General features: G+C 36.2%; 1 long non-coding RNA gene across 1 annotated transcript; it reads right to left on the reverse strand.

Annotated features, from left to right (window-relative positions):
* Window positions 1-11,242: 11,242 nt before the first annotated feature.
* Window positions 11,243-99,336, reverse strand: LOC143694625 (uncharacterized). The gene is made up of 8 exons (XR_013183199.1): window positions 99,158-99,336; window positions 77,169-77,283; window positions 35,244-35,407; window positions 34,018-34,134; window positions 31,621-31,705; window positions 27,524-27,654; window positions 19,912-19,986; window positions 11,243-12,241 (listed from the first exon to the last, which is right to left on the reverse strand). It is a non-coding gene; the product is annotated as an uncharacterized LOC143694625 (long non-coding RNA).
* Between the last annotated feature and the right edge of the window lie 44,843 nt (window positions 99,337-144,179).

The following is a 144,179-nucleotide window of genomic DNA, read 5'->3' on the forward strand; positions in this document are numbered from 1 at the left end:
CACATTCACATCCTCATATTTCCGTGTACTTTTTTCCAAAGAGCACTCTGCTGCAATATAAGGAATTCTCAAAGTGAGATTCATCTTCTGTTCCCTGAACATGTGAACTGTACTTTTATTTATCTCTCTTCAAACATAATTTTGAACTATCCCACAGGGTTTCTAACACTTATCTACATAAACAATGGTTAGAGCTGTGAAAATAGCAAAGCTCAAAATAGATTTTACATTTTCCAGCTATCTGAATTTTCATTATCCATTTAAAACTAGCTTCCGAAATTCCTTTTACAGCTGAGAAAAAGACATCATTTCTCAAAGACATTTGATGTCCAGGATAAGTAGAAAAATTCTCTGCCTGAAGTTGACATTTCTTCTCACCTAAGGACTTAGACATTTCAATAACTAGTGCCTAAAATTTAGAACTTCTGCCAAAATTTTAGGTGAGATGAATGGTAGGCTTCAAAGGTGATGCCAGAGGTTTGATTTTTGTTTAATAACTAGAAAGAAATGGATCCTGAATTCCTCTTCCCTCTGCTTCATAACAGAGTCTATGTGTGGAATAATCATGGTTCACACGTGTTAATTTTTAAAATACATTATGGTTATACCTAATGCTCTGCATGTGACTCTTAAACTGGCAAAAGAAACTCATCTTCCACACTTTTGCATTGCAGAATACTGTCTGTTAAGGTGTTAACTCACTTGAAGAGAGTGATCCTGGTAAAACTTTTTGGACCTAAAATTAGAAAATTACATTCTAGCATAATATATTCCAACTAAAAGTTACATTTTAAATATCTTCACTTTTTTGGTTCCCAAACAATGGCGTTCAGATTGAAATACAACACTAGAAGAAGGTGCTATAACATATGACAACTGCTGGCAGTTGTATGGTATTACATTATTTTATAAAATTTTGTAGTCTGTCAATTTATTTCTGCATGAACACAAGGCATTAATCAACCAGGTTTGAGTCACTAATTTCATATTCTTAGATATCCATAGCAAATTTCAACACATATAGCATCAAATTACACCAATATTGCAGTTTGCATTCTGAACAACAAGTTTAGATTTTTCTTGCCTTTCTGTTTCTTGAACTGGATAACATATTTGGGTAACACATAGTGAAACACATACTGAAATGTGTGTTATGTTTTGTTTAACATTTTAACTTAAATACAAGTCTCACAAAAAGGCCACAGTAATTATTTACATCTTCATTAGTAATGACATACATTCAAACATTTTTCTCATGAAGCATGTTTTTCATTAACTATGTTTTTTGCATAAGAAGACTAACATCTGTTCTTTTCTCCTGCAATTTACATAGTTGCATGGCAACTGAGACATGACTTTCCCTCAGTGATTATGCTTTGTAAACTATTCAAAAATTATCTCATGCCAAAAAATGACTGAAAAATTGGCCTTCTGTCACATAAAACTGCTATGAAACTACACACACAGTTACAACACCTAGCAGTGACCTATGGAAAATTCTTCCTTTTAAGACATCTCCTTTTCTAGGAGCAGCCAGACCAGTAGTCTAAATCTTTGACTAACAAAAAAGTGTTAATTCTGTCTCTTTTTTTTCAGAAATAATGCATTAAGAGGTCCTTACTTTTTCTGCCATAGAAAATATTTTCCTATATAGCTGAAAACACAGGGCCCTGCAATTAGTTACTTGATCATGATCAGTGCATCAGCTGAATGGCATATAGTCAAAACAGATTTCTGTTTTTTGAAACAGAAGCTGATCCCTAGGTTCTGTTAGGTTTTAGAGCCCAGCCAAGTCAGGAGTTGTGACATGGCTTACTCCATTCTGCAGAGTGTGAATATTTACTTGCTTACAGCACGTTTATGTGATAAAGACCTATGTAGGCAGTTTCAGGATGAAGAATGGATGAATAATTAATCAAAACTTTGGAAAAATGGGACAGGAGGGTTTTTTTTTTCAGTAAAGGGACTTAACAGTAGCATCTCAGATCACCAAGGGAATCTGTGCAATTCAACATAATTTCAAAAGGAGTGAATCATATGACAAATTTTGTTATTGATGCTAAGCTACTAAAGGTAAATCAGGATCAAGGGAAGAATTTCAAATTTTTTTTCTAAAAATTACAGATTAAATTAATTTTAAATAAATGTCAGATGCTGTCCATTGGATATGTTACATATAAAAAGGTGGTGATTTTACTGACAGCTCAGATGAAAACTTAGAACTATAAATAGAACTATAGATAGATATAAAATATTGGCTCACTATTCAAAAGCTATCAAAAATAATCATTTCAAAGCCAGAAGCCATTGAGAAAGAAGAAGGAAACAAGGGGATTTATGACACAGTATGAATCCATGGTTCAGTAGCATTCTGATTACAGTGCTGTTATGGGTACTGATCCCCTACCTCTGAAAAAGATTCAAAGGAATTTTTGAAGATGTACAGAGAAGGGATTACAAGAGTGACTTGAAATGGCTTCTATGCACTGAACAGTGGAAATGGAAGAACAGATGACTAAAGGAGATATGAAAGAGGTCTTCATGGTCATGAGGGGCAGTGAAAAAGTAGAAATCCATTTTTCACTGTCAGTTCCAAAAAAAGAATTAGGTGATATCAGATGAAACTAATGGATGGCAGTTACAAACAAAAGTCTTCACATGATGGATAAGTATTCTGGAAAACAGCCAAAGGGGACTGAAGGCAATAAATTCTTGTAAGGGTTGCAAAGCAATTTGATTTTTTTTCTTTTGTTTTCAAGGATTTGTTCACTGAGGGCTACTGAGTACAAGGATACATACTCTGGTGTGTTTGGAACACTTATTGTGGTGAGCAAAACAGAATCAACTTGGGGAAAATTATTTTAATTTATCACCAATTAGAAATTGAGTTGAGTGGTCAGAACCAAAGACAAAGCTCTCCCCTTCCTCCCAGGCTTGACTTTATCCCTTTACTCCTGACTCCTCTACCTTCTTTCCCAGAAGCAAAGCAGGGTGTCGGGAATGTGGACCGTGGTCTTTCTGTAAGAGTTCCTCTCTGCCATTCCTTTCTCCTCACAGTTTTCTCTGCTCCAGCATGGGACCTTCTCACAGGCTACAATTCTTCCTGAACCTCTGCAGCCTGGGCTACAGTCGTTCAGTAAAAGACTGGTCCAGCTGAGTCCCAATGGGCTGCAGTTCCTTCAATTTTCAAAATGTTTCAAGTGTATCTTTCAAGTGTTAAACTGGAAAGGACTATGCTCTCTTCTCCAACAGGTGATATTCTCTGTTTTGTGAGGCCAACTGCTTAGTCAGCCAACCTAGATAGTAAGGCTACGCTAAATTATTCATAAAGTATTTCAACCAGGATCTAGAACACAAGTCAGAAAAATTCTGAAAGTTTTTCTTACAAAACCAGAAACCATGAGGGGTTTTTTCCACCCCTCAGTTTTGGTTCCTGTATGGTTACAGTTTTTATTTTCTTCCATGTTAATGAAAACTTGCGTCTTGTTTCTCTACATAGACATGTCTGTAAACTCAATTAAAAAGACTGAAAATTATATGAGACTCAATGATAATATTAAAATAGTATTATTACCTATTTTTCAGTTTGAGGATGGAGAGCCTTAAATATCTTCATTTAGGTTGGGGCTTTTGCAGAACTGCAGGGATAAAAACAGAAATACTTTCTAATCTTTGGTAAGATTAGGAGAAATAAAGAAATGCCTGTACGAACAGAAAACCCACCAATATAAATTATGAAGCATTTTTTAAAAGTTTGACCTAATTCCCAGTACAAATGCAAAGCTGAAAGGCCCATAGAGATTTTGAGTTGCTTTCAGTAGCCTTCCCAAGTTACATTCTCACTAATAGTACAGGAACAGAATGGAGGGGTAGGAAACAAAAATGTGCTTACTGAAAAGTGCATCTTGCCATTGACATGATGGTTTCAACAGGCTGGCAGGGCAACTGTAGTCCCAAGCACTACAGAATTCTATTTCAAAGCCTTTAAGTGAGAGTTATCTTTTCTTCTCTATTGATCTTTGCATCTGCGCACAATCATGTTCACAAACAGTGCCCTGGGCTTCCTCTTCACTTTCTCAGTTCCTATCTACCACACACAAAATATTTGGAGAAGAAGGAAGGGAGAAACACAGCTGACACAGTATATGTTTCCTCCTTTGTAACCCCACCATAGCCATGGACCATACCAGTGTGGAGCACAACAACCATAATTGATCCTGTATTTTTAGTAAGATCAGCTTAGACATGAGGTGCATGTTCCCATGTTGAAGAACTCCACTATCTTTTAAGTACCTGAGAATTAATCTTGTCATTTGCTCATTCAGGATTTGATTGAACAGCTACCTACTTTTCCATCAGTTGAAGGAAGAATCCTTTGACTGAGTTTTGACCTGAAATCTGAGGCGAATCTCTTTGTTCACTTATCTGAAGTTGATTAATTTCATTATTGATTGCTGCAGTTTGTTTACCACAGCAACAATGTCATAGGTTAATTCTACTTGCTGTAGTCTTGATGCCATATCTCCTAAATTATTGACTTTTGTGCATGCTACTCTTTCATTTAGTTTATTTACAGTAATGAATCTTCAACTTGGTTTAAAAATAAACAACAAAGCACTGCTTAAGAGATTTAAATGTCACTCCAAGGGAAAACACTTAAAAACTTCAACAAACCTTTCCCCCAAAGTAATGTTACTTTCTAGTATGCTTAGTACCCCATTTGCTTCAGAAGTTATAGTCTGGAAAAAAAAAATTTCTTGATATTTACATGACTTGTAATAGAAAAGACTAGTTAAGTTCTCCAAAGTTCTCCCAAAGACCTCCAACTTGATCATACTCTACTTTTTCTGAGTATTTATTGATCTTCATGAGGATCCCATGGCTGGAATCTTTCTGCTCTCTATGTGTCCTGTCAAAAGCTTGTTCTACTCAAAACTCGTGTTGTGGGGGCAGGGAAATATGCCAGTTGGAGCTGATGTCAATGTCACTAAGCTGCACTAAAAAATGCTGGATTCTGAACTCCTGTAATTTACTATTTTTATTTTTATTAAAACAGCAATGAGTGAGTATTTAATCACCCAGTGCTTGATGTAAAGATTATGGATCTTTGTTGGGCCACAAAACTAACTATTCCTTATTTTTAAATTGTTCTTGAAGCAAAAAATGTTGGCAGCAAAGGGAAGCTAAGTTGCTTATTGTGTTTGTAGATAATAGAATGATGCATATATGTCCTGAATATGATTGATTTTAAATGCCATTCTGATTTCTTTACATTCAGAAAAGTCATGTCTCTACACATAGCTTAAGAAGAAAATTATGTAAAGACTTCCTAGCATTTACATTGTGATATCATTCAAGAGTCACCACAAAGAGCAGCTAAATATCATCTTTGACAGGTCCACAATGTATATGTACAAATGCCTACTTTCAGAAAGAATCATCCTAGTGTAGAATTTCATTACACACAGTAACAAGCTGCAAAGTTGCAAAAATTTATTTATAGATATTTTACCTAACACATTGATTTCACAAACTGTCTGTAAAGGTGTCTGCTGGAGGTATATTTAAAGTCACATTGTAAAATAATTTAATACAGACTGTCACTTTTAAAAGTTTAAGAAATTACATAGGACTCTTTATTTTCATGAAATGTTAACATAGTAGTAAAAGATTTCACATGCAATTGAATCAAAAACATAGATTTCATCTTCTGATTTTTCTACTTGGCCTAAAAGGGTCAAGGATCAGACAAAATAAAAGATACAATATAAACATTTAAGAATAATTAACCAGACATGTGCTTCTCATGGCAGCAAGCTTCTCCAGCAGCAGACCCAAAGGCCCAGAGCTGGGCTGGATCACAGATGGTCTGGAGCACAGGCAGTCAAACCAAGGATCCTCAGCAATGTCTTTGGAGTCCTGGACAGGGAGGAGCAAATATGTTTTCAGTAAAGAGTTTCTAGCACAGCCTCTTCATGATGAGACCAACAGTTTTCTGTTCGGCAACAGCTTTTCCCCCAGAGTTCCTATTGGAAAATATGGACATGAAAACAATTATTTTTCAAAAAGCATGGCATTTTTGAAGATGTACTGGAAAAAATAAGGGCTGTGATTCATCCTATGGAATTGGATGAATTTTTTAAGGATTTGTATAATTGTTGAAAAATCTAATCACACTTAGAAAGGGACTGAGAAGAAATGAGTTCATGCTGACTGTAAAGAGAATGACCACTATAGAAGGAAAAAAAGAAAACCTATACCACTGTACAAGTTGTATGAGATAAATAAATAAAGACACTGATTTTCTTTGGGAAGTATTCTGAAAGAAGTTGTCGTATTTACCATGTGTTCTGATTTAGAGCAGAAAGTTATTGAAGTCATAGCAATTGGACTGGCACTATTCAGAGCATTGGCAGACCAGATAAAAAAGGATGAATATTCTCTTCAAGCTACTATTTTACCTGCCCCATTAAAAATTAATACAGATTGTCTCAGATTAATAATACTCATAAATGTTTCCTGTATTTGTGTACTCAAATGGGAGAGTACCTTCACTCATTTTCTAAGCATATCTATTTTGTACTTTCCAAAGGCCTATTTTGTCTCTAGAAAAGTCATCCATTTGGCTATACCAAAGCTATAAACTTAAATTCTACCATGTTAATCCAAAGCTAGTGTGACTTTTTCAGATATATCAACATGTAAGTGTACAGCAGTTAAAAAAAAAGCTGTTCTAATATTTAACATACTTTTATGAGTCTAATTGTCAAACAATTTTAGTTAAGAAAATATGTCACTTGCCTTCCATACCTCTGATTTCCTTCAGTTTAAGTAGAGGCTTCAAATTGGTTTTTTTTTGTGGTTTTTTAGACCTCTAAACTTGCTATGAACTCTTTTCTTCTCAAAAGCCTTGGAACGCATTTAACAGCAGATCTGACCCTCTTGGCAGATTTCAGAAAGAAATTTTAGGTATTGGAATGAGAAAGTGTGGAGTGGGGAACACTGCACCCATAATACCCGAGGTCTTCTTCAGGGATAAAAATCTCTGAATGTTATTCTTTCCTAAAGAAGATTTTAGAAGAACAGAATAAAAGCAAATGCATCCTAAAGTTATTTGATGTTTTTTTTAATAAATGACATATGGCAGGGTAACATTTGAAAGGAACAGGTTCAGTATCCACAACACCCAGTTTTACCATCTCATTTAAATAGCTGGTGTTTCCAGGGTGGCTTTTCCAGGCTCTTGAGGGCGCTGCTTTCTGGCCCTGTCTCTCCTGGGCCCAGGGCATAACTCCACCCCATTCATAATCCAGACCCCATGCCATCTCAGCCCTTGGAATACAGGCACTGTCTGTGACACCTCTCAGAGCACTGAGGTGGTTCCCTGGGGCTCTCCTGGGTGGGTGACAGCAGGGCCTGGCAGCCAGGACCTGTCCCATGCCCAGCCAGGAGTGGCCCCAGCCCTGGCAGAAGTGTGACAAGCCTATGTACTGCCTTGATGACTCAGGGACCAGGACCTGCCTGTCCTTAATATTTTGGCATGTGCTAGTGTTATTTTAACTGGACTAATGGAAATTCTATCTTTATTTTAAATAGACTGCTAATATGCTAATTGGCTCACTGTAATTTGCTTGCTCTCCATACCAGCAGGGTTCCAGTTTTGTCCTCCACAGGGTTCTAAATTTGACAAATGCAATTGATTTTCTTTGGTGCTCTAATTTTGAATTTAATGTAAATACACATATCTGAACATAAGTGAATGCAAAGGCTGATATCCAGCAAGCCTAACATTACCTAAATGGCATTCAACTTCAGACACCTCACATGGGAGTCATCTTAAAGTACTTGTCTAAATGCACACATAGTTAAAAAATTCTGGATTTGTTGGAGATTAAAACAAAATAAAAATTTTAAACCATCTATCTGGCTTTTAGATGACTTTTGAATGCAATAAAATTAGCATTCACCAGAACTGTATCTCCTGAAAAATACTTGAGATATCAGTCAAGTAAGGTACTGCAAAACTGTTGTTTATTCCACTATCCATAATTCATAATTCAGTGCAAGAATTTTACTGCAATTCCTGTCTGTTCAAGCTAACATATAAGAACATAAATTTTTCAAGAGTAAACAATTAAAATTTTCAGCACCTTCCTCATCCACTTGACAAATTATTTTGGTAAGAGAGAAGCTTGCAAAATTTGGTCAGCCCTAGAGTGACATCTACAGGTCAGAAATATGTGCAAGAGAAGCAAAATTTACATCCACTCATCCAGCTTTAACTAGGAAACAGGTGTGTACTAATGATGACTGATCTATGAATTTAAGATATGAAAAAGAAATACATTTTACTACAAAGTATCCTGATGGCCAGGCATCCACAGAAATACCTCAGCCCACCGGTCAATTCAACTCTTTTACCTATAGTAGCTTCCCAACTCTACCATTTCCTAATAAGTCTAGGAAGTTTCAATCTTGGAATAGGAACAGAATATCAATTAAGTGCAGCTGTGAAATTATCAGATCTGGAGAATAGAGTCATCTGATGAGTAATCTTTTTGACAGCAAAAATAATAGAAAGGATAGCCTGAGCAGGAATGCAAAAGATTCACTGCAATTATTGTAAGACAAAAAATCTTAACATCATCCTTGTAGATAAAACTCCATCACATGGTGCTTGTACAGTTCACAATACTTGCTTCAATGATAATTATAAGAATAAAGAATTTTAGGCCAGAAAACAAAGTTGTTTTTTTTTTTTCTTCTAAATATATTATGCTACTTAAAAGCTACTTTATGGGATAGATGTGTTTTCAACTCATCAAAATAAGCAAACACTAAGAAATTAGGAAAAAGGTTAGCAGGCATGTCTGAAAGAGGAAAGCATTTAATATTGGCTCTAATACAGAGAGTAAACAAAATAATTCCACCCTGTTGATCAGGTCAATATTATCATTGACTAATTTGATCTGATGGTGTTTCTGTATATATGACATTTTAACCCTGAGAATTTCATCAACGGAATAAAATTTAGTCATATGAAATGGATTAGTATGCTGAAAGTAAGAAGAGCTGTAAAGTTCATTAGAAGATAAGAGGTGCTGGTTGTAAGACAATTAATTATCTCTTTAGTCACAATAATCAATGATAATTACTTTGGAAATCTGAATCTGTTGTAGCTAAACTAACTTTGAAATATAACTCTCAAATTATATTTTTTGCTAATATCAGGTTGGGAACAGTCAGTGCAGTAATTTACTTACAGAAGATTGATAATTCCTTTGCATGTTGTTAAAACAGCTGTAAAAAAAATTACCATGGCCTATTAAAACAGTTCTGTAAGAAAAAAATATCCATAAATATTGCTTTGGAAGTTCTTTTGCCTTGCTTTTTATGTTTTCAATTTTGTTAGTCTTTCAGTATCTAGAAAAGTAAAATTCTGACTTTTGTTTACCAATGATATTCTCCATGTGTGAGGATCTGAAGAAGGATATGGGTAGGAAGAATTAGTTTTAAAGGTGACAAAAAAGACAGGAGGAAGGACAAGGGATGTACCACAATAAATAAAACATTTGCAATAGACTTACTCTCCTTGTCAGAGAAGAACAGATGGTTTTAAAAGATTTAAATATTGTGGACATGACAAGTCTATTCTTACAGAAGATAAGCCAGAGACAAGCCAGTGTGAGCGAAGGTGAGATGAAAACACTAATTCATGACGACTTCTTTGTGTCATTTTAACAACTTAGCCTTAAATGTGTATGCATCTCTTATAATTCAGAATAGATATAGAGCTCACTCATTTAGATGCACTCTACTTCAAATCAGGTAGGCTGCTGCATCTATCATCTTTAAAATCAACCAAAAAATCTGAATGGAAGGCAATATTTCAATTTTTTTCAATGTTGATGCAGGCAATGGGTACAAATTGAAATGCAGAAAATTCTATTTAAACATCAGAAAAATAATTTTAACTGTGAGGGTGATGAAACACCAGCCCAGTGAGGCTGTGGAGTCTCTGCCCTTGGAGATACACAGAAGCCAACCAGACACAGTCCTGCGCAACTTGCTCTAGCTGATCCCATTTTCAGCAGAGGTCCCTTCCAACATGACTCTATGCCTCTGAGATATAAAGCACTTTTATTGGACAGCGTAACATTTTTCTCTGATTAACATTTCCAGAAATTGTTATCTATATGTACTTACGATTCAGGTTTAGGAAGGTTACATTAAAAATAGTCCTTCCAATAACCAAGCCAACTATACATGTCTTCCAGCAACTGCATTTTTTAAAGGATGTTAATTTAGATGTTTTTCTGGATACATAGATGTATGAAATTACTTTTCAAACTATTATTTTTAATCCAATTGGTGTTCATGCTCCCAGAAGAGTGGTGTGAACATGTACCTGATTTATTTTAATAGGATCTGTTTAGCACAGATGAAAAAAGATATTTTTGATGTATTGCTCAGTACTATTCCTGCAAGACACACAGTCTCTGGGGTAAATGAGAGGTACTCCAGAGAAGCTGAAATCCACTTTACATAGCTAAATGTTTGGAAATTGTATCTTCCTATAAAAAGCGCACACAGTCATGCATTTCTGATAACCCAAGATGTTTCCTATGTCTCTGTAGAGGAAACTGAATTAAATAGATACTACTGAATTCAACATGAAATCATACGGGACTAGGGCAGCATTTTCAGTGAGAAAATGAGCTACTTTAAAAAAGCTACAGAGAAAATACACAGGAAAGCATGTAATGAAAGTTGTGCAGAGAAAATGCTTTTATTTTCTTTGGATTATGCTAGTTGGTTTTGTTGTGGGTTTTTTGATTTATTTTTAGCTTAACCTTTTTTTTAAAAAAGATTGCAATCATGATTTGTCTCGAAATCTATGAAAACAGAAACTCATGACAAACAAGAATATCTTTCAGATAGAATGAAACTACAAAACCACATAGTTAACAATTTATTTGATTTGTAGACAACATATTTTACTTAGAGAAATTTTTTTTTAAGTTGTAGTGAGGTAACCATATGAAATCTCAGATTATGCTGTGTTATGAACAAGTAATGTCAGTTTTGCAGCAATTATAATTGGTCTGTTAATTTTTCATGTGACAATTCATTCCTACAAATATCACTTGCCTTGGAGAACTAATGTTGATTAAAACTGGAATTATATATTTCATTAAAAATAATAATTTATATTTCAGTGACACTGATAAGCATCTATTGTCTTCCCTTCTATTATAAATAAAGTACTTTTCAAGAGTTAAAAATAAGGTTTATTGTTTGTTTGTTTCTGGTAATATATGTTTCCTTACTCTTTTTAGGTCATACTGAAAAAATGAAATATATAGTAAGCATAGATACTTTTTGAATCAGTCCTATCAAAGACTAAGCAGCAATAAAATCTTTGGGCAAAAAAGATACACACTCACACTCAAGACTGCAGTTCTCTTCATAAATAAGACATCAAACTAGTGGTTAAAACTTTTCAGGACATTCTCCCACATTACTTTGGCTCAGTATAAGGAAAAAAAGAAGAAAAAGGTAAACAGCAACCAAAAGTTGAATCGTTCATGTTCCTACAAGAATCTGGATCGAGTATAAGAGTTTTACACCAGCTTTGATTGTCTTGTGTACTATAAAGTGAGAGTTTAAAAACTGTTACTATACCTTGTCTGGTCAGCTTGATAACTCTCTACTATGAAATGACTCATTCAATGGGATGAAAGCAGTAGAAATAAGTTTTATGGATTTTAATAAAAATTTTGACTCCATCTCCAGTAGCTATTGGAAGATCCTTATAGCCTGTGGCAACTATTTTCAAGGCACCTTGATTTCAGGTAGGAGTCCCACTCTGGTTCCATTACTCACCACTCTCACCATACTGCTCATCAGACTCAAGCCATTAGTATGGGCAAAGACAATTCTAAGACTTGCCAGACCATGGCAGGGGGACTAAGCCCAGTTTAGCACTCACCACACAACCAAGGATATTAGCAAGCTTCAGCAAATGCCCAAGAGGCCCTGGTGAGCAGGCAGACAGAACATGGATTTTGTGAGGAAATGTTGCACAACTGACTTGAGTCGCTCTGGAGAAGAATGGCTGATGAAGCTGCATCCTGCTCTGTTCAGCTGTCCTTCAACATCCTCCAGAGGATATATCCAGGCTCTTCTCACAGCTTCACAGTAAAGTCACAAGAAGCCAGAAAAGATTCTCAGGTGACATCTGCAACCAGTGAAACACAAAGGAACAGCTGGGGCTCCTGGTGACTTCATGACAAAAGACAGGGAAAAGCCCGAGGGCCACAAAGGTTTCTTTCCCCTCAGCTGTTTCTGGAAAGACCTGCTCTTGGAATGCCCAGGTGCATGCATCTGGTAGCAGAGTGGGAGTGAGCAAAGAAGCCTGAAATCTTTCCTCTCTTGAAAGGAGATTCAACTCAGAGATCACTAGATGCTGTTACAGCAGGGCAATACCCTTGTTGATAAGATTAAAAATTTTGCATCTCTCCTGAGCTATTAACTAGAAGTAAGCCTTGCTAGTATAAATTTGCAAAGACATTAAGTAGTAAAGCATGTCAACTGTAAACATATAATTTGTAAGGTTGTAGTGAATGTCATCTACTAAAGTAGCAGCTTTTTCCGCTGCCCTGAAAAGGATAATTCTAAGCATTTTTATGGGTATGATCAAGACAGTTTTGCCCCATTTTTCATAAATCACATGAGTTTATGATCTCATTTGTACTAAGAAGGCCGATCTCTCAAACACAGTACAGATGAAATACTGTAGACAGAAGTTTCACTCTAAATGAAAGTTACATTCCAATACCACATTAAATACACCTAAATACATTTCCACAAAGTAGTAAACAATTTAGCTCAGCCACCTTAGATAGCCATAGCAGTCCATTCTAAACAAATTGCAGCATTTATGAGGACAATCAGCTGAGTATTTGCCCTGTTTCTTATTTGTAGCAAACAGTATTGTTGCCAGAGAAAGAAGCAGCGTCCTGTTATCCCATGTGTGTCAAACAGAGAGACTAGCACAGTTGTGTTGATGTGTTAGTCTCTTTTAACACGACTCATCTTCAGCAGCACTGATTTGCACAAAGCATTTGTGTTGTGCTTTTGGATATTATTCTGCATCTGTTATGGCAGCCATACAAAAAGTCAAATAAGCCTTTGTTTGATTCAAAACAACTTCTATTGAAAGATATATAAGCTTTGTCTGCACAAAGACTGACACTGTTAGAAACAAACAGGAGCACAAGAGAATGTTATTTCTATTTTTATGCAAAATCTGTGCCTTCAGCCAGTCATTGTACACAAAGGCCACAAGATGGTAGTCTTGTCTTGAAATGTTATGTGCTGACTCGTTTTTCTATATAAGGTTGTCCCCTTTGTGGCATCAGAGATTTTGAGTTCCTATCCTATTTTTGAAATAACTTCTCATGTACAAGTAAAACTAAAGCAAATAGGGTCTAAATCTCAGCTCAGTTTTCAACATGAATGCACAATATATTTTTAGGAAAATTAAGAAAGTTCCTATATGAGTAATAACTTTGGGAAATTCAGAAAATTAGTGCAGCTAAGAAATAACAGTTGTATTTTAGTGGGGTAATGCTCTTTACTTATAGGAAATTATTTATTGTAATTTTGGCCTAGGACTGATTGTTTCTTGTGGTAAAAATAACTATGATGGATTATCTATAATAATAAATGACTTCAGCTTCCATTGTACTAAAAATATACCGAGCATCAGCAATTTTAAAAATCTGGGAGATATTTACAAAGGCTTGATACAATCAAGCATTTAATTAGAGGATTCTAATACCAGTTTTCAAGATCCATGACTAATTCTAGCAGTTACTAGTTCTAACTAGATAGAGCAGCTAATTTCTTCTTCACATGCTTGACCACTGGGTGATACAGTTTTATATAAGGAAAGGTGGAATTTAAAATACATTGTTTGAAATAAGTATACAAAGTCAATTCTTACATTTGTATTCTGAACTAGCTCCCTGAAGGTGCATGTGCTTTGAGGAGGGAAACAGATAAGTAAACATTAATGAGGGTTCGATTTCTGTTCTGGCTCCTAATGCCACAAAGCTGATGTAGCTTTTTGAGCTGGAAGAAAAGTTTAGTTTCTTTGCCAAAAGTGGTAGTACACTCCATAGTGAACAGTGATTTCAAGCATATGGATAAACAATGAATGGAGTTTTTTCCCAGAAATCCTGTGACACACTAATCATTGTGATGCAGACAGATGAACCATCAGGTGCACAGCTTTTATTGACAAACTTGTTTTGCAACTAATGAGGACTTCAGCAATCATTCTGTACATACTTTTCCCTCATCTCCTTATATCTTATTCTACTTTTGGTCTTACCATTGATGGTCTTGTTTCAAAAAGAACTTATTTCAATTTTTTTAAGTCAAAATTTTTCATGTCTTCAGGTTTTGATAATAATCATCACAATGACTATTGGATGACGATTACCAGATCTTTTTTTTTTTTTAACAGCTCACTTCAGGCATTTATAAAAGTTTTTAAATGCTTTCAAGTAATGCTGAAAAATGCATGGTTTAGGATTCAGATGAAAATAAGAGATCTGCTGGTGGTCTACAACTAATCTATGAGATCAGAAGTGTTAGCTATGTCACAATGAGATGATATGGCTAGAAAGGATCTACAATTCTGTGGTGTCCAAGAGTTAGCACTCTACCACTTCTTTTCTCAGTTCTGCTAGCTGGGAATGACTGAAAGGCTCAGAAAGCTAGCACATCTTTGGGGAATTAGAAGATTTAAGTGGCTAGCTATGGGACACGACAATGGAAGATTTTCTTATATCAGCTTGGTAAATTTCAAACAAATCTTTTGGGTTTCCCAATAAGTTTATGGTTTGGTTCCCCACCCACCCATCCCAGTAGTTTTGCAGAAAAAGCCTTTTTCAGCAAATAACATATTCCAGAAGTATATTACAAGGAATTCACTCGGCAACCCTCCAGAGTTAAGTTGCTGTGAATATTTTGGAATCTATAAACAAAAGCAAGCAATTATGGAATAACTTTGCACAAAAATAAGGCTATGAATAATTTCTTCAGGAAAAGATATTTTATATGTGAATAATTATATTCTACCTGAGAAGTTAGACTTCACATGTCTTTTCTAAGAAAAAAAAGCAAATGCCCTAACTAGCAGAAATAGTCTGCAGAACAATAAGAAAAATTGTTCAACACTGCCTGCAGGACCAACTTTTGGGTTGGATACTTACATTTCCACCAGAATTTGAAAAGCATTTGAAGCCCACCTGCATCTTGTAGTTTAGTTTCCTTGGAAACAAATCAATTTTATTTATACACCCCAAGGTTGCACGTGTTCATAGGCATCTCCACTAAGAGAAATATTAAAAAGTTTTTATGAAAAGGTTCAAAAGCAGCAAATTAAACCTGTAGAGAAATTATATCTTTTTAAAATAAAAAAATATTATGAAGAGGATTTTTAGTACATTACTTCATCAAGGCTTTCTTGTTTTACACCACAACATAAATATGATGTACAGATGATTTCACGCACATAAACACAAATACTCTCTAAATTTATTTGGATTAGAAATCCTCTAGTTACTCACAGATGACCAGTTTAATTGAGAAAAAATAGATTAAGATTATAGTGATGAAGATGTATAGTTTTAAGATTATAGTAATTAATGATGTGCATTACAGATTTAGGAAAAAAAGTGAAATAATTACCCTAGTTGAATGACTTTTTTTTTTGCACCTTGTTGCCCCTTTAAGTTACTGACCATTGGCAGAAAAATAATTTTGGGGAGAAGATTTTTTTTTTCCTTTTAAGCTTCTGTTTAGACAAAGTTTTCTTTTAAAAAACTTTAATACCTTGCTAAAAAAAAAAGCTAAAAATCATTCTAGAATTCTGTCATATGCACCTTCAATCAGTTTAACATTGATTCCTCAGAACAAATCTGAAGCTAATGGTTGTAACTCATTGATTCAAAATGTGAAGCTGTAGTTCTGTTTGCTAAAATAGCCACATTCTTGCTGCTGACTAGTTCATCCTTCCCTCCTTTGCTGCTCTGTCTTTCCTTTTACAATATTAGATGACTTTTGACTTAATGGACAGACTTTTCAGAGTGCTGTCTGGTTATATCTGACTGACAGAAAAGTGGTCCTAATCTTTCTCCAGGAATAGCTGTACAAATATTAGAAAGCAGAAGAGGCACATCAATACATTACAAACCGGAGCTGTTTTGTCTGTTTCACAGGTTTGTGAGAAGACAGCTGAACTAGCCCACTTTATGTTAGGGGTCCAAATATTTTGATATACTAAAGCTATTCATCAATTATTTATGAAAGCAAAATTAAAAACATATATTCCAAAGCCTGTTCTCCCTTAGCCTCAAGTAGAACAGAGTGACCACCTCTGTTATTGCCAGCTCAGAAAGCCGAGAGTTTGGTTTTAGCTGAGATTCCCATTCTTCAAATATACTTTGATAGAACCAGGAAAATCTCTCCTACCAGAACAATCCTCTCCTGCATGAGTCTCTTGGCCCTTGCAGTTTATTCACATAGCCACTGGATGACACTGCTAACAAAGACTATTTTTTAATATGTAAACATTTCGATGCTTTCCATTTGCTGACCAGCTTTTCACTTTTTCATCAATGATCACAAAATGACATTTTTAGATTCTCTGACAAATATGGAGTGGGGTCACCTTAGACATATACCGTGGACATCAGGTAAAGACTTTGACACATTTTCCCACAAAATACTGCATATCTTACTGTTGGCTGGGTAAAAAATCTGCCTGGATGATGGAGCCCAGAGAGTGGGTGGGGCATGGAGTTACATCCACTTGGTGGCCAGTCACAAGTGGTGTTCCCCAGGGCTCAGCACTGGGGCCCAGCCTGTTAAGTATCTTTGTCAGTGATTTTGAAAAGTGGATAAAGTGCACCTTTTGTCAGTTTACTGATGATACCAAGCAGGGCTACAGTGTTGATCTGCTGGAGTGTAGGAAGCCTCTGGATCGGTTGGATTGATGGGCCAAAGCCATTTGTATGAGTTTCAACAAGGCACAGTGCTGGGTCCTGGTCCTGCACTTGGGTCACAACAACTCCAGGCAGCACTTACACACTTGGGAAACAGTGTCTGGAAAGTGGCCCAGTGGAAAAGGACCTAGAGTTTAAAGCATAAGTCTTATGAGGAGTGTATGAGGGAGTTGGGGTTGTTTAGCCTGAAGAAAAGAAGGCTGAGTGGAGACATTATTGCTGTGTACAAGCACCTGAAAGGAGGCTGTAGCCAGCTGGGTATTGATCCTTCCTTCCAGATGTTCAACAATAAGATAGAGGAAACAGGCTCAAGTTGCATCAGGGGAAGTTTATATTTGATATTAGGAAAAATTTTTTCACTGGAAGTGTTGTCAAGCACTGGGAAAGGCTGCTCAGGGAAGTGGTGGAGTCACCATCACATATTTAAAAGTCGTGTAGATGTGGCACTTACAGACATTGTTCAGAGGTAGTCTTGTCAGTGCTGGATTAATGGTTGGATTCTAAAAGTTCTTTTAAATGTAAGTGTTTGTGTGAATGTATGATTTTATTCTAATTTTCTTTCATCTTTTCCAAACCCAATACTTTGCCATCTTTGTCTTCTAGACTCCCGATTATGCATTTGGTTCTGTTTAGCAAGAAAATGTCAGTTGTATGTCCATTATCTCTGAATACCAGCTTACAGTCTCAGAATTGTCATGATTAAGGACCATGGCTCATGTATGAATGAATACAAAAAATAGTCTTCACTGGTACATGCACCTTTTGCTTTACTAAATTTTTAAATCACACTATAGAGTCTCCTTTTTTTTACTGAGATGCTTCAGAAATTCAGTGGATTTTGGCAACTAAATATGTCTCAGTCATCAAGATATTTCCCTATATGGAATTGAATAAGGTTCACCCATATTTTCATATCACAATAGATTGATTTTCAGAATTACTTTGTTTTATTATAGCATAAATGTCTTCTCTAGTGCAAGACTGAATACCGAATAGATATTGCTAGCTAGCTTCTGATCAAATGATCAACATTTAACTAACAAAACTACTCGCAATTGCCTGTGAAATGACCAACATGTTGAAATTTCCTCAAAATTACAGTGCCAATTGTGTGAAGTCACAACCTTGTTAGCAAACACTGCTGTGACTTTTGTCTCTTCTAGAGAGCAGTCTTCAGCTGTGGCATCACTTATATCACATTGAATTCTGAAAAAATCAGGAAAAAACCCTCTTTATCTCAGATGTACAAGTATGTCAACATAGCCCACAAAATAAAATTTCCACTTACATTCACCATAGAAAACTTTCTTCAGAGCATAAAAGCTTCTAAAATTAATGTCTAATATCTAATTGCTCTTAACCTAAAGATTTAATGGTGAATATGGATAAAAGACTCAAATACCCTCTCTAACAAGATCTTAGTTTCCATCAGAGAAAAAAACCTAATTTGCTAACTAAATTTCAAGAGGAAATTATCATAGGAAAGAAAAACCAGTGGGTTTGCGTAGTACTGGTTAGGCAGGTTATGTTACTATTTTGTCTAGTTGTGAATTGTAGTACTGTAGCAACTAAAGAAAATCAGCAAAAGTATTTTTTACACTCTACTCCACCATAGATTTTTAACCATGTCCCTTTTACAAGTTTTCTATTTAGTATTACTGTTTAAAATTACAGAATAAAATATTTGCTATTGATTTATATATTTTGCATTCCTTTGAAAGTCTAGTAAAATTTTATGTAGCTCTTTTTTACAGCTTGAAATCTAATGCTAAGAAGTATTAAAAATATTTACTCAGCTTTACAGAGGTATAATCAACAAACCCATAATCTGAAGATGATTTCTTTCTCTATCCAACATCTTTGGGAAATTCAAGGAAAACATCAAACTTTCATTTTTTTATATTTTTTTTTTCCTGAGAAAAGAAAACCCTTTTTTTTTTTCATTTTTTTAATCTGTTATACAGATGTGGACACTCAATTACTCTTTGCCCATACAGACCAAGTTCACCACAAGAGACTAGTAGGTAGCACCTAGAGTCTGTGCATCTGGGGATTAAATCAGAACAGATGGGGAGGAAATAAGAGCTGTTAATAAAAAACATAGTTATTCAAGCTTTTATTCATGTTTAAAGGGCTTTTCTGTAAAGAGGGAATACGTTTTGTTACAATGCAGAACTTACCTGGAAACAGATCACAGGGCGAGCCAAACCTTATTCTTCAAGTCTCACCAAGGCATTCTTGAGTCTCTAATTACCTTTCTTATAGCAAGAGGCAGTACTGTGTCCCTTCAAAACCATGTTCAGATAATTTAATTTTTTCATTTGAGCCTTTAACTGATGAATTCATAAAACATTTGCTGACTGAAGTCTTTTATGGTTTGGAGTTTTTCCCTTCACACATGGTAGAGCAGCTAATTCACACATTTGGCTGGGTTTGTCTCTCTCCTATATATGAGAACAAACTCCCAAAATGCAGGCACAACATTTAAGAAACCAACAAAAAGTTTTATAGAAGTAAGCCTGAATTTTTTTGCTTTGGATTTATTTGGCTTTACAGTCTATTGCACAGACTTTTAGTGATGATGCCACTGTTTTTTCTTAGCTATTTGTATTGTAAGCCACAGCATTTCCTAGCTGTGTGACTAAACCTTAGATAGATTAGTTCTATTTTTACTAACTTTAATGACTTTATAGAATATTGTGTCTTTTAAATTTAGTCACTTTCTTCCTACTAATTTAAATCACCTTTCCTAACTTTCATTTCTTCTTTTGACAGATTTTGTTTAATTTCTGTAAAATGGGAATGCATGCTCAGAAGAGGATAAACTTACATCATTATTTTTTGTCGTTCTTTGGTTGCACTTATCTAGGAGGATTTCTTTAGGGCCTCACAACAGGAATATTTTCTGCAAGAGAAAAAATTTTCCAGAATTGTGACAAGCTCAACATGGCAAAGGGAATGTTTCTGTTGGACTTCATAAGTTCTTTTCTTAGCATTTCTGATCTTCTTATGGTTGAATAACTCATATTTTGAAATATATGATCTCATATTACTCCCTGGTGAGAAAATGCCATACTCTGGCAATTTCAAAGAATGATTATACAACTGCAAGGCATCTACACAGAGATATATCTCAGTGAGTATGCTTTGGTTGCATGTCCTAAATAGGGATGGACTAATCTAATGTTAAATCTCTCCTAATTTATCTTTGTAACTGGGAGATGTCTCAGATTACTTCCAGGCCTTCAGATCTTATTTGGAGGCAGAACTTCCTGAAAATGTGATTTCGAATATCTGGGTAGTCCCTTGACATATGAAGATCAACAGGAGATTTTACTCATCCAATTCATAAGGACTTTTGGCTAGAATCAATACCTACTTTACTAGTTTAGCTGTTAAAAGCAGTAATAATTTAAATGTAAGCACATCAATAATCAATACCTCTCTTTCCTACAATCCTGGACATTGCTAGGTATTCTGAGATCTATTATAAACTCTGCTAGATTGAATTTCTCAACTTATATTGTTCTTGAGTTTAATACCTTGACAAAATTGAATGGGTTTAAAACTGACCTCCTCCATATTTTGAATAAAAAATATCCCAATGTGATAATTGTAAGTATTACCTATGTTCTTCCCTTAAGCGGACAGTAATAGTATTTACTGCTTGTCAAACATAATTTCCTTTTGTGACAGGGTAACCCACCCTGCAATAAGAGTCATCAATCAATGGCAATAAGTATTTCAAAAAATTTCGTTCAGATTATGAGCCAGGATGGAATGAATGCGCCCAAGGAACCCTCTTGAGTGGAGTATGGTGTAGTATAACACATTATGTTTAAAAAAAAACCAAAACAAACCAAACCAGATAAATAAACCAAAGCAACCAAACCACAAGTGAATATGATCTTGTTAGGTAAGGCAAAGCACCACATCAAAGTGACTTGACCAGAAAAAAAGCAAACTTTTCTGAAGAAAGATTTTTAGTTTCTCCAGATTGTCCATTGCTTCTGGAGAAGCAATGTGTGGTTTTCAGCTCACATTTACTGTGTGCCAATAGGCAACTCAGGAATTTCAACATAAAATGCTTTGAATATTTGGTTGAAATGGCTATATGTAATTCAGCTGTGTGAAAAAGAGAGTGCATGTTGTGTCTCCAGCTCTTTTGCTCAAAACAGATGGAAACCTTTCTTAAAGGACGGCTATTTGAGAGGACAATTTATTTAATGAAAAACAAAGGTTTGGTTAAAGAATGTGAAAAATTGCAGTTGAGGTTTGGTCTTTGTATTGAAACAAAAGTAACAAAACCATGAACAGAGTAATAGGCATAAATATAAAGAAATGAATAGATAGATAGATAGATAGATAGATAGATAGATAGATAGATAGATAGATTTCTCTTAACTCCTCAGAAATAATAATTCAACAAAAATACAATAGATATCATAACCAATGCTTTAAAAAACTGAGTAGGGAGTCCATGGACAAAATCATGGAAAGGTGCCACAGTCTGAAAAGAAGAGACATGTACCTACCATCACATGGGAGAAGGGAGAACACCTCCTTTCAAACGCTAAACTGTCTTTTGTGTGAAAGAGTGTTCATATTTATATTTCTTATTGCCAGAAAGAAAGGTCTGGATGTCAACAATGGGGACTGTTTGTAATATTTTAGAACAAATGATGCCAATAAGAAATTTATATAAAATGTTAACAGGGGTGCAAAGGAAAAAAATTATGGAGCTGAACTAAATTCAAAAAACATGGTATGGTATTCACATGAAAAAAAAGTGATGCAAATGTGTTTCTCAAAGTGTACAAGCCAGCTAAAAAAGTATTTTTTTAAATTTAAAACAGTTATAGTGGTGTTCTTACACATAGTTTACATATTTCTTCATTAAATTGTAACAGTATCCCTGCAAGAAGCATAATTAAACATCCTGCTTTTGTTTTGGTTTGGTTTTTTTTCAATAATCCAGTAAAATTCTAAGGCTTGCAGAACTTAATAGCATGAAATATGCATCACATGGGAAACTCACAGAGTGTTTCCTATGTACATTCCATTTGAGTTTCAAGAGTAAAGTAAGACATGTATCTCAGAGGCATATCTTTACATTATCTTTACATGAGATTATCTCATTCAAAATTTGAAGATTGTCTAATTTGTCTCAGATGTCGCACTTTCCTTTGTATGTCTCACAGGACAAGGTTATGCAACATCATGTTCCTATTTCAAAATATTTAAATTAGACCTGTTGCTTGCATCTGTAGCTTTTACTTTCCCTGTTAATCTTTCTTTATCTCAAACCATGAGTTTTTCCTCACTTCTCCAGTTCTGTCCTCCATCCCACCCAGAAGGGCGAACAAGCAGCTCCATGGGGCTTTGTTGCTAGCTGGTGTTAAACCAAGTCAGTCTTAAAAATTACCTGTATAATTCTGTTTTGATCACTTCATTCATATTATTTAACCCTTTAACACACTTATCAAGGCCATCTATATCAAAAAGAGGACTTTTGAGGGTAGAAAATTAACCTGCTTTTTTACCAAATCTCACCGGCTCAGATTTTTTTGAAATTACAGTTTCTCCAAAGATGTCATTCCATGAGTATAGTGTCATCACATCTCTGTTTCCTGGAATTTTTCTTTATTTATTTTCTTATTTCACTGGCTGAAGTCACTTAACTCTGTTACTAACATGAGTTATGTGAAATTAGGCAAATGTGAAATTATTGAATCTTGAGATATCTGTGAATTAGAACAAGTTGTTTATCCCAACTCATTATATAAACACTGCAAATGAAAGTTTTAGGGCACAGGTTTATTGAAGGCAGAATATGAATTCTGTATGAAAGCATCTCATCAACTTTTGTGAGGTTCAAAAAATACAGAACTTTCTGCACAAGACAATTAAAAAATATATTCTTGTAAGGAGAAATGTTATACTATAAGAGCTGTCATTTCTACTGTGGGAAAATGGAGTGATTGATTAATAATTTGTTATATGGCCAACCAGAATTTAAAATTTGTTTATGACCCAGTTATGATATTTTATATTTTTATATATATATATTTATATATGTTAAGACCCAGTCATGCTCTGGGTCTTAAAACTACATATTTACATTTACCTGTTTACTTCTACTTGTTTCAGTGAGACATTTTGGGAACCAGTGAATCAATCCCTTTCTCAAACCCTTTCTCTGGTTTGCTGTCTGCCAACACCTCATGTTCTCAACAGTGTTAGGCTCTTGTGACCCTCCTCAAGAAACCTTTGTAAGCAAACAAATTACACAGAGCTCTGTGCTTTTATCAGGTATGCAACGTGACACTTTTGATGATAAAGTCCCAAAACCGAAAACAGCCTGCAGGTTGTTATGCTATTGTAAAATGACAGAAACAATATAATTAGGTTAAAGAATCTAAAACATTACCCACAGCATTGGGTAGGAAAACTTCACAAGCCTTAGTAGTGTATTATTTGATGACCGTTTGTCCTGGTTTAGGGCAAATTTGGTAGAGAATCTCCAAAAGGGGGGCCCATCCAGTAAGCAAATCCACACAGCCCCTCCCTCCAACCAGTTTGGGAAGAATTCCTTGGAGAGAAGTGGAAAGAACCTGTTTATTTAACAGGCACAGCACCCCCCCCAGCACACAAAATGAACAATACCGGATGACACCGCTCTGAAAAAGATTACAAATTCAGAAAGTCTCTCTCTTGGGGGTGGTCGCTCTGTTATCAGTCCCTCCAGCGCTGGGGCAGCTGCTGCAGCCACAAGGTGCAAACTCTTGGTGTTCCCAGGTCCCAGTCCGGAGCAGGTTCAAGTTGGTTCCAAAAAGGAAAGGAGAAACAGTCCAGGAAGAAATTTGTACTGTTTAGCTAAACTAGCTAATGGGCAGAAGCAAAAGCAAGCAGAAGCAAAGCAGAAGCAAGAGCGAGAGAGCAAAGTGAAAAGCCAAAGCAAAAAAAAGCAAAAGCAGCACTATGTATTGCCCTGTCTGTGTGTTCCACCAGGCTGATAAGAAAACCCAAACAAAACATTCACTCTTCAGAGCCAGTCTCAAAGGCACAGAACATAATATCCTGCATGAACAGAACACATGAATGGGGATACAAGCATCATAAGGTCACCCTAGGACACAGTTCTATCTAGAGGATTTATAACAGATACACCTTCACATTTGAGGATTGAAAAAATAATTTCAAAACTCAAATATAATAAGTATCAACTTGGTTAAAAGACTATTTAGAGATGTAACTTACATGTTTGAACATATAGGCCTCCCTCTATATTTCTTTTCCCCATGTAGAAAAAACAAAAACATTATTTATGTCTATTTTAAGAGCAATAGATTATCAAGAATAATATAGCACAACAATGAACAGTTCAAACAAAGTGAATAACTCATGAATGCTTTAAGTACTATATATTCAATATAGTATACTATACATTCAATATATGAATATATATTCACAGTATTTTTGCAGAGTGACAACACAAATAGTAAATAGATTTGAGGAATTAAATCTCAGCTTTAGCAAAAAACATGCAATTTCAAATCAAGTTTCCCAAGGCCATTGTAATTCGCTAAATATTCAGTCTCACAAAATTTTTGAGGGCTCCTTGGTGTTTGAAGGAAGACATGACCTTTTACATCAAACAAAAGATTAAAACCCAAAGCCTTCAGATCTCAGGATTAGCAGTCAGTGCAATATGAGTGGGAACACTTGGGCTGGAGGAACGATCGATCACTCACCCCTGTGGGAGGAGGCTCCTTCCAGCTGGGGCTGCCATTAACTCAGGTAGCAGCAGTGAACTCACAACTGCTGCAGCAGCCAAGTGCCATGGCCAACAAACAACAAATCACTGCTGGAAAATATGTTCAATGCTCAGTGTGTATGACCATTAAGGCTGCACATGAGCAAAAGCACTTATATACCACTGCTTAAACTAGATGTGCCCTCTGCAGAGTAAACCTGAGTCAGCTTAGACTTCTGCTTTAGCCATCTTTCAGAAATGGTGACTGTACAAGGCTACTGAAAAAGGCAGTAGTTTAAAAAATGGATACCTAATATTAAACTTTCTTCCCCTTTGAAACAGGTTCACATACTAACTTCCAGCTGGCAATGATTCCTGGAAATGATCACTCTAGCTCGCAGACTGCACCCACAAATGATCTGAGGGACAGGAGGAACACAAGAAATTGTTCTAACAATTTGGTTATGCAGGATGTTCCTGGTCACTATTTAATTTAGAGCTATAGATGCAGCCTACCAATCCTCTATTTTCAGCATTTAAAGTATAAATATCATCAAAAAGTATGATAACACAAGACTAATTTGAATAAAAACTTTGCAAATTAGGTGAGTTACATTTGGTTATTTTGCATAAGTATGTACAAAGCTTGCTATAAATCTTGGGGTGAAAGAAAAGTGCAATATCAGCTCACCAATAAATCCCACCACACTGGACTTTAGGAGTACTGTTTCAAAGTGAAAACAATTAGGTATGTAGTTTCTACAGTAACCTTTAAAAATTCTGGTAAAGGTGTCAATTATTGCTATTTTACCTCATTTAATGCTATTTTACCTGGATTGTCTGTATATGAGCTTTTGCTTGAATTTCCAGATCACAGTCACCACACTATTAAGTCAAATATCCTGTCCTAAACAGAGACTATTCTCAAACTTTCAGACTATAAAATAACACAAAAACAATTGCTGACAGATACAACATAACCCTCTTAGATGAGTCTTATGATTGGCATTTAGGCAGACATGTAAAATACAACTGTGCAAATAATTTATTGGCACCATCAAGCAAAAAAAAAAAAAAAAAGCCCAACAAAACCCAACCAAACAAAACAAGGAAGCAACCAGAAAAAACCCAAATAACTAAACTTCCCTGGGGAATGGAATTTAAAAAAATATCTTCTGCTTCATTTTGGCATAAAAACTTCAAAAGGAGGTGTTGTTTCAAAGGCAAAAACAAGAATAAAGAAAATTTGCCACGTTTCACGTATCTGTACTTGTATATATCTGTATTTGTAGGAAAAAATATTTAAACCATAATTCTTGCTCAGCACTTGCTTTGCTAACATTATTTAGCACTGCTATTCTGAGACTCACTCTATCACAGTGCTTTCATTTTCTTAAACTTACAGTTCTACAGCTATTTATCTAAGACAGAGGTGCTTCCCATCCCCTGTCTTCTTTATGCCAGTACTAGGACTCATGTAGCCAGATGGTTCAAAATGAGTCAATTTGTCCTAATTTTCCATCTGGGTGAGATTCTGGATCTACTTTATTGTGTTTCCAAACATCCATTACAGCTAACACAAGTGGGCTGGAACACCTAGCCAGAAACAAGGAGAGAGAACGAATATAAGACCAAGGTGGAAATAGTGGTAACCCTTTTATGGCAGTATCTTATTCAGTTTCTTCATGGCACTTGCCTTAGTTTAAGTAAATTTCAAGTTTATCAGTATGTTTTCTCTGCTATTAAATTCTTTGTCAGAGAAAACTGTTCAGCTTCTCATCAAAAATTTTCTCCCTAAGAAGGAGTAACTATAAAATCATAGCATCATCTGTTGCTTTATCCTTAAGAATATTCTTATGTGTAATGTAATTTCAACTTATTTAAATCAATGCAATAACTTATTTGCAAACAGATAATAGTTATAGGAGAACCTTCAATAGCAAATATTTATGATGAAACTGGGAATTTTCCTTATGCCCCGATCTTAAATTAATGTTCATTAAAACCTTCTCAGAGGTGTTTCCTCTGGGCTGAAAATGTTCTGGAAACAAGAGTTATACAAAACTTATGGGGAGAAAATGTCAAGAGAAGTTCAGGTAGACAAAATTCCCTGCTTTTCTCTTGTCTACCAAGCCAGTCTTTTCATCATAAAAATTGATCTGCTAATTCAATATTATAGCGCAACTAGAACTTCAGAGAGACACCTGAGCTTTTCCACAAGGAATAAGAATGTTAATATACATATCAAGGGTCCTCACCATAATGAGAAATATAGGGAGAAAAAAAGAATATTAAAATCCTCCTTTTTTCATCACACCTTGGTTTACTGGAATATTTCCTTTCATTTGTTACTATACTTGCAAATATGCACTCCAAGTTTCCTTGTTAAATACAAGTGAAATATTTGAGACCTGTGGGAATGCACACAAGAGAGAATGCCTTTATTTTCTGCTTTTTAAAACACCAGTAAAACCCCATTAAAACCTTGGTGTCTCCCTGGAAAGCTCAGATGTTCCCACACTGTTAAGCAGGGATTGAAAGCTGAATCTGAAAGACAGATATAGAACGGGTAGAGTCTTATGATGAACAAAAAACTGGCCCAAGCATAATAAAATCATAATCTTTTGAAAAATTAACTCCTATGAGCTCCCCCTCCCCCCAGTCTTCTTTAAAGGAATATACTTACGGATAAGTTTCAGACTTATGCTTGCAGATTTTTTTCCAGTGATTGCAGGCCTTCAGGTGGCCCAGATCTTGTCTCTGAAGAGACATCCTGATTCTTTGCAGGGTGGATAAAGAGATTACCCAGATCCCAGGCTAGCAGGCATTGGATAGTAGAGGCAATGGATATGTTGAGGAAAATTGGGAAGATAACAGAACTCAGTTTCTTTTTTGGAAAATAAATAGATACTTGAACAATACTGGGAAATTATTTAAGAGACTTATTATTTAAGGGGAAGAAGACCTCAAAAACTGGTGGGGGAAATTTGGCCTAGGTCCAAATGGATGTTAAGCATTGAGCAAGAGCAAGTAAATATAAGTCAGACTAGGAGACAGTTGAATGCTGGGTGAAAGGCTGACAGAGAAAAAGGGGCATCATTAAGTTGAAACAGGATTTGCTGCATACAGGTACTAGAACAGCAGCCTAAGAGGAAAACAGTCTTTGCAAAATGAGAACAATGGAATAGTGATGAAGAAAGCAACATGGAAAGAAGATAGGCAGGCAGAAAGCCCCAGCTATATAAAAATTGAGGGTTCAGCAAGTTTTATAACATCTGGCAAAACACATACCATGCACTCATGGATGCTATTTTCTTCCATACAAGGTGCTGTTAGCTAGAGCTGGCAGTCACACCATGATCGAGGCTGCTTGCCTCAAAATGCCTTGCTAAAATATACAATACTGTATTAAAAACATCGGTGATTTCATTTTTTGTGCACAACTCACTCTAATTATATTTTTGCACACATCTGCCAGTGAACTACCACTTCCTCTTGCTCCCAAGAGGGACACTTCTCATTAAATGGGCAGCTTTTATATAGTTTATTCTCTTTTTTAGTGTCATTCCTAAGTCTTATTTATCATGCACTGTTTGATTCCACTTTGAAGAAAGACTTGCTGAATTGTTGATTTCCCTGGGGCTTTTCACTGCCCCATCATTATAGCATTTGAAGACTTTGCCAGATGATGTATATCTTTACAACACCTTCTAAGTGAGGAAGCACTCTAATCTGAGTTTGAAGATAGAATCCTCAGAGCTTCTAATAATTTTGTGTACCCATTTTGAAAGAGATTGCTGTTTACATACATTCCAATCCCAGTTTGAATATATTCTTATATTACAACTCTGAGCATTCAGCTATTGGCAGTTAAGTCTATAGAATCTGAAACTGATCACCCTAAAATGAAGGACACCATCCAAAATGTTTAGCCAGGTTTCCTAGCATTGCATGTACTGATGGAGACACTGAAGGGATGTAAGTTTGTTCACTTTTGCGACTTTCTGTTTTGTGGGCTATGAAATTATCTTTTCCCTTCATAAATATTCCCTCAGCTGCACTAGGAACACACAGGCTGAAACCCAGAAAGTTTTTGGCTAATAACTTTCACCATGGATTTTTGTTCATAAATCTATTCAATTCATTATTTCTACCTCCTCGGTTTTTTCAAAGGAAACCAAGGCCATTAAGTACTACCATTTAAGAAATTTTAGAATAAGATTCATTTCAAAACCTAGATATGACCACAAAAACAAATGCGTATGTTCCAATCTAGTTAATTCTGGGAGTCTGTGATTCTGTTCCATACAAAGTCAGTCAACTTTTTACCTTTCTCTTCAACAAAACAAAAGGAAGAAATGAACAAATAAAAGAAGAGGGGAAAAGTATTGTTAGATAAAAAAATAATTTCTCTCCTCACAACAGTAATTACATAACAGTAAGAAGATGAAGCTCAATTCATACAGCTTCCCTTCATAACTGGACAGGTCTTTAAGGCATATTTATTCAATGCAAGTGTGGATATAGATATGTAACTACACAAAACTATCATACTAAAAAAAATTCTATACAAAGCAACTGTAGCTCCAATTGTTGCTTCTAGGGGTATTTCCCTACTTATGTGTTTTTCCTTTGCATCTGAATTGTGCATGTTTTCTATATTTAATTTGCCCATTTAACAAAGAAAATGCTGATGTTAAGATCTTTTTGAAAATATATGCTGAAGTATCCCTAGGAAAATGCACTGCTTCCATTAAACTATAATACTCCCATCTTCAAAAGATCAGAATTTTCATAACAGCAGAATTTAGACCCTTATTTATCATGAAACATAATACAGAAATTTTGGATTTTCTCATTTGAACTGCTCATGGCAACAAGCAAGTACATGTAGCCTACAGACTAATCATATAATATAAGCCTGCAGTGAGTCTTCCTTGCCTGCTTAACCTGATCTAGATGGCATTGACAATTTGGACCTAAAAGGGTCCATATTTTCATCTCTATGTTAAGTATCAAAGCGTCTCCTAAATCTGATAGTACAGGGAAAAGCTAAACTTTTAACAGATTCTGCCAGATTCTCTGAATCCTTGCACAATTTTCTGCCTCCCTTTTTGGCAAATCTTATTTCTATATCCCTTAACATGATTTTTCAAACTCATTATCTCAGCAGATCATGGAATTATTGAGAAACATACATTTAATACTCCATTTTCATGTGTGAACATGTAAATCTGATCTCAGAAAACCTCTTGTTCCATCTGTAGAGTTATCAGGTGTCTGAAGTTTTATGTTGAAGAAATATAACTCTTTATTTCCTCTTTTTGCAATCAGATAAATTAAAATAATGTTCATTACAGAAAGAATAGTTCTGTCTTTCTTTATAGACAGTATCAAAGTATCAAAGCTACTATTTTCTTTTTTTCAAGTATGTCTCAAAGTATTTTAACACACAGTTTTTGTTGTTTTTTTGTTTGTTTGTTTTAGTTCAGTAGAATAGCTTTATTGCCTTTAAGAGTTTCTTTCCAAGTTCCTGAGTAGCAAGCTACATCTATGTGATTATCCTATTCCAGCCTATAAAAAATACAGTTCTGGGACTTAATTCCAATTATTTAACTTATCAACAGTGAATTTTCCTTAGTTTAAAGTTTTATTTCAGATTATTATGTTGAAGGAACTCTTTGGGCCTTTTTTTCAGTATGTCAAACACACCAAGTTTTCATTCTGTCCTCTGATTAAAATTAGTGAGATATATGCTTTTATATCAAAATAAAAATAAATTGATATTCATTCTTTTTTAAATAAATATGTTCAAATTATTTCTTCCATCCTGATATTGTTTTACAATTAGCATATTTAAATTCAAAGGGCTCCAAATCAAAGTGTAAATGGATAATAAAAGACTAATCTATTTTTTTATAAACGCTTCTACCAAGAATTCTTTTTAAAAACCTACTTCAGCTACTCTTCTGATTATACAAAATTTTGTTGAATGAATACTGATTTTGTACCTACTGTAAAATGGGGTCAGTCATATTGTCTAACCCAAACCAAGATTCAAATTTAACTAAGTTTTTTTTTGCACTTTCTTCCAAAGCCAGACATATAAAGGTCTAAAAAAGGACAAAATTTTGGAAAGGGTTGTGCACATCTTCATATCTCTTCTCTCTAAGGCCACACATTAGTTACCTTCCTTGGGAGATAATCCTACAACTACAGCAGTCATAAAAAGTTTGTGAACTGGATTTTAGCACTATACAGTTGGTTATATTGATCGCATTGCCTGCAGTGTTGTTTTTACAGACAAAAATTAAATCAATATTAGGATCCAAAATAGCAAAATAGGTCTTAGCACCTCTTTTATGACACTTCTTAGAAGAAATGTAGCATTGATTATTGTAAGATCTTGTAAAAAACATACAGCTTTATATTTCTTGATTTTTTTGGGGGGTGGTTTTGAGGTTTTGGTTCTTTGTGTTTGGTTTGGTTTATTTGTTGGTTGGTTGATTTTTTTGTTGGGTTGTTTTTCATCCCTCCCAGAAAAGCAAGCTTTCCTCAAAATCCAAGAAGGAATGACTACACAGTGACCTACAGAAAACAGCTTTCCAGCAACATCTAATCTCTAGGTTGGACAAGTTTTAGGCTATGGTGTAACTTGTACAGCTAAGTGCTTGCCTTTCTGGATGAGGAGAACAGATTGAAACCTGGAAAATAGCTCAGGTGAGAGACACCAAAAAAAAGGGTCTCCAAGTCTGTGGCACTCACACAAAACCATTTACTCACCACATTAAAACCATTAAAAGCTTTCCAGGCTTTAGACTGATGTAGGCAGTTTATGTTCCATCCTCCAGTCCTCTTCTCACCAGTCCTGTAAAATGAGAAGTATTCTGAACAGCTTTTTTTTGCTATTCAAAGATGCTCACCAAAATAATTATGCAACAGATGGAGTTACATTTGTCTTCAAGTAAAAGGAAAAGACACTCGGTTCAGCACTAGAAGAGGTGTTAGAGGACACCAAGAATTGAGAAAGAAGCACTTATTTCAAAGAACTGCAATTGCTCATGAGTTTGTTTTTTTTTTTAAGTATTGTAAATACCATCCCATGTTTGTTTTTTAAGTTCTTAAAAATCCATTAAATGAGTAAGAAATTATGTGAACTAGTAACTGTAAAAATTCTATGAGATATGTAGATTTAAAAATGGAAGAAAACTGTACTGCAAGGATGGAATTTTAAAAAGCCAAAATATTTTCAGGAATAATAAATTAATAAATTAAACACCAAACCCCAAAATATTGATTTTGCTGCAGGAAGGATTTACTACAGGATTTGATTCATATTTTAGTTTTCCCATGTCAAAAATATGTCATGACCCCACTGGGAAGCAGGGGAAGAGTGTGACAAGTCCTCTCCCTGATGAGAAGGAAGCAGCACAGACAAGATGCGATGAACTGGCCACGGCCCCAATTCCACGTCCCCTGAGCCTCTGATGAGAAGAGGTGAAGAACTCAATCCCTGTGGCAGAGGGGGGGGGGAAAGGTGTTTGAAGATTTACTTATTGTTTCTCATTACCCTACTCTGATTTGACTGATAATAAATTAAACTAATTTCCCTGAGTCAACTCTGATTTACCCATGCCGATGAGTGATCCCTACCTGCCCTTATCTTGCCCCATGGACATTTTGTTATCTTTTCTTTCCCCTTCCCAGCAGCTTTGACAGGCACCTGATATCCAGCCAGGGTCAATTCAATGCCACTTCTTTTTCTTCTAGGCCTTTATTCACACTCCCTGACTGCCACCCCCTAATTTATCCCATCTACAAAAGATTACATGAACTTATTTTTGTGAAGATAATCTTGTTTATGAATTAACATTGTCTTTGAATTTCTACGTGCATCTAGAGAAACTGCAGATACACTAACCAAGGCAGAGATACAGACAAGGAGAGGAAATTCAGTCCTGTTAAATCAACACCATTTTTTCGGAGAATGAAAAAAGTAATTTGGAAGCAGCAAAGTCTGGACCATACAGACAAATCAGAAAAAAATCTCATATTTTTTTCAAATTTGAAGGTACAAAACATCTGTTTTGAGGTGAGCATGGATATCTGCTGTATGCTTGAGCTATCACCAGAGGAACAGCTATCATTGTCACTATCTGGCACTCAGAAAAAGGTAAGACACTGCTTTAGTGGGCTTATTGAGATCTTCACATGCATTTAAGAAGGCTATGAGCAGATGTGCTTTAAGACAACCAGAAGCTTCCACTTGCACAAAAATAGATTAAGTGGTTTAGAGAAAATGTAGGAGAGGGTAAACTAATATCCTAGAGGAAGAGGTATATAAAGAGAGAGATTTTAATGAGAAAGTAAAAATAGGAAACCTAAGCTAAGAAAAAAAGGTGCTTGCAAGACTTTGCCATTTATGTTTCTACTAACATACAATGTGTTTTGTCATGAAACAGTCTTTATTCAGAGCAGTATCCCTTTGCTAGTGCTGGGAAATATGTACCCTTCAGCATATGGTTACTTCCCAAAAGTCTTTGCTAAAGGAAAAGAAAATTATTTCTGTTTTTCCAGATGAGTTTGATAGTAACTTAATGATTTTAATTGACCTCCGGTGTTTCTTTTCATGTGCCAGCACTGCACCTCATTTGACCTCAGGCTTGCAGAAACTAATTAAATATGAGCACAGAGACAACTTAAAAATTCCAGAACCAATACAGATAACAAAAGACTTCCTCTACTTTTTTTCTCCTATTTTTTGAAGAAAGGAGTTCTATATTCTGAGCAAAAACCACACACTGTCCTAGTTAATAAGATCATCTGGGATCAATTACTGCTAAGCATAATGATTCTTTATTCCAGATGTGAGAATGAGATAGCTGCCTGTCTCTGTAGAAAATGAACACTGCCATTCACCTGAAAGATTTATGCTTGCATCATTTTCGTACACACATATTTGGAGGGGCTACTATCCAGCATGTTTCTGCTGAAGGGGACAAACAATGAGGCAAATGAGCTTGTATAAAGACTAGCACCCTCTTAAAAAAGCTTTTTTAATTTTTTTTTCTCTACGTAATAGACAACTGATTTCAAAGAATTATGCCTGCATGTACATGTTCTCTATTAAACACACATTTCTGCCCAAAGAAGAATGCATTTTCAAAAGCCAGTCTAAACCTGAGTTGCTGGAGGGAATGGTTCTGTATTCTTCCCTGAGCACTCTGTGTTTTCCATCCTCCTCCAGCTCTTCCACTCATGCAGCTATGCAGCCATCCAGACTAAAGATATGATATGCTGGAAACAAACAGAAATACAGCAAACCAATCAGCTTTAGCTCAAGTAGGATTTTGACTGTCACACAAGTATCAGTCCACAATATGCAGGAAAGTTAAGATTTTCAATAGCAGGAAGCTTAAAGTCATTTAAGTCAATCAAGAAATTATGTACTAAGAGGAAAATGAGGTGATTTTCACCACCTGTACAGTGCAGGGTTTACAGACAGGCATTCTGTAGCTTTATCCTGCTGCACTATGTACAGCAGTTTTGCAGGATATTGGGCTTTTACGGAGGTACTTTTTTCATATGTTGCAAACTGGTGATCAGCAAAAGGACATGCTGAAGAAGCCACAAGGTTACAAATGTGTTACAAAACAAAATGTACACAGTTCCATCAGCTTCCATAGGAAGTCTCATCTACTGAGATATTTCTTGCATTTTTCTATGCAATATTATTTCTGAACCAAATAAGCTCATCCCAAGGTACTGCATCATAAAAGACTGCCTGGTATGATGTGAAGAGCACCAACTGCTGTAGTGAATACATACCAACGCCTTCAGGACAATGTGTGTTCAATCTCAAAATATTGAGCCAGAAAATAAAAAGTACTGCAACAGAGAAGTCCCCTAGGAAATATTAAAAAAAAAAACAACAAACAAATCTCAACCAACCAACAACAAAAAAAAGCTGCACAGAGACACAGAAAGTCTATATAACAGCCACTTTCATTGTCTCATCTTCTACTTGCAGCTTCTAGATGCACAAATAATTTTCATGTCTCTGGTCTAGTGTTGTAGGCTTTGCACTTTTCAGAATATACTTGAAAGCATCACTTGCTGTAATCCTCCCTATCAGATAATGGATATTGCCTTACTAGCTGTAAATATTTCTGCATGTTGTGCAATTGAGTGTCCATGCATGATGTCAACACGTAGATATCTAAGGCACTGGAAAGGCCTCAGAGTTGGTCCTGAAAAATTTCTTTGAGATTGAACAGCACAGGCTGCCTTCACAGAATTGTCTCAGGTATAATAGAGATATGTGGGGCTATGTTATCTCTTGGATTGCATCCAATTCCCTTGAGTGAATAAGCTAAAAATAGGCTAACTTTTTCAAAACTACTTACTACAAATGCAGCAGTTTCAGAGTATCAGCATAGAAATGCTGTTGATCCCAAACAGGCTTTTATTATGCACATATTCCATTGCCTGTATGTAGTTCTCTGCTTGGAAGGCTGCAATATCTTCCTTGGAGCCAGCAGGTGGAGAAATACTTCCATTTAAAAAATATCTGTGGAGAAAGGCAAGTTCAGCAGCTATGGAGGGAAAGCGGCTGTACTTTCCAAATCTATTCCTTACTGATCATGAAATCTATCCCAGTCAGTTTCCTAGGTAACCCTATGAAACTGAGAATGCTAGTAGAGACTAGGAGGAAGTAAAAAACCAAATATAATTTTAAGTTAGCCTTCCATAAAATAAGTTAAGAAATGTCAGCTTTGATCAGATTCAGAAATTAAGTTTGGTATTATTTCCCCATGCACACAATGGGTTGTAGATGACACTGCCATTTTCACACAATGGCTTGGAATGATTTTATAAGATACTAGAGTATTGCATCTATTTTTTTTTTTTTTTTTTTTTAAGATTCATACCCTGGCCTCTTCTGGTTTTTACAGTTGAAACACAGTATTTAATTGATCAGTTATCCTGGATATAAGCATGAATACTCATACAAAGGAATATGAACATTATGCTGTCACTTTCATGCTCTTTAATGTAGAATTCTTCTCAGATAACAGTCAGCAGATGATACATCTTAATGCAGGAACAGAACAATAGATAAATAGATAATAGAATATTCTTCTTATCTGTTCTTCTAGGAAAAAAACAAAGTAGATTGTATTGGAATAAAACTGCATTTAAAATGTACACAGAATTCATGTAAAGCAAAACCATTCACCTTCCCCTTTCTCAAAATCAGATTTCTTGCCCTCTATTTTCACATCATCCACTCAGTATCTGTCTGTATTTAAAGCATGGAGACACAGACTGTAAAATGCTCTGGATGAAGAGAGGCTATAAATCAAGAAAAGAACAGAACAGGATGCTATGATTATTTTCAAATTCACATGCATCCACTCTACCTTTTCGCCATATATAAAGCATGCATGGGTCTGAAATGTAGAAAAGGAAATAAGATAGAGATCTGTGTATTTCACCACAGCACTGCTCACAAAACTCAATTGGGTCAACACAGTGGACCAACAGACTGATAAATTTGGTCATTATATTTTAGATGTCAGCTTTCCAGAGATTTTTTAAGGGTACCAGCATTAACTATAACTATAATTTAAGCAGTCACTTTGCTTATTTTATATTGTTTCTTTTCAACCTCAACCCATGTGTTTTTCAAAACTTCTTGGTGACAGGCACAAGTACCAATAAGTAGCAATAGCTGCATCTTCTTCTATGCAGGCTTTCAGCTGGAGACCTACAGTAAAATTAAAGGGAGAAACCTGATTTTACTCAGCTTGGTCTTTATGTACTGATAAGTTTAACTGAATTCACAAACTAAGCATCTAATGTAACCTCTCAGTGATATAATTTTTAAAGGCAGTTCATACAAGATTTTCAGGAAAGTGTTTATTCACAACTAAGAGATGTTGCATGATCAGTGCTCAGTCAAGGTATGTCTTTCAGTACACTAGTACCCAAAATACTTAACAAACATTTACAATGAAGTAGCCTTTGAAAAGTAGGCAACCAGATTTCTAGAGAGTACAGGAGAGCTTTTCAACTGGTGCTGCCTTTCAGCCTCACATAAACTGATTTCCACTTCACACCTGGTTTAAAATCAGAATACTCATTAATATGGGTATTTTCTGCATTTTAGTTGTGAAGATTAAAATGCTCCTAACATGCAGCCTTTCCCTGCTAAGCTCCAGACTAACTAGCATTAATTAGAGGTTAAACTGCCTGTCCATGATTTTTCACGATTTTTAGGGGTTTCTGTCATTCCCCAAGCTTCAGAGACCTGTAACCTCTCCCGTGTGCTCTGTGTCACTCTCTGCAGCAGATGGTGCTGAATGAAGGCTGCATTTTGGACATCTGCAATCCTCAACAACATACGGGACCAACCATTTTGCAATTTAGAAGTCCAGCTGAAACTGCAGCATTGTGTCTAGGCAGGTGAAGTTGCAAATAAACATACTTAGCCTGTGCCCTGGACAGACTTGCCAAGCTGACTGTAATCTAGAAGCCCAAGCCAGCCTGAAACTACAGCAAAATACATGGGCACACTCATGGGCTACGCAGCTTACATTTCTGTCAGTCAGGTCAGGAGGTTTACTCAGATGTGCCCCCATATAGACATGCCTCAGAAGGATCAATTAAAGGGATTTATTGCATAATTGATAGGTCCTTTCTAGGTACAATTTTCTTAGCAATATTAGGTTTTAGGTGGTTGAGACATTTTAGATATTTTTTCTAAATATAGAAAAAGCAAACCTCAGCTGCTCTCTAGTTACCATAGCAACTGTAAGGTATTATGGCACTTATCTGAGAGCATATATATATATAGCATTTTCCATGTATAAAATTAATATTTGAGTCAACTTTTATATATGCTGAGAAATTTTTTTTCCATTTTGCCTGTTTTACAGGTGACCCCTCAGTGGAGATACAGGAGTAGAAACCTGTTAGAATGCTATTAGAATCATAGAATCATTTAGGCTGGAAATGACCTTTAAGATTGAATCCAGCCATTAAACGAGCACTACCAAGCCTACCACTAAACCATGTCCCCAGGTGCCACATCTATGCATCTTTTAAGTATCTCTAGGGAGGGTGATACAACCACTTCCCTGACCTGCTTCTTCCAATGCTTTTCATGAATAAATCTTTCCTAATATCCAGCCTAAACTTCATCTGGTGCAACTTGAGACCGTTTCCTCCCCTTCTGTCACTTGCCACTTGGGAGAAAACACCACCCCGCACATAGCTAGGTAGATGTAGAGAGCAATAAATTAATTTATTAATTAATTGAGCCTCCTTTTCTCCAGGCTAAACAGCCCCATCTCCCTCAGCTGCTTCTCATAAACCTTGTGCTCCAAACTCTTCACCTGAACCCTTCTCTGGACACACTCCAGCACCTCATTCTTTATGGTAGAGAGGAGCCCAGAACTGAACACAGGATTGAAAACATGGCCTCACCAGTGCTGAGTACAAGAGGACAATCCCTCCCCTAATCTTAGGGTGGTAAGTGTAGCTGTAGCAATTTGGGATTCAGGACCAGTTGGTGTAATACAGTTAAAATATATAGCTGCTGAGCTGTTGAATTAGTAACTGGAAAGGAATAAGTTGCATATAGAGTCCAAAAATAGATGGACATGAACAAACCACAAATTAACAGTGAAGTTAAGCACTATATCAAGCCACACAAAAGAAACTTGTTCTGTAAGCCTAATTTGCAGTAACCTGGTTTTTCAGACTCAACTTACCTATGCATTTTTTTGCCCTGCATAAACTTTTTAGTGACATCTCATTTGAACTGCAATGATAGTGTAAGAAAGAGAGCAGAAGCATGCTTCATTTGTATGAAAGCAACCTCAAGTTATGTTTAAGCCAAACTACAAAATTAATTATTGAGACTATTTTTGAGAGTCATACTGTGCCATGATATGCAAAGTAGTGTAGTTTTAATTTATCATAGAATCATGGAATGGTTTGGCAAAGTAGTATAGTTTTAATTTATCATAGAATCATGGAATGTTTTGGTTAGAAAGGACCCTAAAATACATCTAGTTCCAAACCACCTGCCATAGGCACAGATGCCTTCCATTAGACCATGTGGTTCAGAACTCCATCCAACTTGGCCTTGAACACTTCCATGATTGGATAGCCACAACATCTGCAGGCAACATTTTCTGGTGCTTCAAATCATAACAGTGAAGAATTTCTTCCTTATAGACAATATTAATCTACTCTCTTTTGTGTTTAAAACCATTACCTCTTGTCCTATCACTAAATATTCTGCTTTTCTTGATTTTAAAGCTACTAAAATAATTGTCAGGAGAATAAAGAATAAAAAATGGGGAGGGTCTTCTGAACTGTTTTCTCAATTTTCTTTAATGAAACTTCTACTGTGATTAATCCAGTTCTATGTCAAATCAAGCATTTATCAACTCTAAATTTCAATAATGCAACTTAAGAAAATTTAGCATAGAATTATATATCAGTTTTTTATCATCATATTTGTCCTCTTTGGGCATCCACTTCAAAAGAAAAACAAATCACAAAATTTCTCACTGACTGAACTGACATAAAAGCTTAGATGTTTATTTCAACACCTTAAGCTACAATAAGGAACATCACTGTGCTTGAACACGTGGTGCATCTTCAGAAGAAAGGTATCACATGCAGCTCAAAATGACTGCTGAGAAGACTCCCACACTCTGGGATAAGGATTCCCGTACCAGCAGCAACAGGAGCAATTCCAGCTAGCTCTGGGCTAGGCACTCTAGCAGGAGGGTTTCTATTGCTCATAAAATATGCACTGACTGCTTTGAAGTAACCTCAGTGCTAATGGTTCACACACTGTAATTTCAGGAGCCACTTCTTAGAGGTTGTTAAGTGCTTGCTACAGGATACATCAGCATTATGTTGGAGAAAGGTGCAGGCTCCCTTTGCCCATACTTAACTAAATGTGAATCAGCTCTGAACTGAACCAGAAGCTGAACAGGCAGAATGTATTAACTCGAGCTCTCTGCTTTGCTAACACAGTCACTCTACAATGAGCTTATGGTATGGGCAGAGTGACCACAAATCTGCCTGCACCAGATATATTCCTTGCAGGAAGGAATAAGCACCTCAGGGGGCCAAGTACCCTTTAGTAATTTGGGCTTTAACCTCTAAGGCTCCTAAAAGGCTATAATTAGGATAAGCAAATGTGTCATGGGCTTACATTCAAAGTTTATGTCTAAAACTAGAGCTATACTCAACTACTCTTATCCCCTTAAAGAACCTGCTCCACTTTACTTCCAGCACTGGAACAGGCTCCCCAGGGAAGTGGTCACAGCGCTAGCCTGAAAGAGTTCCAAAAGTATTTGGACAACACTCTCAGGGTGTCCTGTGCAGGGCCAGAGTCGGTCTTGATGATCCTGATGTGATCCTTCCAACACGGCAATTTCTGTGATTTTGTGATATTTTCTATTTCCATGGCAATTTAGTTCCAATTAAGAGAAAGACAATGCTCTAAATACAGTGTTGGAGGCAGAACTTACACCTACGTATTATTAATAATGTAGTATTATCTTACTGTCAACAAAACATTATTTTATTAGTCAACATTTTCATTCTTCCAGGAAAGTCTATTCACCTATATACTATCAGTAGAGAAAGTCCTGACATAAAATAGCCATTTTTAAATGTATGAAATACAGAATACTCAACACTAATCTTAGATAATTAAATATAAGAAATGCAATAATGAAAATATCTGGTGGTATGTAGAAATTTCATAATATAGGTTACTCTACTTATATTATTTAGAAGTTTCAAATGTGATTTTAAAATCAGGATCAGATACTAAAACTGCCAAAACTGAAGCCAAGTTTGCAAGTACCAGTACTGATGCATTATCTTAGAACTTCTTAATTATAACAAAAATAAAATTAAAATTTTAGGGTTCATCATGGAAATACATTTTTTTTTCCTTAAGTATCCATGCCATGTCCCTCATATCTTCCCCTCCAAGTTGTGTCTTCCTTCTTGATTTTTTTCCCCTGCTTTTACAACATCTGTGAGGTTAGTTTTGGCTGGTTTTGGTCCTTTGCACTGCACCTGATTTCCTCCCAAACCATTTTCTTGTAGTCACTAAATCTCACAATTTTCTGGTTTTTTTGGTTTTTTTTCAGTTGCATTTCATTTAATCATATCTCCTTTCCAGAGTGTTTGCAAGACTTTCTTTTCTGTTTTGCAAGATTTCATTTCCCTACCTGAAAGGAAATTTCATTCTTCAGCAAAGATTTCTGTCTTTGTGATTTAAAATATGATTTCTTATTAGTTAGTTCCTGAAGGTCACCAGGCAGTTTTTGAAATGAGTCTCAAAGAGTTCCTTTCTTAGGATATCTTTGTATCAAATATAGCATTCAGCCCTGCAATAGAGGTGTTTTCTGACCAAAAGGTGTGTTTTTTGCAGGAAGATGACTGAGCCAAGGGAGTTCTCTATTGGATTTGGGGCAAAACCTCTCCTTTACAGCCTTAGCTAGAATTGCATCTCTCCACTAGCTTCTGTATTTTGTCCCAAATTCCTCCAATTTCAGTGGGCATGATGAAAGATGTTTTCTGTGCACCTTGTCTCACAGGATAGATTTCAGTACATTCTCATTTTTGAGCTGTTGCCAAAGCAGTTATGCAAATACTTAATGGTAAGATTGAATTATTAAAGTACATCAGTCATACGATATGTGTTTTTCACTATATCTTTGTAGGTACCGGTGGCACAAATATTTTATATTAATATATTATATGTTTATCAGCTAATACAAAAATACATTACATAATATTTGCTATTATGTATAATTATGGTACAAAAGTATTTAAAAAGTCAGGTGTTTGCTGCAGTCATTCTATCTTCCAGATTTTATGGAAATCTGTGCATGCTTACCACATTGTTGAGCTCTAGGTATGATGATCCTCAGTAATAATACACATGCATGTATGCATACAATTTTATAAAATGAGAAAGTCCATGAGGAGATGCAGTTTCTGGTAGATAGTCTCTAATGTCTACTAAAAGCAGCCAGACATGCATTAGCACAGATAAAATATGCTAATAGTAGTAGACATAGTTAACTCTGATATTAAAAGAAATCAAATAAATTGCACAGAACACTGAAGTGGGTACATTTCACAATGGAAAAAATCCTTGAGGACTTTCAAAACAACGGAATGATATTTAAAAGATGGTGAAATGCCAAAAAATTTATCATCTTTCTTGACAAGATATGCATACATGTCTCAAAGAACAGAACTACTGCTGTGACTAATTTCACTCTTGTTGGAAAACAAGCACAACTTTGCATTACAGTTTCCAAGTGAAATTTTGAATATCAAGCTGAGCTTGACTAAATTAGTGCCTGCATTGAAACAGCATCGTCTTACCTACTGTGTTAGAATGTTGGTTTTGGTGCATAGCAAGAAGCTGCCAAATTATTTAGAGCACAAAATTGGAAGTTTGTTGAAATATGGAACAAGATAGGTACCCAGAACCATAGCCATCACAATTTCAGGAGTATTATTAAACTTAACTAAACTCTGTCATGATCATCCACCTCTCTGTTGAAAGAGTAACATCAAGAAAAACTAATAAAATCAAAAAAGAACAAACGTTCATTTTGGTTTGAACTAAATGGCTCAGAAGTCAATCACTTTTTAATGAGGGAGAAAAGGACAGGCAGAAAAAGAGTGATGAATTTCAATTAACCTGTTCTAATTCTGTCAAAATAACTAAGATCTGTAATGATAATTAATTTATCTTCAAATGTATTTGTGTTCATAAGCTGTATCTGTGTTTTTTCTACAATTGCACATGATCTTGTTTGTGTATTTTTTAAATTATTAATTTTTTTTGGTCTGGTTTTTAAACTAAGTGAGTTAAATTCAGCTATACATTGAATGACAGACTTTAATTATATTTAGGTTTAAAACCATGAAAATGATAAAACAATCTTTCTTGTATTCCAATTTTTCTTAAATCTGCTGTGACAACTTTCATAATTTCAAGATGACGTCTCAAAAAGATACGATCACACAAACAAAATACAAACTAGACTTTTGTAAACCTATACAGTTTTAGAGAAATTACTAAAAGAGTGGAATAAGAAATATTGCTTATAAGCTAAGAGCCTTTTCAGGAGAAATGACTGAAGACTAGCTTCTCCCTCTGAAAAATACACTAAAGATGATTTCTGTTCAGCAAATAGGCTGTGGTATGCCATGAGGCCTGAACTCAGAAGTGGCTTTTAGAATTTTTTAAAAAGCCAGGGTACTCATTAATTTGGAAATAAACTTGCTCAACAATTGTTGAAGATGGCCAGACATTTCTTCTGCAGGTGTCTGTACAATGTAACCAACATTACACTGGGAAATCTGATGAGTGGAAACTAAAGGCATGACCTGATGACCTCAGGAAAGGGTCTTTTAGTGGTGAGCAAAATTAATGTCCTTCTGGTTTAGATCAAGTTCAAATTCAGGTCTTGTGATGAGCCTAGAACAGAAAAATTGCTAAATACATTAAACTAGGTTTTACAATGTTCATTCCCTGTCCTTTGCAAGTGAGTTAAATATTGAGTGAGTCTCCGAAATGGAGAAGGTTTTTATACCACGTACTGTACTTGAGATTCTTTCATGTTTTGAGAGCAAGTTCTCCTCAGATGTGGTGCAAAGTCAGAGCCCTACCACCAAGCTGCCTTCAGAGCTAGGGATGCTCAGAGACTGAGGAGCACTGTGCCATACTGAGAGGAGGAACTGTGTCATCAGGGTCTTCCACAATATAAAAAAAATGCGAGGGTTCAACACACAGATCCAGTGGAGAAGAATGTGCAGGAAAGGCTTTTATTTATCTTCTAGAGCTGCAAAAGAGTCATTGAAGTGATGAAGAGCCAATGGAGTGCATTGACTTTTTTTTCTAAGAAATAATTCAGATAAAAAAATTTGTTTCTTCAGCAGAACTAGACTCTGCAAAGGAAAATTTAATCTAGCAAGAAAGAATAAACAGCTTATGCTCTTCAATGTTAAGAAAATTCTTTGAAGAGGAGAAATATTTTAAAATGTAAGAAGAAACTGGCACTCTATAAGAGACACTTTAGTAAGATGCAGTATACAAATGATCTCAAACCCCAAAATCTGGCCTATCAAGTCTGAAAAACTACTTCAAAGTATATCAAAAAGGTGAAAAGCATATTGATGAAATTGTATTTCCTGCTAACAAGGATATATTGATTGCTTTTCAAGTTAACCTCCTGAATTCATTGTTTCATGCAGATCATATATTTCCTAGAGATGTAAATTGGGGCATAAATTTATTATTATGCTCTATAGAGCAGATGTTCTTTTTAAGATCTCCATCACAAACATCTCCAGGCCTCACCAGGGAAATGGACAGTGTCAGGACCTGCATCTCCAAAGCTGCCTTGAACATGACACTGAGGGAAAATCTTTGACATTTTCCCACAGGAGCCCTGAATGATATAGAAGAACAAAGCCATGCTTTCTGAAATGAAAAATGCCAATAATTCACCCTCAAAGAAAAAGTTCAGCCTGATCTCAAGCCACTCTAAAGTATCATGATGAAGTATACTCTTGACTGTAGCTAGATGTTACTATGAGGACAGCTGTGACAGAGCCTAAAAGTAAAGTACTGTCTCAAAAATATTTTCTGAAACTCCTGTTACAATATTTCAAAAGTACAACTTCATACAGAGCAGCAAACATCCTCCAAAACCTGCTGGCATGCAGCTGGGCACTGGTCATGCAGAGAACTGCCAATGCCTATGCCAGTTCTAACTGGCAGGGAATTTTCACCGCAGGGCAATCCACAGATTCATGCACAACCTGCTCTGACACCTCCCCAGAACAGCAGAGTCTGGCCTTCTGGGCTACAAGTGTGGTGCAAACATGCAGTATCGACAGCTAAGACCATACAGGTGGCCAAGTGTGAAGGGATGTTTTGTACAACTGTGTCTAAGATAAGGAAGACTTTCAGTCAGTTTTATAGTCCCCCACTTGAAGTTCCTGGAGTAAAAAACAGCTATTGCATAGCTAAACAGGTGGGAAAACCAATTAAAATATGGAAAGACCTAGTGCAGGCCATGCTCAGAAACATATTTTCCTTTCTCTTCTGTAGTATTTCACTATATGTAATAGATAATAATTATATTTATCATTACAATTATAAGTTTTAACACAACTTTACAGCTGGCTTCTTGTCTTCTTGTTTTAATTTTATCCATTAACAAGCCTTATTCTACCATTCTAAAACAAGTTAAAAACTGTGACAAAAAGTGCTAATGACACTGGGACTACAATGAAGGGGAATGATAGCTACTCCCTTCAAGGAGCTGCTTGATCCTGAGACTACAGTCCTCTGAACCTTCTATTCAGAAAGTGCCCATTCTTAATTTGGCAGAAGCTTAATAGCTTTTAAACTGCTTAGTAATTTGCAATACTTCTGCATCAGAAGATCTAGATGGGAAAAGGAATACCTCTTTTTCTTCCTTGAAGAGAGAGAATGAGTCTTCAAGAAATTCCTTCTTGCTGTATATTAGAAAAGTTACAAAAAACTAAAACATAGGTCTTGCATTTAACCTTTTTACTTTCCTTTACCTTTCCCCAGCATCTTGGCCCCTAGTAAAAATGAGTATTTCTTAAAAACTCTAAACTTCCTCAGCATGACTTTTAGTTTTTGAGAATGTTTATCTTGGAATGGAAATCAAGTAAAATGTTTAAGTAACATAAAAAATAATTATTAGAAAAGTTACTAATACAGGCAAAATAAAGCTTTTAAAAATATTTCAAAATATCAAGCCCAGAGACTAAGAAAGATTCTAAATAAAATCAATAATAAAGAATAGAATTCTAGGCAAAAATCAGAGTACAACCCAAAATGAACATCTAAACATTGCCACTGACATTGACTAAAAATGTGAACTTATGTTGTCTGATTTTTTTTTTTGCAATCTCCTGCATATCTTTTGAAAGCCACTAAATGAATATTCATGAGTTACCAAAAAAAAAAAAAGTATGCTCATCATCTTCATATACTTTCTGCTCAGTTTTGCCTGATGAGTTCTCTGACATCTTGTTCTTTGCCACCATAGAAAGTCCAAAGCCTCTATGACAGTCTGGCTTTCAATTTTCCACTTTTCATATCTTAGCCTTGATATGCACAGATCCCTTGCAGTTTTAAGAAATAAGCTCCACAGTAAACCAAAAATACTTTTAAAATGTGTTGCTTAGCATACACTTTTTGAAAGGAATACATTTGATTATTTGATTGATTATATTATTTGATTTATCAGATTTTTGAAAACTGAGTCTGCATCTCCAGGATACATATGCCCTCTTTCATTCTAGAGATAACTATAACAAATGAACCCCAGAGTACATATGTGATTTAAAAAAAAGAAAAGAATATATTGTTAAATTTAGTCTTCAGTAGAATCTGGAACAACTTTCACATAAAATAGATATCTCAGGATCTATATTTAAGTTAGAAAGAGTAACTGGTGGGCATTCCAGCAATTTACAAAAATGGACTCAAGATTTCAACTAAGCATGTTTAATACTCAGGTTGAATTGACAGCCCTAGGAAAAACTACTTTTTTTGGCACAGAATGGGATAATAGCAAAAGCTGCATGCAGTACTCACATGGGCATGAGAGGGACCACTGTCATACTGAAATCATACTCACATTTTACCTCTCATCCAAACCTCACCATAACATTAAGCCCACAGCAGAAAGTCTGGCTGCTGTGATGTGGACAGGATGGGGAGGCATAAATTCCAGAAGGAAAATCTATTTGATGAGATTAGCAATTGAGGATTTAATCTGAGCTTTAGCCCTGAAGTCAGAGGGAGTCCATAAACAGACTTGTGCAAGATATAATCTTTCCTTAGAATGTCTCCTTAGATTATAGGAATGTTTTCACTGAAGAAAAATAAGGAAAACTTCTAGGACTTAGCATCAAAACATTTAGTTTGAAGTTTAAAGAAAGTGATTATCAAATGTCATTAGACTTCTCCTTCTACTGAAGAGACTGAGGAAGCTTCTGACTTTATCCTTAGAAATTATGAAATCATTTCTAAAACAATTAATTTTTATTAGCATAGTTTGAGTCGAGTATTGATTCAATAACCTCATGTCCACTGCCTAATTGCCATAAATCCTGCAGATTTATGCATTAAAGGTGTGTCTCTTCTGCCTCATTAAAATTGTTTTAGTTTATTTTGTGTTCAATGCTGAACACAGATAGCTGAAGAGGCAAATGATTACTACTTAAAAAAATCCTCATTGTGTTTCACTTTAAGTTACCTTTTAAAATTGTTTGCTTGAATGAAAATAAATTATATAGGTCATAACTTGTGAAAGTTATGAAGAAGGAAAATTAGAGGAGTGTTGGATTCATCTTTGATCTGGCATATAACCTTCTAAGGTTTAAGTAAGCTGTAATAGAAATTGTTTCAGCACATCTTGGGATAATTTTAAAACTGGCATAAATCCAGGAGTCTCATATCAGAACACTAAATTTTACTACTAAGAAATGAAAGCTTAAATCCTTTCAAGGCTCAGGCATCTACTGCACAAACAAAAAGCTGACTGATTTCTAAAATCAGTCTGTGATTTACAAAAAACTTTGAAATTTTATTTAGTTAATTATCCTGGTACTGTTTTAACCATCATAGATAAAAATAGCATCTGGGTTTCTGAAATGGAAGAATTCTGTTTCATCTATGAATTCTTGCATTCTTGTTAATTGCCAAATTTGTACCAAATTCAGTTCAGACTGAAAGGTAATTATTTTCATTAAAACATGTCATTTATTTTTCTCTATGTAATAAGTACATCAAAGGGATCAAGCATGTATCCTTAAAAAAGAATGGATTTTTTCCTGATATTTCCCTCAATCTGTTCTGCATTAAGAGTAAATACATAAACATATTAAATAGTCTTATGTACTTGGAAATAATGTGGAAAAATATCCAGAGTGCATCACATGCTAGATATTCAGGTTCAGAGGGAAATGAAGTATAAATATGAAACAGGGCTGGAGACGATGTTTTCTTGTCACGTCTGCTAAATGTCAGCAGAAAACAAAGAGGATCTGCTCCTAAAATCCCTTAGTAACACATAGAAGTCCTTATACTGATCTTACTGGGTGGAAGCCCACTGAAGCTAGGCTCAAACTATTTGACAAAAGATGGCAAACTGTTATAAAAAGGCAATCCTTGCTCTTTGTGATGCATGTTAGAAAGCCAACAAAGAATTAAAATCCAATATTGCAGGTTCTTTATGTAGGAACTTGGACTCTGTTTTATTACTACATCTTGAATTGAAATTATAAAAAGCTTCGATCAAATAGAAAATAAAAGCTAGAAATCAAAGGCAGGGGGTTGTTGATGCCCTTTCTTCCAAGAACGAGATATTAACTTGAAGCTGGAAAAAAATTATAATTCTATTGCATAGCATTTTATTTCAGTACAACTTTTAAAAAACAATCAAACTTGATTCCCAAAAGTCTTGAAATATTCTCAGAAAGTGATGATGAGAGGTCAGTTTTCTAATTCAATATTTATAAAGAAATAACTACATTATTTTACTTCTCTATCAGAGAGAAACCTCATTGTTATAAAATACTCTGTAAATAGCTACTAGGGAATATTCCTTTGATAAAGAGAAACCCAGGTCCTGAAAGAATAATGTTAAAAAAGCTGTATTTAGAAAGCATCTGCATATTGAATGTCACAGTAACAATGATAGGAACTCTAAGTCAGACAAATTCCTATCAATATTTCATTAGGCAATGCTGGCAAGGGATTAAGGCTAAAATCTTCAAATGTGTGCAGGAGAATTAGATGCTCATATTCTGGTACAATCAGCTGTACATTAAACTCATAATTCTCCTGCTGTTCTTCACATGGATGATCTGCAGCTTCATTGTAGGAACAGGAATTGACTCATCTCACAGATCTCACTCCATGATCCATATTTGTTCTCCATAACAAAGTATTAATTGAAACTCTATTTAAACAGGATGTGAGCTAGAACATGATAAAATTAACATGAATATAGAAAAGTATGTATTTTCTGCTTCACCTCCAACTGGGGTGTCAATTCAAAAATCAGACTCTACATATTTTTATTGCAGTTTCCAGAAAATGTAAGATTAATTTTAATGTTTGTGTAAATGAAGTGACCCTAACATAATAAACAAAAACCAACCAACCAACCAAATAAAAACCAAGCAAAAATGCCCTCAACTAAACTAAAACACCAAGAATACTCTTAGTGCAGTAATTAAATTTTTGTGAATTATCCTGGAAGATTAAATTAAATTAAAAAATAAATGGAAAAAAAAATCATTAAGTACAATGCAAGCCAATTATGAAGTTATCAACTTGATAACTTGTTTCCTAATGTCCAGTAGAGCATGACATTTTTAATTAGGGTTTCTGTCTCAGGTGCTTGTAGGACAGGCCTTCTTTCACAAATACTTGTTCTCCCTCTGGGCTTTTGACAGCATCTCTGAATACTTCCTGCCAAAGCATTTTTGATGTTGGAAGGGTGCAGGGAATGTTGGAAGTGGGGAGGGGAAGGGGGAAAAGGGATGTTTGTTCGGAGTAAATTTTAGAATACTAAAACTCCAAGATTTGTCAAGGGATATGCCAGAGAGGCACCAAGCAGAATTTCCTCATGGCCCCAGCCAAGTGAAACAGTGTTAGGCTTTAAGCATTCAACACAAATCTGGACTGTGAATGGCCATGGTACTGCCCCAAACCCTGCAATAGCTCAGAAGTACTTTTTTCATCAGAAAAAAAGTTATCTATGTACACCCACTCAAGTAAAAATACCTGTGTAAAGGTACAGTTGTATACATCTCTTAGCCAAAATGTGCATTCAAATGAGCCATGTGCTGACTGTGAGGTGAACAGTCTGGATATGAAAGTGATGAAGTTTCCTGAAGCCTTTCTCAGTAATGTGACAAAGAGGATGATTATGATTGCATGGAGCAGACCTGTGTTGGATGCAGGGCTGATTGGGTCTAAGTGGCCAGGTGTTAGCCACAGGGGGCTGCAGGGCTGAGCCCTGTGGTGACTGACTGGACACAGTTCCAGCAGCCCTGTTGCAGGGGTATTCATTAACTATAGGATTTATTCTAAAAGAATTCAAGAAAATTGTAGGCCTTTAGGACACCTATCTCCATATATCTCCCTTGCAGCTCTGCAGCACAATGAACATTTTTAATTGTAAAACAAAGGTGCAGGTGTAGTGTTCCTTACCATTCGGTCTTGTTTTGGGAGGTTCTGAATCTCCATGAGATTAGTTGTCATGTGAAACACGTTAAATTTGGTTTAAATAAACCCTGGCTGATTCCTTAACAGCCCGCGTTTGACATTCCAAATGCAAGTGCATGTAGTCAGATAACCAATAAAAATGTTTCCAAACACAATGTACAAGTCAAGAGCTGTGCTTATCCCCACTCTTATCTTTACTGCTTAGCAGACAGGAGGCCTAGTAATAGATATTTAAAAGAGAAGATGCCAAAAAAAAAATTAAAATCAAAAAGGATAATAAAACTGTAGATGGACAGTGTTCTTTTTAATGTCTTAAGCTTATTTTCTTCTGATTCAAATTTAATTTAAATAAACAGAAGTCTTGTATTTGAGGAGTGAAAATGAAAATGTTTTGGAGACAAAGGAAAATAAGATTTTCCAAGAGAAAGGAAAACAAATATTAAAGCTTCTCATAGTGTTCATTTAGAAGTTCATATGATCTTTAAAATACATACACATTTAAAAAAAAATTACTGCTTGTGAATTTACACCTATCAAATGACATAATCCCTATGTAGTATAAACTGTCAATATTTCAATGAAAAATTCATAAGTAAAATAATTTTGCTAGAACTTGTCTTGCAAAATGAATTTGCTTCAAGAAGAAAGATCTTACACGGTTTTCTTCACCATCCTAATAGATGCCTTCTATTGAAATCCAAGATCAAAACAAATAAAGATGCAGAAAATGCAAAGAACTCAAGTTATAAATATATGTAATTAAATGTACTACTAAGAGTGGTTGCACTGAAGTTACTGAATGGCAAAGAAAGAAAGAAACTCTACTTTCAGCTAAGTGTATGTAAACTGAATAAAAGAGTATGGAGGAAAGAGACTTATGTCTTTATTTCCACCTGCAACATCAAAAAAATTATACTTGCTCTACTCCTCTATTTTCCAGTGTTCTCTTACACACAAGAGAATAAGATAAAAATACAACAGGTCAATATAACTGATCTATAAATAAGATGTTTAATATTAGTTTCATTTCTTAGAGGCACAACATAGAATAAATACCTATATGTCCTAGCACATTTTAACAAACATTCCACACTAAAAAAACATAGAATATTTTAAAAGTAATTGCACTGCCCTGTGTTGCAGAAGCATGAAAAACTGAATGAATTAAAGTCTTTGTAGTGGATCTGTCTAGATCTTTTTATAACTAGTCCTCTCTAAAAGCACAAGAAGAGGAAAGATTTTCAATTCTAAAAGGCAAGTTTTCCTGGAAAATAAATTAGGATAGTTACTTTCTTAAGTAGAAAACTTGATAAATAAGAACGGTAAAAGACAAATGGAAAATGACCATTGAGTCACAACCAACCAGCCAGTCTACCTAAACTCTGTTTTCTCTTTATTTTTTGCATTGTAAAATCATAATTGTGAATCAAAATAACATTATCTGCTGCTTCACTCAAGTTCATGTAAGTTGCAGGTTTGAACAGAGTGCTGTTGATATGCAGGCTAGGGTAGGATGAAAATTGCATTCTGTCACATTCAAAATTTTTAATTATACTTACTTAGCAAAGTTAGACACAAAACCCCAAAAGCTACTAAACTTGACAAATCATGACTAAAATCGAATAAGGGCTGACGTTACATGACAAACAAATCTCAGAAATAAAAAAGGAGCATGCAGCTCTGGGCAAAATAGTCGGACAGCTGATGTCCATTGAACCTTCAGCATGACTGTCTGGTTTCAATGTCAACACAAATTTCTTTCTAGAGTACATCATCCGACACTCCAAAATAATTTGAAGCAGAGATGGAATGTGGGACTGCTTACCCGCTTGATGGTGCCTAATGGGTAATATGGGGAAAAAGCCCCCTCTTCTCATTTGAATGTCTAATGATGGATGTTTGGGGTTAGATTTCATTATCTTGCTGAGAGCCATGCATGCAATACTTCACTACTAAAAAAAAAGTTTATGCGATTGAGCTCTCTACTCAACAAAATATTCTTCCATTTCCCATTACAGAGACTGCATGACATATTAAGCTAATTTCAGCTTCATCTGATTCCTTCAGTGTTTCATAACTAACTAATATTCTCTGTCATTCCCTACTTTTATAATGCCATTAAATCGGATAATACCATAGGGAAGAATGTAGAAGATTATGTATATTTTGCTTGCATTTATTTTCCAAGATTGAGTGCAGGAGTTGCTGTTCTTATGAATTTTATATTTTTTCTTGGTATCAAGTTATTCATTGCTAATGCAGAAATTCAGTCTTCACAGAATTTGTATTGAGTTGGATGAATGCAGTCTATTAATTCAACAATTTGTGATTCTGGCAGTGTTCTCCTTCAAGTCTGGCCAAATACCATAAAAGAGTTTTCACTAAAACTAATAGTGCATTCAATTAGTTCTAAGCAACAGTTATGCAATAAATAATTGAAGCATAATGACCCTTCTGGCCTACAGTACCAGCAACATGAAATGAAATTCTGGTCAACAGATACTTGCCTGAACTTCTTTTTGCAATTCCTAAAAAAGTAAAAATAATACTGATGTTCAGCCTAGACTGTCCAGTCAATATCTGGGTGACAGATTTTTTCAAGCAAGACTTTCTGATTAGGTACTTTTTTCAAGCAAGTTCTTTGCAAAAATGTTTATTCTCACAGTTATTTATTTTCACTTTTACTGATTCCCAAACATTTCACAACTAAATAAATACATCAATTGAATAACTTTTGTAGTGGACTGTTTTATCAATCTGTGTAATTCTTGGTAATTCTTGGACAAATAATGATCAATATAAACAATCAAAATTCCTTGCACTCCTGTGTTACTGTGCTAATGGACTGCAGATTCTGTAACTTGTGTCACGGAGCCACACCTGTAGGGCATCAGTTGAACTTGATGCTTTCACCACTGCCACCTCTTTACATGTACCCCAGGCACAGTCCTCAAACTATTTCCTTCTGGCATATACATGACTTCTATTAAACCTTTAGTACAAGGATACAATTCTATTAAACCTGTAAGGGTGGGACTAATTTGCCCTGCCCTTACAGCTGTGCATTTCCCTGGCTTTCCTGAAATTACACTTTCACATAATTTTATTTTGCTTTGAGTATTTCTACAGTGTTTTACCAACCTCTCACTGCGAGTGGGGGTGTTTTTGTTTTGTTTTAGTTTGGCTTTTATCTCTGCATTAAGTCCTCAGAATTCTTGGTATTAGAAATAAAAGGCTGGAACACGTCAAGGCTGGAACACATATGGCCTCTTTATGCTTGGTAAACAAAACTCCTGTGGAAACACAAGAAATATAAGGAATTGTTTATCAGGAATGGCCTTTTGTAATAAAGAGTTGGTGGAAGAAAGTGTCTAGGTGTAAGTTGACATAGGTACCATTTGGTCTAAAAAAGACTTGTAAAAAGGAATTCAAATCATCAGTCTAAAACCTGACATTTTAAGTGTATCCCAAATGTGCCACTATTAGGTAGTCAATATAACATGCTCTCATTCTTGGTTTTCCTATTCTTCTGTAATAATAAAGCAAATAAAGCCAGGGAGACTGACTTCACATCTTAATGTTTATTCTAACTCACAGCACACTTACCTGGCAACTAAAATCCTGTGTTTCACATTCTTGTTCCAAATGATTTCTTTAATGAAATGCATCAGTGTCATCAGGTGTGAGCAAAACCATAAGAGCCCAGAGTATTGTATAGCATGCACTTAATGGGTTTTTTTCACCTGCACTGACCACTCATATTTCAGTAGGAAGGACTGATGTTCTTCCCAACCTTGAAGTCTCCACTCCAACTTTCCACTTTGTCAGCTATGAGACTAGGTTGCTAAATGCCTTAGTCAGTCAGACCTTGAAAACCTACAAGTATGAAGGCTACACAGTCTGCATGTGCAGCCTCTTCCACTGTGTGACTCTTCTCAAGTGAGAATGCCCTATATCCAGCCCAAACTTCCTTCACCAATGTTTCCTGTAAATCTATCCATCACTCCACTTGTCAACCTAGGAGCATACAGAGACAAACCATTTTCTTTCAGACTGAATGCAATCTGTCTGCCATCAATCTGAAGTCAGCCTTCTCTACAGGAGGGCTCCTCTTGGATTTTCATTTCAGCACACAAGATTACCTTAATTACTAGAAATCTGAATTTTCTGTTTGAGAACTAACTCTGTAATTGCCAGTGAATCACACAACTTTGATGAAAAGGAGAATAAGAGGACAGTACAAGATGCTGGCTGTCTTTGGCTGCATCTAAATGGTATGACTCTAAGTCTGAATGCCTAGGTCAGCAAAATTATACTGAAGTAGTTTTAAATGAGTTTTACATTTCTGCAGCTCCTCAGCACTGTTAGTAAGTCTATTGCAAAACTAAGCCCCATATGAAGAAAAATATCAGAAATCATACTAAACATTTACATTTCTTTAAAAAAAATCAATTCTTTTTTAATGAGGCAAGACTAAAGATAGAATAAATAATGAATTGCAGAGTCATTCAGCCTGGAGAAGCCTCAGAAGTTCTCTAATCCAGCTAAAGCTCTGAGGTCAGACCAGGTTGCTCAGGGCTTTATAAAGTCTGGTCTTAAAAACCTCCAGTACAGACATTCTGCATCATCTCTGGGAAGCCTGTTCCAACACTTGTTTGTCTTCTTGTCATGCCCACTCCTCCCAGCCCTTAAACTGGATCTTCTGTCTCTTTCAATTTATGTCTATTATCCCATGTGGTCCTGTCACACACACATCTAAAGAGCCTGTCTGCATCTTCTCATAACCCTCCATAAGGACTGGAAGGCTTCTATTACATTGCCTTTGCAGCACACCTCCCCTTTTACTCTCTAGGCAAAGTAATCTCAGCTCCCTGAGCCTTTTCTGGTGGGTCATGTGTTCTAAAGAGTAAGTCACAATTAGTTTCAGCAGTAGGACGTAAATCTGAACAAGAAATATGCAAAAATTCAGGTCCTCTTGTTCTAGTCTATTTTAATACCTTTTTTTCCACATTACTCTTCAGTTTTTTTCTGTAGCTCTCTAAATGTTCCTGCAGGCCACCACTAATTATCCATTTCCCTTTAATAGTGATGGATAAATTTTCAGAGAATTTCCTAACTTGTTAAAGGCTTCCAATTCAATAACCACCTTGCTCATTGAAAGAATTGCAATTACATTTTACAGAGCTTCCAGCTTTAGTACTGGCTTTCGAGAACTTCAGTTTTCAGATACTTACCCTGAAAACAGAGAGGTGTAGTTCCAAGATGGAGTTTTCATAATTTATGTTTACCTGCTCTTGTAAGTAAAGGTTTTCAAAGTAGTTTTCTAATAAGTCTAAAAAGGCATTGGGCCTGCCTCTGCTGCATTTGGAGATGGGTGAGGAACAGAAGGAAGAGACAGGGAACCCAGATGGTTAAATATGGGGTTATATATTTTAAGGGTTATTATTTAACCCCATATATTAAGGGTTTAATACCTTAAAATATGGAATATTTCATTTTTCTTGGAGTGGAAAGCCAGTTTAAGAACAAATTTCCATCCAAAGATAACATTCTCTGAAAAAATGGAAAGTTGAGATTTTAAAATATAGTTGCATAACAGTACAAAGCATCTAGTTTGTTATATGTAATCTAAAGCAATTATTGATAGATTCACTGCATAACTGCCTTTAAAAATAAGAATATTATGTTTGAACCCAGCCTGTCTCTTCAAATGATTATATTGTAGTAAATGACTAAAAACTGAAGTATGCTGAAAGAAAGTTATTCTTTGCAAGGAGAGAAGTTAAATACTAAAAGAGGTCCCCAGAGAGGCTGAGGCATCTTGATCGATGAAGATTTCAAAAAAAGAAAATAAAAATTAACTAGACAAGGCTAGGAGCAGCCTACTGTGACTGAAATTAGTTCTGTTTGTAGTATAATGGTGAGTTGATCTTTGCTGGCTACCAGTCCTTCACTCTCTCTTTTTCACCCCCTCTCCTCAGCAGGACAGGGTAGAAAATAAGAAAAAGTTTATTGAGGTCAAGATAAAGACAGGGGAATCAGTCATCAATTCACATCATAGGCAAACCAGACTTGACCTAAGGAAAATTATTTTGATTAGTTACCAATTAAAATAGGGTAGGTTGGTGAACAAAGATTCTAAAACACCTTCCTCCATCCCAGCCTTCTTCCCAGGCACAGCTTCACTCCGTCTCTAACTCCCCTACCACCTCAAACCCCACCCTAAGCTACACAGGGGGGTGGGGAATGAGTGGCTGCCGTCAGTCCAGAACAGTTCCTCTCCTTGCTCCTCACATCTTTCCCTGCTCCAGCCTGGGGCCTTCCCAGGGGCTGAAAAGAACCACCTGCCTCAACATCTCCTCCCTTCTTCTCACCTCCTCAAGAGAGATGAGCAGGACATGATGGCATCCAGAGGTGCCTTCCAATCTAATGCATTCTGCTGTTCTGTGATTAATCACACCGTTTAAAGCAGCTACTAAAATATATGAGAGCAGACATATCTAATTATTAAAAGCTCATTTAGTTTGATTTTCTGAAAAATTTAATGTGGGTACAGTCAGTTTTGCTTTTTATCAGCTGTGAACTGCACATCTATTTAAAATACTTGTTTTCTCGGAGGGATTGCTACTTTAAATTGGAACATAGTTTAAGATAAATAATAAGAGTCTCTCATGGTTTGAAACAAATAAATCTTGCAAAGTAAAAATATTTGTGTTTTATTTCTGACTAGGAATCCTCATGGAAGATAAACTGGAAGTCTAAAGTACCTGCACCAAAGGCCCCCAAAGCATTTTAGGAACTCTCTTAATTGCATGATCCAGCTAGCTATTAACATTACTGACATTCACTGTCTGAAACATGAAAGTCATTATGAGTACACTGTAGCTGCTCCGGACAGCATAGCAGGTAATAAAGGGAAATATTTCTTAATTTAAAAATAAAGTATAATATAGACACAGCCTTGCAATAATAGCTCTTTGCATTGAACAGAAAGAAGGCTAGCTGAGCTGCTTTGTGTTGGCTGTTGTCAGATCACATAATCCCTAAAATCCAACTCTAAAATTCTTTTATTTTTTAAATTAAACCTTAATTGCAAAACAAACAAAGATAGAAAATACAGCAACAAATTTCCAGAAACAAACTTTACATCAAAGTTTTCATATGGCTAGGAGTTATCTTTGGTCCTAGCATAATCTTAGCCCTATATGTCTGATTCTGAGCTTCACTCCATAAATACATGTATTTCTGCATGCTTCTTCAAACACTGACACAAGAATTCAGCCCTAATAGGTCCTTCACATGCAATTGTGACTTCTGAAATGGTTGTAGGAGCTAAAGGCTGCGATATAGCATAGAGAAGATGCTGTCATGCAGAGAAATATGCTATATTCTTATTGTATGAAAATATTTCTTTATTCCAGACAGGAGGACTAGCAGAATGAGCTTTTTGCCCACATCACTGGATGAGTCCAGCTTTACCTGCTTACAAGCCACAGGTCAAACTTTTCTGAAGTGAAAAAATACCTAAAAACTCAATACTAGCATTTTTTTAAATTAAATAGTGGTATATGTACAGCAACTTTGAAAAAATCAGTCTTCACTAGAAGATCCAGAAGAGTTGTGGTATAATGGCTCTTGAAGCAGTGTTTCAGTTTATCCCCACAAGCACTTTGAATCTGGGAGGCAGAATAACCGGTTCCACAGGCTCAGACTCACTGCCACCTGTTACCATTATAGAAACACAGATCACAGAAGCCCTGCAACCCTTGTAATTGGTTGCTGCAGGTGCCCTAACTAGGAAACATTCCTTATTTGCAGTGGTTGGTAAAAGAAAAAAGAAAAAACAGAGTTCTGTTTTCTAAATGAAAAGAAGTGGAAGAGAGACACCTGTGGAAGATGCAATATCAGTTATAAGCATTATATTAATGCTTATAACTGATAAACTGATAACTGATATTATAACTGATATTATAACTGATATTCCTTAACTCAGAGCTTGATGCAAAGAGCACCTTGCATCTTTGGGACAGCTTGTGCTGCTTCTTTCTCAAGGACATGGGGAACCACTCTGAAGCTCAGGCAAGCAGCAAGTTCTGCTGCAAGTGTGTGCTCAACAATTAACAGAATTGGGCTGCTGCAATATAGTTCTCTGAAGCTGATATTTGAAAATGTTAATTTTCTACCATTTCCCTCTTCCTTCTGTATTTAAGACTAAATTTCCAAAAAGCCACTAAACTGACATGCCATGAGTGTACAAAATGCACTTATACACTACAAGATGCAAACAAGATCTTCCAAAATAATCTTTTTTTCTCACCAAGGTTCTCAGTCTTTGTTTTTCCTCCACAAACACTGTGTGCTTTGAATGTGCTTAGTACTCTGCTATTGCAAGCCAACTCACCATTTCTACCAAGATGTTAAACAATATTGACTATCTACAATTTCTGACAAAATGTTCCCCGAACCATTGCCATTTTAATTGGTAATACCATGCAATTAATTTTTCACTTGACCAAAAGTTCTGAAGAATATTTATTCTCTTCACACAAAATGTCCATTTTTAATTTACTTATCAACCCCATAGATGCTCCTCTGAGTTAGTTTGTGCAATGTAGTTGCTAGGCAACCAAAGTAATTTTTCCTATCCTAGTTCAGCAAAGGAAGATATAAGTTTACCAGCCTGAATCTTGCTGAAGCTTTTCTGGTTTAATTAAGTCTCTAACGTTTATAATCCCTTGTCACTCATATCTCTCCACACTCCTTTTTCCATTGGAGTTTCATGGAGGGGGGAACAGATGTAGCAATTCTCAGAGCGTGTGGTTTAAGCACAAGCCAGTAACAAATTACTTGGATCCTTAACTTAGGAGGGAACAGTGTAAACATATAGAACTCTTCAATAGTTTTCTATTTGATGAAATAACACATCATAAGTCGATAAAGTCAGCTTCAAAAGCCAAACTTGGAATAGTTATCAGTTTTAGTGTTCTCAGTGTTCAAGTTCTTCTAGATTGATAGAATGCTAAAAAAACCTATAATGATTAATAGTTGCTGTGAATACTATTTTACCTCACCCCCCCCTGCCCCCAGCTTATTATTTCATATTAAAATTGGACACATTCCATATTTATAAATTTCTAATTGAGTGATCTCAATTTTTTTCATGAGATGGTGTTGTTCCTATCAGAAATGAAATGTTTTTATCCAGACATGTGCGCAATCACGAATATAGTTTTAAAACCACAAGATTTAACGTATTCAGTGAGTCATAAATTATATATAACTTTTTCAAACTAGAAGAGGAAGATGGGCTGGACAAACATATGACTATATTCCATTTAAGACTAGGGCAGTTAAGAAGCAAGATGAGAACTGGCAAATAATAATGGTTTTTCCCAAAGTGATGAGAAGAAATCCTTATAGGAAAGGTAAGACAGTGTTGTCACAAAGAAATCTTGATTTGGTGAATAATAGCACTGTTTCAAAGGATTTTTCAGCTCTTTTATTATTTTTTCAGCAGAATGATAGATTTGCATGCTGATTCAGTGTTTTATAAACACCCAAGAACATTAGATATTGAGCTTGCTGTTTTCCACAGCAAATATATGAGCATTGCTTTGATACTAAGATAGGTGGTTTTAGTAACTTCAGGACAGGACAGACATCATCATGAAAAGCATCTTAAATGTTAGGATTTTTTTTTTTTTTTTCTGACCCACGTATAGCATGGCAAACTGCAAGTAACTATAGCAACGCTGCAGCCATAGGAGCTACCTTGGATTTTTCATTTTCATTACACAGCCTTGCACAGCATTGGTGTGTTGGGGTAGGATGTGTTCCCCATTTCTGCTCGTTCGGTTGAGCACCTTCTCAAAACACTGAGATGCATCTTCCTTCTTTTAGCCAGCACAAATACAGTGAAAGCTAAAGCATGATGCAAAGAGAAGAAAAGGGAGGGTTTTGAGGTCACATTCAGGCCTTCATGTTTATTCAGCTAATTGCCCTGATTTCCATCTATGCATAAGCACATGTCTTTGTTTTAGTATGTGTCAGACTCCTGGCATAAATAAATAATCAGACACAATATTTGTACATCTGAAAATTTCAATAATTATTCAGTGGGTCAGATCTTACTCTAAATGACTGAAAACTGAAAGTCTGAACTACACAAGGGAAGGAAAACTAGACTTCCATTTAGGTTTGCTTCAAATGCCTTGGAGCTATTATATGATGCCAGGTGAAAAATAGGCAGAATTTCCAAATAGCCTGTGCTGCTGTGAAGCCTTCAGATAACATTGTCCCTGCAGCTTCTAAGCTAAAAATGGTGAAGGGAGGGATTCTCACAGTGCTGGCAGAGGTACTTAGTGAGAAAAGAAGGGGAGCAGCAGAAGCAGAAACCTTTTCAGAGCAGTAGCAGCCTAGCAGAGTCCTTGATCAGAAGGACAAAGTCAGGAGAGATGTGCCCAGCTGCACCCAGCTGCCTGCTAAAGCCATCAGTGTCATTCCTTGCTCCTTTGATGTCTGCAGGCAATCAAAATGCCACATGTACTTTGGCAAAAGGAGAGCTTCTCACTCTCCATTCCCACTCAGTTCCCCTGTGCTAGAATGACCATAATATGGCAACAAATACTGCAAACACAAGACTTAGTAAAAGCAGAAGTTTAAAAAAATTGTAGCAGGAAAAAAGGGGACAGGACATTACAAGGATTTCATAATACAGACATATAGAAAAACAATGCCTTTATTTTTTTTCCTTGGACACGTTTCCACAGTCACGTTAGACATTTTACAGTAATATCTCACATAGAAAAATAACAGAAAAGAATTTGCATTTAAGACAACTGAAAGTATCCAGTTACTTATCTGCCATTTTTTGGAAAGTCAGTTATCTGAAACGCCTTCTTTTTTTCCCAACTATTTGTAGTAAGAAGAGAAAACAAATGTGAACAAGGAATTAATCTTAAAATGTACTATACAAAAATAAAAAAAAAAGAGGTTTTGGCAGTTGTTGGAACACATTGGGCCATTTACAACTGCAGGTAAATGTTAAACAATAAAGGGAAAGGACAAAACTCAAGAGGTACATAATTGCCTATTTTAAAGTAGGGTATAACTAATGATTAAAAAGCATTATTAAAATGATGCGGGCAAATTATTTGCCATAAATAATATCGCCAACAAATTAACTTTTATCTCTTCATAGGTTGGCCTACCAAATTAGCCACATTTTTAAATGAAATCATCTGCAGCAACCACAACAGTGACTTTATCTCATAATTTTTTTTTTGCAAGCAGGATTTTTCCATTAATTCAGTCTCTTGGGTTTCTGGGGAAAAAACCACAACAACCCAACACCATCAAAAAACAATCACACCAAAAAAACTGATGCCTTAAGTTTTAGCTTTTATATTTTCCAGATCCTGTACTGGAGTAGTGTATAAGTCTGAACATCATATAGCGTTAGATAGTAAGCTCTCTTCAGTTTGGCCAGAAAAAAAAAATCCTTCCAAGCCTGAGAACCAAGGTGACCATCACAGCCTCAGGCCCCAAAAAGTATAAACAGATGTGAATTGGGGAGGCATAAACTGGGGTAGTGTGACTTCATTATTTGAAGCTATAGTTGGACAATTAGCTCCTGATATGCAAATAGAGCAAACTCAAATCTGTCTGAAAACTTGTGACTTTCATCCATCTTGGGTGTAGCCTCTGCAAGGCTCCTGCATTGCCCAAGGTGTATCTGTTAAAGGCCTTTAATAAATACCCATTTAATCTCTAACTCTGTCTAGTCTCTGTTTTAGGTAGCCAGTCCAAGGCATCAAAACCACCAAACACACACAGACCAAAAAAATAATAATAAAAAAAAAAAGAAATAAAAAAATAAGTGTACAATCAGCCATATAGAAATCCCTGTAAATTTGAACCTTGACAAAAATGACAGAAGTCTAGATTTCTCCTTGAAGATACTGACTCAAGTGGGGTCAGAAATATACCAAGCTGAGTTTTATTAAACAAAATGGAAAATTTAAGAATACAAAGTTTTGATAAAGAAAAGAAATCAAATAACTTGTATTCTCGAAATAACTAATACAGGACAGATTTTGGCAGCAAGGGCATCACTTGCATTTTAAAATTTATCTGAAGTTGTTTTAAAAATAACTGGTCTGTCAACTTGAGTCAGTCATTTTATTTTTAAATCCTCTAATACTCTCTAGCATTTCTCTCCAAGGAATGTTTCCGGTGTGCTGTCATGTCGTATTAGGGAGTTGATATAGAGATTGTATATATTGGTGAAATCATTAAATTCGATCTTTATCCTAAGAGAGAGAGTGCAGCAAATATGAAGTTGGACTCAAACTCTCATGTAAATTTTAAAATACTGTAGTAAATTGCTATATGATATTTTGTTGGTTTCAACACAAAATCTTAGCGATGATGGCTTTCAGAGAGTAAAATTACCTTTTTTGTGTCAATGTGAAAATTACCACTGTTATAATGTACTTAAATGAGACACCTCTTTGAACATCTCTGAACATTACCTGAATTTTTGTAGTATTCATTTTATCTCTTTTTTGAAGCCATAATACAAGTATGGCTTTCTCAGAAGGTCCTTTATCTACTCCTTAGCTTGCATAGCTTAAACTGAACAGAGATTCAGACTAAATCAAGAGGTATCTACTTTTATTTCTTTGTATCATCTTATATTCCTCTGGGATTTGTGAGTCCAAGATTATTTCTTGTTCACACTTTCTTCTCTCATCTTCCACAATATTTTGGAAAGAAGAAATATGACCTTTTCTAGGTCATACACCTAGTTATCTCCTTTTTACTATTTCAGATCTAGGTTAGGATTTTCTCCTGAAGAAAACCACCTTTCTATTTCTTTCCCCTACCCAATCTACTAATTTTGCGATATTTATTTTTCCAAGTAGCCAGTTGTAGCAGGAGCCAGAACTTTGCTTTTATTTGAGATTCCAGAATTTTTGGAATAGTACCATCATTCTTACAATAAACTACAGTGCATAGTATAAAAGCTGAAGGAGATGCTTCCAGTTTTTTCACTCTTTTTAAATATCTTAGGTCTGAAGAAACAATTTTATTTTCTGCTGAGAGGCGCTAACTATGCTTTACACCTATTGACACATCAGGGAGGAGGGAATGTGGTGTCCTTTGTCTTTAGTCTTCACTGCAACCATTTTGTGTGTAGGAAAAGTAGGGGTGTGCAAAGAAATGTTGAAGGTATGACAGGAGTGTATAATTACAGCCTGCAAAGATATCTCCAATATTTTCCACTGTGACTGAATGAAGGCTAGGAATTCAGGATGTAGAAAGGCATGCTCAATCTTCTGAAACAATGATTATGCAAACAAATGCTCAATATTAGTTAATCAATGCTTCATCTAAACAGCTTTGCACATACACACACAGAGGACCTAAGAAGTTGTATAGATTTATGAAGAATAGGGAACATTGGTCTTTTAAAAAAAAATATTGAGGATCAACATGTAGTTGTTCTTTATTTCTGTTAGTAATATTTCATAGCAAATACTGTGAAGTATAACCCTTCCTGCTAGTGCAGCAGTTTCATATGTAAACTGTTTATCAGGAACACATGCCTGATGGCTACTAGCAATAGACTGGACAGTGAATTATATAAGCGTTCTCTAAGAAGCTAAGTGATCTCAAATTAAATAATTCAGTTTGTTACCACTATCAGTTTGAATGCCCTATTTGAAATCTTTACAATTTAATCATTCATTAAAAGGAAGAAATTAAGCCCTGTTAGGTTCAAGAAATAGAACATTCAGGTGTGAAGTTTAAAGTAATAGGAAAGATCAATTGGCTTGCTTAGGTGAAGGTACACTTGGTGTCAAATTTTTCAACTTTTAAAAATTATTTTCAAATAAGAAGACACAATTGTGTTCAGAATTACTCTGCTTGCTATATATATATATATATGTACACTGAGCAGAGTAATTCTCATATAACTGCTTCTGAAATGTTAATCTGTGTATTTCTACATATGCTTGCCTTTATTTTCATCTCTTAGCAAGCAAAATGAGGAATAAGTCACCAATTCTTCACAGACATTTAAACTTATGTATATAGTATTGTGACTGTAAAAAGAAATCCCTGAGTTATAACAATGATCTTTATAGACCAGCTCCTTTCCTGATAGCTTATTATACAGTATTAACAAAGCCATGTATGTAGACAAAACAAAGCAGAGTAAGCCTGCCCTTATAGCAGAACAGTGATGCTGCTATCTACAATTTCATACTTCAGGAGTTACTTACCTCAGTTGAGCCACCAGACCAAAACAGGAGTGTCCAAGAAAAACTTTGATTGAAGTTGATAATAGTGACATATCAGATGAGAACTGTGTTCTATTACCTGCTATCCAGCAATCCAAACTAATTTCTGTGCACTTTGCAATCTGCCCTCTGTATCTTCAGCTCTTTTGCAAGACAAAACATCTCTGTCAATGCCCGCACTAACCCCACCAGTAAATAGGTGTTCTACCTTGTCTTCCGTGATCAGTTATTTAAAAATATGACAGGTTAAAACTATCCAGATTCATCTGTGCCTGCTTCAACAAACCAGTATTTCACATTTCTTTTTCAAAATGTTTTGTTTCCTATTAAGCATCAGGACCATAGTTGCTTTGTGCCCTTTCTAACAGGTCAGAGCTACCTTTGACTTTTCACTGAAAGGTTATCAAGCAAAATAAGCCAAGAAAGTTCAATTACACAGGCAAAAGAAAACCTTTTAAGTAGAAGTATTTACATAACTACATAAAAAGCTACATAACAATTTTTGCACTTATAATTGATTTATATAACTGAATATCTCAACAAAGATAGAAATCCCATATTCACATGCAAAGCATTTTCTGTACATATGGAGAGTCTCTCTGGCACATTAGCAGCTAGCAAAGGACTAAGTGCAAAACAACTTCTAAAGGAGAAAACCCTTGGATAGCTAGTGGTAGAGCCTCGAAAGGAAATTTCCTCTATTTTAAGGAGGTAACTAAGAAAAGGAAATACTTTAAAAACTTTTAATTCTCATCTGATTCAGTAATTGAAATTGATTTTCCTTAAAAATGATTGTTATGCAAAGATGTTCTTACTGCTGTAGTGAACATAAAAGAAATATTTTAGGAAAATGGTTAACAGATCTTATTCTACAATCCTCAGTTCTTTACTGATGTGTCTAAACTTTTTAACTGAGTCACCAGGTCATTTCATAAGATCTACAAAATTAAAAACCCAGACTGAGGAACACACAAAACTGCTAATTCTTCTAGGCACTCCAGTTTGTCTGAGCAAGAATTTTAATTTTTAAATGCAAACAAACTCCACCTCACAGCAAGGTTTCATAAGCAGAAGGAACAAGGATTTAATTATATTAGACTCGAGATCTGAGCAGCCCATTTTTTCAAAGCTAGGTAAGTTTTCAAAACCATGTAATCAGAGAGAAAGTTGTTAAAAAAATATGGTTTTGATAAAAATAATATTTCATAAATGAAATTTCAAATACTGAAATTAATTGCTTGGTTTAGACTGAAAGAATTCCTTAACTTTTGGCAAACTATTATTGAACATTTAAGATTTAAAAAGTGCTTTTTCCTTCTAAAGCCATCTTGGCAATTTGAATTACCTAAAAACATAAAAAGAGACATTGTTGGCTTCCAAACCTGAATGCAAACCACATAAAAGTAACAGATATTCTTGATTAAAAATAAACCACACCAAAACAAACAACTCATTTTATTTGCTGCTCCTGTCAGACACTGTTACCTTTGTACTGCCAACAGTCCTAGCTGTCTATTAGCTACATACAACCTGAGAAATGACCCTGGAAAGCAGTGCCATGGAAAGGGACCTGGTGCTCCTGGTCAGTGGCAAATTGAACGTGAGTCAGCAGCGCCCTGGCAGCCAGGAGGGCCAACCCTGTCCTGGGGGCATCAGGCACAGCATCACCAGCTGGGCAAGGGAGGGGATTGTCCTGCTCTGCTCTTCTCTGGGGCAGCCTGGCTTTGAGTGCTTGGGGCAGTTTTGAGTGCCACAATGTAAGAATTAAAAATATGAAAAAAATTATATAAAGTTATTAGAGAGAATCCAAAGCAGAGCTGAAAAGGTGATGAAAGTCGAGAGGGGAAGCTGTAGGAGGAGCAGCTGAGGTAATTTGGTTTGTTCAGACTACAAAAGAGAAGATTGAGGGGACCCCTCATTGCAGTTACAACTTCTTCATGAGGGGAAGAGGAGGGGCAGGCACACCAATCTCCTCTGTGGTGATCAGTGACAGGATCCAAGGGAATGGCTTGATGTTGTGTCAGGGAAGATTTAGGAAGAGATTCTTCACTCAGAAGGTGGTTGGGCACTGGGACAGGCTCCCCAGGTTGTAACAGTCCTCCCAAACACCAGGCCCGACTGAGCTCAAGAAGCATTTGGGCAATGCACTCAAGTGGGATGTCTGGGGCTGTGCTGTGCAGGGCCAGGAGTTGGACTGTGGGTCCAACCCATCTTTGTGGGTCCCTTCCAAATCAGAATACTCCATGATTCTATTATTTTTTCAACCCTCAAATACATCAAAAAGAAGGAGTCAAGTGGTACATACAATTTGGGAGGAGGAAAGGGAGGCAAAGTAGATACTGATAGTTCATAGTCTAAATGATATTGAAGGCAGGCTTCAAACTACAGAGCATTGTAGATGCTCACATTGAAATGCATCAAGAGTTTTAATCAGTGTTTGAACCACCTAACTTTATGTGATAATACATGTTGTTTGTAGTGATAACAAAAAAAGGCTGCCTCTGTCTCTCTTTTCTGCCTCTGTGTTGTGTGTCAGGACTGCAGAAGTAGTATTTTATGAACTGTATTTAAATCATGGAAACTATATTTTGAATCATGGAAAAACATGAGACACCTGGACTGTTTTGAAATAGTCTTACAGAAGGTGATCAAAGCAAATGGATCTGCAATTTACAACCAAAGTAGGCCTGCTGGGTTTGGCAGGCTTCTGCCTCTTTACCCCTTCCATGTTGTGAGTGATGCATTGGTTTTGCTGAAGAACTCAACACTGATCCTTCCTTTTGATCAATTTTAAAATTAAATAACAGCAAAGACTTGTCTAGTACAGGCTCCACCAAGAAACAACTGTATCCTGAAATCATTCCAAGAAACAGTACTAAGTATGCAAATAAGATGAAAGATTGTGTGTAATAACTTTGAAAATGTTTACAGAAAAGTATTTCAGGTAGTTTCTATTGATGATAGATAACCAAAATTCTTTTAACACAAGAATGTAGAAACTCTAACAGGAATGTGTGGATGGAATTCCTTTCCCAAATAATACAGTAACACCATTCTAAGAGGTAAAACATGACCACAGTCTTGAAGATTTGGAACACATTCAATGAAAATAGGGTAAACAAACCGTTATGCTGCTTTTAAATGTTGTTTTCTTTTCTTTTGTTACTTTGAACCCCCAGCTGCTGTAATTCAGGTGTAGGCAGGAATCACTGAGTCAAGATCAGGTTTCAATGCACTTTCAAATACCTCATTGGAATATACTACTCTGTCCTGCTGTTTGAAGTGCCTTCATGTGTGACTTAACAGGAGTTTTTGTGTTACAAATTACAACCTTTTCTCACAGGTTTCCTCTCAGTGGAGCATTTCAAAGTTAGTTTCATTGATTTAGAAAAGATTTGATCCTCTTTGGCTATAAATAGAAGTAGTACTTCATATTTTGGTCTTGTGAGTGTTACAAAATCTCAAAGTGTAGCCAATTATCTTACTCCTGTGCCTGGAAAGCTGGTGTAAAACTTCTTGTAAACATCAAGACTGAATTTCTTTGAAACATTTTTCTTTTACACTTTCCTCATTATGACAATAGATAGTATTGAAGGGATAAAGAGGGGAATAGAGTACAAATAAGATCAGGGGGAGACAAATTTTTCCCACATACATTCCGAAAGAAATCCAATTTCAGGAGGAAAAATGAACCGAAAGGAAGATAGGGAAACTGAAATCTGAGTAATATATACAGGTGACTTCACTAACAAACAGAAAATTTAAAAAAAAGTCTAAAAGACTATGTTTTATAATGAAATTTCTGAAGCCCTCTCTGTGAAGAAGAGATGTGCAACCAAGGAAAAAAGCTGGAGGCTTGGGAGGTGTGTCACTGTGAGCTGCAGGAACTGCACTGCAGCCAACACCACTGTGTGACAGTGCCACAGCTAGTGTGACCCGCTGTAGATTTTTAATAGACACGAGGGAAAATAGGAGGCACGAGGGAAATTAACTCTAGGTTTGTCTTATCAATAACATTCCTCAAGGTTTGAAGGTGTTTAGGTAGTTTGTTTTTTCATTACTCGGCATTAAAAATGAGTAGACATTCACCTATATTTTTTTCAGAAGTGTATTACGTCTGTGATTACTTCTCCAATGACTTCATTTCACAGGTTGAGCTAGATGAAGGAGGCTCTCTTTTTGCTTATTTTCCCCTCTAGTGGGAACTGAGACTGCCAAGCATAAACTTGTAAAAAGTTCAAATAAAGATCAGTGCCGGTCAGTTGAAAAAATTTTAAATCTGAAACATATCCCAAAAGAAAACTTTATTTGCTTTACAAAATGACAGTATTTTTCTGAAGTTCTGTTTCATTTGCCGTGACATTTTTTAAGTCAGAACTTTGGAAAAATAACTTTTGAAAAATCTTTTGAAAAATATTTCAAGCAGTTGTGATTTTGGTTCCAATCTAGTATAAAAAGATTCAGTTTGATGCTTAAAATATTCAGGGAATGGTTCAGCATTCACTAATTTAGCTCTGTATTAAGTCACTGATTATCTAGGAATGTAAATATTATCCAATGCTTAACACACAAAGAAAACTGCATAATTTTGCTCTTAAAAAGTGGCTTATAAACCTCAAGTTCAACTAAAACTGGTCGAAGTTGTTAAGGAAAATAGGAGCAGTAAGCAGAAGCACAGGGAAGACATGGACTGGTTACTAAACAAGGCAGAGAACCTTGTTATTAATAAGGTGACAACGCAGAGTTTTCTGGTATCTTCTTTTCTGCTGTCTTTAGTGGCATAGATGGAGTCCACAAGATCAAGTAGGTGATACAGCACATGTCAACCCACCAGTAGTGGAAGAAGGGGCGGTCTTCAGCTTCTTGCAAGGTTTCAGCCCGCATAAATCTGTGGGTCCAGAGGGAATGCACCCCAGTGAGTTAGGAGAAGTGGCTGCCACTGTTACAGACCCACTGACTGTAATATTTGAACCGTGTTGAAGTCCAGGGAATGTCCATGATGACTGGAAGAGGGTGACTATGAACTTCTGCAGCTGAGTCAGAACAGAGGAATAGAAGAGCCCAGTGCAGGCTGGGGTCTGTACTGCTGGAGAGAAGCCTTGCTGTAAGGCACCTGGGGGTCTTGCCAGACAAAAAATTGCTCATAAGTCAGCACAGTTCTGCTGCAGCAACAAAGGCAAATTGAATCCTGGGCTGCATTCTCAGAGGTAGATTGCTAGCACTGGTAGACATGAAGTCATCTCCATCTACTCAGTTCTTTTCAGGATGCATCTGGAGTATTATGTCCAGTTATGTTCCATTTTAAAGAATGATGTGGACAGACTAGAGACAGTCCAAAGGAGGGCCAGCAAGATGAGCAATGGGCTAGAGAATGCCTTTGTGAGGAAAGGGTGAAGGAGTTAGGTCTTATCTCCTTGAAGAAGAAAAGGCTTGGGGTGTTTTCCATGGTGTTCAGGTATTTAAAGGGCAGCTTCAAAGAGGATAGAGACCCTCTCTTTGCAGTGAGCCACATGAAGAAGAGAAGGTACAGACCAGGAAAAGTTTCATCTCAACATAAGAAAGAAATTTTTACAGAAAGAATAATCATCTACAGAAACAACCTCCTCAGAGGTATGGTGGAACCCCCATGGCTGAAGGTTTTCAAGATACAATTCAATCTCATTTTCTATGAAATCTGGAATTATTTCCAATAATAAAATTACAAGGTCCTGCTGTATTTGTATCCTTCTTGCATTAAGAAGTGCCTGAATTACTGCAGGTCATTAAGAGGATTTGCAGGATTTGCCTTACTAAAAGGTGAATGTGCAGGAGTTTTTCCACATTTTCTCAGATATTTTGTAATTTGCTTTGATGTTATGCTTCCTATAAAGATTTAGAGGACTAGTACAACAATAGAAGCCTGAAAGCAAAACTGTAGATTTTATATTCATCTATTTCTATAGTAAAATACATATAGTAAATACATACATATTTTTCTATAATAAAATACTGACTTTTATAAGTAAATACTAATTCTTGCACATTTAGGAAATATTAACTCCATCTTATTCTGTTACCTCATCATCACAATAGGACTCAAAAAATGTACCGGCTACCCACAATGTTTCAACTGATTTAAAAGAAGTCAGTCACACAGAACACTGTTCAGTGGAGTCATTAAAGAGGGGTGCTTTGCAATAGTCCTTCACATTTCAAATCTTTTTTGCTATTCTTAGTTTTTGTTCCCATTTGCCACACTGGTGAGGCTGTCATCAGCTTCAGCCACATCGTCCATACATGAATAGACGCGAGTAGTTGTGATTCCACACTCGAGTGCACATTTTATACCTATACTGAACACAGTGTATTCCAATTGTTTTGATACTGGTGCAGTAATGGACCTCACCATGTCATGCCAGATGGTTTAATCCTCTACCAGACACTGGTAGACCTTTGTTGTCCTTCAAGATCTCTCTCCAGTTGAAAATCAGAGCAATTCTGTGCCTCTCTCATGCACCAGCTCTTTCCCTTTCTGTAAAATGGGGCATATATCTTTCCATCTTCCCAATCAGATCAGGAGATCTGAGAGTATAGAATACATATTTTCAAAGACTGCTTATTCACCACTGGAAAAAGAAGGCTCAGAAGGTTGCCTACAGTTAGGCTTTTTGTAGTAGAAGAATTAGCAAAGAGACATTGTAAATATAAATTCTGTATTAGCAAAAATAAGCTGGAATTTACAATACACAGCTTCTAAGCAAAGAATTTTTTGAAACATCTGGACAGTAGAAAACATGATCATACCTGTAGTTAAAAAGAAAGGAGAAGGGAAAAAATGGACTGATAACGTGAACAATTTCTCACAAGCATGTATTTTTGTATTCTCTGCTTGCCAAAACAGGTTCCTGCCTAAAATTTTAACAGACTAGAGTTAATCCATCACTTTTTAAAATTTAATACTGAGAGATAGCAAGTTTGGTATTTCCACATTTCATTTTAAAATGAGATCCAAATGCCAGTCACAACCTAAACTCAGATAACAAACCCTGTAAGAGCAGGTGCTAGAGTAGAATAAACAGCAGGTGGCCATAGAGTAGGCAACTCCTCATTTGTATATAAAATGCAAAAGATGTATAAAAGTAAACATAAATTTAAATTTTTTATCCTAACGACTTTTGAAAAGAGCAAATAACTTCAGAAAAATATATTGAGAATGGCAAGAAAAATACTGGTTTTTATTCTCAATAGACAGATTTCTGTGTTTCAAAGGACAGAATACTGAAAGAAATTCTTTAAGAAAGAAGTGAGGTGGAGGCTTGTTCAGGAGGCAACAAGTCACCAGAGATAGATAAGAGGTACTGTTTCTGACAGGGTTGCCTACCAAGTGGATGTGGAAGAAAGGAAAAGAAATACATAAAACCTTCAAGAGAGCCTGGCTTTTCTCATATTCAAATAATACAAAAAGCTATATTCCAAGTCTTTTTGTATATTTTAACTCTTGGCATGGCAGACATTCCTTATCTACTGCGTGCTTCTGTTCCCAGCCAATCCCACTCTGAAATCACAAGGACAACAGCAAAACACCTTCCAGGAATATAATTCCTATCCAGATAAGAGAGTGAACAATTTTTGATGAAGGTTTTGAAGAAACAGTATAGACTAGGTTTACTCCACTGAAATTTGGCAGCTTTTAAATTGATTTGATTGAGCTTAAAATCCTTTCAATTTCAATGTTAGAATATTATGTCATTATTATTACATTGAACTAGTTTTGTGAAATCCAAAGGGACCTTGACAAACTTAACAGATGGGCCAGTGCAAAGGTCATGAAGTTCAGCAAAGCCAAGTGCAAGGCCGGGTGGGGAATAGATTAAGACTAGCTCTAGGAAGAAAGGTGTCAAGGAGTTCATGGGTGAGGAGCTCAACATGGCTTGGCTGTGCCCTCACAGCCCAGAAAGCCAGCCATGCCCTGGGCTGCATCAGCACGTTGAGAGAAGTGATTCTCTCTCTCCCTCTACTCATCTTTCATAAGCTCCCACCTGGACTGCTGCATCCAGCTCTGAAGTATCCAACACAAGAAAGACAAGATTTAGAGCAAGTCCAGAAGAGGGGCACTGAGCTGATCAGAGGGCTGGAGCACTTCTCCTATGAAGACAGGCTGAGAGAGTTGGGGCTGTTTAGCCTGGAGAAGGCTCAAGAGAGACCTCAGAATGCCTTCCAGAACCTAAAAGGGGCCTACATGAAAGAAGGTAAGAGACTTTTAAAAAGGACATGTCATAATAGGACAAGAGGTCTTAAGCTGAAGGAAGGTGGGTTTAGATTTGACATTATCAAAAATAATTTTTACTGTGAGGGTGATGAGGCACTGAAATAGGCTGCCCAGAGAATCTGTGGACTCCCCATGCCTTGGAGTGTTTAAGATCAGCAGGTGGTCGTGCTGCTGGCCATGGTTGGATGGGGCTCTGAATAACCTGGTCTAATGTAAGATGTCCCTGCCCATGGTCGGGGTCAGAACTAGATGATCTTTGAGGCTGTCTCCAACCCAAACCCTTCTATAACTCTATGAAAATTAAAGTTAGAGGATTGTAAAGAAAGCTCAACAGGACATATGATTTAGACATTGAACCACACTAACACACTTGTCACTGCTTCCTTCTCTACTGTATTACCTGGGAGACCTTACTCCTTCTTGTAGGGCAAAATGGACAATTCTTAAATGGTATTTTACTTTGAACATGCTCAGTACTATAGAAAAGGTCACAGCAGGAATTTCTGAGAACCAATAGACTAGAAAGCATGCTTTCTCCCCAGTCCTCCGTGCCTAATTTTTTTCAAGCTCACTGCTTTTTGTTTAGATAGTAGCCTGAGGACTCATTTGCCTCCTGAGAGGTGCAGTAATAGAGATTCAGAAAGAAAGATTATGATTACACAGGGCTTCAAAGACTGAATGCTATATTTTGATTACACAAAAATTGCGTAGCACTAACAGTCCACCTGTTTTTCTTCAAAGTCTAATTCATTCCAAGTAAAATAATTTCATTCTGAATTGCAAAATGAAATTCTTGCACATAGTTTGTATTCTCATATCAGTAGTTCCTCGCAAAATAGGTCAAGGAGATTCTCTTAGGATTACACTTGCTCCTTGATTTAGGTTGGAAGAGAAATGATAATACATCAGAAAGAGAGAAATAAAGAAAAACCTAAAAAGAGAAAGTTCTCCTTTTCCGTGGCCTCATTTTCAAAATGTGAGAAGTCCATTTCAAATTTCAAATTTGTTGAGAGTTTTAAGTGCTTAGACCAGTAACATTTGTAACCGTTCAACAGTCAATAATTCTGTGAAACTGTGGTGAGAGTGGCTGAAGTCAATTTCAGTGCACTGAACAGATACATGAATAAAAATTATTCAAGTGACAACCACAGGTTTCACATACTGGTCACTGCTTGCTATTTTGAAAACCATGTATACAGTATTTTGAACTCATAAGGGAAATATTGGAAACAGTAGTATAATGAGTGCCACTGGAGAGTCTGACTATTGCTAGAAAAACGTTAATTTAGAAAATTAATCTGTATTTCCTAGCTGATAAGCAGGTTCTATCTCTGGGCTTCTTCTTTCCAAAGTTGCTTCCAAAGTGGAAGACAATTGATGTACTACATTTGCATTTTTCTGAGGAGATTGATTTCAGCAATATGCAAGAAACCCCCACTGCAATAGCAGTTCTGGGGTTAGAGTGGGGGAGGAAGACTAGGAAGCAACTTCACCATTCACAAGGTCTGTTTGTGATCCAAGGAATTTCAGCCATACCTTAAACCCACTCCCAAATGCAAATCCATGCAGGATGCCCAGAGTTTTTGGTACATCAGTATAAGAAGGACATCAAACTATTGGAGTGTGTCCAGGGGAAGACTGATAAGGTGGAGAAAGGTCTCAAGGGCACAACTTATGAGAAGTGTCTTCTGTTTTAGAAAATTCATTAATTTCTTATTCTATCATTGTTTTCCTAGTAAGTAAGCTTACTATATCTTTAGTTTTCCAATACAATTTCTCTTTTACTCCAGAAGGCAACTGCCTACAATGAAATTTTAATCAGCATGAAGAGCACCCATAGGAAAAATGGAAGGAAAAATGAAGGTAAAGAGCAGAAATGTGTCAACATTTATGCAGACATTTATGTTAATCATCTGCGAGTACAGTCAAAATATTTACAGTAGGACTCTTGTCACATAATTTCCAGATTATTTGAATAAAGAAATTATTAGCTATAAAGCCAAAATGTACACTTCTGGCATTCAGAAATATATTCACACTCCCTTTACCAGAAATACTGATTATAAGTAAGACATATAAGGAAAATTAAAATGATGCTAAATGAAGTGATATTATCAGTCCAAATGGGACAAAATTTTGTGCATTCAATTCTTCAGATCTTAAAAGCTAAACTCAGCTTATATGTAGATTTGGAATAATTTCTCATGTTTAACTATTATACCATTACATTCACATGAAGATCTTGCTAATTTTTCTAATGGTATCAATTGTCATTATGCAAGACATGCCACATCCTGAGACCATAACAATGAAGTAATTATGTAATTATGCAATATCTTACTGGAATTTTTCACTTAACCCTTTCTTTGCATTAATGACTCCATTATTAATTGTCAGCATTTTTAATTCCCCATAATTAATTTATTACATAATTGGTTTATGAGCTTAACTGGTTCACCTAATTAATAATCTTCTGCTTTAAAAGCTCTATACAGTACTTCTCTGCATCACTATTCTATGAATCAATTTCAAATATTATTGATTAATTTAAATATTTTTCTGGCAGACTTGATTACTGCAACACTGTCAGCTACAAATATCTTTCCTCCAAGTCATTAACTTCATTTATTTTTATTCTTATCCTTGAAACACCTTTTCTGTCGCAAATTTAGACCTTTCAGATTCTTGCATTATTCATTAACACTAGTATTCCTATTGAAACAAGCATATCACACCCACAAGATTTGCTTCCACCAATCTCACTTGTGTACTCCTCCACAAGTAGTCCTCAGCCCTCCCCAGCTAACAAACATTTTTTTGCTCTACTACTATATTTCTGAACAAACATCTCTTTTCCTTCCTGAATGACCTGTTTCTGAGACATGCACTGGTGGCTTCTCAGTCTATTAGAAAGTCTTCACCAACCAGATCAGGAACAATTAGGCATTTTAAGGAAAACTCACTGTATTTTCAGCCTGCAATCTTTGCAATATGTTTTTGTCTTTGACTTTTAAAGTGATAAAAATACAAAAACAATTATTTGGCTTTGGACTGAGTTTCAGTGTTTGTTTTGGTTTTTTTTTTCCTTTTTCTTTAATGCTGAACAGATTCTTGTTTATCCTTTTCTTTAGCCAATAAAAATTTCATATTTTTACAATGGTTTATGAATCAACTTACTGATTACTTTAAAAATTATTAGTAGAACAATTATAAAGTCATTTATAATAAAATTATGCCTTTGTTGTCAGCATGACTCTTTCTCAAAACATTGGAAGGTTTCCCATGAAATATTCTGCACTTATCATTAATTTCATCACATTTGAGTAGCATCACCACTCCCCTCTCAAATCTTAAAATCAGAAAGCAGAAAAATCTAAGAGGTGCAATTGAATCCACTGTGAATTCACAATTGATTCCTGTGAAACAGGAAATAAATGTGCTCCTCAAAAATTTGTTTGAGGCAGTGCATTGAGCTCAGTTTTTCTATTAATGGCAAAATTGAAACTGAGATAATTTGTCTTTATACAAATTTTCTGGTCAGAACAGATATCTTTGGTGGTATCCATAACTAATAATAAAAATATTGCTCAAAAGTCTCAGGCTCCCATTGTAAAATATATGACTTCAAATCACAGCCAGTCTGTCACATTTGCCTAAATGAATCATACTATGGAAAAGTGAAAAAGGAAAAGAGTACACAAGAAGGACTTAGTCTCAATATATGAGCAGAAGATACTTTCACTAATAGAGCAACAAAAGCAAGAAGAGATGCAAAAATTAGTTTCCAGACAAAGCACTGGAAAATTCTTCACAACTAAAGCCCTCAATCTTGTTTTAAAATATTCTGTCCTTCCCCTCTCCAACAGTGGCTGGCCTCATAAAATTTTAAAATACTTGCCAAAACACTGGAGGGGATTGCGGGAGTTTTGTTTGTTTTTAATACCCCTATTGTGTAAACCTTTGTTGGAAGTCTTGCTAACAAAGCCATTTAAAGAGAATTATGCCTCTTCTTTTAAAAAGCTATTACAGCATGAAGATTGTATATAGCACAGATATTTTGTCTCACTGAATGGCTATATGAGCAGGCATCAACACTATCTCCTTTCAACAGAACCACAGTAAAAACCAACTCTATGACACAACGGTTTGTATCTAGAGCAGGAAGAGATTGTGTAAACTTTTCCACCTTTTCAAAAAATCACCTCCCATCCTCATCCACATGTTAACAGAAAATTCATTTTACAGGCTACTAAGAAATATAGCAGTTCTCCATTAATTCCCTGTCAATTGAATTACCTAATATTTATCTTGTCATTGCTGTACTGACAACAAAAGAGAACAAGATACTTATACAACACTAATACACAGTCCTGATTCATCTGGAAAACAAAAGCACATCAGAGATCTGTTTGACACTTACAGGTATTTGTCAAGACCACCAAAGCCATTTTGAGACTCCTGTTTTCACACAGATTTTACGTCTCCTAAATTCCAATTGGTGAAGTTAGGTTTCACAGGAGGACTTCAGTGGATTCCTAAAAATAGTATAAAGACCATAAAATTGAAACTTTGACTGCCCACCCTTAATTTATCATTACTGGTACCAAAATACATTTTCTTTCAGGGGAAAAAAAGTAATTATTTTTAGTCAAGAAATACTGAATCTCTTAGAGAAAACCTACACATTGTAAATGTAGAACTGGGATGTCCTTAGAGGTACTAGAATTTTGGGAAATTATTTAAAGCTTATGTCTTTTGATACAATAGTGCAGCATTCAACAAACATTTCCATTATTCCAGTATTGTCTACTCAATATTGTTTTCTTCAGAAACCTGTCTCCACAAGAGATTTATCTAAATCATGATTCTCTAGACATTTAGGGGGAAAAAAAGCTTCTTTGCTATACTTTTTAGTTGTTCCTGAAATTTTTGAAAAAAAAATACTCTGTTTCTACTTGATATTATGGCATGCAAGACAATGTACAAAATAGTGGGGTAATTTCAAACACATACAGTTGGCCTCATCATTCTGCTATTAGGCATACTTTTGGAGGTTACAGTTATTTTTGTATTTTTAGTTATGTTATATAGATGACAAATATATTATTAGAACTAGGTGGCATTAGGGACAAAAGTGCCAAATAAATATTTCAAATTCTATAAAATTGTTGACTCAGGAATGCTATAACCATTTAGGGAACCACCACTGTCTGAAGAAGCAGTGAAAATATGACAGAAAGTACTTTCTTAAAAGAGACACACATGAAAATCACTTAGCATACCTGGTGAATCTCTACTCACTTTAATGCAGTTGAACAGTGAGATATTGGCAATAAATACATTGTAAACTATTCTCTGTGTTCAGTCTCTACACATGGAAATGAAATCACAGCAGGAATTTTGACTTTAGTGTTGTACTGGTTTGCCATGCCATAGCTACACGCATCTCTGCTGCAGAGAGCCGACAGATGCTGCAGAAAAACCTCCCTAGTCAAATAATATGACCTAAACTATTGACTTGACTGAAACTTTTGGTGTAAACATTACCAAGGACTATCAACGCCATGGTTACTTTTGATTTAAACAGCTCCATATTCTCATTCTGACAACACTGAAGGTTAAATAACAAGCAAAATATGTCCCAAACCTTGCAACAAAAGATTGATTGTTTCAAAAATCTATCACATTATTCTTTGCAGGATAGAGTTCTTCTCTGCCTATATTTTATAGTACATAAATGGTTTTACCCATCAGTTTCCCTTCCCTCAATTTCCCATGGAGCAATGTAAATGAATTAAATAAGTTCTGTTTAAGTACAAAGTGAAGGTGAAAAGGCGGGTAGGATACCTTGAAGTACAGCAAAATAGTTATACAAATCAAGTAGTCTATATATATATCAAGCAGTGAAAACAATACTCTTGATAAATGATAGTCAAATCTTTCCTCTGGATGATGAGGAAGAGTAGCTTAGAATTTTAATGTTCATAATGTTCAGTAGAGAACTTGTATTCCAAATAAATCTAGAATTCAATGCAGCCAGTAACCTGTCTTCAGTTATGTGGTTCCCTTTGAAACCTGTATAGCAAGTTCTGAGCAGCTGCAATGTGCTACAGCTCATGGAAAGCAAAACTAATCCAGACTGATACCTCCCAGATCACTGAATTTCTTGGTCCCATTGTACAACTTACATTAAAAATCCAGTAGATTTTTCTTTTGAAGAAAAGATTGCAGTTTAAGCAATTCTCAGTTAAGTTAACAAGAGCAGCTGCCTGATAGCCACAAACCTCTCTGTTGATTAGCAAAAGTTGGGGGGGGGTCGAGGGGGGAATATTTTAGGATTTATTCTTTTGCAGGAAAAATAAATACTGAAAACACAGTAATTGTGTTGGACACAATTGGATGGACAGTACCATTTCTGAACAGAAAAGTGTTAGGTCTGTCTTTGCCACTTTCTGAATATCATTGAATGATTTAAAAGGTTGAATTCAGTGATGTCTTAGATCTTTTCCAACCCTAATTGATTTTCAGTGATTCTTTAAAACATTATTGTCCAAAATTTAATGTCAGTGCAAGCTGAGATTTCTGGATCTTAAAGACATTTCTTTCTCCAAGAAGGTTTCAGAAGCTGCAATTCTTTTAATATCTAAATGGCAGGCCTTTCTGAAGGAATAAAGCAAACTTGCCATTCTCTTTGACCACTCCTTTGATCTGGTAATCACTAGAAATCAGGCTGGAAGTTCTATAGGGACTCAGTCCATCTCCTTTGCTGACGTTTTCTTATAGCACAGCTAAAAAAGGCTAGATCTAGGTCAAAGCTTTGACAAGTTATCTGAAACTAACTTAAATGTCCTAGGAATACACCATGGATGGAAAATTTCATGAAAATCAAGTCACATCATCCTTTCTTCTAGCTAAAACCACAAAAAAACCCCAACAAATCCTCCCAAAACAAAAAATAAACAAGCAAAACCCAAAACCAAGAAAAAAAAAAGCCAAAAACCACACAAGCAAAAGCCCAAACCAACCAACCTACCAAAAGTGAAAAAAGCCTCAAGAAAACATTTGGAAACCAACGAAAAGAACCTCGCTCAAAGCACTATCCAAATGTATATGCAACTTGATGCTGTGGTTCAGGAATGGTATTTCCCAATTTAGTGTTTCCACTGAAACCCTCCAAACCATGCACTGCTCACACACTCACTTCTCCCTCCCCATTCCATTTTCTCTGTGGAGGTCTGGAGAGGAGAATTAGAGGTACAAAAGGCAAAGATCAGAGGTTGAGATGAGAACAATCCATTGAAAACAGTGATAAGATAGGAAAACAAACAGTAGCAGCAGCAATATCAATACCAAAGTGTTCAAGAGATGAATGACTCACTCAATGGAAGTCACCACAGAGAGACCCCTGATCATTCTCGAGTGTGCTGCCATGCTCTGTGACCAGGAAGAGAGTCCTTTCCTGATCCCTGAAAAATGACAATGGGTCCTGGTCATGCCCACCCAGGCTACTGCAAAAAATTAACCCTGTACTGTCCAGAACCAGGACACTTGTATTGTACTTCCTAGTCCTCTATGGACAAAAACAATTTGTGGTGTGCTATTATTTTTAAATTAATAGATTTTTAGATTTTTTGTTGTTTTTGTGAAGTAAATTGGTTCAAAGTTTCTCAAAGTGTGACAGGCACTGAAGACAATGCTGCTATCTTATTTTCTGCTGTGCTAGCATAGCCATGGGAAGTACTGTTAATATAGCAAGTCTTCAGTAGATATATTAGTTTAGACAGTCTCCCACACAGAATTTTTATTTCAACAACAAATGACCCAGCAAGTTCATCACTATATGAACTTGGAGCACTTTTCAGAGAAATGAGTACATTACATTTTTCTTGTTGTCCTATATTAAAACAACACTGGCTACAAGACACATCAATCTTGCTGAGTCATAAAAATCCATATTTTATTAATTACTACAATTTGTTGTTTAATAGACACAAATGCTTATTCTCCTCAATATGAAGATGCACCAAGTAATATGCTAGTTTAGGTTTTATTTTTACTGCAGAGGTACTTAGAAACCTTGGTAAAAGTTGCTTTTCATATTATAATTTATTCTGACCCTTCTAAGCAATCTTTAGAGATTGGAGCTGAAAGACACAAACCAGACAGAATTTAGGCTAATTTTCCAGCATTTCAAGAATGGAACAATTAATTCCATATTAAATAGCTAAATTTTTTCATAGTCAAATGAGATTAGAATAAAAAAACCCAATTATATTGAAGTTGTTAGTCTTGAAGTAATATAGCTTTCTAAGAGAGTGTTAAGTCAGTTGAGCAGATTCAGTCTCCTTCTACTTTGTTAGTGTGCTGGCAAGTAATGAGCTCTTTATATTTGGAACTACTATGAATCCACTTAGCAAAGCTTCAAATGAATCCCGCTTTAGAGTTAACATTTGCTTTCTGAAATGGAAATTATCTTCTATGACAATTACTTATTATTATCTGAGGCTCTGTTTCTCATATCAAGGCAAATTTCCAAAACAAACATGTTTGTTTAGCCAAAACTAAGAAAAGAGTATAATATTATATCAATTCATAAATCGTCTTCTAGCTGGATGCTACTGCTAAAATAGCTCCTTATTTCATTTAAAGTTTATACCTCAGAGTATAGTTACACAACCACTCATAGTCATTTTCTGTTTAGCTGGATGGGGTAGATTTTTTCTTAAATTATTATTACTTTTGAGAGTGAAAACAGTTTTGAGAAGAAGCTCTTTGAAAAACCTTCAGTCAAACTCATGTTTCTAATCAAAACTGTAAGTTACTAAATGAATTGTGAAATATAACCAATACAAAAAGTAAAAGTCAACAGTTTATCTGTTTGTTTTTGGGGATTTTAGGGGTTTCTGGGTTTTGGGTTTTTATTTTTGAGGGGATGTTAGATTGTTGTTTAGTGTTATTTTGAGGAACATTACAGAAAAGGAAAATGCACCTTGATCATCTTTATTTACTGTATTGTTTCTTTCACTCTTTCCTGCCTTCCTTTCCCAAAATCAGGAAAGTCTATTCTTCCAAAATATTTTTTTTCTCATTATATACGACAAGGTAAAGCATACTTCAGGAACAGTTGCAGTATCCGTCACAGACAATTCATATTGTATGCAGTTAGAACTCAGATGTTACTCCCCTGAATGGCTCTCAGACCCTTGCCATATAAACTTGAGCATGAACTTTGGAAAGACAGGATTAAAAGTCATCTTTCTCAGACAGTTTACCAGCATGCAGTTGCTGCAAATGTCAGAAAATACCATAGTTTATATAAACAGTAAAAAATGCCCCTCTCCCACCCAGCACTCAAAACCTTCATTAATACTAGAATTAATAGGGGAAAAAAAAAACCAAACAAATATCTCACAACACATGGAGATTAGTTATTTCCTAATATCTAGATAAATTGCAAATTGACAATTTTAGCTCAAGAATAAGATTCTAAGCTACATTTTTTGCCAATTAATTTATTAAGTGTTCTGCAATATTTATCCGGGAAATTAGTAAGATATTCAGCTGTAGCTATGTTTTAAAAGACCAAAGAAGTAATTAATTGTTCCAGTGACATAATTTTGCATTTTACACTGAGCAGTATTTAAAGCATTCTTGATTATTTCTCAAAGATTATTAGAAGCTAACTTGTGGTTGGACTTGCTGTGGGATGCATCAATACCTTTCTTTCCTCATTTCATTTCATGGCTTGATGAAGTAAAAAAAATAACTATATTAAAAAGAAAAACATTTTAGAGATCAGTTTGTTTACTTTTCTGTATAATTCATGAGTCTACGTGTTCTTTTACCTTAATTACTAAAATTTCTGGCTACATATCTATCTTGATAGATAAGGGAAAAAAGTATAAACATTTTCCTTTCTAACATCAAATAGTTTAGGTATTTCTACAATGGATTACTGAACTATCAAGAAATATTTCAAAGCTGTCTCTTTCCACTAGGTTCCTTAAATTCTCCAAGCATATGTGACACATTGTAAATTGCTTTTTAAATTCCTGGCACTATACAAAAGTCCCACATATGTTCAGAAATTATATATGCTGTTTTCACAAAGTATTGCATTGATCACTAATAACTCTTCCTGCCTCTCCCTCCCACCCTCCCATTTATTCCAATTTCCCAAGGATTGCTTTTCTACAGAGGACTTATTGTCCCACAAAGACAATAAAGCACTGGCTTGATCTGACCATGCCACACTGTTTTTGGTATGAGATGAGCTCCTTCAATCTCCCAATTTCTACCCACAGCCACCACTGCTCTTATTAGAGTTCAGATGGCCCCTCCACAGACAAGAAGGTATCATGACTGACGGAATATTGTCAGCAGCACCTGACAATACCCTCTCTGATACTTTAATTTCTTTAATGGCTGCATAACATTTTTATTTTAGGTTAACGTATCACACTCAGATCAGTCTTCTTTAACTTCAGAGCGTAAATTCCAGACAGCAGAAATTCCAGAATTAGATTTTGCATTCATGTCAGTGTCTTTTGTACCACAAAGCATCACTGAACTTCTGTTACAGTCCTGGAGTTCACCTGAGACACATTATACACTAATAAATTTCATAACATGCAAAGTAAATAACAAAGTGAATATGAGGAAGGAATATTTAAAATCTGCCAGCCACTTCACACCAATGGTCTTCTTCCTTAAAAAAAAGTGTTGGTGACCTCTTCTATTATTTCTTTTCCATATTTATGACACCTTATGAAGTGTTACTCACATCAGTCTATTACAGTATTTGCTTTATTTCATACTCCCCCTACCACTTATGTTGGCATGACCTACCTTCAATAAACCTGTACTAAAGTTGGATCTCATTTTCCCTTTACTGTCAAAATTTTTCCTAAATTTAAGGTCATTGCATTGTGTAAGAGTAATAGCATCCCAATATTACAGTCAAGCCTATCAGTGTTAAGTTTCATTGCAAAGCTAGAATTAAATAAATCACCAGATAGATCTAGACATTCTGGAAAACCACAATGTGGATCCTATTTCTACAGCTTTAGAAAAGTATCTGGCATTTCACAAAATAAAAAAATCCGACTTTATTTAACCTGGAAATGCTGCTGTTTCAGGCTCATAAATAGACTCTTGAGATCTCCTCCACCGCTCTTTTGAAAACATTCTGAATTCCAGCATTACTTTCTCAAAATTTAATAAGCAAAAAAATGTCTTAGTACTATAGAGTATTAAGAAAAAACTGTCATATGTGAAATGTACCACTCATTTATTATTGAGAACCAAAATGAACAAAAATTACTTATAAAGCAGATGATTATTTTTGCAGCTAGATAACCAAAATGAACAAAAATTACTTATAAAGCAGATGATTATTTTTGCAGCTAGATAAGTTTGCAGAGTTGGTTACTGCTTATGTGGAAAGAGCTCTGGTTTTTCTTTTTTTTTTTTTTTTTGCTTGATGGCAACCATTTTCTTGTTGTTTCCATATAGACCTCAAGTAACACCAGGAGATCTGACTTCCTGCAGTGCTTATGAGTTAAGGAAGCTAAAAACTAGTATGGTCTGGTTTTTTCCCTGCTGACAACCAGCTCCTGCAGTTCTGCATGAAATGGATACAGCTGAAGAAGCTCTTTCTAAACCACTCTTTTTCACAAAGATTAAAAAAATATTCGCCACTATTCCAATGTGGGATTTCTCAGTATTTGGAAAGGTTGAACAATTTCTCTATTGCACATACCATTGTTTAGCAAAACAAATAAGTAATGAAAATACAGAGGAAAGTTAAGAGCATGTGGATTATTAAATACTTCTGCACATGCAAAACAAAAAAAAAAAAAAAGAAATGGGGAGAGAGAACTGAAGATTTAGGGTTTTACTGCTTTATTTGAAGAAGTTAGAGAGAATACGTCATCCAGAAAGAAGTCACTTTCAGTTAAGATACTGATGTAATTCTGAAAACATTTATCAGGTATATCCTTTTTACAGTCACTTCTTTTTGATTGTTGCTTAGTCCAGAAATGAAAGTGCCAGGCAAGGCAGAGAGGTAATACTTCTATGGTATCATCTGCTGCTCACAAGTTGTTTAGTGGCAGGTATTTCTTTAATGTTTCTTCTTCACAATATCTCTAATTCCTGTTAATGAGCTCCAGATGGCTCTCTACAAGTATCGTTGAGGTACCATGAAAGTGCGTGCTGCCTCAGTAGGAAGTTAAGCTTCAATTAATTGTTAGAGGATCTTCATTTATGAAGTTGCAACACCTCTTTAATTCATCAATAAGATACTGTTTTGCCATTTCCTGGAAGATCCTCTGCAAAATATGAAAGGACAAAGTATTTGATTGCAAACTTCTTTTTGCACAAACCAATCAACCCTAACATGTTTGAGACCTGTCTTACATTCCAGAAACTTGTCAAGAAAAATCAACTAACTAGACTAAGGTAAATTTAGTTTTGTTCTTGTGAGAAACTGAGCTGTACCTCTCCAAGAAAAATAGTATTCATCCCTTTGTTCTGTTGCTGCAGAAGCTTGTCTTCTCTTTCTTTTAAAAATTATTTTCCTGAGGAACTGCCAATAAGAAAAACAGCTTCAATATCACTTATTTTCTGACTGTAAAAATGTTTAAGACGGCCTTGAGAAAGACTCTTGGCATTCCAAATTCAACAACCTTGGCAAAAAGAGAGACCCTTTAACAGCCTGTTAATCCTGTTAATCCTGCAATTTTCAGACCAGTCATAAACCTATGTTGTCTTAAACCTTTGTGAACTCTACTGAAGAATCTACTTCATATCTGTTTAATTCTGAAAAACCAAGAGTTAAAGATCTATTTTATTTAAAAAAAAACATGGAGGCAGAAGTTACCCTTTCACTTTTTGGACCTTAGAAGATCTCTGCAGTTTTGTGAGTCCTGTTAAGCACTATCTGTTAGAAAATGTTTTGCCGGTCAAAATTCACACACTCTGAAATTCAAGCATTTTGTTCCTCCCCATTCATGTAGCTGTGGAATTAAAGCATGACTAAAGAAGAGGAGAGTCATTTACCTCAGCCCTTACCCCTCACCTCAAGTACTGAACACAAAGTCAAGGACTAGTTGTTATGGAAAACATGCTGGGTTAATTATGCTCTACTTTTCCACTGACTTTACCAAAATTTGTTTTCCAGAGGATATTTTTTTTAAAAAGTCTGTATTTGTTCACTTGTTTGTAGGAGTCCATTCATAATGGCTATTCTAGACCTGAGGGAGTGTCTGTTGTTAAGTTTCCATAAGATCTAAATGCAGCATCAAAAGATGTAAGTGATGTTTCCTGACACACCAATATATGTTGTCTTTTCAATTACATGCAGCTTGAGAGCCTTGCAGCTCAGCCATCAGGCACCCAGAAAACCATAGTTCATATAAAGTTCATGCTTTCTAACTCCTCAAAAGCCTCAAACTACCAAAGTAAAATAAAACCAACTCAAATATGGCCCTACTAAATGACCACATGGTACTGTCAACATGCTCCTGTGTCTATCTATGTCCTCTTGTTTGCCCTGGCTTGTTTCATTTTGAAATGCAAATTCTTTAGCGGAGAAAAAAGCATTCTTTAGCTTGCCAGCTCCAGTGCCCAGCTTCCCTGGTAAGCATCCAAAGAGAATTAAAAGTAAACAAAACCACTATTTGTATGGCCTGCAGTTATGCTTCTGTGATTTCTTCAAATTAGTCGTGGAAGACTTTCAATGTTTCTTACAAAAGGAAAAGAAGTTAGTTTACAACATGTTACTTAGTGAAGGACAATATTCCAGCAAAAGCAGAGAGTCTACAGCCTTCTCTCTATGTCAAGAAAGCATTTTTGTCCTTTGCCACAATCTTCATGTGTAAAATATCATGTTACCCTTCTATTCCAAGGATTTTACCTCCTGCAGCATATTAGCTGAGATAGATACATATTTGATTCTTGGAAATAATCCTATATTAGTTGACATAAGCAATCTACTTCATATCAGAAGTGAGTAATACATCCCTAGAACTATTTTATTTAAGAATCTTAATATTTAAAAAGCAACTGAAATTAGAAAAGGACAAACAGCAAGAGGATTTTAATATTTCAAATTTTTTAAATACAAATGAATCAAAATATCTACCATGTGGCATATCCTGGTTCTCAGAAAGATAACATGGAAAATGCCCTAGAAGCCAAAAACAGTCTGGTAGACTGTCTGAAAAGAAGAAAGGTGGTCAAACTGTCAGGAAACCTTCCTGGACTGTGGCTTCTGGGATCTTTAGGGTCAGCTGTGCCACGCACTGAAAAGGAACTTTGTCAGCTTGCTCCCATTCCTCAGCACCCTTAAATAATATCAACCTCAACAAAGAACAGACAACTCCCATGAAGGATCTTTTTCACATATAAAACATTTTCTTTATACTTTCTGTGAATCGGTAGGTTTGCATATGTTAAATTCTTTACATTCCTGCATAGTGAGTGAATGTTGGAGTTCATATCATCCTTTGTGCTAGATAGATGACTTCTGCTTCCAAAAATCAGTCAAAACCATGCATGGATCACAAATTTTAATTTTTACCAAATGATACATAGTGCTTCATGGTAGGTTTAAGTTTTCACAGGTATTAACAGCACAATTTGAAATGAAAGTCATCATATAAATGTAGTCTAAATCACAGAGCAATAACATTTCTTTTTGAAGGCTGGGCTAAGGAAAAAAGTGATGAATAGAAATCAATTTTTAATTTCTAACAGACTTCATACACTCACCAAGAAGAAACCATGAAACATATCAGCAGGATATGTATTTATCTCAATAAATTTAATTAATTTACTTAATCAACCATGATATCTCAGTGATCTCCCTCTATGAAATTCCTCTTTTACCAATAATTCCAGACTTTATTTTATACTCCTGATATCATTTATTCACGTCATTACAGCATACCCTTCTAAATCAATCATTTATTGAGTTAAAGAAAGGTATAGGTATTTTGAAGTGAGTAATGTTCCTCTGCTCAAAAGAGTAATTATAAATTCAGACAATAAACTGATTGGCTTCATCTTTATGTACTGTATTTCTCATCTCTGGTGTCAATATTTTCCACATTTCTGGACAGACAAAATCGTTGTTCTATACAATATAGACTTTTTAAGTCAGTAACTACTTCACAGCAAAGCCTTGTTCCAAACATCAGGCAAGAGGTACGCAAAATAGTTCTTGTTTTTTGCTAACAAAAATTCTTGCAGCTAGCACAAAATATATCTGTCAGGTAAAGAGATTTTACAAGTTGTGACCCAGATCACAAGCCTACGTGTTCAGTATTCCATCTTTCAACAGGCTTGGAACAGAATTACATATAAATCAGATGTCCTGTCAAACTTCAATTAGTGTAGTCAAAATATTCATCACAGACAATTTCTGTCTCAAAAGCAAATTTTCCCACATCACATCTTTCAGGAGGAGTTTACATTTCTAATAAATCATGTGTATGGTAGGTCCATGTAATACACTGCTTGATTAACCACAGTGCATGCTTTTTTTATCTAGTCAGATTTGGAGAGTTTAGGGGTCACTGTCTGGGCTTCTCAGATATGTCACATCTCAATGTCTGATTTCTACTGACCTAACTCTTTTAAAATTGAAAGTGCTTATTACTAAATTTATTTACTTTTTTAAACAGTGTGAGCATTCTAATTTCATATGACTATGTAGCTTATCTCCAGAGATTAATTGAATCATAAATATAATCGGTTTTATTTAGGTTTTATTTTCAAAAAAACAGATGGATACATCTCAACTGGTATTTCACAGACTGCCAAGGTGGGTGTGGGGGGAGAACACATGTTAAAACCGAAGGAGATTCTTTGCTGGAAAAATGTTTACAATTTCCTTCTTAACAGCACCTGCAACTAGGAGGTTGAAGTCATCAACACACAACTTCAACACTATGTATCACCACTGCTGTAACACTTATGTTGCTTAAAGGTTGGAATGAAAACAAACAAACTGGTTCTATCCAGTTCTTACAAGCTTTCACATGTCTTTTCATGCCACAAAAAATATCCTTTTTTTGGTTTCTACCAACAAATAACCTCCCATGCAAATGAAGAATTGGAAGCATATTAATGTCAGAGAGTGAAAGAAATGAAAGAGGTATTGCAGGAAGAAAGTGTTCAAGCATTATACAGTAATTGATTATTTGCAAGAAGATTAATGAAAAATAATGTATATCATAGACAAGGCATACACAGAGTAAAGAAAATTCATTTCTGGATTATGAAAAAAATGCTTAATTTTCCCATAAGTTGATGCAGTTAGTTAATAATTGCCTGGATAGCCAATCTCATGCTATAATTACCTCTAACTAAATTCTTTCCTACATAATTGCTTTGACAGTCAGTTTCATAATTTCTTATTTCAAAATCAAAATGGAACATACTTGATTGACCAAGTCATTATCAAAAATTATGCCATTGTTTAAAATGTTGAGTGGACCAGAACCTATGAATTAGCAAAAGGCTTTTAATCTCCTAAAATTATAAATTTCAGTACTAACCAAGTACCAAATTCATCATGTGAGAAACAATGCTTAAAAAGGTGATTTATATAGTTTCAAGTGTTCTAAGAAAAGCTCCTAAATTAGATGTATCAAAAGGACCAATCAAAAGTCTAAAATTCCAACATTCATCTTTAATATACTTATCTGAATAAAGAAATTAAGAAAGATTGAAGAAAACATCTTCTGTCAAAAATTAGAGACATAAAATTGCTTATTGAGGATTTTTTTTTTACCAGCTTATGAAACTGATCATGATAGGAAGTGTTTAAGTCATCACATTTGTGGACAGGATCTTAGACATTTGAACTGTCAGTTGTCTAGGGCACCATTAAAGTCTCCACAGTCAGAGCATCTGCTCCCTGACCTACTTCTGCTATTGTAATTGCAAAATGCAAAAAGGTCCTCCAAAACACAAAAATGAAATTCAGGCATTTTTAGCCAGCCAGAAAAATGTCAAAAGGCTAAAATGTGGCAAAATGACAGGGCTTTTCAGGGGAAAAATTGTATGGATTTTTTTTGGTTGGGTTTGTTGTTGTTGTTGTTTTGGGGTTTTTTGGTTTTGGATTTTTTTTTTGGTTTTTTGGGGGGTTTTTTTGTGCGTTTTTTTGTTTTGGTTTGGTTTGGTTTTTTGTTGCTGTTGTTGTTGTTGTTGGTTTTTTCTAAGAATTCTCCAGAAAAACAAGACGTCTATACCAGTTGTCCTCTTCAGTATCATATCTTGTGCAAGATTGTAAAGTGCTCACTACATTGTAATATTGTAATTACACTACATTGTAATATCTCACTACAAGAAAGCATGCATAGAGATCTCTTTTTGGCAGTAGAAAAAGATCAGCATTTACTGCTCTATTTTTTAATGAAGAAGTTTTTCTCTCTTTCATTAGGAACATGCCTGTACTCAGGGTAATAGCTTTAGGAATGCTAACACTATTAGCAGAAGGTTGCTCCAGTTGAGCAACTTAGTCATCTCACTCCAGAATGCTCAAATTGCAGCTTGAAACAGCTGATCACCTCTTCCACAGAGGTGGAAGTGTCTCTTCTGCTGGTTCTCTGGCTAATAGATATTTACAGGATTGATCTGAAGAAATGTGTACTAAGTCAGGAGTCCATGTACCTACAAAAGGATGAGCACCTCTCCAGTAAATAAAAGTTTTGATTCAGGGCTTCCCACATATGTTTCTCCTTGAAACATTGTTCTCTCTTTCACAATGTTGACCAGTGCAATTTACTAACTAAAGGAAACAAGGAAGAAATGCATTCAGTCAGCTTTTTGATTGATAGGAAATGGTAACTTAGGTAGTAGAAATCTAGTCCAGATATGGATAGTCACTAGGTGTATCTCTCTAAACCTATAAATGTTGTGGCACAGAAAAGGAGGGATAAGCTTGTGCTTAGATTAAGTAGTGACCTTAAATGGTACAGTATCCTGATGTACGAAACTGAAACTGCAAAATAAAACTGATCTAACCTAAGTACTTATTCAAGAAAAAATCATTTTTTCCTAAGCATATTAAATATATTGCAGATCACTTCATCCAATTTCATTTTTTCGTCTTTATTTGATAATTCAGTTGCTTTTTTTCATCACCTACATGCAACTCACGCATGCATTTACACTTGGGGCAAATATTCTGTCAAGTTTCTCATTTTATAATGGATTAGTGTGCTGAGAAACTTGGAGTACAGATGTTCATTTACTTCTTTAGACAACAAAAGATATATGCTATAAATCAGTAATATTGGATATATTCTATATCCTGACCTACTGAAAATGAGAAGCAGATAGGAAATTGTTTTTATTTATATGTTTACTTCCACCTCTGCACAGTCATTGTAACCTACCAGAATGAGGTCAGAACTTGAACTACTGTGTTCTTTGCCATTTAGTTTATATATGTGATTTGAATTCCAGATACTTCAATAAGAACAAACCAGCAGGTCAAGACATGTCTTATGTTATAAAATAAACACTGTTGAAATGAGAATTTACCAATTACTGCAGAATGGAGCAATAAATATTATTTGGATTAAGAATAGCATCTAAATCATCTACCGAATTACAACTGAGTCAAGGTGAGAAAAAGTCTTACAAAAAATTTCATTTCCTTCAGACTGATTATTCAGTACAAAACCACCCATGTACAATTGCAGGGTTTTTTTAAACCACCTAAGCATCAATATATAACACAGACAGGTAAAGAAAATATGAAATTGCATATAGATTTTTTAAAAAACTAAGCTGCACCTACTAGCACAGTTCTCTTCATAATCACTGGAGATGCAAGAGCACACATCTAAACACACCATTGCACACTGCCTGCCTTTCCATCAGTAAATAAAATTACTGAAGTAAGAATCATATAATGGCTTAGACTGGAAGGGACTTTAAAGATCACCTCTTTCCAATCCCCTTGCCATGGACAAGGACACCTTCCTTGTGTCCTTCCCAGGTTACTGTCCTTGTTTCCATTGTCTATACATTTGTTTTTTTCTGTTTAGTTTGATCAGCAGTTTCTTACTCAACCATACCAGGTCTTTCCATCCTTGCCCAGTTTCTCATTCCTGGGGATTGATAGGTCTTGCACTGCATGGAAGACTTCCTTAAAAATCTGCTGCCTCTCTTCTGCTCTCTTGCCCCTGAGGGCCGTCTCCCAGGGGATCCTACTGACTATCTCCTTGAAGAGCTGGAAGTTTGCATTCCTAAAGTTCAGGGACCTAACTTTACTCCATATGTGATCCATATCCTTTAGGACTACAAACTCCATCAATCCATAATCATTGCCACTGAGGATGCCCCCAGTCTTGAAGTCTCTTATTAGCTTAGGAAATATTTCCTTAAAGTTAAACAAGTGCGGGTAATGAAAGTTGTTGTGATGGAACAAGTACTAACATCCAAATTTTAAATATAGCACAGGCAGTCTAAAATCCATGTTGTTGTCAAATATACTTCCTCCCCAGCCCTCTCGTAATGATTTGTTGAAATAAGTTTTACAGACAACTTGTGTGCAGCTCTCACCTCTATAAAATATTCAGCAGGTATACTACACAATTAGTGTCAAACCTCTTTATTATAAGGTGGATACATTTTTTTTCTTCTTGTAATCAACTCTGGAAGCAGATAATGAAGTGAACTATGTGGCCCCTGTTATTGTTGCCAAGCTATTTAAGTCCCAGACAAGGTACCTGCATTTCTCAAAACCCTGAAGAAATTCTCTGCAGCCCCTGCAATAGTCAAATGAACTAATTTGTTTTGCAAGGATGATTTTCTTCAGAATATTTCTACAGCATCAAACATCAAGTTACACCTTTTAAACTGGTCCTCCTCCCATTTGTGAAATCAGACTACTCTTTGGCTGGGGGCTGCTTTATGGTGGGAATGAAAAGTGCCACTTGCAGAAGTGCCATTGCAGAAGTGCCACTAGTGCTGCATAAATGGCAAGAAACTGTTGAGATCTTGATTTTTCTGCCCTACACTGTACCCAATACCAAGTTCAGAGACATTCTCCTAAAGGGGCACCCCAGCTCAACACTGCCTTTTTAGCAAGGGCTTTTTAAAATGATACAGTCTCACAGACTGAGATATTTCTCTTGAGAAACTTCATTTCATGGAATGGGTGCAGAAGAACCCATCGGGGTGGCAGATCATCAGTCTGGTTGCATGCCCATCTGGTCTCATGCCCATCTCACAAATGTAGAAGTTTCCTCACTAATTCACCTTCATTGGGGTGAGGCTATAGCATGAACTGACCTCAAGCACAGAGATAACTCCTCCAAAATAGCTATGATAAAAGGTCATCCTTAAACTTATTCTAACTTATGCTGGCACTAACAATCCATGTCTCATTAGTGTCAGGCATATCTTATTAAGTCAGATATGTCAAACTGTCAAAAGTATTCCTTAGAAAACCCTTACTGCCCCTGCTAAGTAGCTGTAAATTCAGGGCTCATACAGCAGCAATAACTACTGTGTAAGTATTTCTATTAGTGAAGATACTGCATGCAAGTCACTGGAAATTATTATTGCAGAAAGCCTTGCTACAGATAATTTTTTGTCCCCTATCAGAGCTGCCAATGGTGATGCATTGCCTTTTCTTCTATTCTTATTTGATATAATTTTAAAACAAAAAAAAACTGCAGATGACCTAACAGAAGCTGTTATGTTTACCTGCAGACATTGTTTCACTTTGAAAGCAAACCTACTGAAGAACTATAGAGGGCCAAGTCCTTGTGGAACATCTGTTCTTTTTCTGAGCCAAACCTGGGTTGAATTACCTCAGAAATTAATAAATACACATTGCATAATACAAATCTTCCTAGAAAAGACTTGGCTTCTTTGTTACAAGTGTTGGAAACATGAATAAGACAAAGGAAAAAGACAGCACTGCAAAAGAGCTCATGGGCAAATTACTTTTATCTCTGCCTCAGAGGTCTGGGGACAGGGTTTTGGTTATGAGTACAAATAAAACTTTTCACAAGTGGCCAGTAAAGGCCCTACTTGGAATTCCTTGCCACTGAGACTCTGATTTTCAGTTTGCTGACACTATGAATACTGACTCCTACAAATGAGGTTAGTGGGAGACAGATTTTAAAGGCAATGAGTGGGATAAAAAGACAAGTGCTTAAGAAATTGATAAATTCATGGTTTGGAAGCACCATGAAGGCATATACGAAGAGGCAAGACAACAGCTTACAGCATGTCAATGCGTACCTAAAATGTCCATGAACCTGACTTTTTCTGTGCAGTAGGCATAAGCAGCTTATTTTCCACTAAAAGAAAAATAAATTTGCTTAATCTTTTCCCAATAAGTGCATTTGGACAGTTAATATGCAAGAAAAAAGTTAGTAAAATAATCACATTCAGGCTAAAGCTAGTATAATTATTGCTATGCCTGTGCAGTATAACAGTGATTAGCACAGAAAAATATGTGCAAAATTGTCTCACATATCTCTGTGTTCAAATAATGTGACTGAAATAAGGTCTGAGCAATACAGCAAACAACAACAAAATGTGCCTGCTGATTTGCTGAATACGCATTACAGTGCCCTGAGCAAAATATAGTAATTATAGCAACAGACACAGACAGAAATCTTACAAGAGTTTGGCAAATGAGGACTCCATAAACAACTTAATTCTAGTATTCCTTCATGCTTAACTTTTTTTTCAAAGTCATTTTATGTCAGGAGATTTCTAGCCTTAGTGGTAAGCAAACTAAAGGAGGAAAGCTTCACCACATTTTCATACCAGAGACTAATGAAGACAAGATCATTGGAAGAGACAGGGTGACCCGGGAGCCAAGGGAAACACTTGCAGATAGGGCTCTCTCCAATAGGACACAATCCCACACCAGGTCACAGTAACAAGGTGTATCTGCACCCCTAGACAGGACAAAGGAACACTCCAGACAGTCCCAGGGGCTGTGCAACAGAGTCCAGAGAGGAATAGCAGTAGACGTGGGCAAAGACAGAAAGACAGGGCTGGAGAAAAGCCACCTACCATGTACATTCAAGGTTCACTGAAGAGTCAGAACTGTCAGGACACAAAGCTGTAGCAAAGATGCAAGTGCATTCAAGAGACAAGGCTACCCACCAAACAGGTTCAAGGCCCGGAGAGAAGACAATTATGTTACACTACATAGATTTGAACTTTGTCCAGGAAACCCAGTGAGTGAAGGAGGTCTGAGTCCAAAGAAAGCTTGTATAAGGCCCAGCTATCCTGGTCTGAGTTTCAAGGATCCATCCATGGACAGGGCAGAGGGCACATAAGGCCAATAGGGCAATAAAAGTATCACATCTGACAGGGATTATGAGCAGAGTCAGAATCTTCAAAACCAGCTCCTTTCTTGCCAACAAAGAGTTAATGGATTCATGAATGGATGAGGTTTTCATCCTGGTTAAATGTACAGCTCTAGTTATGGTCAGAACATCTTTTATGTGCACATATGAAAACTGCACTAGTATGAGAATAATATGGCACAATTGGGGTAGATTTTTATCAAAGTGCCAAGAGGCACATCCTTTATCCCAGGCACCTGCTGGGTCCTTTGCCTGCCTTTTTAGCATGCTGACTGGTGAAAGCACAGCAAGTACTGTGGCTGCTCTATAGCTGTGTGCAAGCTGGCTGGCAGCTAACAGAGTTTAAAGTCTGTTCAGTTCCTCTGCTACCCCTTAGCTGAGACAGCAAATTAATTTTTCTCCCTTACATAGCTGATGGTTTTTACAAAGTCTGTGATAATTTGATGTCCTTGAAACCTTTAAAACGGCACTTGGAGGCAAAACAAGTGGGGACTGATTCAACAACATTACAACAGCATGATTGAATGGGTCTTGTTTCCTTATATAACCAACTGAAAACACATTAGCCATGAAGCAGGCAGTGAAGATAAAAAAATTCAGCTTAAAAACTCCAGCCTGTCAATGCCCCAAAGAATTACAATTTACGCTACTTAGGATAATATTACATGAAATCTCTTCTCTCCTATCTTATCAACTCTGGTATTTTCCTGAAGTCAATGAAATGAAAAAAATAAATAAGAAGTATGGATAAAGCATTAGCTTCATAGATTATATTTAGATTAATATAATATAATTTGATTCATTCCATTTAATTTCATTTCATTCATATATACTCCAACCAAGGAATTCTATATCAACCACTCTTAATACAGAAGTGTGCAATGTCAGGCAGTCTTTACATTCTGTTTTACATTGAGTGTATGAGAGATGCAGTACTAAATAAAGCTAAGAAAGTAAGTGATGTAGTGACTAATAAAAGCATTAGTGATTCCAAATGAAGAAGTATCAGACAGAAAATATCAGTGTTTTGTGTCCTAGATGATGCTTCCATTTTGAAGTAGATTCTCCTTGATCTTTAATGACAGCTGTATATTTTAAATTTTTTCCAATTTTCATTTACATTCATTTGCCTTATCCATCTACAGGAAAGAAATGGTGCAAAGACCTGGTTAACTTAGGCTGATGAGGAAGTAAATGCACAATTTTCACATAGTATTAAAATATTATTACATAATTGTGGTCAAAATTTACATCTGTAATGACCTTGCAATATTTCCTACATGTTGAATATCGTTTGTTTACAAAAAGGTTATACTGTATTATATATGAAAAATAGCAAAGCTTGCTAAAGTAGTGTTGGAAATGTGATTTACACTACAATAAACTGTAGAAATATATTTCTTGTTTCTCATCATTGTCAACAATTCAACTCATTTCAATCTATTAATTATTTCATATATACTACTCTTACTATTTCAATGTATGAAAAAACCTCAAGGGAATTTATTGTGAAAGATCATTTTGTCAGAAACATCAGTGAAGAATTCTCACGGAATTCACTAAAATACACTGAAATAGTCTCACAAAATAACTACCAAGAGAGCATGCCTTTCCAAATGGCTGATGACACAATTTATCAGTCCAAAGAAAAATGGTGGTTGTTTAGTGAGTGCCAGTATAACCAGTCAGTTAAGGACATTTTTATGTAACAAATGGAATGGTCAATGTAGCCCATGCAAGGCACGGTGGGAGCAGCCATTGCACATCTTTTTTACCCAAATTGCCCTCTGAAGCTGTCTGCAGTCATTGATAGGAATAAGGCATCTACCTTGCCTCAAAAAGGTGCAGTGGGTACAGATTGCTGTTGCACAGCACTGCACCCATGCACACAAGCATGCACGTGAACACAGAGCTGCTTTGTCTTTTGGGAGTATCAATGGCAGTATCAAACAATTAAAACATTGCTGTATCATAGCATGGAAGTTATTTTGGAGAGGCAGTTCTGCTTTTTTCACAGAGAACAAAATTTTAAATGGTTTGCAAAACTATCCTGACCATGATTGCAGTATCTCATCTCTGTACAAGAGAGTCAAACATTACTGACATTTATTTTTGCACTTATAATATCTAGCTGAAAATACTTTAGTCTCCTGGGGAGCTGAGAACCAGAGAACCAGGTTTCTCTGGTTTCTTGCTGCTGTTATTTTAAGAAAGCCTAATGTTAGACTTGAGGTTTCATTTGGTATCCTTTATATTATGTTGTTAAAATTTTCCTACTCTAAAAATAGTTTTGGCCATTTAGTAGAACACATTAAAATTTTTACCTCTGCTTCATTTCTATTTCCTTAATAACTAAATTCACACTTCAGCTGTAACTTATGCAAATGCTTAGATGATTTAGGTGGTTTACCTCTCAGGGCCCCTTGGTGCAAATTTTTTGAACTGTGCCTTCTGATGTGACCAGGTGAGCTACAAAAAGACATATTCACCTCCTAGATTATATTAACATAATCTCGAGTTTTTGAAAACTCTAACCCTATGTAGCCACACAAGCATTTCACATATTCAGACAGAGATTTTCTGCTTAAAACTGATTTAAGCTGAGCCATTGAGAGATAAACATACAGAGCATTACCGAACCCCTCCAGGCTGCAACAGGGAGGAATCATAAGGGACTGTTTGTCTCAGATGACATCTAATTATAATGAGCAGAATCTAGGTTATTAGCAGAATACATCTGCATGTGTGGTTTTGAACGAAATATATTAAGAGAAAAAAGATAAAGTGAACATTCAGAATTTTGTATAACATCACAGAAACAAAAATCTTGAATTGATGCTTTAATTTCTGTCTTAAAGTTAGTTATTCATGTAAAATATTGAGACAGCAAATTAGCATATAATTCATAAAACCACTTCCTTTTCTCTCACTGTTACAATTTTTAAGGAATTGATCTTGATTGCCAACAACAGAGTCAGAAATTCTGGAATGAAGCACAGGCTCCAAAGCATTTAGATCTTGTGCTTCTCTCCATGTTCATCCACTGTGTAAAATATGAAGTGACACTGTGAGGCAGAAAAAAAATTCTTTCACCTTCTGCCCCACCATGATTGCATCCCCAGGAGCCCTGCTGAGTCACTGTGCTTCCAAATCTACATAGGCAGAGCCTCAGACAGTGCCCCAGGGCAGGCAGCATCCTCTCCTTTGATTCCAGTCTTCTTTTCTTCCCTCTCTTTGCATTTGCATTCTTTCTATACTCCCTTCTTATACAGCTCAGGCCTAATACATTGATATTATAGTCTGTAAATCTTTTGAAAGCCCGTCCTCAATCCTTATCAGAAATATATTAGATGGCTTACACCTGCCAAGTGCCAGCGAAAATCATTCTTTTTGTTTCAACAGTAGCCATAAAACTAGAAAAAGGTACATTCTTACAGTCTCACACAACATGTATCGTGACAGTCAATGGCTCTTGGAGCAAAAATGCAAAAAAGCGATCAAGCTCCTATGTTCAAATAGGGAATAAGAAATTTTCATCGTATGACAAATATAAGCTGATCCTTCAAGGGAGGGGCCCACCAATTCTGAAGTAAATGCAGACTGTATAATATTAATTTCTCCTAATAATTGTCAAAGATTAGTATCATTAATGAAAGGTAAATGTACTAAACTATATTACAAAATACAGTTGTTGATTTCTTTTTAATAATTGGTGTCTGAAAACACACTTGCAGTTTAGAGCCATGATTTTCTCACATTGCCTAGCAACCTGTGCAAATATAGAACTGCAGATGCAAAACTACTGACCTTTCTTTCATGCCTGCTTTCCAGTGCTTATTTTTTTCTACCTTACACAGCAAAAGGTAAAACCAGAAAAACTATTTTAAACACTGAACTCTTCAGTATATACTAAACATTTCAGATAACAAAATTATGAAAACACCTTTGCTTAACAGAAGAGCAAACTATTTTATTTAAATAAGCCTAAAATATTACATTCTGGATAGGGTCTCACTGATCTTTCAGTGCAGAGAGAATGGTAACTCACGCTATAATATTTGCAGCTCTCAGGGAGAGTCATCCGTGCAGATTTCTTTCCTAGTGCTCATGTACAGCTTTGGGGGATTTTTTTCTTTTTTTTAATTTTAGACCAACACTATACACTGAATGTATTCCTGCATTTAACTATACCTGCATTCAGCCTAAAGGGAGGCTTGAGCTACTCGTTTCTTTTCTTAGTAAATAGGGTTCTTCAGCAAATAGGAAAAAGAGCACATTCAAAACATAAGAGCATGTTGAAGAAAAGCAGGGTAATAGAGTACGCACCTTCTTCCCATAGTGCCAAAATACAACTTCCTTGGTTACTTGAGAGTATGTAATGGGGAAGCATGTACAGAGATGGACATGAGAGAGAGAACCTATTACTTCTCTAGCTGGGATTAGAATGTTGAACAATACCATCCATCATAAAAGGGTATATAAGCAGCAACATGCTTGCAGAAAGAGCTAGGCTGCAATCAGTCTAGAAGATGGAAATATCTCCTTAAAATAAAAGGTAAGAACTTGGACGCTTCCCTTCTTACAAGGAAGTAGATTGCAAGGAAAAATTAGATCTCAAAATATAAAAAAAAAGAAAAACCAGTGCATTTGGAAATAACACAAAGCTTATGTCAACATATTTTCTCTGAAATTGTTCCACTATACTTTGCTTAGGATGTGCCCCTAAAAAGCCATCTGCAGAGCAATCTCACTCCATATTAAAACTACCTGGTGATTTCAGTAGGAGCAAATAGTATTCACATTTTCAAAAACCTTACAACAATTTGTTTCAAGTATTAGACAATATTTTAACCTCACAACAGATTTAAAAATCCATAGCAGGGGATAACACGTGAAAAGTATTTGGTGCAAACTTAGACTCATGTTTCTCATGACTCCTTTAGCTGTGCTTGGCAGTGATCCCTATATTTGTGATATTTGTTTCATGCCAATTTTCAGTGTGCAGAGTTTTAGAAGCAGAGGTTTTTCAGAAGCCCATGGAGATTAAAATCCATCTTTCCACTAACCTACTGATTAGGTAAACTATTCTTCTGTTTTATTTTCCTTTTAGAAGACTTCAGCATATACTGCTCAAGTACAGTGCAAATTAAGTTGAAGCTAAGAAAATGTTACTTACTTATAATTTCCTTGCAAAGAACACAATTAACTTCAGAAATATCAAAGGTCATTATAGGTTTCTGCTGTTGTTGCTGTCGTAAACTAGGAAAGCTCTTCAAAGAGACTTGAGAGAAAAACTGACAATTTTATCATCTTTCACACTATTTGTCTGAAAATGTCTTGGAAGTCCTCAATTTCTGGATCCTTCTTTTTTGCCCCCTGATAAGATGTCAAGTATTTTCAAGCCACACCTTTGTATAAAGGACAGTAAAAGAGGTAAACTGCCTAAAGGATAGTCAGAATTTAGGTAAACAGAGTGTTAGAGTTTTCCTCTGTGAAGTATAGCTGTTCTGGTTTCCTAACCAGTTGAGTTTGCTACTGAAAGTTTTAGTCAGGCAAAAATAAGGCTTCAGAATTATCAAGAATGAAATAATTAAACACCTAAAATATGTATTCATGCAATCTGAATAGGGCGAAAGTACAAGAAAAAAATTATTTATGTTATTTTATTATCTTATCCTTATAAAATCATAAAAGTCCAGCCTATAAAATACAAAATGGATTTCTTACAAAAAAAAAGTATTAATATTTTAACTAATAGTTGCATTATCTAGAAAAGCGTAAGATTTTCTTCAGGAAGCATGAAAACAGAAAGCTCAGGAAAAAACCAAAATTTATTGTATTACAAAAGTACAATTCATCAAGACACAGAAATAAAAAAATATTTTTCTCTCTATTTTGCTAAATTATTATTAAAGATCCATCCATTAAAGTTCCATGTTATGAAGTTTTTTGGTTGTTTTCTTACACAATGCATGATTTAAATCATGTAGGGGTATATTTACATAATTTGATCATTTCTGATGAATGAATCAATGATTCCTTAAGACAAATTGTGACCCTATCTGTGAAATATTACCTATCTCAGGTCATTGCCTCCTCTTAGTTTCATATCTTAGATGTTATTTCAAGCCACACTAAACACTGTCATTGTCACTACAATATGAAACAGCAGAGTTTAGTCTTTTCCATTTATCTTCTTTTTAGTTAACTGGGGATTTTCAACACCTCAGAAAGTCAAGGCATTTGTATCTAAAGACACTGCTAAAAGAAATAATAAAAGAATGAAAATGAGTAGGAGGAGAGAGTAAAAGAATTCAAATTGTGCTGATGCTTCTTTCTTTTAAATTAATCACTTTAAAACATTTTGACAACCATGTATGAGTAGTTCTATTCTTTTGTAGAGCTAATTTTATTAAAATTCTTAATTTTTCTTTTGTGCATACAATTCCAAGCTTGCTAGCTATGTACAGTAAATGATAATTAACTAAATACAGTTAATAATTGAGTTCTTAAAGGTGTTTGAGTTTCTGAAGATTGGATCTTGGTTTTGATAATAACTTTTTTGAAGCACAAATATATCCAGACTATTTGAGCAAGTTAGCTTCAGCTTTCACATTCTCATTCACACACAAAGAGTACAATATAATGGCATATGACACAAACATTACTGTGCAATTTTAAAGCAAGTTGGTCAATGTATTTTGCAGAGAAATGCAATTACCACATCATTTTGTGAAAAACGTGTTTCCTGCTGGTTGAATGACTCTAAAATCTGCTACAAGAACCTGATATATAGAAAGTAAAGCAAAGTTGTCTGTAAAGCAAAGATCAACAACAATCTCATCATATTTTTAAAATACATTTTCCTATGCTACTTCATAAATAAATTTTTAAATCATACTGGGTAATTTTTACAATTTACCTGTCTTTTAAACATGTTTATAGAAAATAAGCAATTGAAGATTGCACAAGATTTTATATGCAATCAATGCAACCATCACAATTTGCATTTCTTTATGTGATTTTTCTGAAGAGAGAGCACCAATTCAGAAAATTTCCTGTTTCTGGACTATGTGTTGGCTTTTTTCCCCAACATGAACTCTTCAGAAATTTCTCCTTAAAACATACAAATATAGGTAAATGTATTTATCTGTATCTATTCAAATAGAAAGGATACAGAGGATGGCAAACTCACTTTGCTGAAATTTAAAGAGCAAGGTGTACAGTCTAATACTGCACTACAAGAAAAAAACATATGTACTGAGTTCCAAATCATGCTTTATGGGTCTTCCAAAAACCAGAATGCCCAACCTTGATCCACCACAATGTGCTAATGAACAAATGGCTGATATTATTTTGTAGGGAAGCAAACACTTCCCTTGTAATCTCTGCATAGCTGATGAAAGTTTGACACTTTCAACAGGCTGGCAAAGAGGTGACATTGTGGGTAATGGTAGCATGTCTTTTAAATGTTATTTCTTCCTTACCTCTGCTGACATTATGGGATTTCAAAACAGTAGAGAAAGTGAATATTAATTATCACTATGAAAGTTTCATAGATCTCCTTTTTGCTGTTAACAAAAAGGAGATCTATGAAATGTTCCAGCATGATTAAAAAAACACAAGTTATCGCATTTAAGAAAAATCCTTTATTAACAGAAGATGTTCATTGGCTGGCCACAAAATACTCTGAGATTAAAGTTCTAATGTTCTGTTGTTAGCATTACTATTATTACAGTTACATATTGTCTTGTCACTAAAATGTACTAAAAACCATATTTGTAGGTCTTGGAACATTTTCAGGTGAGAAAAGGTCCAACTATGAAGCAAAAAGGACCCCAACTATTATAAATAGCTCACAGTTTCTTTTGTGACAACATGCTAGAGATTGATAATGCAAAGAATTTGACCTAAAAATAAAAGAAACTTCAGTGCATTTTATGTATTTTGGATTTTCCATGTTTACATATTTCAGTCTAAAGGAAGACAATAATGATCTAACTACACTATTGGGTTTCACATAACAAGATATCCCCTTTTAGATAATTAGCTTTAAAGGGTTCATCTTAAGGTTTCACTCCAGATACGTCACAGATCAGAATATGTACTTGTAGTGTACATGCCAATAACCTGTAAAATACCTAAAGACATGAAAAGGAAGTCAAAAGCTTTCAAGAACAAAAAAAAATGTGGAAATATAAGAGCAGAGAAATAAACAATATCAATAAACAGGAACTCTGAACATTTGGGAAATGATATAGAAAAATTTGTGAAGAAAAATAAGAATTCAAACAGACAGAAAACATTTAACACTAACAGAAACTCTTTCCTCAAGTAATGCAAAAAACAAAAATGTTCTTCAAACTGCAGAGGATACAAATTCAGTACAGTTGCATTAGCATAGCATGAAAAGAAACAGCTAGGAGCTGTCTCATGTAAATTCCTGCCACCTGCTTTTGGCTTATTCTACCTAAGAAGCCTATTTCTGTCAAATACACAAATATGTCTTTTAGAACAAGGAAAGTGGTAGTGGGAAAAAAAAAAGGCTTTTATGCATAATATGCCATGGCTCTATGTCTTTTTTCCCTCCTTTTTGAGTAACAGGTCTCTTCAACAGAAGTTTAGATTTGTTTTTGATGGATGTATCTTTCCATAATCATCCTAGATCTCATTAAAGTCTAAGAAATGAGATAATTGAGATTACTGAGATAAAAATTAGAATAAACAATGTTTTTAAAAAGTTATATAACACTACTTTCCAATCAGCTCTGCACAAATTCCTAATTTACTTGCTGTTTATCCTCAGCTCTTGTCAATCACAAAAACAGTTTCTGATATTGTATTTTATATTCTTATACTAATTTTTATGATCTTTTTATCATCCCATCCTCACTTCTTAAAATGTAAAGGCTGTAAAAGGGAAAAATCAAAAATGAACAGATAGTGGAGTGTTCTTTATTCATCACAGTAAAAAAGTCAAAATGGCAACAGCAGTATAAAATTCTTCTTATTTCATAACAATTTGAAGTTAGTAATAATTGTAATTTGTAATTTTAAACAAACTCAATCCTGACTTCAGAAGAAAACTGATCTATGTTTTCTTTAAGTGACTCTAATTTAATTTCTGTTATTATGCTACCATTAAGCAATGTATTTTTGAACATAATTTTGCTACCATTAAGCAATGTATTTTTGAACATAATTTATGTGTTTTTGAGATCATAGTAATTAAATTTATTTTTCATTTCTATGTGTGTTATCATATTGCAGTTTATACTTTCTATCCAGTTGCTGAACATGTTTTGTCACAAATACTAAATACAATATTTTTCCAAAAGTAACCTCAGCTGTGACAATTATTTTCAACATACTCATTGGAAATGTTCAATCTACAGATCTTGAAGGATATTTCATATGTTCACCTTCAGGATGAAAGCTTAGGGGTTTTTTGGGGGGAGATGGGTGGGATTAGGAGGAGGCTTGTGGTTTATATTTTCTTTCTAACTCTATGACTTCCATTTATGAGTCTCCAGCCATCAAATCTTTTATAACCATGATGTTTTATTTCAAATCTCACCAGATGTGGTACAAAGCCTAAGCATACACAAAACTAGCAGCAGAATGATGACTGCAAATCAAAATCAGAAGAAATATCTCCCATCCCATGCTAATATTAATGCTAATATCTTAATTTCACATTAAATTACTTATAAAACTATGTGAATTTCATTTTTCATGTTTCAAATTTTAGTTGTCTTTCTAAAATAAAATCCAAGTTTTCTTTTTTTTGCCTTGAAAATGCCTGACAGATTTGTAATCATTCCTTTCAGCTAAAAATACCATTTAACTTGCTCTTATGCCATTTCTGCCCGTAGCTCAAAAGTTGCTGTGAATTACAAACCATCTCCATTATGTTTATACTCTTGAAACACATACATAAATATGCTTTTGCTTTTTGCACACAAACTTTCTGTGGGCTTTTAATGACAAATGTCTCACACACAGCTTCCTTTTCAGAATTCAACCCAAAACCTTCAAGAGCCTTCAATAGAGTTTATGGCAAATAACAAATGTCATTTAAAGCCAGATGTCTGTGTTTGTTACAAATAAGTCCTAATCAAGTACATTAAAATCATTAAATATATGTAGTTTAATAAAAAAAATGCTGTTAGAAAACTTAGACTGGATAATGCATGTTTGTTCATATTATCACCTTTCACTTCAACTGTGCATTAGCTTTTCATAATTTCTCTAGGTATTATATGGCATAGATATGACTTTTTGATATAAAATTATGGCTTTCACAGCAATGTAATCAGAAATCCAAATTATGAAATGTGAAACCTAGTTTCTTAATCAAGCTCCATAAATCCTGCTAAGTTATTTCAATCCCACTTTACCTGGTTTGCTACTTTTCTTCTTGGAGAACCTCCAAAGAATGAGAACTGAGTTATAACAGCTCCTATTATGGAGACCTTTGATTTCTCCTGAATTCTCAAGGTACCAATGAACATTTCAGAAAATGGACTTGGAAAAATTTAACTGTCTGTGTAGGTCCCTTCGAAACCTCACCTAGTCATGACAAAGCTCTGTATTCTACAAACTATGATTCCTCTTCCCTCTATCTGCACATTCCATCAGCAGACAAAATTCTTCCATACCCTGACACCACCATATCTGTTCTCCCCATGTTGATGTATAAGGAAGACACAGAAACGAAGGCCAAATTTCTCTCTATATAGGAACTTTCATAAAAGCAGATGACCTGAAAGGCCATCTTTGCTTATATACCATGAAGATTGTGAAAAACGAACAGAAAAGGAGAGAGTCAGAAAGAGAACTGGAATCCTCTATTGATTTCTACAGATTAATTTCTCATCTATTTATTTCTATAGATTCCCTTGTAATTACAATCAGTGCAAACACTTTCTAAAATGCAGGAAGGATTCCACTAGTTTCATTCTTGTTCCCTCACCTCTTTCAGCTTGTCAAGAGCTATCAGACATCCCAGAATCAACAAAAAATACTTGTTCTGGAATTAGACATTTAGGTCCCTTTCTTACACTTCCTACAGTGAAACAAATCAAACCATGGCAAGAGATATAGTTTTGCAGGAGTTTTGGCAGGCTATTTTAGCTCCCTAAAGCTGAAAACAGTAAGCTCCTTGAGAGACGGCAACTTGAAGGACAGTGAGCCAGTTACAGCAGGAAAAATACGCATTCAAAGGACCTAGGGCACAAGCATTCTGGAGTGGGGTTACAATCTTCACACCAGGCCACACTCTGAATTACTTTGCTTGCAGTTTAACTGGATGTAACTCTGTTAGTAGCACATCAATGACAAAATGACTCAGCTGAAGGAGGGGTTGGAATTTAACACCTTTCTCCACCTTTGAAGGATTATATAATGAGTACCTAGGGAGCTAATATGTTCTTTCTGACTCAGAAAAGAAGAAGTCTTTTGTTGTCTTTATCATCCACTATCTGTAAATATTAAAGGCAAAGCTGACACATAGTCATAACTAAGTCAAACTTCAGAGTGCACAGTCCTTCAAGAAATGTGTCAAGAACCTCACTATTTTACAGTACTTTATTTAAGCTATTATCTTATACTAGATTTTAAAAATGAAGCTCAGGGAATAACATACAGACTTAAAATCCAATGCAAATAAGTATAAAGAATCATTTAGGGCCTTTAAAGATTTGAACTCTACAATGGAAATTTATCTGGCAATCCAGAGGTCTTTTTGCTTTGAGCTGCTTTGGACCTAATATTCACAGAATAGAAAGAATATTAAAAGAAATGAGACCAAACTGTGTTCTCTATTGTCACTACACAAGCTAAAAAGACTAAGCAGAATAATATTAATAACATAAAGAAAAGAAATCTCATTCAAGATTTCTTTTTACATTAGAATCATAGTTACAGCTTTGTGTGAAACACAGACATTAAGGTTTCATGAAAGCTAAAAAGGAGATTGATTGCAGCCTACGTATTTTGTTTTAACACAGTAAGATTGTTGTCAACATTTGCCAGTTATTATACACTGTGACTTGTATTACATAATAGAATATTCTGCTTTGTTCCAATTGTTGAAACAGAATGAAATTACTAAGTCGATATTATTTCACATTCAGCAGTGTTTCAGAATGGAATTAATAAGCTTATATCCTAATTCATCAAAAATGGGAAATGGAGGGAGAGAAGAGGAAGGGAGCAGAGACAAGGAAAACAAAACAGTTCTGTGGTTTGAGCCTGAAGGCTTACATGCCTCATCACTCAAGGGAGTTATCTTGAGTGAGCAGCCAAAAAATTGCCTTCCTCTACATTATGCAGTTCTGACGCAGGCATCTGAAGACACCATGCCTGAGTAGCACAGATATCAGCCTTTTCTGCCATCTGCCCCACAGTGGGAATACCAGATGAAATCAGACCAGTTTGCTAAGTGAGCATAGTGAAAGGCAGCTCCCTACAGCTGATTAACTGTTGAAAGATCTTTGAAGTTGTGTATTAGCCATTAAGCAGAAAGGCAAATACACTGCACTTCTAAAGCCAGAAAAATTAAGAAATACAGTGAAAGTAGTTCCACAAAGAAATAAACTTCTTCCCTTTCATCATTTGATGAGAATTAGTTAAAAATAAGAGTGATTACAGGAGACTTAGAAATAATCTTGGGAGTCAGTTGTTAATGAAAAATTATACACAATTCACGATGACACTTCTTTTCTTTGATGGAAAATAACTGATCCCTACCAAATCTAGAGACTCGAGCGCTCCCGTGCCTCAGGCCATATGCTGATTCAAGCTTTAGCTTGATGAAAATCAGTAGAGTTAATCTAGTTTTAATCCTTAGAATAGCAGAGTAAACCTTTTCAAAGAGAGGTGAGGCAGCTAGAAGATTAATACCACACATAATTCTGGAGATTCTTCCAAACCGGATTGGTTGGCATCAACCAGTATCATTTGATATCAATTTCTACCATATATGAAAACAGTCAACATATGCAATTTAGTAGTTGAGATCCTTGTGTCTCTGGCCTCTAGCACATTATGCAAGACCAATATGGAGAGTGAATGTCTCAAAAGTCATGGAGTAATAGATTTATGAGATGTAATAGGGAATGCCTTTAATGGGACATAGGAGTGCAGTTAAGATTTTCAATTTCTAGTATGAAACATCTGAGTTCTAATCTAAAGCTGAAAGCCTGAACACTAAAAATTACATTTCCAGGAGCAATTTCTGAGAGGGTGAGAAAAGGTGAGATGAACTCTTTATAGAGGTTGGAAACTGACATTTTTAGCTAATAAACTCCTGAAGCAAGACTTCTTCAGGACTAGAAGAAAGACTCAAAATCTGCAGCTTGCCACTTGCAAAGCTGCAAGTTTTATTCTCAGAAATTAACATGACTGACTGTTGTACAGAACTTTTTTTTATATACAGTCATTTCTTACAGAAGTTACTTGCAATTCATATTAGCTTTCCAGCAAATGTTGGAAATTTCTTAACTATGAGACAGCACAAGTAGAGACAAAACCCTTTTGTTTCTTGAAAAATGGGTAAAATTTCATTATGAGACTCAAGTGATTCAGCACAAAAGCAATTTCTGCCTTATGTTTAAAACTACCCACAGAAATTTTCATTAAAGATCAATATTTTTATTTATTAATCCCAAGATTCAGTAACAGTCTAAAAAATGAAAAAAATTCTGCTGTTTTCACAAAGGTCATATCAAGTTTTTCTAAAGTTTTAAACAATAAAGCTTTTAGGCAGCCCTAAGGTTGATTTGAACTATGGGAAAGCAAATGACAGAAATTTCCCAGAAAGGAAAATTATCCCCATGAATTCTAAACTTGACTTTGAGAAAACCTCTGATTAACTGGAAACTAAAATAAAATCTTCATTCTTCCTCCCAGGGGATATACTTGTCCCCTGTGTAGATAGGACAGTTTGAATAACTCCATAATTTCCATTGACCTTTATGGTGGACTCTTGGAATCGCTGGTCATTTCGCCTACCTCCCCCAACCATGGGTGAGTAGATCAGGTTCCACTGGATCAGGTTGCTCAAAGCCTCATCCATTCTGGCCTTGAACACTTCCAGGGAAGGAGGATCCAAATATCTCTGGGCAGACTGTTCCAGTGTCTCACCCCTTTCATAATAAAAAAATCTTACCTACATCTAATCCAAATCTATACTCTGTCAGTGTAAAAGGGTTGGTCCTTGCCCCAGCATTACTAGTCCTAGTGAAAATCCTTTCCATATTTTTACAAGCTCTTTATAAATACTGAGAGGTCATCTAAGAAGGTCTTCCCAGAGCCTACTTTTCTCCAGATTGAATAATCACAACTCTCAAATTTTCCTCATATGGAAGGTATTCCAGCCCTCAAAATATTTTTGTGGCCCATCTCTTGACCCAATTAAATGGGTCCATATCTTTCCTGTGCTGGAGGCCCCATAAGTGCCTCCAGGTGAGGGCTCACAATGGCAGAGGGGCAGAATCACCTCCCTTGACCTGCCGGTCACTCCTCCTCCTTTCATGTAGCACAGGATATGACTAGCTGTAAGCCCACAATCATGGGTCACATTTGGGGTTTCATCCACCAGTACCCCTGAATCCTTTGCAAAGCTGCTCTAAATCTAGTCTGTAATGGCACTGGTAGTACAGGTGATTGCCTCAAAACTTCATGAGGTTCACATGGGACCATTCCTCAAGCCTGTCAAGGGATAGCATCCCATCCCTCACATATATCAACTGTACCACTCAGCCATTTGCAAGTCTGGGAAAGGTGCATTCAGTCCCACTGTGGAGTAACAGTACAGACATATGAGGGGCACCACTTTTTAGTGTATATGGGAATTTAGGGGAATATACTGAATATGCTACTTTTTACTGAAATAGGAGTCTGTGCTTCTCCTCACAGTCATTATATATCCAGGGACACCTTTCCTGTCTCACAACAATTCTGCACTTACCTAGTTTAAGGTATAACCCAGGTATTTCAGCTCAGAAAAATAGAATGGGTTAAAGTTTTATTTATGCTGTAAATGCTTGTAGTCATAACATTGTTTTTATTATTTTTCTCAGACAGGAAAAATCCACAGACATACTTGCCTTCCTTGTAACTTCTGCAAGACTTCAAATGGTGCTTGTAATATTCACTGAGACATTCCAAGGGATCCCTGAAGTTCAAGCTTTCACATCTAATAACTCCAAAAGTTATAAAATCATTTGTAGTAAAGTTGTCTTGTTCTCCTGCTGTAATCAATTAACATCTCTTCTGTCATATGCACTTATGAGGAGAATCATGGGGACCTGGTCAGTTTCTACTTTGACCAGCTAACTTCCTACGCAAAAGAATGTCAGGGACCACTACTAAAGTGGTTCACAAATTACATCTGGGACACATTAATCCTGGAAAGCAAATGCACTATCTCCACAAGTTCTTCCCTCTGATATTTTAATACCTAGCCTAAACAATTAACCAAGAACAAAGCAAAATCTATCCTCCTCCCAAGTACACAAAAATGTAAATAATGTTAATCTTTTTTCTCTGCAATTGGCTTCCATCTAAAACCAAATTTATTTCAAAACCTGAAGCAGAAACAAGACCTTTTCTCCTTTCTATGAGAAGACAGTTCATCCAGTGATTCTAATTACACCTACAAATACTTCTATCTACACAATATGGTGCCAGTAGTAGCTGCTTTTAACTTAAGGGCAAAAATGCTGACCCAAAAACATCTATTTTCCCAGTAAAGGCTGGGGTGGGGAACAAAAATTAGATCTTTAACATAGGATTTCTATCAGTTTTATGGCTTCATTAATATATAGAAAATATCAACTAGAGGTTCTTTTGGTTCTGAATTTCAAAGTCAACACTTTTGTTGGTTCATAGTAAGCTACTTGCTTGTAGATTTTGAAAAATAGATGTCAGAGTATGCAGGCTTTCTACAGCTCTAGTAGGAAACCAGGAGGATGATGATGATAGGGAATTCTTCTTTGGCAGACAAGGTAATAAGATTTACAGAGAAAACAGCTGTTGCAGAAAAATAACAAAGAGAAAAAATGACAGAGCAGACAGAAAATGAGATATTCTCTATAAGGCACGGGCTACAAACTATTATTTAGAAATCTCAGAAATCTGTATCTGGATCAGAACAAGGTATCAGACTTCTAAAATCAGAACCTCACAATATTTCATTTGGATATCATTCATCTAAAGAACCTCCAGTTCACCTTTTTTACACTACAAAGGACAAAAATTATAGGTAATTAGCAGAGATACACAAGTTGTAACATCAAAACAGCTGTGTATTGCAGTAGCAGATCAGAAGATGTGCCTCTGTCTTCAAATGGTCTCTGGTTCTCCTTTCCAAAACAATTCATTTAACAAATATATTTTCCCTTTCATTACAAACCTTGCCAAGGTATTTTGAGGCATTTTATACAGTTTGTGAAAAAGGCCTACTTCCACCATCCAAATAAGCCAGTAATTTTAGGTGTAATGGTCTGTAAAGTTTGGACTGGACTCCTCAGAACAAGGAACAGTTGCTATTTTACAGACTGTTGCTTTTGTCATCTTAGTGTTTGGCTTCTTTCTTGGCTTTGCTTTCCCTCTTAGTGACACCAAAAAATCTGTACAAGACAAATTTTTCTGATCATTGGAAGTTCATTTGAAGTCTTCCCCAAGATATCTGGACCCTTCCTAGCTGAGGTGTAAAAAGTACACAGTCTTAATTTAAGTATTTCTGATCTTTAAAAATCTGAACCACACTTCTGTAGATATAAAGCAACAAGAAAACATCACTGAACCAAGCGATAGTTTTGCTGTATTTCTAAAAGATTTAAAAGTGGAAACATTATGTTCTGCAAGTGGTCTGCCTATCAAACATAGCAGATCAAGCCAACTCCACCCAAAAAATTATTTTTAATAAAAAAACAGATTGTCCTGTTGTACTTCTCATTTGTCTTTTAACAATTAAGCTGTAGGCAAATTACTTGCAAAGCTTTTGTTGTACAACCATGAGCAGTATAAAAGTCACTTTTAGGCAAAATATGCATCATTCTAAGAGTTAAAGCTTTAAAAACACCAAGAAAATTTGAAAAGTTCAGTTGAGAGGTTATGGGAATGTGCAGTCCTGTGCAATGCATGATAGGCTTCTCTATAGACTGCATCTTGCTTTGCAAAGCAGCTTTTCCTTTCCTCAAAATTGGCCTCAGGCACAGGGATCCATTCCTCTTTGAAATTGCTGTTGCAATGCAATTTCAATTTCCATTCTCCCTCAGAGACTGTATGGAATAACCCACAACAATGTTCCAGCAAAAAGCATGCATACAGTATTGTGCTTGCATGTGTACACAGATATACACAGCTGCTCTGCTAAATAAACACAAAAAAAGGTTACAATTATTTATGTCACGCTTGAATTCAGCCCATGCTGTAAGTTATAGAAGCAGTGTCAAGTATGGGAAAAATTTTCAGTAATTTTTGCGATTAATTAAAAGGGGTTTGACATGTTTGTTCACTATTCTGGGAAGAGGGAGAAGAAATAAAACAGGGAAATATGTGTCACAAAAGAGGTCCTGCCACTGATAGTAATATTTCCATTTTTTCTCAACTATTTTTTACATACAGAAAGAAGAGAAAGCCATTTAATTTGAGAGGCCAAGGTAAAAGTTTTCTTCAATTCTCTATTGCAAAGCCTTTGAGTGTTAAACATATTCACAAACAAAGGATATAATGGCTATCTAACAAGGTCATATAATTCTGTAGCCAGAATAAAAATTAGCCTTGCAGAATAGTTTGAGGCCTGTAAACAAAGGAAAATAAATGTTTTATTATTAAATGCCCATACATGACATAAATGACAGCTAGCTACAGCAACACTATGAGTCTGATCATGATAGGCTGGGATTGTCATATTAATCAGTGTAATAAGATATATTAGGACATCTTTACATTAGCATTTTATAGGGTTTCTTTTAAAAAACAAATTTCATTATTTCATTTTAGTGTAATTTATTGCATGGTTCAGAGCAGTCTGGAAGTGCTTGAACTATCCTGTCCTATTCCAATGATTAACAATCACTCAAACATAAAGTCCTGGCTTTGTGAAAAAAATTATTTTGCTGTGCATACTTTTAAATGAGCCTTTTCAGAAATTGACCAGTGCCTCATAATGTTCCTGTTCCCAGAATTCTGGTAGCATATTAAGTCAGTTATTGTTGTACCATCAACTATGCCTAGAAGGTGACCCACAGTGCAGAGTAGCTGCTATTATTTTTCAGGGCCGAAAAAAGGCATCTGTAGATATCTCTTTCTCTCCCAAAACCATTTTTCTGATTTGATGCTCATGATGCAGTCACTTCAGAGGTAATTACAGTGTACTGAAATTGCCTAATTTGTACTCTTGAAGTACAGACAAAAAACATAGACTTGTACAAAGAAGCTTCAAAATGGCAGCACAAAGACTAATATAGACATACTTTCTGTACCATTAAGCTAGAAATGCATTGTAAAAGGTTGCTACTGTAAAAAATGAATAAACAAGTTTTCTCACTATTTCATTGTGGTTTTATGTTCTCTTTGTGGACTAAGGGTTAGATTTGTGCCTCCATGAGGACTTGAGGATTTGAAAGCACATAATACATAATACCATCTAAGACATGCCCAGAGCTCTAACAATCTCTTTCTTACCTCTTCCTGATTTTGCAGGTATTTGTTATCACTGACACTGACTGTACCTATCATTAAATATTATCATCAGAAGAAAAGAAGAATTTGTTTAATATTCTGCTAAATAATCATGGTTCTTAGTAATTCCCTTTCATTATTTTAGACCTTCTATTTAAATAAAGTTTATTTTCCTCTATTGTCTTTGCTATTGCAAGCAGTAATGAATTAAGTAGTACAACATGCTCCTGAAAATACTTTACAAAAACAAAAACAAACAAAAATTTTTCTTTTATGCTGCATTTTTTATAGATTCTGTATAAGAATATTTGCCTAGTAGCGTCGATGTGTTTAAACACGTGTTTAAAATGTGTTTAATGAAAACAGAAAAATTCTTGTAACACTGTATAGTGGTAGCTTCTTAATGCATGTATTTACAGCACAAGAAAAATCTGATTTAAAAAAACACTCCTTTAAGTTACTATATGATTTTTGAAAAGGATCTTTATTAGTACTTGAACCAAGAATCTCAAACCCAGAGATGGATTCTTATACGTCAGAAAATAGCAAGATGCATATTTTCCTCCCCAGCCCTTCAGCTGTAAACAGAACTACTGACATGATTGCAGAATGCTCCACTATAAAGGGACTTTTTTAAAGCATGCCTTTGAATTAAGGCAGACTACAACAGCTCTATAGGAGTCCTGGGATTTGGGAAGCAGCATTTGAACAGCATGTTGCCCGTATTCTCATGCTGTGAACATGTTCATAGCAGTTCCATGAAAGTTCCAGGACTGCTGGTGTAGCATCTGTTCACTACCAACAAAGACTTGGATATTACACAAGAGCCTGTTTTCTATTCATTGGCTGCCTTTTTACAAGCACTGTACTTCTTTTGCAACAGGAGAATACTTTATCTCTGTTTTTTCATGTTAACACACAAAAACACTCATTAAGAATATATATCTTTATTATATTAGCAGACATTTATCAGACCAGAGCTACATTTATCAGACTAAAGCTACTGTCAGGATAAACAGGGACTCTTTAGGCTTATCCATATCCAAAAACACATAGATGTTTCCGAAAATGTTAACAAGAAGTCATAACCTTGGAACAAAATGCCTTTCTTTCAGCGTAACTGAGCTCCTAATGCTCTTCTCAAACTGGTAATTACATGTCAATTCACAATCCAAAACTCTGAGACTGACCTGGACATTTAACATCTCAGACATTGCCCAGAGAGGAACGATGGGTATCTCTTGGTTCCACATACAGATTCAGATTTTGGCTTTTGTAGGTACCCAGTTTCAGTGGGGCATTCACGAGAAATAATTTTAACAAAAGTCATGGTGCTACGTCAGCTGAATGTATAATTTGCTCCAAATAATTTAGTTTTATGTTTGTTTGGATGTGGTTACTTTATCAATTAAGCTCACTTAATGAGCTAGTTCAAGCAGGTGCACAGTCTGCTGATTACATTTGTTAAGGTCCGATTAGTGAGAGATTACTCTGCTCAAATTAAGGTGCAAATGAGACCAAATGCCTGAAGGCAATAATACAGATTTTATTTAAGCATGAATGTGAGGTTAAGAGATGGAAAGAAATAGAAGTGGTGGGTATGTGGGTATATGTGTGTGTGAGAGAGAGATAAGATAGTCACCATTCATGGATCCAGCAGCATCCCATTGGGCCTTCTTTATCCTGAACTTCTCAGTGGTGGAGTCCTGAGGTCATTCGAAACTTTTCACTATTTATACATCTAGGCAAACAAAAAATTAATGCTCATTGGCTACACAGTTCTCTTATTCTATTGGTTAAATGATTCCCTCGCTTCTAGTGCTAATTTTCCCATGCTCAGGCTCTCTAATTTTGAGTCACTGGGTTTCTTCAGTTGGTTGGTGATGATCTTCCCCTACTGGAATTACATTTTATCCAGTCCAAGCCGTTTTTGGCACAGTTGCTGAGTTGGCTTTCTTTGTCCATTTTCAGTGATATATTGCTCACCCCCAGTTTTGTTAACCTCCCCATAGGGCAGAAATAACACCCAGACAGCAGTACCACCTTTATCTTACCTCAAAGTCCTGCTATGGGGGTTTCTTTTTCTGTCCAAGTTCCAGGTAAACAAGCAGGTATGTTTGGGTGGGCTTTGATGTTCTTTGGTGGTCACAGATACCATCTGTCCCATAACTTGGGGTAATCTTTGACCAGGGATACGTGTACAAGCAGTTACTTTACACAGTTTTCCATAGTGTGAATTTCTGCCCAGATGTATTAACCAGGATGAGCAAATCTGGCCAGGCCTGGAGTTCACACTATCCTGTCACTCCCTTCTGTGCTTATCTCATAGCAAAGCCCTTCTATGGCCTTAAGAGTGTTTGAGATGGGCAACTTAAACTCCTTAGAGCATTGCAAAACCTCTAGATCTCTTCCTAGGTCTCTTCTGAGAAAGAACAATCTGGACCAAGCTGATCAAACACATGACTTGAGCACAGCTGGCACAGCAGGGTATCCAGGACCACCCTCAGACACAGTGTATGGATAGGGAAAGGAGAGTATGGCTTCGTCCTCTTAGGACAGTCTCCCAACACAGTTTTAATAGATCTCAAATTATTTTTTAATAACGTGAAGGGAAAGTGGGTGTCTAGATATATTCCTTCTCCTACCCCCCATCCCCAACTACATAGATGTAGGAGAAAGTCTTCAGAGGCTTTAAACATCTGCACACCCATATAGACATGGGGCACACAAGCATATGCAGACACATCCTCTGCACGTGCCAAGACAGATGTTTCTCTCCAACATTGTAAATACCAGAATGGTGGAGTAGCATAGGCAGGGTGAATTGTTTCATTTTCTTTCTCTTTTGTGTAAATTCTGGTTGCTGCAGACTTCAGTGGAAGAGAGTAAAGAAGCTAATCTAGGCACATTAGTCACAGGCAACCTGCCTGAGTGTTCTCAGCCTAGGAGACAATCAGGTTAAAGGATCCTGTACATTCATACTGAGGCTATTGAGTGCAATTGTTCATGGATTTCAAGAAATCAGATTACCCATAATCGGATAGTAACATTTGACATGCTACACATTATTAAGAAGTCACTGTAAAATTGTTATGCAAATTATAGATTCACAAGGAAGAGTGAAAAGAATAGGATAACCAAAGAATTGCATGGTGTTATGAAGTAGCTGCACTACTATTGCCAATTACATACCAGTCTAGCTTTTGAATGAGATTACATTTCTGAATAGGAATTCTAGGAAGTCCACTGGACATCATAAAGCCAATGGTAGGTTCCATGTACAATCCTTTGTAAAAATTCCAAAATCCCATTGCACTTTCATGCTTCCTTTCTTTTTACATGAAAGACATTCACCAGCCATTTTGTGCAGTACTGTAGTGAGTAGTTACATAGAAGAGAATAAAAATAATGCACTCTAGGATGTACACTGAGGACAGGCATCGTTTCAAAAGAATAACATTGTTAGATAATTGTTAAACAGTTGATTAGCTCAATGTCATCACTTAATTTTCATATGCTTCCTTCTATCTTGCTCATCCTCTGATATTGTTCAAATAATAGTATTTTCTTATATTAAAGTGCTATCATGTGTGTACCCTGTACTTCCCTTCAATTCCATATTCACAGTGTTTTGTGTAAAGATTATAACATTACATGGTGTGAAATATGTGCAGACTGACATCTATTATTTTGAAAAAAAAACCTGAAAATCACCAGGTAACGTGTTTGCTGAAATTCCTGCTGCTGCAGTCTGATTTGGCTCAATCACATGACAAGAAGCAGTCCAAAAACCTAATTTAATTGTTAAACTAAATGCATTTCATGGTGTTTAATTGAAGCCATCACCCTTTTTCATTGCTGGAGCCCAAAGGAAGTGACCACCACCATATCCAGCAGTGGTGCAGGGCTGGTTGCCACTGCAATAGCCACCCCTGCCCATGGCATGTCCCTGCCTGGCTGCTGCCTGCTCTCGGGATGCTGTCCCTGCCCATGCCCAATGCAGCTGTGCACCTCAGCTGCTGCTGTTGCCATGTGGACTGGAAAAAGCAAAAAAAAAAAAAGAGAAAAACCAAAACCCATGCCTCATTAAAAGGTTAAAACCCAGAGTCTCTAAAGTTGCCATTTTATTTCCTGCAAGGCACATGCTGCCTGTCATGATGACCTTGACATTCAATTCTATAATTTCCCCTTGGGTAAGAGAATTTGCAAGGGCACATTCTCTTTAAGTTCAACATCTTCCATTGCAAATGTGATTTGTCTTCAAAAGCAGCAGCAAATCAAATTCCCTGTCTCATCACATCTGCTTGTGTGCATTTACTGGATTATTGATTTGGAAATCTAACATCTGCAAATTCAAAACTAGCCAATTAAACTCAGGAAAGGCTTCACACATCAGCTGATCTCCCCTGTTGCATCCAGGCTAATGGTACATACCCACATGACTGTGAACTACTCTGGAAAATGGAAAATGCCTGTGATCAGTAATAATTACCACCAAGCATTAAAAAAAATACAGTCTTTCTGATCTAACCAGGCTTCTACAGGTATCTGTTGTAATTTTAAAATTTATTTCTGTGGTACAAAGTTGAACATCATCTCTTCTGGTTTTTAATCCATCACTCCTTGAAATCAACATCTGGAAAGAGATAACAGTTTATATGAGACCACAAAGAGCCATCAGAATAAGGGAAAGAGCAAGATTTTAGGGCACACAAGCCCTTTTTCAAACCTGAGTCAAGCACACACTGGAAAGAATTACTCTGGGTGCCTTCAGCTCAGGGGGAAAAAATATTTCCAAAACTCAATACTAAACTTCCAGGAGCTTATTTGCTTACTAATATGTATAATACTACAGGATAAGTGAAATTCTGACCTAAATTATGGTGGGTTTGATAGTACACTAGAAATTTCTTCCTATCTTAAATACTTCAAATTCATCTCCATTTTTTTGCCTATTATCCAGAGCTCAACATGCTGAAAGTAGCAGCTATTTTCAGAATAAGCATGCACATAGGCACTTTCCTTTTCTTACTTCCTGGTTTCTTACAGTTATTCTCAATATCTCCTAGCTTACTAATATAATTTAATGATATCCAGAGCAATTATCCACTTTAATGTTTGCTCTGTAGAATGCTTAAGAAAGGGCTTGACAGCTTCATCCATCTGTTCTTTTCAAATTATGTCATGTTGCCCAACTTATAACCTTGGCTAGTGCAGCCACATAAAGGGCTATTATTTATCATATGTTCTTCATAGTAAAAAAATATACAGTGTTCATCAGAGAATCCATTATTCAATCAGAAAGGGAGGGTATGATCTCACTATTTACATCTTGCTAAAATTTAATAAAAGCAGTAAAAGAAAAGAAGAATAATTCAGAGATAAACACATATAAGTTATTTTTACTGCTGTGCATTATTTCAGATCCTTTTTCTGTGATTTTCAGTACAACTTTAGAGAATATTTTTCAAACTCAAACAATATTTTTATTCAGTTATGATCATAAACACACTAAAAATCAGCATAATGTTCAAAATAATGTCATTTATACACACAAAAAAAAAATTGAGTGTATTTTGATAAATCATTCTTAAGAGGATATTTAATAGGACAATTCTTAGCAAGTATTTCTTCTTACTAGTAGGTTTTTCCAGGGCAGAATCAAAGAATCACAGAATAGGCTGAGTTGGAAGGGATCCACTAGGATCATTGAAGTCCAACTCCTGACCCTGCACAAGACACCCCAAGAATCCCACCATGTGCCTGAGAGCATTGTCCAAATGCTTCTTGAGCTCTGCCAGGCTTGGTGCTGTGAGCAGTTCCCTGGGTTCTGGTGCTCAACCACCCTCTGAGGTGAAGAATCTTTTCCTGATATCCAGTCTAAATCTCCTCTGATTCAACTTCAGGTCCTGTCACTGATCACCACAGAGAAAAGATCAATGTCTGTCCATTCTCTTGCCCTCATGAGGAAGTTGCAGACCGCAATGAGGTCTCCCCTCAGTTTCCTCTTCTTCTGACTGAACAGACCAAGTGACCTCAGCTGTTCTCATGCAGACCTTTCTCCATCTTCATGGCTCTTGTTTCAACAGTCTCTATTAGCTTTGCACTTTTTATGAAAAACATATTTGGGCAGGACATAAAACTGCCCCCAGCACTAGAGGTGAGGCCACTCCAGCGCAGAGCAGAGCAGGACAATCCCCTCCCTTGCCCAGCTGGTGATGCTGTGCATGATCCTCCTCAGGACACAAAATTGGCCTCCTGGCTGCCAGGGCACTGCTGACTCAGGTTGAACATGCCATGGGCCAGGACCCCCACATGCCTTTCTGTGGCATTGCTTTCTATCCTCTCATACCACAGTCTGTCCATCCATCCAGGGCTGACCAGTCCCAGGTGCAGAATCCAGCACTTGCTCTTGTTGAGTTTCATCTGCTTAGTATCAAGAAGGAAGGTGTGATATTATCCATTCTGTGTTATGTAGGAATTGAGCAACTTATTTCCAGGTTGCATGGTGCAACACCAGGTGCCCACCAAAATTCCTCTGTCACTCTCCTCCTCAGTGGTCAGGGAACAGAACAGACAGCAAAAGGCTCATGGTTTGAGATAAGAACAGGAAATGATAACTCACCAATTACCATCAAAACAGACTCCACTTGGGGAACTTAGTTTAATTTATTACCAATCAAACAATAAGAAAAAATAATAATATTTTAAAACACCTTCCTTCCACCTCTTCTCCTCCCTAAGCTCAACTTCCTTCCCGATTTTGCTACCTCCACCCCCAGAGGCACAGGGGAACAGGGAAATGGGGGTTTTGAATTTTGAGACTTCTTGAAAGAGTTTTGGTCTCCAATCTCTATTTTTTAAAACACATGCATATCTATGTATATAAAAAGATGATTGTAGTAAAACATCTACCACTCAAGGAGACATTCTATGTTCCCAGGCCTGAAAGCAACTACATAAAGAATTCACCATTGTGAAAGGATTCCCTGAGGAAAACAAAAGGAAGGACTGTGAAGTGAAAATTCCCAGAAACTGGATTGTATAGCTCTTTATATCCAAGGCATTAGATACACCCTGAAGCACTGTACTACACTAAATCAACTTACCTTTTTAGCATCTCTAGGAAACCCTAAGAGGAGGAGCTCTGAGGAGCTCAGCTAGAACAGAAATTTGTAATGTCCTCAAAATAATTTTTGTTACAGAATTGTAGAACTGTCAAATAATGCACCCTTTCAGCAAAATATGATTCTTCTTACAGTCCTTGATGCATGTAATTATCAAGGGTATTAGCTGTTTTCTATGACAGGGGGCCCACCTAACAAGGACTGGTTGCATTAACTGCAGACAAAATTTGTTTTACCTCCTGGGAATGTACAGGATTTTGTTGTTGGATTTTTAAAATCTCTTACTTTGAATAAATGCCCACAGTCAAATTGTAAAATTTATATAAATTTGTTTCAGTAATGTTGGATTGACTTATAACAATGGATTCAAAGTTCAGAAACAGAAGCAGAAGTCTACTAGTGTGTGTGACTGTTCTGAGGAGCAGGAACCTATATTAACTTGTCACTTATTCACTTATACCTGAATTAAAACTTATTTCTAGCACAAGCATATAATGACAGTTCTAACACTTAAAAAAAAAAAAGGTACACTTCTGAAATGCTGAAAATAAATAGAATTTCCTTATTTATTCTAAAGTATGACAGAAAAACTTACATCTTGTAAAATGATCCATAAGAGACAACTAAGTGTAAAAAATTAGCTTTACATTTGATAGATCAGTTCATAATTCAACTTTCTTTGAATCATTCTGTATCACTCTTCATCCATTTTCTTACTTGGTGCACCATATAGGCAAATTATTCAGAAAGGAGAAAGCAATATTCTTAGGAAAATGGAGTTCCAATACGTTACCAACAGCTAAGCTAAAACTGTACCCACAGTTAAACTTAAAATGTTCATCTTTCCTTGCATAAGAGCGTCAATTGTAATTCAACTCTTACAGCCAAGTTTTGCTATCAGTATAGTGGATGAAGTCAAGAGAGAATGATAGCAGGACATTTTTCCATAATTTCCAACTCAGTGACCTCCTGTTAGAAGTTTTTAAAAGGTGGTATGGTTTCATTGATAGCTCAGTTTGCAATCTATCTGTTAGGATATGACAGGCCCCATTCTGATAACAGAAAAAAATCACAAGCTGAAAGATATTGGTAACAACCAAAGGCTCAATGCCTTCAAATCAAGTATTTCAAATGAAAGATTTTTTTATATACTCAGGAACTAAAGTTTTTTTCCAAGTTTACTTTGGAGAAGAAGCGCTCTGGTGGGGAAAAGGAGTTGTTATATAATGCCCATTAGCACATAATACAGCATGTGTTTTGCTAGGCTTACTTTTAATGAAGTTCACTACTTTTATAGCCTCAACAATTATTTTTATTTTCCTGCTAAACATTAACACATTTTTCAGGGGTTGGTGTCTGTTTTCCTTCCACAATTAATTCATAACCAGTGGAAGCCCATCCTGCTTTAATCTTACTTAGCTAAAAGACTTGATTACTGAAAACCTTCAAGATTTTCCCCCTTGCAGATCAACAAGAGCAACAGAGATTACTTTCTCATTGTCTGGATCATATTAATTCACCATCACCATAAGAGCAGAAAATATCCAGAGATGTGAGTTTATTTCCAACACCAGTTCCCCACGGGTTCCAGTTACCCGGTTATACCAAGAATTGACATCTTTCCTAAGAACTTTTTATATTTACAGTGGCATATCCTGATGTTAATATTTACAGATGTTAATATTTCCAGCCTGGCCTTTTTATTTGCAGTATATGTGTCTTGTTTCAAGCAGTAGAACTGAAGAGCAAAAAGCAAAAGAGAAAGATGGTGATGGTGACCCTGGGCCATGGAATCCCTGATGTAAGGACACCAAGTGGCATCACTACAATTTCTTTGAGAAGAACAGAATGCCTATCTCTGAAGGTGCTCAAGAATATATTACACAGACATTTCCTCAGGAATGATGTAGGTGTACTTGGTACTTCCTTGATGCAGCCATTGGATAGGTTGTTTACTCAGGTCACTTTCAGCCCTATGATTAGACCCAACATGCCCCAAAGTGATGTAAAAAACGTACTCTGTAGTTATGGAAACTTGTGGAATCTACTTGAAACTTGTAGAATGCAGTTGTGTAATATTTTGTAAGTCCTCTGTTGCCCAAAATTCTTTTTATTGAATTATATTTTCAAGGGAAAAAAAACTGCTGAACTTTTAAGAATTATGGAGTAACCACATGGGAGCCTATTTATACCTATTGATTTACGTATTTATACATATTGATTGATTTTAAAGGTAGTGCTTTGATTGTCAGGGATCTCGTCAATGAGAACAGACAATTGACCATTTTGTTGGCATTTTTGTTTATGATTCATTATATGAAGTGAATATTTCACATGTGTCTTGTGTGGCTGAGTATAGTCTATGTATGAACTCAACTTGCTAGTCCTGCCTAATTACTAATTCACTTGGAATGAGGTGCCTTCCTAAGGACTGGTGCTGTTTGGTTTATACGTACTGTTCCACAAGCAACACTCAAAAGTGAAACATAAAACTGGGATACATTAACTGTGAAAGTTAATGGAAATTACGGAATAAAATCATGCAGAACTCACTTTTAGAAAGAGTAAAGTTTATCTCAAACTTCAAATTGAGGTTTGATTTGTTTAGCATAGAAATTTCGCTTCCTTTTATTCAGATTGCTACAGTAATATTATGTAGTCATTGCCCAAATATTTCTTCTGAATATGACACTTTGGGGTTGTGTCTGGGGGATTTTTTCCCCTTTGATCAATCTGTGACCCTGAGAAGAAAAAAAAATAATAAAACTTCATGCATATGGTAGTGCATTTTGTGGTCCTCTGGTTTTTTCTGTATGATGCAGAAGCAGAAAAAGCAGAACTGGTGCTGGCAGGGCCGAGGCCAGGGCCTAGACTTATGTTTTTTTCAACTTTTTCTTCTTTTTCTTTTAATAACATTATTGTCTCAGACAGCAGAGGTAGTCATATGTATACATCAATAGTGTAGGCTAAAATTGCTCAAAGAATACCACTGTAACAAAAACCCCAGAATTGTTCTCTAAAATGAAGTTTATTCATGCAGCATATACAACAAATTATCCATTTTCTTTGATTTTTCTTCTTTTTTTTTGTGCTGGATGAATCAGCCTAACATTATAGAATATTACTTTTTAAGCAGTATTTATCTTCCCTAGTATTTTCCATAAATCCCAACAAAAACACTTTGGCCAAAAAAAGTGCTTTAGAAATCACTTCATCATATTCTTTCATAAGGCTTCAAGAAAATTTAACACTGCTTTTGAGCTTTTTGAAGGTGTAAATGGCTAAGCATTTAACCTGAGAAATCTAATACAATTTTCAACAGAAAACCTAAAATACAATTTTAGCTTTTAGCAAGGATCTATGTACATATATATTTCCCAAATGCCGTAAAATAACAGTAACTGCTTAGAAAGCGAGCTCTGTAGGAAAAGAATACAGTTCTTATGCTGTGTTATTCACATACACGTAAAAACAATATCTTTAATACAGTGTTTTAAGATGGAAAAAATACAAATATTTTAGGAACTAGGTCTTTGTAAAGAACTGAAAATTTATCCTGAAAAAGGAAGACAAATTATGATATTCATGGTAGCAAGAATGCAAAAACCAAAGGGGGAATGGGGACAGGGAGGACAAATTCTGCAGTTTTATTCACCAGTATTGTGTATGACATATGCCTTTGATGTGGTTTTTTTGCATAGGATTATATAATTTTGGTTAATAGTCAAAATATAGGCCCTGCACCCTATTTGTACAGAAGCTGTGGCAATACAGTTCAGTCACTAAGCACTCCTCAAGAAAAACTGATTACTGAAATGCCCAGTGGCCATTTTGAAGCAAAGATGAATTGCAGGAGGTGCACAGCCCAACCAAGTCCCCCCATACAAAAACTGTTTACCTTAATATGCACCTGGGAAATTAGGTTTCCCCAGACAGAAATAAAAACACAAGACACTCCTTGCCTCACTTAAACAATGAGATCTAATTCAGTAGTGGGGGAGTAGAGCCTGGAGGCAGAGGGTGCCAGGCAGCTCTGCTTATGACAGTACCTCACACATCTCACAACAGCCAAGAGAAGCATCCTCCTCAATCAGCTCCAGAGGAAAGTAGTGGTACATAGATCACAGTATGAAAAAATCAAAATTAAACCTGATCTGCAAAACTTTCACTGGGACGAATCCCCTGCAAGGCCTCCTTCTGGCTGTCCCTGTTCATTCTTGAGCTTACAGTAACAGGAAGCACAAACAATACTTCTATTCCCTCTGGTGCATTTTTTTTTACCTCACCAAAGAGTTGTATTTCTTTTATTACAAAGAATGTTCATAAATATTGTGTAGCAAGCAAAATCCTTGAAGTTTTGCAACACATTAGGTGCCATAAGCCAAAAATACTTTATTATAGAGCTCACTGCCTTAATTTTTAAAATAATTCATGCTAGAGAACTTCCAAGTATTCAGACTTTCCATATTCAGGAACACTGAGACTTGGCACATCCCAAAGCTGTTATATTTAGTGTAGTGTAGTGTAATTTATGAGAAATTTAATTAAAACATTTGCACCATTTTATTCATCTATGGGTTTTCAGGTATAAAGTGAATGACTTAGAAGGATTTTTTGGTCCAGACATGAAAAACAAACACGTTCTGCCAATGAATTATTATGCCTAGGTCCTTTAACCACTAAACACTAAGATAAACAAGTAAATTATTATTAGAAATAATAGATTTAAATGCACTTGGTCTACATTAGCTATAAAAATGGACTTATTTAATGAACACTTGAAAAAAATTAGATTCAATCTTTCATTGGTTTTTCTGACAGAAGTAATTATGGCAGAAGGCTAAAAGGAATCCAAAATAGCATTCCTTTCTTCTTAAAAAATTTTTTGTCTTTAGTCTCCTTCTTCGATCATTTCCTCCTCCTCAATCTAGATCAGGACTCTGACCACATTTGGGTTTTGGCAGAGGAGGGTTTCTTGGGGGTATGTGGACCATAGACAGGAGAACAAAGCAAGAAAGAAAACACTGTTGTTATAAATTATCAAATTGGCAGCCAAATTTATAAGAAAATTTAACAATGATTTATTAGATCGTTAACAAAAATAGAATTTCGAGAAAAACCACCACAAGGCAGCGTCAACCCCGAGTGCAGGCACTGGGTGAACCTGGATCCGACCGACAAAGTGTCAGCGTCTCCCCAGTGGTTCACCCCGACTGCTTCACGCTGCTAGCTTATATACAGTTTATTCTGCCTGAGGCAGAAATGACGAACGTTCCTATGTGTCCCTTCACATGCAGAACTGGGGCCATACATGTGCAGGAATAGACAAAGGAAAGTCCAGGTGTCCAGACGGATGTCTGAGCACTTCGGAAGAGCCTGCATTCACATGTAGCAGAATGGAGCCTGGCCCGGTGCTTGAGTATGGTAGATGCAATCTTCCCAGGTGCAGGTCCTCGTGAGTGGCTCAGGCATTCCAGGGAAGTCAGCACTCATGGTCCGGGAAGGTTTCATTCATACCTTAACAGACTCCATATTATCTTAACGTTGTCCAGGAACTACTTGAATAAACATAAGACTCTGCTCCCAGCCAGGGTGGTCAAAGACATAGCTTGGATTCTACAATATTTTATACATATATAGCATGAATTATCTCTACCATATACTACAATTGTTATTCATGCAAAAATTGAATCTCCTCACCTGACATTGTTTTTGATAAAAGCATGTATAGAAATATTCCAAAGTGAAAGTATTTTGCCAAAAAATCAAGTGTATTTCTCCTGGGGGTCTCAGTGCACATTCATTTACACACAAGCTTTATATAGTAGGTAGTAAGCACTAACATTGACAGGGAACACACAAAAATTGAGGTGTAGGAGTATTTTGGCAAAGAACTACAGAGAAAGATGTACAGAGATTGGGTAACAATTTTACTCATGTGTACAGCAAGGGCAAGAGAATTTCCACTGACTAGATGCTCCTTTTATGAAATTTTTGACTTCTGAGCCACTTTTTATACTAGTATGCATTGCCTGCCCACACAGCTATTCAAACTTGGCCTCATTTACACAGCAGAACTCCTTTCTAAGGGCATTTCAGCTATGTACATAGGAAAATGTAGTCTTCTATTTCTCAGTGGTTTAGACAGTAAAGAGAAAAGTATGAAATATAGATCTGGTATGTTCACTTATTAATTTAATGCTGAGAGCAACTGGGAAAAAAGAAAGCCCAGAGTTATAAAGTAATTGCCTGATTTTTAACCAGTGTGCTTCTTTTGTGTTCCTCTCCTTAGCAGAGAGTTAGACTGACAGGTTACATTCCCAAAAGGAGAAGTTAGGAGAAATGCCAGGGAATAATTCTAGGGAGCTTCCAAAGAAGGATTGTCTTACAGTAGGAATAACTGATTTCCTAACTTCTGCTGAGTTAAACAAAAGCATTTTTATAAATTTTTTAGAAATAGGTATATTTAGTTATTTCCACCATGCACTTTCATAACCCATTTAGAAATACTGGGCTCAATTTTCTCTGGGTTTTTTTGTTCCTACAATAATCTAGCCTAATTCCTACCAAAAAAAAAAAAGTTTCAGAGACTATTAAATTCAAAACAAGTAAACAAACAACACAAGAACCAGAGAATTTTAATTCTGCAACACTGAATCATTATAAAACCACAAAACAAGCCTGGGCTCAGAGGCTTGTGTTAAGAAAGAGAGACAGTCTGCAGTACACTTAAGAATCTGTCCAGAATCTCAAATGGACCCAACCACTTTTCTCTTTGAATATGATTTAACTAGTTTTCTTTTCACTGGCCTGAATAAATTTTTCCACATGATTGTTTTCCATAAAGTTCAATCTAATTAAATTGAAAACAAAGACAAGGAGACACCATGCCCCAAAATAGCAGAATTTATTTTATCTGGGCTGGTAAACCTAGTTTCTTTCACATATCAAAATTTGGGCAAATCTTGAAGTCAGTTTCCCTTTGCCTCTGCACATCATCCTATTTAATGATTTGTTTTTGTATACCAGAACTAGTGAAAGAACTGGAGTGTGAAACTCTTTTGCTTTGCAGTTCATTAGAACTATAAACATTTCAGCCACATTTTTTCCAGTAAAAATTGCAGAGATAATTAGTCATTGGGGATGAGTTCCTTCCATTGTTTTTATAAGCAAAAAAGTGAGGGTTTCTAGCTTTGCCCCTTTAAAGAAAAAGGTGTGAGCACAGAATTGAAAAGGACAAATCAGGATGAAATACATGAGACGTTAGCCAGTCCTGTAGTCCAAGCTACTTTCATCCAAGGGCATAACAAGATCCTTGAAATGCTCTAACTACTTTTGACCTACAATTTTCTCCCTAAGCACTAGCACGTTAATGCTCACATTGATTTCTACCATGGCTTGGTTTCGTCTCAGGGTAAGGTATAGGGTGGAATTTCTTCAGAAAGAAATGTTCTGTTTCATGATGATGGGGCACAGTGTAGGGCAGGACTCCTCCCAAACATGGGTGGAGTGGCTGACACTCTGGAGTGTTTTGCTGCCATCCAGGGAGATCTGAACAGGCTGGACAAATGTGCTGACAAGAACCTCATGGAGTTCAACAGACAGAAGTGCAAAGTCCTGAACCAGAAGGAGCAATTCCAGGCACCAATATATGCTGGGGGACGCCAACCTGGAAAGATGTTTTGAAGAAAATGACCTAGGAGTCCTACTGGACATGATCCAGCAATGTGCCCTGGCCACAAAGAAGGCTAGTGATATTGTAGGCTGCATTAGGCATAATATTTCCTGTGGATCCAGGAAAGTGACCCTTCCCCTCTGCTCAGCATCATGAGGCCATATCTGGAGTGCAGTATCCAGCTGGGAATTCCCCAGAACAAAAGAGATGTGGATGCACAGGAGAGAGTCCAGAGAAGATCTGCAGAGGAGATGAAGGAATTGGAGTGTTGTACACGTGAGAAAAAGCTGAGAGAGATGGGACTGTTCAGCCCTGAGTGAAGAAGGCTCATGGGAATCTCATCAATGTATGTAAATACCTGGAGGGAAGATTAAAAGAGAAGGGAGCCAGGCTCTCCTCAGTGGTACCCAATGACAGGACTGGAGACAGTGGGCACAAACTGAAACACAGCAGGTTCCCTTGGAACATCAGGAAGCAATTTTTTGCTCTGAGGGGGACTGAGTACAGTCACAATTTTCTCTGGGAAGTTCTGGAGTCTCCCTCCATGGAAATATTAAAAATCTGGCTGGACATGGTCCTGAGAAAGGTCTAGGTGGCCCTGCCTGAACATGGTGGCTAGACATGATGGCCTCCAGAGGTCCCTTGCAACCTCACCCACCCTGTGGTTGTGATCTACCACAGGTGCATTTAAAGGACATTTTATGTTATCCTGTTCATCTTGATTTATACTTACTTGGTTCACAACCCATTACCAAAGTAAAGAATAATGCCCACGTAGGACAGAGCAACTACAGTTTAGCTATCCAAGGACCTAATTCCATATTTCATATTTATACAGTTATTCCATATATTTATTCCATAAATTCATATTTCATTTACATTATATTTGGTCAGAGAGGGTAAAATACTACCTAACTGAAATCCTGACATTTCAAACCCCTGAAACCAGCTTCCCTATATGCCAATTACATATAAGCCAGATAGTAAGACTTATGCTGCTGGCATTCTCTGTGTCTGCTTCCCAGGAATCTAATCAAAACTGGTCGTGCGCCGGCAAACTTTGGATACCTGACTAAGGCTTAGCTATTCCTGCCACGTAAAGGAAAGGAGGGAGTGAAATTAACCCAGCTGCTTCTAGGGGATGGTCTTGGAGGGTGGAAGTAGAAATGGCCAGTTACTGGGCTACAGTCATTAGCACCATTTTTGTCTATGTCAGACCATCTCAGAAGACAAATTCAATCAGTATTGGTACAAACAAACTATTGCATTTTTGCTGAAATAGAGCACATCCTGGAGATACTGTGTTGATTCAGGAAGGAGAGTCAATACAGCATCCAGGATAAATTTACTGACATAAACAGGCATTACTGCAGACACTCAGGTTGCCACTGCAATTTTTAACCAGCAAGATGAATTTATGCATACCAGAGTGGTGACTTGTGTGGCTTTAGCATTTTCCTTGCAGGCGCTGCCATAAGCAGCTGCTGACTCAGCCTACAGCTAAAGCTCAAATTAAACATGACTTTTAGAGGCCCTGTGCAAGACCATGCTTTTGTTCACACTTCTTTGGGTACTGTCACAAGAGCAAAGCCAAGCACATTGTCCTATCTTCCCCTACCCTCTCCTGTATTTTAAAACTAAAGCACTGAAATCGAATTCCAAATACTGAAATAATGTAAGCAGTGTTTGTTCTAACCTGCTAATTCTGACATCCACAGATAACATGGAAGCCACAAACCATATAGATGTAATTTCTTTTCAGCTTCACCCCTGAAGGCCTGCTGAATATTTATCCTAAGGTTTATAGTGTGAGTTTCTCACAAAGATTTAAACAGGTATATGCATGCCAAACATTTAGATGATTACTTTTTTTTCCCTAAAGTCTCAAACCATGAAATGTAGTGTCTTTCATAGTAAGAGACTCCATTTGTTGTTAGAGGTCTATTTTAAGGAGTTGAAAAAAAATATTGCATCTTCTATGTTGGACTGATCCAGACATCTTTCTTGTTTTTTGCAAGAAATAGTAGTAGACTTACAGAGTTCTTTTTGTCAGTCTTTTTGTCCCTCACAAGTGCTTTCCTATAAGGTTTGTTAGTCTACTAGCTGCATGAAGTATACATTACAGTTTTAGTCTCAAACACTTTCTCTTCCTTCACAATTCAAGAACACGCACACAGGCTTAGTGTGCTCCTTTTGATATGGAGTACACCCAGCCTGTCAGCTTTCAAAAAGTTTGTCACTCAGGGTATGTTAAACATCTGACTGTGTTCAAGTAGGTGGTGGCAAAACTCTGCATCTTTTTACAGTTCCCTGTTCTTAAAAACTTATGATTTTCACAAACCATATCTTACCAGCGAGTCAAAACCTCTATCTAGGACCCAAACATGAATCTCTAATTCAGATTTTTATCTAACTTGACAAAGCACTGGTCTTCTCTTGAAAGAAAAAAATCCCAGTGAATTTTCTCCCTCTTCCTAGGAACTTTCCTCAACACAATATATAAAATTCCCTCTTCAGGCAAGAATATTTTTTAACTTTGAATCTTCAGGAGACAGTAGTAATAGAAATTTGGAAAGCATGGATATTTGGAAAAGAAATAGGAGCCATGTTGATATTTAGCTTCCTCTTGTCAGCTATTTTGGGCAATTAGGCAAATAAACTACTAAACTGAAGAAAAGTATCTGTGACTTGAGCGAGGTGTCTGAATGATGGAAGTCTGCCTTTTGATGAGTACAAATAAAGAAGAAATTAGGACTTTCTATTTATGCAAAATGGTTCTTACTTTTAGTAGTCATGGTATTAGAATAGAATCATAAATTCATAAAATCATTTAGATTGGAAAAAGCTTTGAGATCAAGTCTAGCCATTAATCTAACACTACCAAGTCCCCAACTAAACCATGTCCCTAAGTGCCACATCTACATGTCTTTTTAATACCTCCAGGAATGATGACTCTATCACCACTGTGGGCAGCCTGTTCCAATGTTGGGCAACCCTTCTGGTAAAGAATTTTTTTCCTAATATCCAAACTAAACCTTACCTGGTGCAATTTGAGGTCTTTTTTTCTTGTCCTATCACTTATGTGGGAGAAGAAACCAACACCCAAGCTCACTGTAGCCTCCTTTAAGGCACTCATAGAGAGCAAGAAGGACCCCCTGAGCCTCCTTTACTCCAGGCTAAACAACCTCAGCTCTCTCAGCCACTTCTCATAAGATTTGTGCTCCAAACCCTTCACCAGCTTCACTGTCCTCCTCTGAACACAATCCAGCACCTCAATAATGTCATTCTTGCAGGAAGTGGCCCAGAACTGGACACAGGATTTGAGGTGTGCCCTTACCAGTGTAGAGTACAGGGGGACAATCACTGCCCTAGTCCTGCTGGCAACACTATTGTTGGTACAGGCCAAGATGCCATTGGCCTTCTTGGCCACCTGGGCACACTCTGGCTCATGTTCAGCTGCTGTTGACCAAGACCCTCAGGTCCTTTTCTTCTGGGCAGCTTTCCAGCCACTCTTCTCTAAACCTGTAGCCTTTCATGGGGTTGTTGTGACCAGACCCTGCCCTTGGCCTTATTGAACCTCATACAATTGGCCTCAGCCCATTAATCCAGCCTGTCCAGATCTAGAGCCCTTCTCACCCTCCAGACCTCATTCATCCTGGGGCTGTCTGCAAAATGACCAAGGATGTACTTGATCCCCTCATCTGGATCATCAGTTAAGATATTAAGAAGGACTGGTTAGGAGTTGCTGTTAATTTTATATCATTATTTTTTTATGTATGTCAGCGTAACTTTTTCACTAGACAAAATTTAATGAACAGCACTTTTGCTTAAAAAAGTATCGTTTGCTATTTTTAGTATTTCAAATGTGATAGAAATGTTTACAGTGGGATTTTTTTTTAATTAGGATTAGTTTGTTAAAAGATATTTGCTTTACCAGGCTGTTGAAATGGGGATTTGTTAAAGAGTATTAGAAAATAACATTTTTAACTGCTTTGAGGAGATTATCGGCCTAGCCTTGAGCCACCTTTGTATAATAGCCACTTCATGGCTATACAAAATGAGCAGAGAACACTGAGAAGTCATGTTCCTAAGCACAAGGAACACAAAGCCCCCCAAACTGACCCCTCCTGGATCACCAAGCACACATAGGAGACAAGAGATTGAACACATTCAACTCAAGTCTGTCCACAGTAAAGGCTGAATTATGCAATTAGATAGGAGACAGTGCAGTACCCCACTAATAATGAATCAGAAGCACTGCATGGGGACAGGAGGGAAATTGGTGGAGAAGAAAATAACCAAAACTAAACGGAAAATGATAGTGATTTAGGAAGGAAAATTTTGAGTGCTCCAGAACTGTATTGCACAATGTAATTTTGCCATTTGACAAGCTCAGTGCCTTGGCATTTAAATCCTCAAAGAAAAAATGAGAAGGAATGTCTATTATTAGTGCTTAATCTACTCCTCTAGAGTGCATCAAAGAGTGTATTTCATAGCTGTAACAAGATAAAAGCAGGCTTCTTAGACCTCTCATCATGACCAGTAGCGGGAACTGTATGGTGCTGTTTAGATTAGTTGCAATAAAACGTCACTCTTAGTATTTGAAGCCTCACCTGAATGTTTCAGAAGTCAGACAAACTCAGGTTTAGAGCAGCTGGAAGCATTGTGACAAACCATAAGTTAGTCTTAGAAAGGTAACAGACAATCCCTGGACATTTTTCTGTAAATTTGTTTCTTTGGTCAGTAATAAGAGTCTTAAGGCAACTGGGTAATACTTCCTGCATGAGTCACAATGCTGTTAAGATTGAAGGCTTAATTAACTTCTTATTAAACTTTATTCCTGGGCAACATCAAATTTTTGTGGACTTTTTGTAGGGCATCTATTACAAATAGCAGCTACAATATTTAAAACACCTTCTGCCTAAAAGCTGAGATAAAATTCTAGCAAGTGACAGGTTCTGCAGTCAAAAACTCATCAGCTAACCAGCCTAACTATACAAAACTTTGATCTTTCAAGTCTTTCACTAGAAAAAATCTCTCTTTTTAGAGCAACACTGTAGGTCAGATATTGTTCGTGGAAGACAGTTGCACACAAGCCAACAAGACTGCTCAGACCACCTGATCCTACTTCAAGTAGACATAAAAAATGAGCAACAAAATCAGTGCACTCTCTGAAGCTTGCTACCACCTCGCAGTCCTGCTCTGTGCCTCTCGGCCAGGGGAAGAGGGAGAAACGTCTTCTGTGACTCCACATTAGGGGCAGAAGCACTTGCCAGGAGCAAACAGGAAGGCAGAAAGTTTAACTGACATCCCTGAGCAGACAGAGATTGGTTAAACAAAGCACCAGCAGTAGAAAAAGTGCTAAAATAACACCCAGTACAGCAGCAGGCTGAGGTTTAGGCACAGGTGTCTAGTCTTCAACTTTGTACACCTTCCTCACTTGTTCTTACAGAAAATATATTTTAGGTCTCTTCTCTAATTATTATTTTTTTAAGTTATGGTGAACAACAGCCAGGTCAGTTAATTATCAATTTCAAAGCACAAAACAAAACATCTTTCCCAGAATTTACAAGAAGAATAACTGAGGGTTGGGAATGAACAATGACAGAAAAACTCAGAACACTTTAATACAATTGATTGATAAACATATTAAATTAGTGAAAATTACACTGAACCTTTGGAAATTTTAGTACATGTATCCCAAAAGAAACAAATGGAACAGCTGTTTAATTGAGAATAAAATTAATGAGAAATAATTTCCTTTTCCTCAAAGCACAAGATCCTGTTGTTAGCATTGCTAGCAAGTTATTATGAGTCATTATCTTGAGAAAAAGCAGAGATGAAAAGGTTTTTTTTTTCTTTATTATAAACCACTTGTACTTTATCACATCAGTGTAACACATTAGGTGTGTCACTATTTATCTTGTACTACAATAAACAAGCTCCATATATTTTCAGGCTTCAGTGAGTTTTGCTGGCATGCTGTATCAAGAAGATATTTCAGAAAAATCATTCTGGCTTTGCTCCATTTCTAAAATGCTCCTCATGACTCATTTTTTTATGCTCACTGTTAAGTTGGGTTTCAGTGGTGCTTGGAATATTTTGAGGGCAAGTCCTGCTAAGGCCAGACTAACTGCACAGTAAGGGTAGAGAAACACAAATCAGATGAAATCAAATAAAGCTGGATAAAAAATTACTGCCTGTACAGCCACAGTAGCAGTCAGCTTTTACTGCTTTTTGCCATTCCTTTGCAAATTAAGATATGTTAATGCAAACTCTCACCGAAGTATTCTCCCTCTTAACTGCAGAAGGCTAAATTCACACGTGCAAACAGGCAGTATTTGTTTTGCCCCGTGGAGGCAAAATCCCACAATTTTTCCCAGTCCATTATGGTCAGTTTTATGCTGGCAGTCAAGGGCAATATTTTCCAAACTGTTTCCAGCTCCTTTATAGCCACACCCTTCCATGTAATTCTCAGATCTCCCCTTCCCCCAGCCACTCATAGGGTTATTGGGTTCCAACTCTCCCTGCAGAAGTAACATAAACAAGCATTTTTGCACTTCTTTTTCATTGCTTTCCTTTCTCAGCAGATAGAGGCCTGTTATCATTTTGGGGAATACTTTGGGGTTTTCTACGTCACATATCAAACCCTACTGCAGGGACCTTGTGCTCGTACCAAGTGAACTAACACTGAGATTAGGTGCAGTATTTCAACACATGCCATGAGGCACGTAACCTTGCTGAAAAGACAGGGTTTGTGTTAATATACCTATCGGCAAATAAGCTGTCCACATGTAATGTTGCTTTGGCAATACAATGATTAACTAATATGTAGGTGTTCTAGCTTTCTATAATCTCCTACAGCTATGGACAAGGCTGAGGAGATATGTTGATGTCTAAGGAAAATGTTGTGACATCTAAATGCATGACTTCTAGAGAAATTTATTCTGTATTTTTAAAAATGAATAGAGAGGTAACCAGTTCATGAAGAGTAGGAACTTAGCTGGAAAATCAGAGCAAATAATATTATCCCTACAGAATTTCAAGAGACATCATGAAGAGTGCAACATATTTTGTGACATCATGAAGAGTGCAACATATTTTGTCTGTGAAGGAAGATGCTAAAGGAGACTCTTCCCTTTACAGTGGTCAGTTCCTATGAATGAGCTGTTAGACTGTCCGTAGGATTACTCTGTAGCACTTAAGCTGGAGGAACAAGAAAGTGTGAGAAACAACCACTTACTTTGAAAATTTATAAAGGTTAATCAAACATTAACAAATATACAACAAAGGACTACATAAGGAAAAAGCTGCAGCGCTGGGAACTGCCCCTCGTGCATACCACATGGCCAGTTCATCTTCAAGATGGATGCTCAGTCTTTGATACCCCTGGGGTTTGCATCAGCCAGCCCTGGCCCTTCCCAAAGTCTGTCAGTCAGCTCTTCTTTGCCATTTATCAGTGGAGACTGCTTTCTTGTAATTTGATTTGAGGTCAGGTGTTGCCATGCTGCACCCCCTAAGCACCAAGCTTTGCCATTCCCAAATGCCCCATTCAAGGGACACGTGTGCAGCCTTCTTTTTACCTGTCCTAGACAACCCTGGCTGTCTGATGGTCACGATACAGGGGGGGAATGGAACTATGGGGAGAACAGAGGACATCTAAACTACAACAACATCATTAAAGCTTTTCTTAATATTCACACAATAGTTATCTTTTAATTGTGAGAGCAAATCATCTCATTATCCATCTATAACAGAAGGAACTGCTAATAGTCTCAATAGTAAAGGAATGTAAACACTTCCTGTATGCATAATAGGTGTGCAGGCTACATGACTCTAAGTTGTAGGACTGATGAAATTAGTCATATTATAACCACAGGTATAATCTAGGTGTGTCTAAGCTCTCCAAGGGAAAGCAACAATATTATAGGAGCTCACTTTGCATCCTTGCCCCTTTATTAACTGGCCATAATCACCATCTGCTACAGGACATATCAAAAGAAAAACCAGTGTCTTGTCCCAGGTATTGTCTCACAATCCATTATGCTTTTGGATTTTTAGGGCTAGTTTCCAGGTGGCCTTACTCCACTGGAGGCTGTGCCAAATTACCCTTTTCTGTTACTGTGGCATCTGTTTGTCAGGCAGCCAGTATCTGAATTCAGAATTTCCTGAAGGACTGTGCTTTGGGGCTTATCGACAAGTCTGCAGGTGCTGCTTTTGATCAAGAAATGAGGTTGGACAGATGAGGCTCACAGCCATTTGTCCTTGCTTTCCATTGCTTATCAACCAAATTTAAGCATCAGTCTCTGCAATAATACAAATGTTCCCTTGTTAAATGAAAGAAGAAAGCAGAGATCTGTGCATCTTACCCATACAGCAAATCCTGAGGTACCAGCACACAGCTCTGTGATGCTGTGCTATCTATCTGGCTTCAAATGCAAGGCCTGGGCTGCAAGCCCAACTTCACACAGCCCAAGCTTCATGTCACCTTCAGGACTGTTTCCTCCTTAGATGCTTCTGAGGATCCAGAGCCAGACCATGGGGAACATGAGCTGTGGAACACAGGGGGGGAATATCAGCAATATTTCCAGCTTTGGACAGTACTGTAATCACCTTTTTTTCAACGCATTTTAGGCTAGTGATTAACCTTACAAGGTGTTTCTTTACTACTTGCACATATAATTCCTCTTCTGTCACTACCAACTGAGATGTGCACAAGTTCAGTAATTTTGGCTGGTCTTTTGCACATAGTGTCTCGTATTAAATGATCTGAGAGGCACCTTTAATCTCTGAGCCCAAAATGAAAACAAAAAAGTGAAAAACGGACTTAGATGTCATGTTTGTGTAATTTACATGATGATTTTGTGTCATTCACATGTTGTTTTGAAGTAATGTTAAAGACAATAACGATGTCAAAACTGAGTATCAGTTCCTACAATGACGTTTGTAGGAACTGATACTCAGTTTTGACATCGTTATTGACATCGTAATTGCTGATTTCTGATTTCATTATCTCATTTTCCTGGGCTTCCAGCTGCATTTGATTTATTTGAATATCACCAGGTATTAGTGCTCATAACACAGCAGGCCCTTTTGAATTGGGCATGGATCAGCTGCCTCACAAGGGTGAATGTGGCTCCTTTTATTTTAACAAGGCATGCAACTGCTTCTACTGGAAAACTACTCTGAAAATTACTGTGGTAAGCTGTGTATGGTCCGAAAAATATCACTGAAACCCTGGACATTAATTGTTCAGATTATGAGGCTTTATATGTATGTTCAGATTATGAGGCTTTAACCTTTAGATGCTGATATTTCAAAATCCTAGAAAAAATTATTCAAAGGCATGAATGGTTACTAGTCCTGAGAAGAGACTGGAGAAAGGATTCAAAGTGCTCAGGAGTGCAGATCTGAGAGTGGTTGAGGTCATGTTGTAATCATAGAATCCATAAAATATGGGTGAAATCACTAAAAAAAAGAAAAATTTTAAAAAAATTGCTACACTTGAAAAGAGTTCTGACTCTATAGTTACAGGTATGAGATATACCATCCTGTACATGCTGCTCAACATGATCACACCTCTTCAGAAGCTCTGAAAATCAGTTCCCTCCAGTGGTCCTGAAGTTTCATGTGGTTTTCTCAGTCCTTGTCTGGAGAGTCTAAAGAAAATTTTGAAGAATTGTATCATATTTCTGTCTCAAATATGTCATATGGGTACTTAAACTGTCTGCATAAATACAGTAAAATTGGAAATATTTAAAATAAAAAAATTGGTGAAACCTCCATTCCATATGTTACCCAACTGACCATTCCAGGAAATACCATTTAAGAGATGTTTTTGAATGCTACTGAGTACTTTTTGCTAGACAGGTTCTTTCTTTCTGAGGCAAGACTGATTGATTTTTTTTTTTATTTTAGTCTATTTTCTAGGTAAAAGCTACATTTGAAGTATTATGCTCATCATTGTGCCTTAGGCTGTATGTTACACTGAATATTATCCAAGCAATAACAAACAATAAAGAGTCAGAGACTTGATAAGAGATTAGGAGAAAGAGAAGGCCATTTTTACAGATCACACTACACACTGCAGTGTTAGAACTTTGACAACCAGGATCTGATCAAGTGAAAACTATAGCTGCAAAATAGAAGGGTCAGGGTGGAAGGGAGACGAACACAGCTCAGAGCAGAGTCCACCTATAGCAAATGCCAAACAACCTTGCAGAACCAACCCCTGGTTAAGCTTAATAACACAGAATTGTGGTTGCAATCAAATTTTAAAGTGAACAGCTCAAGCTGCTATGAGAGAGAGGGTAGAAGACCATTTAACAGCTTTTCCTAATTCTTAAAATACAGCAAAGATGCACCATTGAAGGGGCTTGATTAGGATAAATAAATAATCTGCTATAACCAACAATAAGGATATAGAAATTTAGGTAATTAGCAGTCCCATCATCTGCCAGGAGGAGGTGCAGAGGCAGTGAGAGCACTGCTATGTCCATAATGCCTGCATCACCTGAGGGGTTTCCAAGGAATGAGAGATATGATTCCATATGCTACTCCCAGCAGATTGTGTATGAGGCACACAACTACCAATCCTTCAAATGCCTATTTTCCTTACTGAGATGGTGTTGATCTCAGAGCTTTTGCCTAAATTATCTACCTTGCCACAGCTAGGCAGGGTGTTGACATAGCACTCAGCTATGATATTATCTATAACTAAAAAACCATCATATTGGTGGAATGAAAATTTTCATTTTTGACTTGTGAAGGATACATTTCAAAGTTTAAGGCAGATTTAAAATTGGGTGAAAACTTACCAAGAAGTTAAACAACTCTGAATTTAATTAGAAAGACACTGAGCTTTTTGATATAGAGAAGCTTTTCAACTTGTCATCCTGATTTATAACAAGACAGGAGATTAAAAAAATAAAATTTTAATGGAGGACAGTTTTTCTGGAGTGTTGCAGGAAAGACCTAGAGACTGAAATAATGTTGGAACTATACTGCCAAAGAGTGGACTGAAGCTTTTGACAACAGACAGATTCTGGTGGACAGGCAGTACTTCATGTGGGTCTCAACTTTATCTATTGAGATAATTTTGTTAACATATTCATATAGATAGTTCATATATTATATTTGCATAATATTTTAAATGTCATTTCTATTATATTGTCAAATCATTCTATGAAGTCCAAGTACTTATTGTATATAAAAAAACATATGTACTTTCAGTATATAATTTTGTTTGTTGCTTTCACCATTGTTGGTGGAATCCTGCCAAGCTCCCAACACTGTCTGACATACCTGCAGCAGAAAATCATGTAGGATCAAGGAGAGAGCTGCTGGGCTGACACTTGGGCTTGACAATACTGGTAGCAGTGACATGGCTTTGGTAAGTAGAAGTTTTTGACAGGCTGACGTTCTGTCTGTTGTGCAAGAGGCTCATTGTCACATGCACTGCGCATGTTGTGTATTTTTATTTGTCTCAACCTCCCAGAGCTGGAAATCTCCCCTCTATTCCTATTCTCAGCCACAGAAAGGAGCCATGATGCCTAAGAAGACAAGCACATCAGTAGTCAGGATGTAACTAAATGAGGTTGGTTGCTCCAGGTGTACCAAATCAAAATACCATCTTGTATGGAGCATGATGGAGCACCACACAGGGCACAGCCTGTATGGGCTGCTTTTGCAGGTGTTATTACAGGTGTGTTACCTGAGTGCTGCAGCATCCCTGAGAGGATGCCAGGGACTGTGCAGTGTGCCTAGCACAGGGCTTTGGCCATTCCAGGCTTTTTAGGCACAAAAGATATTTAAAAACAAAACAGAAGGGATTACTTTGATGGTCCCTTGTCAGATATTTCCTCTATTAATGAAGTGATGAGACCTTCTCTTATTAGTCTCTTGTCCCACTGCTTCTCTCTTGCTGTTTCTCTAAGTCAGTGATTTCAGACAGCACATCAGTTCTCCGTGTCCACAGCACAATGCCATCTACAGGTCACTGCTGATGCCACCAAATTCTGCCATGTGTGTGACCTAGAAATTCATTTAAGATTACACCCGAATAAATAAGATGCATTTGTGTACTGCACTATTACATACAAGTAAATTAAAAAATATTAAAAAATGACCCATTGTGATTAAAAATTATGTGGGAAAGGGTAGACAAAAATGGATTAATTCACTTATGATCACTTATGTTCATTTATTAGTTCACAATCAGCCTAGGTAAGTCTCCTCCCATTTGTGTGATAAATATTTTTCATTATAGAAATACAATCAAAGAGAAAACTATAATTAATTCTGCATGCACATCTGGATACACCTGAAAAAAAAGAAGAAAAGGACTTCTGATGCCAAGCATAGATAGGTTTCTTAAAAGAAGCCATCCATTTGATTCATTGTCAGTGTGATGGCACCATATTCCAACATGAAGGCCAGAAAACCCAGCTCCTTCTGGGACATGGAAGGGGCAGTGAGCACACAGGATGTGCTGATGCAGATGCAGAGCTCAGGGATTTATCACCAGCCATTTCCAGTGGCCCTGCACTCTCACAGTAGAGTCTCACACAGAGGTGCCACCCGCCTTTCCTTGCTAGAGTGAAGGGCTCCAGCAGGGCTTGCAATGTTACAGACAATATTTCTGACAGGATATTTCTAGCTTCAATGTTCAAGCTGTCAAGACTGTTGTCAGTTCAAAGCAGGCTCTCTTTCCTCTGAAGTCATTATATAACCACCAGTTTTGTTTTCACATTTACCAGAAGCTGCCCACATGAAAATAATTCACTGGAGGATGGAGCAGGTAAAATACCAAGGTCTGGCATTTATGTTCATTTATACCTCTTCTCTTTCTTTCCTTCCCCATACATAGGTGACGAAGAAAGGACATTTGTCATTAGATGTGTGATTATATGTCTCACATTTAACATCAAGTAGAGTAATGTAATAAAATTGTGATTCATAACCAAGTAGAAAGAAGAGAACCATAATTCAGAAGCAGAGTGAAACTTGCTGATTAAAACATGCAAATGCATTTAATCATACACCAGATTCACAAGAAATATAATGATATTTGTTTAAAATTTCCACTTAATTTGTGATCATGTGGAAAGATATTTGGCACTTCAAAAAACACATTGCAAAGTAAACCCCTGCTCAAAAACTAAACAAATCTAAGGCCCTTTAATTATGTAGCTGAGATGGTGGTGTGAAAGTCCTGCCTATGCAGAGCTCTACTGATCTTCATTTTAAAAAGTGAGAGTTTGTAGTGAGGAAAAGGGTAAAACCACAGCTTTGCATTAAATAACAGATATCTGCCTTAGCCCTACATCTAGATCTCTATATATAAGAATTCACAAAAACCCATACTAAACCCATACTAAAGCTTTGCAAGTGAAAGGGTTCAAAATTATTCCGATCAATGCAAGCAAAAAAAAAGAAGAAAAACCTATATGAGAAGAGTTTTCAGTTTGGCATTTGTGTTACTACCAAAAAAAACCAAAAAAAACCCAAAAAATAAAGATCCCTCAGTATGCTAAATATCTTCAACCAGCTGAAGCCAAATTTAAGCTTTTTTAGGTCCATACAGAGTCATATTATAAATTATCTACAAGGGATTCTAGACCTTCAACACTCAGGGAACTCCAATCTCTGCAATAGAACAATAGAGATTTCATGTCAGGTTTTTCTTGTATTATGATTCCCCAGGACAGAATATATATGCAGAATTGAATAACATAGGGCCCTGTAAGATATTACAATGAGTCATCTCAAATGAGGGGTAAGGAAACCTCTCACTGGGCAAGGAAACCTCTCACTGGGCTGCATGGCAGAGTCTGATAAAGCTGAAGCACATGAATTATCTTCCTAGCTGGGAACTGCAGCATACAGCACAGGATGTCTTACACCAGATGTCACTGTATCATGCATGATGAATATCACATCTTCATTACAGACTTACCCTGATAAAATCTGTATAAATGGTGTTGCAGCAAAAAGCATCATCTAACATTCAGTAAATCTGTTTCCCTATGTTCTGATTAGCAAAGCAATTTTTTTGAAACACCTAAAGGAACTGCTACAATCCTTTCTTCTTCCCAGCTGTGCAAGCTATCATTGCTTTTTAAAATGGGATGCAAACTGAAAATGAGAAGCTGGGTGTGTCAGGGCTATTTTTATTTTGACTCAGAGAAATATAATTTTGCATCTTTTCTTTCCCTTTTCTTCTCCCTTTCACTGGAGGACATACATAAGTTGCATGCACGAAAATGGACACACATTCTTCATTTACAAAGGGCTTAATTTAGTCCTTGAGTATGCACAGAAATCCTCCCTGCAGCAAAGTGATGTCAGACTGTGTGTACCCCTGCAGTATATGGAAATCCTGGTTGCCATGAGAACCAGACTGCTTCTTTGCTGAGGTTTCTGCACACTGCTAGGAAGACATGCCTCCATTTTGCCACATTGAAGCAGCTCAGCTGCAGGATGCCTGGTGCCAGGCTGGGTGGCCCTGACACTGCTACCCTCTGGCCAGTGGTCCTTAATTAGCTCCAGCTCTGCCATGGAAATGAATCTGTAAAAGTGTCAGATAATCAGGATTACATTTCTGAAGCAACATCCTTCCTAAATATATTTCTTTCCTCTTCTGCCTGCCACCCTGGAAAAATAAAATAAAATAAAATAAAATAAAATAAAATAAAATAAAATAAAATAAAATAAAATAAAATAAAATAAAATAATAAAATAAAATGCTACTTGGACTTGAGACAGTATTAAAACTGACAGTATTTTATTGTGTTGTATCTGTAGAACAGAAATCAAGATTACACCACCACAGTGAGGTCTCAGGGGATCTCTCAGATTTATGTCTCCCAGCAGCCATTTTTCCAAATGCAGCAGCATACATGTACTGTCCTCCTGAATGCAATTAAAGCAAATACTGCTGTGATAACTGAACTTTTTGCTCCCAAACTAAGGGAATAAGTTAATATCCCTTTTTTTTTTTCCTTTTTTTTTTCCCTAGGGACACAAAACAAGCTTCTTCAGATACAGAAGTGCTTAAAACTGATCACTGAAAAAGGAAAATGCTATATTCTTTTACCTTCAAACTTGAGCTCTAGAAAAATCATCAAGACTGAACTATTCAAAATTCTTAAGCTGCAATGAAAGAAAAATCTTTGTCACATTCTATACTTAAGAGTTAAGTATAATGTGGCAACAGGTAAACTAATACTCATTAGAGGAAAAGGCTGTAAGGGAAAGAGCTTGCATATTCCTGTTGCTATCACAGAATTAACCAAGTAGACAACCAAAATTAAAGCATAATGCCCCATGTGCTATATAGTGATCTAAGCCACAAAATTCCACATCTAGATGTTCTGATCCCAACATTTAATTTTCCCTTTGCGCTGTAGAGCATTTGAGAGCCACAGGAAGTATTCTCATTTTCTCAGGTGTCTGGGAACTTTCATCTGCCATTGCAGCGCCGTTAACCTGCAGGTACCAACTCTCTCTTTTCTCGGAGGAATCTAAACAATTAGCAGTTGTATTAAATTAAGAGATGTGTTAAGTTGTGA

The sequence above is a fragment of the Agelaius phoeniceus genome, chromosome 1 (assembly GCF_051311805.1).
Source record: "Agelaius phoeniceus isolate bAgePho1 chromosome 1, bAgePho1.hap1, whole genome shotgun sequence".
NCBI lineage: Eukaryota > Metazoa > Chordata > Aves > Passeriformes > Icteridae > Agelaius > Agelaius phoeniceus.